Source organism: Helianthus annuus, chromosome 15 (assembly GCF_002127325.2).
Source record: "Helianthus annuus cultivar XRQ/B chromosome 15, HanXRQr2.0-SUNRISE, whole genome shotgun sequence".
Lineage (NCBI taxonomy): Eukaryota > Viridiplantae > Streptophyta > Magnoliopsida > Asterales > Asteraceae > Helianthus > Helianthus annuus.
The window spans coordinates 10,149,382-10,293,560 of NC_035447.2; the positions used below are offsets into that span (position 1 = coordinate 10,149,382).

A 144,179-nucleotide genomic window follows, 5' to 3' on the forward strand; every position below is an offset into this window, starting at 1 on the left:
AAATCTAATCTTGTAAAAGAATTACATGTTCGTTATGCGTTCAGTCGCCCGGTTCGTGCCGGGTTTAAGGTTAATTGACACACCACATAGCACAAAACCGCGGCGGGAAAACCAACGGTTATACGTGTATAAGTATGGACACATTGTCGGGTGTACGCCTACACCCGCGTGTCAAGGTCGTGGCCATTTCGTAAAATGATGCCAAGGATATCCGGGACATGGTCATTAAACTCCCAAAGGCGTAAAACAACAAAACCAATTTTTTAAACGGGTCATATTGATAATACTCAACTACTAATGAGTTGAGGTCAATTGCCCGACCAAGCGGTATTTTATATACCATACCCCAAGCCCGTATAAGGGAAATAAGTTAAAAGTATTTACTTGGGCAAGTAATAACCACAACAAGCAAATGCAAGTATCTTTTACTGGTCTCATATTCTAGAACGAAGGTTTATAATAACCTATTAGAATCCTAACGGGTCTTTAATTTAGCCTAAGCTTAGATCGGTCAGTTTCAAAGGATAAATGCGGTTTAATCGCATGAAAGGCGAAAACCGAAAATGGAATGTGGTTTAGACTCAACAAGCTCGGAGACTTGTATATTATGGGTAAACTAAACACATTTTGGATTTTGAGATAAAAACGACAAGGTTTGACCCGTTTCGGCTAATTTATGTAAACTACTTACATAAACCAGACCGAATGCGTAAATGGCGTAACGGGTAATCGCAAGAGTCTTACATAGGTTTCCTAAGTCAATATGCTCTAAAGAGGTTGTGATATCAGTGGGATATCTTCCATTATGCCCATAACGAGTTTAACCCCAATATACGCCCCGAAGGGTTATTTTGGTTATTTTAAAGGTTTTAAAAGAGATTTCCGGGTTATACAGGAAATCTGAGTTTTCTGACCAGGTTATAAAGTTCAAAATACTTTATTTATCATTTAAAATCAGTAGCAACTGGATTCGTGTCAAGATACCATGTAGAATTCATTTTATGTCCGAAAAGGGTATATTCGGTATCTACCGAATCAGGGCCATAACCGCAAGTTATGAGCAGGTTAAAAATAATTAAAAATATTTAAAAATCTCGAAATATTATATTACAACAGTGTGTAAAAGGTTTGGTGTCGAATTTGGGTTTAGATAGGCTTTATGCTAATTGCGCCGTTTAATTATTAAAGTTTTCTTAATTGCGCTATTTAGCATAACTCCTATTCTGGACCTCGGATTGACATGAAATTTTAGGGACATGTTTAGAAATTAGTAACTAAGGTTACTGTTCTTTCACACATCCAAAATTCTTGTTTTAAGATCAAGAGGGCATTATGGTCAACATTTAAGCATATAACGGAAATGTGTAAATGACTCGGACAAACAACGAACCAACCACAGAGGTTAAACCATCATGTAACCTGGTCCTAGGAGAGTCCTAAGGGATATCTAAAACATACTAAATCAGGTCAGAACTGAAGTCAAAGCAAAAGTCAAAGTTTTGCGACTTTCGGTTCCGAACCGGGTCAAAACAGAAAATGGTCAGATCAAACAAGCTTAGACCAGTTATAATACTTATTATCAAGTTATATGAGTGCTAAAACAGGTTACATGGCATCTACATTATTAATTATGCATTAAATAAGAAAATTAGCATTCTGTTGACTTTTCTAAGCAACTTTGACCCGACATTTGGACTAGTTAGAGTGGGAATCAGAGGGTGCCCTTTTAGGGGTTTAATGCCCACATAATTACCAACATATAACTACCTTTGATTCGACTAATCACTGGACCATTAGTGACTAAGCTATAACCAAGCAAAAACTTAACTAAGAAGGGTTAAGCATACTTACTGAAGTCTAATGATCGACCAGAGATGCTTAGAGAAGACACTTGAGCTCTAGAAATGATCAGAAGTGCAGATTGAAGGTGTGGTTACAATGGTTGCATCTCATGGCCTTTTATAGTGAACTTGGATGCTTAGGATCATTACAACTAAATCTACAATGGTTCCTAGATCATCAACAAGTGTCTCTGAGTCCTAAGGGTCGTTTAGGGGGCGCCCATGCTGATAATAATGGCTCCTAAGTTGGTTAAAACAGCAAACAGTGCTTCTGTCCGCATTTTCTGTATCTGGGCCATTGACGCGGCCCGCGTAAAGGTCCTCTAACCTTTACGCGGCCCGTCTGAATCCTTCTGACAGAACCCATATCTTTCAACTGCTAGCGCGGGCCGCATAAAGCCCTTGCTAACCTTTACGCGGCCCGCCTGAGACCTGCTGTAAGATTTTTCAAATCTTTTACAATCGTTGCAGTTGGCTCTTGGATTTACGGAGGGGTAACTTTGCATTTTGGGCCTTTCTTATTTACGTATAAGGGCCTCGTGACTTTTACCCAACTTATTAATCCTCGGTTAGTTTATTATTACCCAAAAAGTCATAACTTTCAATGTTTGACGCTTTTAACCCTTCTTAAACGAATTTGGTCATAACCTTCTCATATTATAACGGAACGTGATAAAATTTATATCGTGCATTCTAGTAAGCATATTTTACCATTACCAAGCCTCGGGTTTGATAAAGGGTCACTCAGAGGTATAACTTAAACATGTTGACACATTTATCCCCTGTAGCTTGTAATCTCTCACTTTCTTCCACATTTCGTCCCGTATGATCCATGATTCATTCGTTTGAAGGTACGAGCATCATGTAGGGTTACTGTAAAGTATATTTATCCCTTGTTGACGTTTTGAACCCTTGAATTCACATACTTTCTATGTTTGTCAACTTTAGTCCCTCTATAGTATTCTTTAACACATCCAAGCTCATGACACGTGTCAATACATTATAGGACGCAAATTTTCGAGGTGTTACAGATGTGCTAAAAGCAATCTATTAATTATTAACTAAATTAACCTAATCTATACATTAAGTTATACTCTAGACTCTTTAAAACTCGACTAAACCACTAACCGACAAGTGAATCGATCGTCTCTAGTAAAGCTAAGTAAGTCCGAAATTGAACCCACGATACTCGTCTAATAACGTAAACTAGACTCACTAGACCTATTGACTAACTATTTTTATATCTTGAGAGGGGGTTTTCTAATATCCTAAAATTGCAATTAATTAAATACTAACTAAAACATACGAACTAAGACATGAATTTGACTTTATATTCCACTCAGATGATGATGAAACGACTACCTAGGCTAGAATCCTACATGACATGGATTGGTTTTCTATTGGTATGACAATGTTATGGAACCAGGATTTTAAAATACTAAACTTATAGGATTACCTAACACGACCCTCTACCCTTCTCGAGAAGACACCTATTGAGACCTAATAAGCTGTTATATTACCGGTTATTATGGAATTCCTCACAACTTTCCAATTATGTCAATAAAGTACCCTAATTTGACAATTGCCCTCTCGGTATAAAAGTCTAAGGTAACTATGGTAACTTAGTTTGACTCGATTGACAAGAATTGAAAGGTAAACTAATGTGGTCTTTTCACAAAGATCCTAACTTTAGCGATCTAACAACATAGACAAATCGATAATTTTATCGAAACGAACGTTGTTGATAACCCGATAAAATTTAGAAATTAGTAATTATTCTAGTATGCTTGGATATTATTATATTGGCACATATTATATGAATATATCCTGAATTATTGATAAAACCATAAATTCGAAGGATTCATTTTTATTTAATGAGAAATCAAGGTGTTAGATGTTATGATGTGTATTACATAATACTTTTGTGACCACTAACTAAACATGTATGTATTTTTTACAACATGACTTACTTTATAAAAATAATATCTAGTTGTTAGTTGCAAGCATAGAAAACCTATAAAACTATATTAATATTAGTTTTGAATGCAATTAAAAGACCTAATTGAACATCAAACCACCCTACACCATCACACATCACACACCACCCTTCACCCCTCTTCGTCCCCTTCCATCTCTTTGCTCTCTCTTGTTTGCTAATAACTCCACAATAGAACTCTACAATCAACCCGCTACCCTCGTGATGTTGTCTTACAATTAAGAGATCCAATTTTATCAAAATTCAAATCACATCTCCTTCCCTCTCAACCTCTCAAAACCGTACACCATCTCCACCCTCACAATCTCATCATTTTTTCCACTCAAACACCCATAATAAAGCTCTTTGGTGATTCCTTTTTCACCCAAGAAGGCTTAGGCCGACAAGGCTTGAAGTTTCATGCTAGAACCCACCATTTTCTTGAATTATTCTTCACCTAGCTTAGTCTAGTCGGCGTGTGTATATCGTTCTTGCTTTCATTTGGGCTTATTGTTGTTAGCATTTATTGCACGGATTTTGATGTGAGTTTTCACATCCCCTATTTTATTTTTATTGTTTTTGTTGTTTTTTTCTGGGGGGGGGGGCATACGATTTATTTAAAGTTTATATGCGGAAGAACGATAGTGTATTCTAGTTGCACCTTTTACCTGCGTATGAGTTTTTTATTTATGTATTGCCACGAGATCTCGGGAAAGTCCTTGTATTTACGAACTGTAACCATTAGATATGGATTTAGTCATGGAATATCGCGAATAATACTACAGTACTATTGGGTTGACGCCCCCGCTCTTGGTTAATATCGATAATACGATAATACGGTAAACATAAAGGATGTAAGAAACTTCTGAAAACGATTACATATATTGTATTGGATACAATGGGGCGAGGCGTCCACATTCAAGGTTTGGTTCTAGGCTCATATTGTCACATATGTCATTGTCCTAGCTAGGCTATGATTCGGTCGTTCACTAATACCACTTACTATGCATATGGTTTTACAAAAAGATTTATCACGGTTTCTTTGTCTATATAAACATGTGAACTTACCAACTTTATCTTGATGATTTTTAGTATGCTTTTCAGATTAATAATTCGCATTAAGGATTGGACATTTGATCATGCATGCATTCGAGTCTTTGCTTTTGATTTATCGCATTTCACTTTCATGAACGATACTCGTTTCGAGACAGTTCAGTTTTAAACATTTATTTTCAGCGATGTAAACTTTTAAATACAATGGTATTTTCAATATTTGATTTAATATCATTTAGACGTTTACATGATCATACGTTCTTAAAACCTTTCGTGTTGTACCATCGGTAATTCAGCCTTTGCGGGATGTGACAACTGCCACTAAAAACTAGATAGAATATGCTCTAGTAGGAACTGATAAACCAACCAAAAGAACTAAATATAAGTGACTATATCGTTTCCCCTCACTTTAGCATTGATTTCGACGTTCAACTTGAAAACACTTTAGTCTAGTAGATAAATGGTATTACGAAGAGATACTAGAATTCGTATTTTGAAATATCAATCTCTTATTAATAGTGTTTTACAACAAGTCTCTTTCGCTCTCAATATAAATGTTTTTATTTTGTTAACAAAATATTTCATACACTTCTCAACGAGAACCTAACATGCACGTTGCGTATCATTTTTATTTTGTTAAAAGCACTTCTCATTGAAAATATTATATAAGAAAAACAAAATGTAACACAAGCTTTGCATAGCTTTTTATTTTGTTAATATCAAATTTCTCGTTTTCAGGAACACCACCCCCTGATTCCGGGGTGTATGTTTTCACTTAGACTCTTATATTAGTATTTAAAATACAAATTAAACCTTCTTAGTTTTTATTTTTCACTTAGGACTTTATATTAAAATACAAATTAAACCCCTTTATTTGTTAAAAAAAAAGAAGCTTAAAGTTATAAATCTAACTTAATTAATATCTTTTTCGTATAAATATTATTATTATTTGATTTATTTATTAATTTAAAATACCAAATTTCACCTCTTAATTTATTTATTATTTCATGTTATTTTAGCTTTTTAATATTAATTAAAAATAAATGGTTTACATGTTATATAAATGAGTGAAATTAATCATTTTCATAAATTGTACCTTGCACATTAAAATTTGTGTTAGGTATCTCAATTTTTGTATGAAACTTCAAAGGAGCACAAATAGATCATTTATATAGTAATATGGATATAATGTACTACCATACTATATGATAGAATGGTATACAATACACAATGCAACAGGTAGTGAAGTGATATATGGTATATGATATGATATGATACTTATTTACTACATGATATCATGCAATACGATACAATATGATATGATATGATACAAGAGAATGGTTTTCGGCTTATGATTTTATTACAAGAAACACACACACATATAGGGTCGGCATTACGAGAGAAGTTCACCCTATTTGAGAAACTTGAGACACATTCTGGACCACACATTTCTCTAAGCTTTTCGTAATATACACATATGTATATTACAAAAAGCTTAGAAAAAATGTGTGGTTCAAAATACTTCTCAAGTTTCTTAGCTGGTCTTGTGCTTCTGACACGATCCTAACCATATGTGTGTGTGTGTGTAGTATATGAAGAAAACCCACTTGAGTTGAAAAAAAACTCAAGAAACCTTTGTAAAAACCCAACGTAACATTTTTATTTTTTTCTAAAAAGGGGGAATGTAACATAAATACTTTTGAACATTTTTATAAAAAAAAGAACAAAAAAAACGCCAAGTGGTTTTTTTAAAAGATGTTAACAATTTCATGTTACATAATATATATGTTCAAAAAATGTAACATACGGATTTTGAAATTAAAAAAAAAACTAGTCGGCGCATTTTACATTTTTATATAAAAATATTCAAATATATTTATGTTACATTCCCTATTTTTTTAGAAAAAAAAAATAAAAATGTTACATAGGGTTTTCTAGTGTTTTTTTTTTTAACTTAAGTGAGTTTTCGTTTTATCCTTCTCAAAAAACCATTGAAAACCCTATGTAACATTTTTATTTTTTCTAATAAAACAGGGAACTACCATTTATCGTGAGAATCACGAGAACCACTTGTGAACACAACCAAAATAAACCCAAAACAAACAATGAACCCCCAAACCCAACCCTCAAAAACTTGAACTCCCACACAATCTAAATGTTAAAAACTAATCCAAAAAGCTAAACCTAAAAACAAAATGCTAAATAAATTATTATTGTTAAAATTTTTACATTTAAGTAGCGACTTTTTATTATTAAAAATTTATTATTATTACTCTTTTACTATGGAGCTGGGGTCTCGCTGAAAGTAGTCTCTTTATTCCTACGGGGTAGAGGTAAGGTTGTCTGCATTTTACTCCCCTCAGACCCTACCTTAGCTTTGCTATTGATGGGATTTACTTAGTATGATGATGATGAAAAAAATTCAAAAAAATTATTAATAAAAAGTTGTGATTTTAAATGAAAATTAGAAAAAAATGTGTTTTAAGCTTTTTTTTAAGTAATTTTGGTTCTTTTCACACTAGTTTTTGTAGTTCTTGCCATAAATGGTGGTTCCAAAATAATTTTCACCTTCTCTCTTTCTCTCTCTCTCTCTCTTTATATATATATATATATATATATATATATAGTGTATTGTACAATTTGGGTTAATGTACGCTGCGTACGCTGGGAAAATATAATGTGCGCGATTAGTTGTATAACATGTGTGATTAGGGTTTTTACCCATGCGTGATTTCTGATTATGTACATGCATGATTATGTTCATGCGTGATTGTGGGTTGCAACATGTGTGATTACGGTTTTTGAGTTTAATAACGTGCGTAATTTCCCAGCGTACACATCGTACGTTAAGAAACATTGTACATTAACCAACACACACACACACACACACTCACACACACACACATATATATATATAGTGGAGAGTTCAAATGAGAAGAAATTTTTTGTAAGAACAAAAATGAAGAAATTTCAACCAATAAGAATGTTTCATTTTCCTTCATTTAATTTTTGTATTTAATATTAGTGTAAGGGTATATTGGTAAACTTAAATGGATCATTAATTGGCAGTCTTCCTTTTTAATAGCTAACTACATTAAATTTATAACTTATTTTCAACAAAAAATATTTTTCAAAAAAAGAAAAAATATATAATTTAAAGTGTAACATAAATTACGAGGTGTGTAGGATGAATTACGAAGTGTGTAAGATAAATTTCAATATGTGTAAGATAAGTTTCAAAATGTGTAGGATAAATTTTGATGTATGTAAGCAAAAAATTTAAGTATGAAGGATGATAGTGTTTATGATTAATTAATTAGTCAAAATAGTAATAAATGAGTTGAGAGAAAAACTACTTAATGTTTTACATTTGTACCCTTTGTTCTTTTTCTTTTTCATCTAAGCTAATACCATGAAATGGCATGAATGTGGTGTGAGGCGTGATGTAATTAAATATAATGTAATTCAATACAACGTGATAGAATAACAAATAATACGATGTAATTGGATGTGATGTTATACATGATATACGATAATATATGATGTGACACGTAACAATATGATATGATATGAAATGATAGTATATCATAATATATAATATGATACGATACGATAGAATACTATATGATATGATATGATTTGGCACGCTGTAATACGATACAATACGTTGTAATACGATACGATATGGTATGATATAATATGCATTTAAATTTCAATAGAAATAAACACTTCTTCAATTTTGCGGTGGAATTTTAATATTGATGGAGTTAAGCAATAACTTTAATAGATTCTAATAGGTTCCAACTAATTAAACATCCCTATTAGTTTTAAAAATTAAAAACAAAAATAACTGAAAGACCTTATTTAGTTATCATATTTTACACGCTAGTCCACTTGTCGCAGTTTAAATAATTGGATTTTTTTCAATGGTTTATAAACATTCATACTTTATCATCAAACAAAAATAACAACGTTACTTTGCCTTACAACACTATTTCTGTTGCATTATTTCTCAATGCATTGCTAATTTTCGCCATCCATGATCCATGTTTCGAACACTTAATTTTCAATGAAATACAATACTTTAACGCTATGATTATTAATTAATTTATTACATAATGACATTGTTTGGTAATGTTAAAAGAAACTAAAGCCTTTATCGACATTATAACCATTTGTTCGGATTAAAAGAGACTAATTTCATAATCAATATTATAACCATTTGATAGGACTAAAAGAAACCAATGTCATTATCACTCTCATAAACATGTTTATAACATTTCAAACAACATTTTATTTGAACAAATTACTTAATTAAACCCATTACATGACTTCATTAATTCTTGGGTTTGAGTTTCAAGAATTGAGCAAGTTGTGATGGGTTAATGATGCCTGGTATATGCACCTCCCCACTCTTGAGCAACTCAGAAACCTCGCGGTACCTTAGCTCCTCAACTTGATCCTCAAGCATGTTCGGATCTTCCTTCATTTCTAGCCCTTTATGAGTAATGGCTTGATGAGAAGAAAACCCCGATGGAGGTGCCGCTGCCTTCGGTGACTCATTTGTAGCCGTTACTTGAGAACTAGATGCCTCAGGTGACTTAGTTGTAACCATGGCTTGAGGAACACCTTCCTTGGGTGAGCTAGTTGTTGCCATGGCTTGAGAATGATTTGCGTTCGTTTGATTATCTTTGGTGGTGGTCTTATTTTTGGTGAAGATCTTATAGTGGAGGATGGTTTTATAGTGCGGGGTGATGGTATCAAGAAGTCAAACTCTTCATCTCTCCCTTGTCGCTTATGTGGCGCTGATTGTCTGTGTGAACGGTTCATGATAGTCTGCATGAGGATTAACCATGTTAGGACCTAAGTCTTGCTTTTTCATAAACGCCTTTTGATAATTAAATTCAAATTGTTAATCAGTATGGCCAATTTCATTTTTAAGATAAATAAATAATAATTATTTACTGAGAAGAGTGGGTTAGAATGGTAAAAAAAATATCATAAAGAATCTTATATAAAAAATAATACACTTATCCTATATGATTTTAAAATAACATCCAAAGTCTTCAAGTTCAACAATTATAATAATCATAACAATATAAAATACCGTATACAATTTTACCTTATTGATATCATTTTAATTGTACTATCAAATATTTGAAGTGTTAATACTAAACTCAAATAACACATAACTAAATGGATCAAAGAAAAACAAACATATCAAGCACTAGAATGATCTAAAATCACGACTCATACAATCACGTAATCTAACAACACTAGATGAATATCTAATAGGATACTTAAAAGAATCTACGGTGTACATGATATAGTGTTGCACTTATATTTGAAATCATACAACCTCATGATCAAAAAATATTTTTGTTAAGAAAATCTCACACAAGGAAATGATCTCAATACGATATGAGAAGGAGACTAACTTGTTCAGGTTGATTGAAATAATGGGAATAATAAAGAGGAGGGTGAAGTATTCGACGAAATAAATTTATAAAAAAAAGTTGTGATTTGCGGAGAGAAAATTCCTTTGGCTTAAATTTATGATAATGAAAATGTGAGAATGAGGGTTGCTGTTTAGGTCCATTAAATAGAGCCGGTGAGATAGCACTAAGCGCGTAAATCTAAAATGAAAGATATCACAACGTTCACATGTTTTAATAAGTATGAAAAGATAATAGAAATGAGAAATGTTACAAATTTTTATTTTTAAATTATGTAATACTGTTTAGTTTGTCTATTTGAACCGAAAAGAAACATAAAATATTCTAATGTATTATGTGCTAAAAGTAGTCTATTAATTATTAACTAAATTAACCTAATTTAGACATTAAGTTATACTATAGAATCTTTAAAACTCGACTATACCACTAAGCGGCAAGTGAATCGATCGACTCTAGTAAAGCTAAGTAAGTCCGAAAACTGAACCCACGATACTCTTTTAATAATGTAAACTAGACTCACTAGACCTATTGACTGACACGACTGACTGTTTTTATATTTTGAGAGGGGGAGGGGGTTCTAATATCCTAAAATTGCAATTAATTAAATACTAACTAAAACATACGAACTAAGACATGAATTGGACTTTATATTTCACTCAGATCTACACGACATGGATTGGTTTTCTATTGGTATGGAAATGTTATGGAACCAGGATCTTAAAATACTAAACTTATCGGATTACCTAACACGACCCTCTACCCTTCTCGAGAAGACACCTATTGAGACCTAATAAGCTGTTATATTACCGGTTATTATGGAATTCCTCACAGCTTTCCAATTATGTCAATAAAGTACCCTAATTTGACAATTGCCCTCTCGGTATAAAAGGCTAAGGTAACTATGGTAACTTAGTTTGACTCGATTAGCAAGAGTTGAAAGGTAAACTAATGTGGTCTTTTCACAAAGATCCTAACTTTAGCGATCTAACAACCTAGACAAACCGATAATCTCTCACCTCAGGGATATTAAGATTAGTTGAACACCTAGAGCTAGTTAATTCACGAATATAACTCCTATGGTGTATTGGCCAATTAACCCTAAAAATCGAAAGCACAAGTGATTAAAATCTAACACGGACCTATTATATGTGATGTGTGTCGGTGTGTATATAATTTAGATATATAATTAAGCCCCTTTTACACCTTTGGCCAAGTTTTAAATTTATAAAACACGATATTCACTAACACTAAACACACATATGGGCAAGTGCACCCATCGTGGACGTAGTATAGTGTTGGTAAGATACCGAGGTCGTCCAAGGACACAAGAGCTTTTAATACCGGTTTATCCTCAACGTCTAATCAAATCAAAAAGTGAGAAAAAATGTTTTTAACTAAGAAAATAAAAACTAACTAAATGCTGAAAAATAAAATAAAAATAAAAACAGATAGACAAGATGAATCACTTGGTTCCGACTCGTGTATTAGTATAACCTTTGATTATTTTCGCACTTTTGCACTTATTTAAGAGATTATCTTAGTTATTGTAGTAGGCCCCTCTTTTGAAGGCGACGTTACCCTCAACCCAGTAGTTTGAGTCAGCAAGGATACAATCCTAAAGGGTTGGATTATTGGAAGATAATGAATTAAGTTATTAATGCAAATTGTGGTAGGCCCCGCTTTTGGCGGTGACGTTACCCTCGGCTAAGTAGTCTGAGTTAGCAGGGATACAGTCCTAAATTGCCGGGTTATAGTATTAATAGTAGTTAACTCATGAGGGGGTCAAAGAGTTTGGATCCCCGCCATCCAATACCTATGGGTATTGAAGGAGATCCTACTAAAATTGACCCAGGTCCCTTGCAGGACCTCTAAACGCTGAACAAGGGCAAGACCCTTACCAAACCGTTCCCTTAACCCCCGACCAGGTAGCCAACATACCTCCATATAGACCGTGGAGATATGAATGGTGAAAATCTTTTATTTTATATAGACAGTAAAATAATGCCAAGACACCACGGGCAAACGATAAGGAAAGATCACCTTCAACATAAGCAACTAGTTATTAAAGTCATTAATACAAAACCAAATAAAAAGTGCAAAAGATTAAAAATAAAAAGTATTATACTAAACACTTGTCTTCACCAAGTGATGTAAGAGACTTAGGCAAACATGGCCTTGATTGTCAAGAACTCTTACGATCAATCTTGGATCCCGAGACGACTCACACACTCTATGATGGACAATGGATGATGGTGGTGGATGATGGTGTTATGGTGGTGGATGAAGTGCGAGAGAGGTGGTGTGCCAAGGGATGAGATGGAATGAAACCAAGCACCCCTATTTATAGGCTGAACAGAAGGCTGGGCACGGCCCCGTGTCCGCTGGACACGCCCCCGTGCCCGTCTGACAGTCTCTCTCCTCATTAATTGTAATTCGCAATTACAATTAATGTGCCTGCTGTACTTTCACCACGCCCCCGTGCTCACTAGACACAGCCCCGTGGTGGGCAATGGAAGCTTCTACAAGTTTGTCTTTTATGCTGCTTCTTGGGCACGGCCCCGTGCTGGCTGAGCACGGGGCGTGTTCAGGCTTCTGTTTTCTCTTCTTTGCTTTGGAGGATGCCGTTGAGGGTCCGGGCAGTCTTCTTTTATTCCTTTCCTTGTATTTGTGCTAGAATTAGTTGTCTTTTTGCTTCTTTTGTGAATTTGAGCTCATTTCATCCTGAAAATACAAAAGGAAGACAAAAACACTCTTTTTCCAACATTAGTACTTAAAAAGGGTTAGTTTTATGCCTTAATTGATGTGATTTATATGTTGCATTTTACACACATCAATATGAAAGACATTCAACAAGGCACATGTAAAGATAATAAACATGAATTCAAGTTAGTTTAAGTACGCGTATACGTCAAATCAAAATTACCAATTGTTTAATTTATCAACAATCCATAAACAAAGTCGTAACCAATAAAAATCCAAATTTTATCATGCAATCATCCTACCTATGTAGTTCAAATTATTTAGCCAAGAATCATAGTGATTAAAAGAATAAGAAGCATGAAACAAGTGCAAAACATGGTTTGAGTATACGAAAATAAGAGAACGAAGAAACCCAAATGATTAATCACGAGCCAACTTGATCTCGGACCTTCAGATCTTCAACCAAAGCTTGAAAACCTTCAAATCCTGCTCTTCAATCTCTAAAATTCACCTATGTCCTCTCTTAATTCGTAGGGTTATGATTTCTTTGAAGTTAATGTTGTTTTTATATCATATTTTAGCTTAAACCCATCAGAAAGAGAAAACTTTCTGCGAGAATAGGCTCCTCGCGTCGCGCGAGGAGCACAACCTTCATCCATCGCGTAGCGCAACGTGTTATTTAGTCAAAAGGCTAACCTCCCGGTCACGTCACGCGACGGATCTTGTAACAACTCTCACTAAAAATAATATTTAGTATGATAATTATCCAATAAGGAAACCCTAATTGAGACACCAGAGTAATTCTGCACAAACTCTAAAAATTTCAGAACAATCGGAATCTGGATCAGGGCCCCTAAAACCCGGGGGGGGGGGGGGTAAACCCTAGTGGACGATTATCTTTAATTCTCGTTGTCAGTTAAGAATTTCTCGAATTCAGTGACTCAGCAAGCCTAGTCCCACACGTGGCTACCCTATAGTCGGTTCGTACCCCTTACGGACGATAAGGCTTACGGTCCGTATGCATGTCCAATTTCGGGTATAAATAGCAGACATTGGCACTTGATTCTGGGCACAAAAACGACGAAGGAATTCGTTATACACACTGAATTCTGTTCTGTTTACCACAATTAACACACACGATTCACGAAGTGCTGCTACGATGCCGGGTATTAACTCGATCGCTGTTCAATTCTTTTCTTTCCGTCAGCTTTTATTTTTGTAAATAATAGCTCGGGGTTTTACCCTCTAAATCCCTAAACTCTGCCCGTTATTAGGGTAATAACTCTAATCACTGGTACGATACTTTATCCGATCGATTATAACTATCCAACGATTGTCTGAGTGCTGCTCAAATTGAGTTATACTTTGTTATTCATCGTGATTTCGACTTGAATGTTTGAGTGCTGTCCGAACTCGGGCTATACTCTGTCATTCGTTGTGAATCCGCTGAATTGTTAAGTATTGCACTTGTAAATCGTTGTGAGGGTTTTTATCTCGTGATTATCGTTAAAGTTGAATTGAGTTAATACACTAATACGGGTTCCCTTGTATCTAGAAATTAGAACTCGTAAGCAGGGAGCTGCTAGAATAATTAAAAGCTAAGTAAAACTTAATAAGTTAAATAAACTTAGCAGTTAAGTTAGCTGAGTAGATTAATTAATTTGTTTAGTAAGATTAATTAACCAGTTAATCAAGATTAATTAAGCTAATTTAAGCTAAGCAAGATTTATTAAGCTAAATAAGTTATTTAGTTAAATGGTTAAGTAAACTTAATAGTTAAGGAAACTTAATGTTTAAGGAAACTTAATGGTTAAAGTAAACTTAATGGTTAAGTAAAACTTAATAGTTAAGCAAACTTAATAGTTAAGAAAAACTAAATAAATAAAAGGAACCTTAATGACTAAGAAATCTTCCTAGCTAAGAAAGGCATACTTCTTACCTATAAATAGGAGCCTAGGATTTCATTCTTCCTTGTTCATTTCTTCTATTCTTCTCTCTATACGTTGGTGTTCTAACCAATAATCACCAAAAAGATGTTCTGTCCGATCGATTCAGGAACCATCTAACGAATGCCAAAGTGTTGTACTTTGTGAATTTCGTTAAACGGAATCCAAAGTACTATACTTTGTGAGTTCATTAAATGGATACCAAAGTACTGTCTGAATAAGACTATACTTTGTGAAATTCGTTAAGGTTCGAATCTCGTGATCATCGTTAGGTTTGATATGGTTTTACACAAATAAGTATTTCATTCTGTTAAACTATATGTTTAACCATCAGAATACTCCCAACTATACGCTTATAATCAAAATGGATGCTTAATCATCAGAAGATCCAAAATAATAAAGTATATGCTTAATTATCAGAAGGAGTAGAATCAAGAAGCTTGTTAAATCAATACTGCATGCTTATACTGTGAGTCATTCTCTTTTTATCAAATGTTTTACAATACTCCAAATTATTTTCAAAATTATAATTACAGTGATTAAGTTTATGTAATCACCAAATTACAGCCAGTATGTGGGGTATTGTGCACATTACTACTGTTTCTATCACTTTAGGTGAGCGAACCTAAAATTAAGTGATATACGTCATTCATTGGGGCAGCCAATGGTGATATGACCATAGTCACAGATCCGGTCGAGTGACAAATACTGTGGGTAGTTGGTAGATATCAGAAACATATGTAAAAACTCTTAATACTGTAAATTATAATAAACGAGTCATTTTAAATAAATAGAATGATTCACTCAGTATTTCCCGCTGACAAAACCTTTTTAAAACGCGTTTCAGGTAATTGCAGTATATTGGAGTAAGGATTGGATCCAACACTGAAAGGACTTCAAGAAGTGGCTTATTTTATTAATTAAATCAACTTAAGAAATATTGTTTTTGGGGTTTATCCCGTATTAAAAGCTACCTTTGTAAAACCTGGAATTTATTCCATCTATTTAAATAAAATCCGGTGTTTCTAAACTCTGATATTTTTCCTAACTCACGGTCCTGATGAAATTTCCGCTGCAATGTGTTTTCAAAATAATCACCGGTACCACTTGACTGCTCGCGGCTCCCGATTCCGGTCAGGGTGGGGTCGGGGGACGTGACAGTAAAGGTGGTATCAGAGCTAAGCCACTGCTTTAAGCCTATAAGTGTTGTGATAACAATACTTAAGCTTAAATAAAAGAGTTAGGAGATTGCTATTAACTGGTAGCACATCTGATAGCATTTAGACTTGAACATAAGAAAAGATGCCTTAGTATAAACTAAGCCACTTGTTTAAAGCAAGTAGGTGTTATAATAATAATACCTAAGCTTAAACGGAAAGTTAGAAACTTAATATTATCTGATAGCACTCCGGATGATATTTAGACTTGAACTTAAGAATTTTGCCTTAAATAAACTTTAAGGTAAATTACTTATATAAAGTACAATGTAATAGATATTGGTATTCCATAAAAATGACGATTAGCAGGCAATAGCACGGAATTGCTTCTTGCTTATTGATATTATTTGGTCGAGAATAAGATATGTTAGGGAAATACAAATTTCCTTGATTCTGGATAAAAGTCCTAATAAAAGAGGCACCTTTAAAAGATACTATTTATGGGAAATAGAAAATTTTCTCCGGCAAAACTGGGTATAGAGTAGCAGACTCTCCAGCTTGTCCGGATATACTGAGATTACCTCTCCGGCGTGAACCGGATAAGACGGGGTACATAGTATGTCAAACAAGTGACAAGATTTCCCTAAATAATATCATGATTTGATATCTGATTTGTTTTTGGAAATATGAATTTGTTAAATACATTGACCTAATAGATGGTATGTTTATTTCAGCAAATGAAATATATGATTATATAGATATGTATATTTATAAGGAAATCCAAAACCCATAAGGATTGACAATTTGGAATAAAGCACAAGTATCTGTGTCTAGATTTCTTTATCAGGAATCTCTTTTCCGATATCAAACATTATTTCGTTTGATCATTTACCTCGTAACTCGTGTGAAATATAAACAATGGAAACCCTTTAAGTTGGGACGCTAATCAAAGTATAAGGAATTTCTAAAGCAATTAATGTGACAACTCGAAATCTAGAACCTTTCGTTGTAACTTGCTTGTACGTTATGTGACTAGTTAAAATGATAACGTGAACCTTTTTATGTGATAAGTGCTTTGTTACGTGTGTATTGTATATATATGTGTACGTGTTATATGTGAACCGAGAACCCGACACGAAACAACAAGGAACCCGACTCGAGACCATGAGGTCTCGAGTGAATAGTAATCGGTTTTGGGCCTTGGGCCGAGAACCTTTGGCCGGTTGGGCCTTTGGGCCGTGAACCCCACTCGAAACCCACTAAGGGTGCACACTCTTGGAACTTGACTATATATACCATACCTTAGTTAGTTTTTGCCATTTGTTGAACATTAGAACACACACACACTTCCATCTTCTCTCCCACTAGAACTCTAGCACACAAACACACCTCCAAGACTCTCGGATCTAATCGGTTAGCACAAGAACTCTCGGGCTTGGAACTTCGGATCGGCACACACACACACATCACCAACCGGTTAGTATTTTTATGGTTAATCTTGTTGTGCTTTGTGATGTATGATAAAATGCATGAAATGATGTTTAATGTTAGTGTTTCTTGATGATTATTGTTAGTTCATGATATGTTTGTGCTTAAATGGATGCATGAATGAGATGAAGTTTTATGTGTGTTAAAAAGTTTAGTGTTGGAATGTGTTCATGTGTTAAAGAGAGTTTAAACTATTAGATTTGATGATTCATGAAATCGGTTTACATATGTCATGAAATCGGCTAAGGAGTATGTTTGTCATGTTAGGATGCATGCTAGTAAATTGTATCTTGACGGTTGTTCATAGTTTTGTTTGAATAAAGGTTGAATACTTGATGAATATGGTTATGAATAATTGAAGAACACTTTGAATGATAGTTAAGAATATGAAAACCCTTGTGATTTTGATCCACTTTGACCAATAACCTGATTAGGAAATATGTTAGTGGGATTCTATTGGTTATTTCCGGATTTGGGCCTGATTATATTGTACCATTAATCTGACTATCTGCATCAGCACCTGAACGTGAAAATGACAGCATACCGACTCGCAATCACCTGGTTGCGACTCGCAACCACAGCGTGATGACTCGAGACCACGCGGTTGCGACTCGCAACCATAACAGGACAAGCCGAAACCACAGGTTACGAGTCCCGTTGCGACTCGAGACCTTAGCATGATGAACCGAGACTACGGTTGCGACACCGGTTGCGACTCGCAACCATCCATGATCAACACACAGCATGACTCGAGACCATGCTTGCGAGTCCGGTTGCGACTCGAGACCACACTTTTGGGCCTTAGTTAATGGGCCAGACTGATGGGCTTCTGTGTTAACTGCTTTTACGTGTTTGGGCCTAAGTAGTTGGGCTGAACTTGTGAACCGTATGTGCTACTGTTGACTGTTAACTATTACTGCTAAACGTGCTTGTCAAACGTGTTGAACATTTGTGCACTACTTGGTTCGAATCTGATTATACGTGATATCCGTGTTAGGACGTTATTGACTACTTGCGACTTGATTGACTTTCTGTGTTTGACTGCCGAGCAAACCAAGGTGAGTTCACACCCTTACAAAGCATGGGATTCCCTGGGTTGGGAACGGGGTTAAGGAACGTGGATTCCTCGTCTACCTTGGGTAGGACGTCAGTGGTTCAGGAATGTAATTCCTCGTCCGGATGGACGGATAAACGTACTAGACTAAAACTCTATCACGAAGTCCCTCCTTTTTGTATCGACTAATCGCCGGGCCAATGGCGAGCGGGTCATTAGTTAGATAGCGCTATTTAGGTCTGACAAGCCTCACACCGTGCCGCAGAGGACGGGCGTGAACTAATGGATCTGGGGCACGTCAATGATGATAGACATTGATGTTTTCAGGGCACATAAACATGACTACAGTCAGCAATCGATACGGTAACGAGTCTAGTATACACATGGGGTAGCCCCCACGGCTGGAGAGCCAGATGATGTACATGGGGTAGCCCCCACGGCCGGAGTGCCGGAGTAACTGGGAATGAACTGGTCACGTTTTTAAAACTATGGGGTAACCCCCACGGCAGGATGCCAGATAAAGTAAACTGTTTTCGAAACAACTAAAACGAACGCCCACCCGTGAACTCACTCAACTAGTTGTTGACTCGTTACTACATGCTTTGCAGGACCATAGGTACTCAGCTGGAGCTTGCATGGAGGAGGATCGTTGTGGGACAGGGATTGCTACGAGACTATGTTAAACTTGAAACTTTTGGAACTTATGTTATAACTTTAAACTTATGCTTCCGCTTGCAACTTAAACTTATTTGTTTTTGAACACCAATCGTGATGGTTAAACTTTTATAACTACTTATATGCTTGTTCAGTATGATTGGTGGCTGGATCCTGGTCAGTCACGCCTCCAAGCGGTAGTACTCCGCAGGTGGGATTTTGGGGGGTGTGACAGATTGGTATCAGAGCCATTGGTTATAGTGAACTTGGTTTTAATAAAGGAGAAACGATTTTGTTAAAACCAGACTATAACCGGTTTAGTGCTCAACGGTCCACAACGACACTTCGCTCCTCATGCAAGGCTCGACGTTCTAGGTAATATGATGTATGTATATTGCCTACTTGTTAGTTGCGTAGTACATTGCTCATGGTATGCTTGATTAGTATAGCTACTGTTGTTTGAACACGTGCGTGCTTACTCTGTCTTACTATCGTACTTTCGCGAACCACTCTCACACGTATTACTCTTGTTATGAAGAAACATGTCTGGACGCGTTAACATGACACAAGCCCAGTTGACGGCTTTGATCAACGAACGAGTTGCCGCAGCGCTCGCAGCTGCACACGCAGGAGGTATATCCTGCAGTCCGAAATTTGTTCTAGGATCATTTGGATCCTACTCTCGTGAACCAACCTTTGTGTTAAACTCTGTCTTTTCTTTCACCTACCTTAGGTCAGTATGCTCAGGCACCGGTGTGCACTTTTAAGACCTTTATGGACTGTCGACCCACGACTTTTAGCGGCACTGAAGGAGCAGTAGGTCTCCTACACTGGTTTGAGAAACTGGAGTCTGTGTTCGAAATGTGTGAATGCCCTGAAGCGCGCAGGGTGAAGTATGCTACTGGTACTCTCGAGGGTTTGGCTCTCACGTGGTGGAATGCTCAAGTGCAGATGTTAGGGTTGGTTGCTGCCAACGCCACCCCATGGGAAAACTTCAAGGAAATGATCAGGGAGGAATACTGCAGTCGTGACGACATTCACAAACTGGAAGATGAGTTCTACAATCTTAAGATGTCGGGATCAGAAATTGAGGCATACACTAAGAGATCGCATGAGCTAGCCTTGTTGTGTCCTACTATGGTGGATCCTCCGTATAAGCGAATTGAACTCTATCTCAAGGGCTTGGTGCCAGAGATCCAAAGTCATGTGACTTCAGCGAGGTTGACTACTATCCAGCAGGTTGTACAGTTGGCTCACCGTCTCACTGACCAAGCGGTGGAGCAGAACAAGTTACCGAAGCGTATAGGTGCTGCAACTACTTCTGGTGCTTCTAGTGGGGATAAACGGAAATGGGATGGAACTTCAAGCAGGGGTTCAACTTCAGTGCAAACTCAGTCTCAGCAGAGAAAGACGGATGATCACAAGAGCCCCGGTCAGCAGTCATCTAGTGGTCAAAGTCATGGTGGATACAAGGGGAATCACCCCAAGTGCAATCGTTGCAGCCTACACCACAGTGGGCCATGCACCAGGGGCAACTGTCATCGATGCAACAAGCCTGGTCATGTTGCAAAGGATTGCAGGAGCGCATACCCCGCCAATCAGAATCGTCAGCAACCTCAGCAGAATCAGCGACAGCAGCAGGGTAACAACAAAGGATGCTTTCAGTGTGGAGCTGAAGGTCATTTCAAGAAGGATTGTCCCCAACTAAACCAGAACAACAACAATCAGGGGAATGGTAACAATGGGAACAACAACAACAATGGTGCTAGGGGACGTGTGTTCGTGATTGGTCAAGGTGAAGCGAGGAATGATCCCAACGTGGTGACGGGTAAGTTCCTTCTCGACGACTTTTATGTTACAGTCTTATTTGATTCGGGTGCCGATACTAGCTATGTGTCACTAGAAGTTAGTAAGATGCTTAAGCGTATTCCTACACCCCTGAGCGACAAGCACACTGTCGAGCTAGCTAATGGTAAGAGTTTGGAGGCCTCACACGTAGTCAAGGGTTGCCAGCTTATTCTCGCTAACCAGACTTTCTCTATCGATCTTATTCCTATTGTCTTGGGTAGTTTCGACGTTGTCATTGGGATGGATTGGCTATCCCAACACCGAGCAGAGATTCTTTGCAACGAGAAGATCGTTCGTATTCCTGGTTTAGGTAGTGATCCTCTCATGATTCGTGGCGACAAGAGAAGTGCTGTTGAGAACATTATCTCTCTTCTTAAAGCCCAGAAATGCTTACGAAAGGGCCACACTGCGATTTTGGCTTTAGTTACTGATACCACAGAGAAGGAGAAGAAGCTAGAAGATTTTCCCGTTGTACGCGACTATCCTGAGGTATTCCCTGAGGAATTACCTGGTCTTCCGCCCCATCGCCAAGTCGAGTTTCAGATTGATCTAGCTCCTGGAGCCGCGCCTGTAGCCCGTGCACCTTATCGTTTAGCGCCATCAGAGTTGGAAGAACTCTCCACGCAACTACAAGAACTCTTGGATAAGGGTTTTATTCGTCCTAGCTCATCACCTTGGGGAGCTCCAGTACTTTTTGTAAAGAAGAAGGATGGTACCTTCAGAATGTGTATCGACTATCGCGAGCTCAACAAAGTGACTGTGAAGAATCGTTATCCTCTACCGCGTATTGACGACTTGTTCGACCAGTTGCAGGGGTCGAGCTACTATTCAAAGATCGATCTGAGATCGGGATATCACCAGCTGAGAGTTCGGGAAGAGGATGTCTCTAAGACGGCTTTTAGGACACGATATGGGCACTATGAGTATCTGGTCATGCCGTTTGGGCTGACGAACGCACCGGCAGTTTTTATGGATTTGATGAATCGAGTGTGCAAACCGTACCTGGATAAGTTTGTTATAGTCTTTATCGACGACATCCTGATCTATTCTAAGAGCAAAGAAGAGCACGAACAACATCTACGACTTATTTTGGAACTCCTTCGGAAGGAACAGCTTTACGCAAAGTTCTCGAAGTGCGACTTCTGGCTTCGTGAAGTCCATTTCCTAGGGCATGTGGTGAACAAGGATGGGATTCACGTTGATCCATCCAAAGTGGACTCTATTAAGAACTGGCCTGCACCTCGTACACCAAAGGAAATTCGCCAATTTTTGGGATTGGCAGGTTACTACAGGAGATTCATTAAGGATTTTTCTAAGATCGCGCAGCCTCTCACCTTACTAACGCAGAAAGGCGTTGTTTATCATTGGGGAAATGCACAAGAGTTAGCTTTTCAACATCTAAAGGATAGACTTTGTAGTGCACCTATCCTTTCACTGCCAGAGGGCACAGAAGATTTTGTGGTTTACTGTGATGCATCAATTCAAGGTCTTGGTTGTGTATTGATGCAACGAGATAAAGTCATAGCTTACGCCTCGCGACAACTTAAAGTTCATGAGAAGAACTACACGACACATGATTTAGAGCTGGGAGCTGTTGTTTTCGCACTCAAGTTATGGCGGCATTACCTGTACGGAACCAAGTGCGCCATCTACACCGACCACAGAAGTTTAGAACACATATTCAAGCAGAAGGAACTGAATATGCGGCAGCGACGATGGGTCGAGCTGCTGAATGACTACGAGTGCTCTATCAGGTATCACCCGGGCAAGGCCAATGTAGTGGCGGACGCCCTCAGTCGAAAGGACACTACGCCTAAACGCGTAAGAGCTCTACAACTCACGATCCATTCTAGTCTACCTTCGCAAATACGAGCTGCTCAGATAGAAGCACTGAAACCAGAAAACATTAGAGCTGAAGCTCTACGCGGGTCAAGGCAACGTTTAGAACAGAAGGAAGATGGTGCTTATTATGTAACAGGGCGCATCTGGGTCCCGCACTATGGCGATTTACGAGAACTTGTGATGGATGAAGCGCACAAATCTCGCTACTCGGTACACCCTGGTTCGGACAAGATGTACCACGATATCAAAACTACGTATTGGTGGCCTAGCATGAAGGCCCACATAGCAACTTACGTCAGCAAGTGTTTGACTTGTGCGCGAGTAAAGACGGAATATCAGAAACCTTCAGGCCTACTTCAGCAACCAGAGATACCACAATGGAAATGGGAGCAAATTTCCATGGATTTCGTTACTGGCTTACCTAGATCACAGCGCGGAAACGATACTATCTGGGTGATCGTGGATCGACTCACAAAATCCGCACACTTCTTAGCAATCAAGGAAACGGATAAGTTCTCCACTCTAGCGGAGATGTACCTCAAGGAAGTTGTTTCGAGGCACGGGGTGCCCACTTCTATCATCTCTGATCGAGATGCACGTTTTACTTCGGAACTGTGGCAGGCAATGCACAAGTCTTTTGGCTCACGTCTTGATATGAGCACAGCGTATCACCCACAGACGGACGGGCAGTCCGAGCGAACTATTCAGACCTTAGAAGACATGCTTCGTGCTTGTGTAATCGACTTTGGCAACAGCTGGGAAAGGCATCTGCCACTCGTGGAATTTTCGTATAATAACAGCTACCACACCAGCATTAAAGCTGCTCCGTTTGAGGCATTGTACGGACGTAAATGCCGGTCACCCCTCTGTTGGGCAGAGGTGGGGGATAGTCAAATCACTGGTCCAGAACATGTGGTAGACACTACTGAGCGGATTGCTCAAATACGACAACGCATGGCGGCCGCTCGTGACCGTCAGAAGGCATACGCCGATAAGGGCAGGAAACCACTTGAGCTCCAGGTTGGGGAGCGGGTATTACTCAAAGTTTCACCCTGGAAGGGTGTGGTTCGTTTTGGTAAACGCGGCAAACTCAACCCACGGTACGTTGGACCTTTCGAAATTCTTGAGAAAATAGGCAAGGTGGCCTACAGACTGAAATTACCAGCAGAACTCGGTGCAGTTCACAACGTTTTTCATGTGTCAAATCTGAAGAAGTGTCTGTCAGATGAGACGCCACGTAGTTCCTCTGAAGGAACTCACGATCGACGAACAGTTGAAATTCGTCGAAGAACCTGTCGAGATCACGGACCGGGATGTTAAGGTCCTCAAGAGCACTAGAATACCTCTTGTTCGAGTTCGTTGGAACTCACGTCGCGGCCCAGAGTTTACCTGGGAGCGCGAAGATCGGATGAAACAAAAGTATCCCCAACTGTTTGAGAACAGTACAAACGCTACTGAGGCTGAAGCTACGGAATTTCGGGACGAAATTCCAGATCAACGGGGGGTGGATGTGACACCCCAGGAAAACCGGGAAAACCTTACAACTTGACTAGCTTCCTCAGTGAGTGCCATCAAATTTCGGGACGAAATTTCTTTCAACTTGGGGATGATGTGACAACTCGAAATCTAGAACCTTTCGTTGTAACTTGCTTGTACGTTATGTGACTAGTTAAAATGATAACGTGAACCTTTTTATGTGATAAGTGCTTTGTTACGTGTGTATTGTATATATATGTGTACGTGTTATATGTGAACCGAGAACCCGACACGAAACAACAAGGAACCCGACTCGAGACCATGAGGTCTCGAGTGAATAGTAATCGGTTTTGGGCCTTGGGCCGAGAACCTTTGGCCGGTTGGGCCTTTGGGCCGTGAACCCCACTCGAAACCCACTAAGGGTGCACACTCTTGGAACTTGACTATATATACCATACCTTAGTTAGTTTTTGCCATTTGTTGAACATTAGAACACACACACACTTCCATCTTCTCTCCCACTAGAACTCTAGCACACAAACACACCTCCAAGACTCTCGGATCTAATCGGTTAGCACAAGAACTCTCGGGCTTGGAACTTCGGATCGGCACACACACACACATCACCAACCGGTTAGTATTTTTATGGTTAATCTTGTTGTGCTTTGTGATGTATGATAAAATGCATGAAATGATGTTTAATGTTAGTGTTTCTTGATGATTATTGTTAGTTCATGATATGTTTGTGCTTAAATGGATGCATGAATGAGATGAAGTTTTATGTGTGTTAAAAAGTTTAGTGTTGGAATGTGTTCATGTGTTAAAGAGAGTTTAAACTATTAGATTTGATGATTCATGAAATCGGTTTACATATGTCATGAAATCGGCTAAGGAGTATGTTTGTCATGTTAGGATGCATGCTAGTAAATTGTATCTTGACGGTTGTTCATAGTTTTGTTTGAATAAAGGTTGAATACTTGATGAATATGGTTATGAATAATTGAAGAACACTTTGAATGATAGTTAAGAATATGAAAACCCTTGTGATTTTGATCCACTTTGACCAATAACCTGATTAGGAAATATGTTAGTGGGATTCTATTGGTTATTTCCGGATTTGGGCCTGATTATATTGTACCATTAATCTGACTATCTGCATCAGCACCTGAACGTGAAAATGACAGCATACCGACTCGCAATCACCTGGTTGCGACTCGCAACCACAGCGTGATGACTCGAGACCACGCGGTTGCGACTCGCAACCATAACAGGACAAGCCGAAACCACAGGTTACGAGTCCCGTTGCGACTCGAGACCTTAGCATGATGAACCGAGACTACGGTTGCGACACCGGTTGCGACTCGCAACCATCCATGATCAACACACAGCATGACTCGAGACCATGCTTGCGAGTCCGGTTGCGACTCGAGACCACACTTTTGGGCCTTAGTTAATGGGCCAGACTGATGGGCTTCTGTGTTAACTGCTTTTACGTGTTTGGGCCTAAGTAGTTGGGCTGAACTTGTGAACCGTATGTGCTACTGTTGACTGTTAACTATTACTGCTAAACGTGCTTGTCAAACGTGTTGAACATTTGTGCACTACTTGGTTCGAATCTGATTATACGTGATATCCGTGTTAGGACGTTATTGACTACTTGCGACTTGATTGACTTTCTGTGTTTGACTGCCGAGCAAACCAAGGTGAGTTCACACCCTTACAAAGCATGGGATTCCCTGGGTTGGGAACGGGGTTAAGGAACGTGGATTCCTCGTCTACCTTGGGTAGGACGTCAGTGGTTCAGGAATGTAATTCCTCGTCCGGATGGACGGATAAACGTACTAGACTAAAACTCTATCACGAAGTCCCTCCTTTTTGTATCGACTAATCGCCGGGCCAATGGCGAGCGGGTCATTAGTTAGATAGCGCTATTTAGGTCTGACAAGCCTCACACCGTGCCGCAGAGGACGGGCGTGAACTAATGGATCTGGGGCACGTCAATGATGATAGACATTGATGTTTTCAGGGCACATAAACATGACTACAGTCAGCAATCGATACGGTAACGAGTCTAGTATACACATGGGGTAGCCCCCACGGCTGGAGAGCCAGATGATGTACATGGGGTAGCCCCCACGGCCGGAGTGCCGGAGTAACTGGGAATGAACTGGTCACGTTTTTAAAACTATGGGGTAACCCCCACGGCAGGATGCCAGATAAAGTAAACTGTTTTCGAAACAACTAAAACGAACGCCCACCCGTGAACTCACTCAACTAGTTGTTGACTCGTTACTACATGCTTTGCAGGACCATAGGTACTCAGCTGGAGCTTGCATGGAGGAGGATCGTTGTGGGACAGGGATTGCTACGAGACTATGTTAAACTTGAAACTTTTGGAACTTATGTTATAACTTTAAACTTATGCTTCCGCTTGCAACTTAAACTTATTTGTTTTTGAACACCAATCGTGATGGTTAAACTTTTATAACTACTTATATGCTTGTTCAGTATGATTGGTGGCTGGATCCTGGTCAGTCACGCCTCCAAGCGGTAGTACTCCGCAGGTGGGATTTTGGGGGGTGTGACAATTAACGCAAGTAAGAAGCATGTAAAGTTGTGATAATATACAAGAAAACACATGAAAATTTAATTATAAGTCCACAGAAGTTGAAGTATATCATACACAACTTCCAAGGCAAGACCTTTGAAAAATATAAATTTGAGCACGATGACACCAATACTAATTCCATCAGTAAAAGAACTCCTAATCAAAAAGCGGCACTTTGCCACCTGATCTTACAAACGATCAAAATATCGCTGAGGTACGTTGGAATAATATTTCACAACCATCGGTACACAGTCTAATCATTGGCACTACTAAAGAAGTCATATACCTTTGCAAATCCCCTATTTCATTTTCATTCGACATTCCTTGGTAATGTCACTTAACAAAGGTTATCACACGAAGTTCCAGATAAAGTTCTTATATTTCTTTCGGTGCAATTCTGACTTCTGCCTATAAATAAGTTGACTTTCGTGTTTCTACTTCTTTTAATAGTCATCATACCATAAAGATTTCTTTCATAGTAGCAAATATTGATCCATTTCATTTCTTGATAAATCCACACGCTACACATGCACTGTTTGTTGCGCATGTGGTTCATTTGAATTATGAAAATCATAGGAAGACTTCATTCCAATTTGTTGTTTTATCTAAACTCAAATATCATTTCGCTATACTTGATCTTTGCATTGTAAACCGCGTTTTGCAAAATGATTACTCTTTGATATTTGATCGATAAATTTCTTGAAAAACTCGATTTCCTTTTTATGGTATACATGGTTTTGTTGTAACCATATCAGAACTTTCTTGAACTCGTTTTGTTTACACCAAGTTCAATTGTTTGAACTTGCTCGCATTACGTATTCAATTCAAAGTCCCATATGATGGATTGAAGCCATCATATTCAAAATAGTCCCAACAAGCACTTCAATTCTCTTGAACCATAACATGCTTGTTTAGTCTTCGAATTAATCAACTCATTTCTATTACGATCACCTTGTGTGACATTTTTCACAAAATTTGAAAATTTCGCTAATCTCGTTTAAATTTATGACTAGTTATTATTATTTATTTTTGGTAAATATTTGTAATAAAATATTAATAATAGTAGGTGTTAATATTATTTTTAGGTATTAAGGTTATTATCAAGACAGGTATTGGATAGCGTAGCCTTAGTTAGGCATGGACTGATCACCTATGCTTAAACAAGGCAGCACTAACCAATATCCAACCATGATAATAACTATTTAATCTATATAAATTAAGTCATCATACTTATTTAGTAAATTTCAATTATATATAAAAATATTTTATTATATATAGAAATATATATACTTTGTACTGTAAAGAGAAGACATATTTTCATAAACCAATTAAAAGGGACGAATAAAATTATCTAAATAATTTTCTAAGTATTCATGAACAAGACATATTATAAATAAATGTTTATCTTGATTAATATTTCACAACTATTAAATACTTATAGAAATATTCTTTTATAATAATATATATATATATATATTAAAATATCAAATGTCATTTACGCAAGCCAATATTTAAGTATGCTTGATATTAAAATAAACATTTAGTATTTTACTTTTATGATTTAAAATACCCTATTATAAAATCTTATAGTTAAACATACTTGATTTAAAAAAAAATGATAATCGTGAGTTCTAGAATATTGGGTAAACCTATTTATAAAACATATATCATTATTTTGTCAAAATTACCACGGGTTTTGATATTTTAAACCTATCTATATTTATTTGTTATTCTATTTTATGATAACATAAAAGGAAAAAGTATTTAATAAATCAAAATATCACTTATCTTTAATCAAACATTTTGATTAAAGTCATCTGAATACAATTATGTATTAAGACAAAAATACACTAACTTTATTGTCTTTTCATGTATTCTTACAAATCACCCATCTCAGCACATTAATTTTCTCATATCATAATTCAATATTTGACAAATCATTTTTCATGTTTTCATTTCATTTTGAACCAGTCAATCTTAAGTCTTCCTTAGGTACCAATCAAGGTAAGTTTTCTCCTGACAAAGAATTTTACTAATTCCAAAAAGTTCTTCACAGTCATTCTAAAAATCTATAGACCATATATCTTTTGGCTTAAACATAATCACCTTGGAAACTATATCATTTCATCAGAATGTCTCATCTTTTAACATATCCAGATTCGCTTCCTTAAAACTCTCAAATTCGAAAACGATAAATTTATTCGGTCATCATTGAATTCTTTCAATCATTACAAACACTTTGTAGCGTCCGAATAGATTTGTAGCCTGTGCTAAACCCTATTCATACGCCATTCGTTTGAATTGTCATATTCTTGGTACAATTATGTACTCAGATTACGATACATTGTTTCTCTTAATTAAAAGAAGAAACATAAAGAAAATATTATAGTCCAAATCTCGAGGACGAGATTTTTATTAAGGTGGGGAGGATGTAACAACTCTCACTAAAAATAATATTTAGTATGATAATTATCCAATAAGGAAACCCTAATTGAGACACCCAAGTAATTCTGCACAAACTCTAAAAATTTCAGAACAATCGGAATCTGGATCAGGGCCCCTAAAACCCAGGGGGGGTAAACCCTAGTGGACGATTATCTTTAATTCTCGTTGTCAGTTAAGAATTTCTCGAATTCAGTGACTCAGCAAGCCTAGTCCCACACGTGGCTACCCTATAGTCGGTTCGTACCCCTTACGGACCGTAAGGGATAAGGCTTACGGCCCGTATGCATGTCCAATTTCGGGTATAAATAGCAGACATTGGCACTTGATTCTGGGCACAAAAACGACGAAGGAATTCGTTATACACACTGAATTCTGTTCTGTTTACCACAATTAACACACACGATTCACGAAGTGCTGCTACGATGCCGGGTATTAACTCGATCGCTGTTCAATTCTTTTCTTTCCGTCAGCTTTTATTTTTGTAAATAATAGCTCGGGATTTTACCCTCTAAATCCCTAAACTCTGCCCGTTATTAGGGTAATAACTCTAATCACTGGTACGATACTTTATCCGATCGATTATAACTATCCAACGATTGTCTGAGTGCTGCTCAAATTGAGTTATACTTTGTTATTCATCGTGATTTCGACTTGAATGTTTGAGTGCTGTCCGAACTCGGGCTATACTTTGTCATTCGTTGTGAATCCGCTGAATCGTTAAGTATTGCACTTGTAAATCGTTGTGAGGGTTTTTATCTCGTGATTATCGTTAAAGTTGAATTGAGTTAATACACTAACACGGGTTCCCTTGTATCTAGAAATTAGAACTCGTAAGCAGGGAGCTGCTAGAATAATTAAAAGCTAAGTAAAACTTAATAAGTTAAAAAAACTTAGCAGTTAAGTTAGCTGAGTAGATTAATTAATTTGTTTAGTAAGATTAATTAACCAGTTAATCAAGATTAATTAAGCTAATTAAAATTAATTAAGCTAATTTAAGCTAAGCAAGATTTATTAAGCTAAATAAGTTATTTAGTTAAATGGTTAAGTAAACTTAATAGTTAAGGAAACTTAATGTTTAAGGAAACTTAATGGTTAAAGTAAACTTAATGGTTAAGTAAAACTTAATAGTTGAGCAAACTTAATAGTTAAGAAAAACTAAATAAATAAAAGAAACCTTAATGACTAAGAAATCTTCCTAGCTAAGAAAGGCATACTTCTTACCTATAAATAGGAGCCTAGGATTTCATTCTTCCTTGTTCATTTTTTCTATTCTTCTCTCTATACGTTGGTGTTCTAACCAATAATCACCAAAAAGATGTTCTGTCCGATCGATTCAGGAACCATCTAACGAATGCCAAAGTGTTGTACTTTGTGAATTTCGTTAAACGGAATCCAAAGTACTATACTTTGTGAGTTCATTAAATGGATACCAAAGTACTGTCTGAATAAGACTATACTTTGTGAAATTCGTTAAGGTTCGAATCTCGTGATCATCGTTAGGTTTGATATGGTTTTACACAAATAAGTATTCCATTCTGTTAAACTATATGTTTAACCACCAGAATACTCCCAACTATACGCTTATAATCAAAATGGATGCTTAATCATCAGAAGATCCAAAATAATAAAGTATATGCTTAATTATCAGAAGGAGTAGAATCAAGAAGCTTGTTAAATCAATACTGCATGCTTATAATGTGAGTCATTCTCTTTTTATCAAATGTTTTACAATACTCCAAATTATTTTCAGAATTATAATTACAGTGATTAAGTTTATGTAATCACCAAATTACAGCCAGTATGTGGGGTATTGTGCACATTACTACTGTTTCTATCACTTTAGGTGAGCGAACCTAAAATTAAGTGATATACGTCATTCATTGGGGCAGCCAATGGTGATATGACCATAGTCACAGATCCGGTCGAGTGACAAATACTGTGGGTAGTTGGTAGATATCAGAAACATATGTAAAAACTCTTAATACTGTAAATTATAATAAACAAGTCATTTTAAATAAATAGAATGATTCACTCAGTATTTCCCGCTAACAAAACCTTTCTAAAACGTGTTTCAGGTAATTACAGTATATTGGAGTAAGGATTGGATCCAACACTAAAAGGACTTCAAGAAGTGGCTTATTTTATTAATTAAATTAACTTATGAAATATTGTTTTTGGGGTTTATCCTGTATTAAAAGCTACCTTTGTAAAACCTGGAATTTATTCCATATTTAAATAAAATCCGGTGTTTCTAAACTCTGATATTTTTCCTAACTCACGGTCCTGATGAAATTTCCGCTGCAATGTTTTTTTCAAAATAATCACCGGTACCACTTGACTGCTCGCGGCTCCCGATTCCGGTCAGGGTGGGGTCGGGGGACGTGACAGATCTTCATTGCATTGGTCGCGCGGCACGGCAGACCAATTTTCCTTGATTTCTCTGTTTTTACATTCCTTGTCCAACCGTACTCGTCCCATGCTTGGTTTTCTTCCAACCTAGCTCATTTTTTGGCCTTTTCAACAATTCTTAGCAATAAGTGGAAAATGCAAACTAATCAGTAATATACAAATTTTACCTAAACGGCGCGAACTGACTCGAAAACTATACAAACTGTACACAGAAACATGTATTTTGTAATACATCAATATACATTAGGTATTACTCTTTAATTTGTCTATTTGAATTCAAAAGAAACATAAAATATTCTAATATACTCTATACAAATATACAAAAAGAGAAGTAAATGTGTTCTACACTATAATTTTAGCCATTACAAAACCTCACATACATATATGCTCGCCATATAACTTATGCTAACTTCTCTGACAACCGACAAATTATAAAGTCAGATCCATACATTTTAACCTATCACGTTTATTTAACCTATGTTCATTATACTTAATTGTATTAAATTAGGTTATATTAAGTCTAGTTTAGCCCATTATCTACACACTGGATTTGCCTTTGCTAGACATCGGTGATAACCGTGTCTCTGAACGATAATTTTATCAAAACGAACGTTCGTGATAACCCGATTAAATTTAGAAAGTAATAGTTATTCTAATATACTTGGATATTATTATATTGGTGCACATTATGTTAATATATCGTGAATTATTGATAAAACCCTTAATTCTTTAATGACAAATCAAGGTGTTACTTGTTATGATGTATATTATATAATACTTGTGTGACCATTAACTAAACATGTATGTATTTTGTAACATGACTTACTTTGTAAAAATAATATCTAGTACTTAGTTGTAAGTATATAAAAACCTACAAACTAGATTAATATTAGTTTTAACTGCAATTAAAAACCTAATTAAACATCAAACCACCTACACTACCACACACCACCCTTTACCTCCTCTTCATCCCCTTCCCTCTCTCTTGTTTGCTAATAACTCCACACTGGAACTCTACAATTATTCTGCATGCCCTCCTGATGTTGTCTTGCAACTAAGAGATCCATTGTTATCAAAAATCAAATCACATCTCCTTCCCTCTCACCCTCTCAAAACCGTACACCATCCCACTCTCTCAAAACCGTACACCATCCCACCCTCACAATCTCACCATTTTTTCCACTCAAACACCCATAATCAAGCTCTTTGGTGATTCCTTTTTCATCCAAGAAGGCTAAGGCCGTCAAGGCTTGAAGTTTCACGTTAGAACCCACCATTTTTTTGGTTATTCTTCACCTAGCTTAGTCTAGTGGGCGCATGTATACCATTCTTGCTTTCATTCAGGCTTATTGTTGCTACCATTTATTGCACAGATTTTGATGTGAGTTTTCACTTCCCCTGTTTTATTGTTTTCATAGCTTTTTTGGGGGGGGGGGGTTACGATTTATTTAAAGTTTCTATGTGGAAGAACGATAGTGTATTCTAGTTGTACCTTTTATGTGTATATGAGTTTTTATTTATAGATTCTCACAAGAGCTCAAAAAGTCCTTGTGTTTACGAACTGTAACCATTAGATATGGATTTAGCCATGGAATATCGTGAATAGTACTATAGTACTATTGGGTTGACGCCCTCACTCTTGATTAATAACACTAATAATTAATAACACTAATACGATAAACATAAAAGATGTAAGAAGCTTCCGGAAACGATTACATATATTGTATTAGATACAATGGGGCAAGGTGTCCACAGTCAAGGTTTGGTTACAGGCTCGTATAGTCACATATGTCATTGTCCAAGCTAGGCATGATTTGGGCATTCACTAATACCACTTACTATGCATATGGTTTTACAAAACCATTTATCACGGTTTCTTTGTCGATTTAAACATGTGAACTTACCAACTTTATGTTGATGATTTTTAGTATGTTTTTCAGGTTAATGATTCGCATTAAGGATTGGACATTTGATCATGCATGCACTCGAGTCTTTGCTTTTTATTTATCGCAATTCACTTTCATGAACAATAGTCGTTTCGAGATATTTCAGTTTTAAACCTTGTATTTTCAGCGATGTAAACTTTTAAATACAATGGTATTTTCAGTATTTGATTTAAAGAATATTGGATTTTAATAATCCCAACTATTCGTCGTTGGCCGCCAACAGTCTCAATTTAAAAATAACCACTCGCAGTCCTAACTTTTAACATATTGGCCTCCAATGGACTCTGACTAACAGAACCCTAACGCCGTTAGTCTTGGAAAAACGTTTTTTGGCCGGAAAACTCATTTTTGGCCGGAAAACTCAACATTTTTGTCCCGAACCTCTTTATAACCTTATGATGGACCTTTGGGAACCTTTTTCTAGTAAAAGCCCAATTATTAAAGTCGCCGAAAAACTCCTTTTCCGCCGGAAAACTTCTTTTTAGCTGGAAAACTCAACATTTTCGTCCCAAACCTCTTTGTAACCTTAGATCAGACCTTTAGAAACCTTTTTCTAGACAAAAACGGTTTCCCGGCGACCAAAGACTAACGACGTTAGGGTTCTGTTAGTCAAAGTCCACTGGTGGCCAATATGTCAATAGTTGGGACTGCCAGTGGTTATTTTTGAAGTTGGCACTGTTGGCGGCCAACAGCGAATAGTTAGGATTATTAAAATCCAATACTTGATTTAATATCATTTGGATGTTTACATGATCATATGTTCTCAAAACCTTTCGTGTTGCACCACTGGTAATTCAGCCTTTGCGGGGTGTGACATCTTCCCACTAAATTCTACATAGAATATGCTTTAATAGAAACTGATTAACCAACTAACTAAAAAACTAAATATGAGTGACTATATCGTTTCCCCTCAATTTAGTATTGATTTTGATGTTCAACTTGCAAACACTTTAGTTTAGTAGATAAACGGTATTACGAAAGATACTAGAAGTCGTATTTTTTAAATATCAACCTCTTATTAAAAAGTGTTTTCCCACAAGTCTCGTTTCGCTTTCAATATAAATTCTTTTTATTTTGATAATAAAATATTTTATACACTCCTCAACGAGAACCTAACATGCACGTTTATGTAGCATTTTTATTTTGTTAAAACCACTTCTCAATGAATATGTTATGTAAGAAAGAACCAAATGTAACACAAGCTTTGCATAGCTTTTTATTTTGTTAAAATGAAATTTCTCATTATTAGGAACACCACCCCCTGATTCCGAGGTGTATTTTTTCACTTAGACCCTTATATTAGTATTTAAAATACAAAATAAACCCTCTTAGTTTGATTTTTCACTTAGGCTTTTATATTAAAATACAAATTAAACCCTTTTGTTTGTTTAAAAAAAGAAACCTAAAGTTATAAAATCAAACTTAATTCATATTCTTTTCTTATAATTATTTGTATTATTATTGTTTGATTTATTTATTAATTTAAAATACCGTATTTCACCTCTTAATTTAGTTAATATTTGATGTTATTTTAGTTTTTTAATATTAATTAAAATTAAAAGGTTTACATGTTATATAAATGAGTGAAATTAATAAGCATTAAATGGGAAAAAAATCATGTTCATGCATAAATAAATTGTACATTGCACATTAAAATTTGTGTTAGGTGTCTTAATTTTTTTGTGAAACTATAAGGGAGCACAAAGATATCATTTTTATCGCAATATAGATATAATGTGATACCATACAATATGATAGAATGGTATACAATACACGATGCAGTAGGCATCGATATGATATATGATACGATATGATGCTTACTATATGATATGATACAATATGAAGCGGTTTGATACAATACGAAATATGATATGATACGATACGATACAATATAATAGAATGTTTTTTTGGATTATGTTTCGATTAAAAGAAACGCATATATATATATATATATATACAATTTTTACAGGATCATAGGACTATATATATATATATATATATGTGAAGTATAGGAAAAAACCACTTGAGTTGAAAAAACTCAAGAAACCTTTGTAAAAACCCTATGTAACATTTTTATTTTTTTCTAAAAAAATAGAGAATGTAACATAAATATTTTTGAACGTTTTATAAAAACGCCGAGTAGCTTTTGTAAATGTAAAAAATTTCATGTTACGTGTCCAAAAAAATGTAACAAAAAGATTTTGAACATTTAGAAAAAATAGTCGGCGCTTTTTACATGTTCAAATATATTTACGTTAGATTCCTTGTTTTTTTTAGAAAATAAAAATGTTACATAGGGGTTTCTAGTTTTTTCTTAACTCAAGCGAGTTTTCATTTAATCATATGTATATATATATATATATATATATATATATAGGGTTGGGCTATATAGAAAACCCTAAATATTTAGGAAACCCGGGAAACTCAAAGCCCCCGACTTTTTTTTTTTGAAAAAAATAACACATGTAATATACATGTTTTTAAGAGTTTTGGGCCAAAAAAATCAAAAAAGCGCCGAAGGGTTTTCTTAAAAAAAAAACAAATTTCAGCAACTTTCAGCATTTTTTGTCTAACACATGTTATTCAACGAAGTTTTTGAAACTTGTTTATTTTTTTTAAAAAAAGTACTCGGCGCTTTTTTGTTTTTTTTGGCCCAAAACTCTTAAAAACATGTATATTACATGTGTTATTTTTTTCAAAAAAAAAAAGTCGGGAGCTTTGAGTTTCCTAAGAATATAAGGGTTTTCTGTCTAGCATTACCCTATATATATATATATATATATATATATATATATATATATATATATATATATATATATATATATATATATATATATATATATATATGGCAGGGATCCTTAGAGAAGTCCACCATATTTGAGAAACTTGAGAAACAACCACACATTTCCCTAAACTTTTCGTAATATACACATATGTATAGTTTAAAATTCACTATATACATATATGTATATTGTCAAATCTTGAAATATACACATATATGTATATAATCACTTTTAAGGGGATGGGTCATAAGAAAACTAGTTTAAATGAGAAAACCAAAAAACTAACTAAAAAAGCCAAAAAAACATACCAATTTTTTTTTTTAATTTTTATAAAAAAATCACAGCTTTTTATGCATGGAAAAAAATTTTCAAAAAAAATAAAAATAAAAAAAGTTTTTTGTTGTATTGCACATGTGCACTATTACGGATATAGTGCACATGTGTAGTACACATATAATGCACATGTGCAGTACAACAATTTTTTTTTTTGAATTTTTTTATATATAAAAACTAGCGATTTTTTATAGAAAATTGTAAAAAAAAAATTGGTATGTTTTTTAGCTTTTTTTTAGGTTTTTTTAGTTAGTTTTCTAGTTTTCTCATTTATATGTAGTTTTCTCATGCTCCCTCACTTTTAAACTATACATATATGTATATTACAAAAAGTTTAGGAAAAATGTGTGGTCCAGAATGCTTCTCAAGTTTCTCAATTAGCATAGTGCTTCTCACATGATCCTTACCACATATATATATATAGGCTAATTATAAGGAGAAAACCCACTCCAGTTGACTAAACCCTGAAAACCCATTAGATGGACACCAGTGTGCCACGTCTCAAGTCTTGAAAAGGGTGTTGAGGGCATATATGTAATTTCCCTGCCTGACATACTTTTTGTTAGGATCCATGTGAACATCACACTCCTCATAAAATGAATGCCTGACATACTTTTTGGTAGAGGTACATTGTTTTTTATTTTTATTTTTTTAAGTTTCAAACTTTCATCAAACCCAAAGCAAAGGCATCATTATAAGTGAGAGATTCCAACGTTTCTTTTTAAATACCAATAACATACTTATCCCATGCTCCATTAAAACAAGTTTATCTTATCCAAAACAACATGTATTGCTATTTCATACATCTATTTATACGGATGTATTTTGTATTTTGGCACATGTACGACAATAGTGTTGTGTGTTCTTTTTATTATGTGTTTTTTAGGCTAGCCATACTATGTTTTAATTATTTTGTTCTCTATGTTTAAGTGTTTTTTTATATTAAGTTAATATATCTAGCCATATCTACTAATCTTTTTTGCACAGTTCTTTTTTTTTGTTGAACATATAACATGCAACTTTTTTATTCTCTTAAAAATATGTAACATATAACAAACAACTATTTCATTTCATTCTAAAACATGTGTAACATATAACATGCAACTCTTTTATTCTCTTAAAAATATGTAACACATAACATGCAACTATTTCATTCTAAAAAATGTGTAACATATAACATGCAACTATTTTATTTATATAATAGTCACATCAGTTTTTATGAGTTTATCTTTTTCAATCTCATTTTTAATAGAAAATTTGTATTTGTAACATAATATACTTTCATTTTTTTGTAACAAGTCTTGTATTAACAATACCATTTTTATTTTTTATTTTTATGAAACAAGCTTTTATATTTTGTAGAAGGTAAAAACATGTGTGGTTACACTTGTATTAAGTTTTTATATTTTTTGGAAGGGAAAAACATTCGAGATTACATTTTTGGATCACATAATCTACACTTTTTGGTGACACCAAAAAAATGTACCACCAAGTTTTGTTTGCATTGTATCAAAAGGTGTTAAACTTGTATTGGCAATATAGTAAAATGCATCTGTTTGTTAGGTTTCATGTTACAAGTAATTTTTTTTAACTTATATGTGTTAAAATTTATTAACAATACAATGTTTTCTAAAAGACTCGTGACCTTTTTTGTAGGTATTCATGCGGACGAGGAATTTTATGTTCACCACACACCCAATGGCACTAGAATGTGGTGTCCTAATGTTCCTATTGTTTTAAAGCCTGTTGTTGGTTGTGTATATGAAACGTGGAAGGATGTTACACATAATGTAATACTTATTGCTCATTTTTTTTTGTTTACTGGGTGTTTACATTTTTTTGAAATTATACAGAAAATGTATGTTTACACGTGGTGTAACTTCATATATATGTATAATATATGTAACATCTTTTTTTGTAGTGTACGTACCAACATATAACATCTTTTTCTAGGAAGACGACTTTTGTAACAATGTGATGTAATATAACACTTTGTGTCGGAGGAGAAAGAAAAGAAAACGCGTTACACTCTTATGTATGTGGATATCATTTAAATGGTAAAAAAACAAGCATTTTTTCTTGTATACTGGGTGTTTACATTTTTTGAAATTATACAGAAAATGTAACGTTATTTTTTGTACTTTTTTTTGTAAAATGTTACATATAATATAATACTTACTGCTCATTTTATAGAATGTAACATTAATAAGATGGTACATATAAAGTAACATTTTTCCTCATTGGTTACATTTTTTTTGTAAAATGTTACATATAATGTAATATTTATTGCTCATTTGTAGAATGTAACCTTAATAAGATGGTACATATAAAGTAACATATACAACAACAACAACAACAACAACCATACCCAGTAAATCCCACAAATAGCAAAGCTACTTATAGGGTCTGGGGAGGGTGGGATGTAGACAGACCTTGCCTCTATCCCTAGGGATAGAGAGGCTGCTTCCGGAGAGACCCTCGGCTCCAAAACGAACAACATGCCAACACACCAAGTCAAACAATATAGAAATAGCATACAACATCATTTGGACATAATATAATGTAAATAGGAAGCCACCAATACCAAGAAAGTGATCAGAGTGACACAATATAATGCAAATCATGTATAATAGCATACAACATCATTTGGACATAAACACCAAAAGGCAATTACCGGTAAAGTCAATTTAAGAATAAGAAAGACCTACACCCCTAAAAAACACCTAAGTCCTTACTGCAATATCCTCTAGAATTCCTTAACCCTAATCCTACGCCTCCACGAAGTCCTATCTTGGACCATGTCCTCAGAAAGATGCAACTCTAGTAAATCATGCCTAATCTGCTCATCCCAAGTCAGTTTGGGTCTGCCTCTTCCTCTCCTCCCCTCCACAGTAAGAGTTTCCACTACTCTAACTGGTGCCGTCGTAAAACAACTTATTCAATGTGTATATCCAGTTTTTCACCTAATGTTTTTACATTTATTGGTTATATACAACACCGGTGGCCCAAACACCGATAAATTAAAAAAAAAGTATCGTAAAACAACTTTATGAATAAAATACTTAAGTTACAAATTTTTGCCCCCACAAATGTTAAGGTGCAACATTATTATATAACCTAACAACGCATACAATACACTTGTTCCCTAAAAAACAAAATACTTAAGTAACAAAAATATTTTTTTCTTTTCTTTCAAATCCTTTGCTGGTGTGTCCGATTCACTGCCTTCCAACACTGTTACAAAATAAATTGTCAAACATAAATGTAACAAACCATCTAACAATTTAATGTTGCATACCAATTAGTTTCTTTTTTATTTTATTTTCTATTTTTTTAGAAACCTGCTTTTGTTTGTGAAAAAGGAGTTCTAACTTATAAAATAACCAAAAGAACAAAAATAAATATGACTGTTGCTTTATTTTAAATTAATTGTCAAACATAAATGTAATCTTTTCTTCCCAATAGAACAATTTTTGATCATGTATTCACCCAAAAAACTGTTGTATCCAAGCGATTAAGAAGTGAGATTATTCGAAAGAAAGTAAAGAGGAACAAAGAGGGTCAAAAGATTTCTTGTCATTGATATTGAATGCAAGAGAATCCGAGGCTGTTTCCAAGAACTTGTTCACATTATTCAAAACTAACTATTTTGAGATTATTCAAAAGAAAGTAAAAACCCTAACTTAACTGATTAAAGGAAAAAATTCCAATCAACTGAATAAAACCATATAAAACCAATAGATCGAACAACAATAATTAATACTCAAATCACCATCTATAATCATAATCCTCAAAAAAAAAAAAAAAACTCAATTCGCTTAAAGATCTAAAACAAAAATAAAAATAAAAAAACCCAGCGATGATAATATCCAGAATCCGCAATCAAAAACCCATAATACACGAACGAAATGAAGCTGGTATATATAGATAAAAAAAACAGATTGAATACACGACTTTTGGGTTTCAACAATATTAAATTTGTGATAATGACCCAAGAATCTGCTGCTTTATTTTCTTTAAAAAAATTTTAAAGAATTTTGAGAGATAGAGGATGAAAGATTCTGATTCTGATTAAAGGAACGGAGCGACGCACCTGAACCGACGCTGACGCACCTGAACCCTATAATTTCCGGCGATCCTTGATTTTGTCCTGTGATTTTTGAAGATCTGCAACGATCTTCTTTTTTGTGCGGCGATTGTCTGAATATTTGAGAGGGTATGATGAAGATTATGAGAGAGAGTGAGTGTCCGGTGATTTTGGGGGTAATTTGAAAGGGGTTGATGAAGATTTATGAGAGAGAGTGTTTATTTTTGTGATTTTTGAAATATTGAGGACTAATGTAGAGTTGTAGGATTAGGTGTAATGATGTAGGGATGTAAGGTTTCTGAAGTCATGCAGATTTTTGTCTCTTAGTAAGAGATTATGTTAAATCTTTCCTATATTGCCCTCTACGTACATCAAATATATTAAAAAATAGAGATGAAGGATTCAAAATCAATTAATGGCCCAAAATGAATCTCAGCCATCCATCATGGTTATTAATGGGGTTTCAGGGTTTAGTCAACTGGAATAGGTTTTTGATTTATCCTTCCCCTATATATATATATGTATATATATATATATGTATATATATATAGGATAGGAGTTGGCCAGAAAGTCCAAATTTCCTAAAAAGTGTAAAAAGTCATAAAACACCATAATGTCAACCATAAAACACACCAAAAACCCACAAATAATATGATGAAGATTACTAAAACATCATGTATGTGGGTTTTGTGTTGTGTTTTAGATTGTCACACCCTCAAAATACCACCTAGGGAGTGTCCCTGATAGGCGTGTGACGTACCAATAACGAGCCACCAATTACATTGAACCCATACAAGTTATAACTAAAATCCCCATTATTAATAAAAACACCTTCAATAAGTTTAAACGAAAACCAATAAGTTCAGCGGAAGCAAATAGTAAACGAAATTAAACTGTTTCAAAACCAAAGTATAGTATCGAGAAATCAGTCACATAAATCATTCCTGTCGACCCATGACCACTCCAGCTACTCCAAACAGCAAGTTCCCAAATCCAAAATACCTAACGACCTGCGAGCATGCAACAAGTGTATCAGACAACGCTGGTGAGTTCATAGTTTTACGAAAACGTTGTTTACCAAGTATGTAGTTAATCCATTGAAGTTAATTCCTGAAGTAATGTTGAAAACAATGTTGATAATACCCCAATACAAGACGGCTTCTGATTATTTTGCCCTTTCTCCAATGCTCCTATCAAAGCATTGGTCATGACTAGGTCATTAGTTCAACACCCGTTCTCCCAGATACGGGGTGAGGTTGCCAAACCTAAGTAGCGCTACTAACTAATACCATGTTACCATCCAAGTAACCAAACAACACGGAGGGACTTTAAAGGTGATAGGAAGAGTGTACTATCCAACATTCCCGTTTTTACCCAAAAGACTTATCCCTCCCAGGAATACCCACTGACTGTCCCAACCACCGGGACGCATGCTCAAGAGATGAACTCACCTTAGAGTGCTCGGTTTGATAATGTACTTCTAACGTTAAATAAATGCTAAGTCCGCTACTCGCGACCTAAGGTAATAATAAACATAAGTACATGTCGGGTAGGGTCTTACAATACTTTGAGTATCCAAATAATCCCATTGTTTAGGTGATTAAGTTAACAACTGTTATACAGTACCACACATGTAATATATATATATAATACTCAGTGATCACGCCATTATATTCTACATATTTACTAGCATCAAGAAGATTAACAATTTACATCAACCTCTTAAACAAGTCCATACGATAGTCAGCCCCACCAGTTAGTCGTCCCAGATAATATCCCAGTCCACTAATACTCATAAAGCTATAACATGACTATAATGCATTCATTAAAACAATTATAATTGGTTATCACATGTATGGTTCCATATATTATAACCAACAATCATCCAAAATGATTAATACATTCGACCAATTTATAACTTTCAAATATGTCATCCACTCAAGATTTCATCACATATGTCATGCACAGTTTTGAATGTCCACATAACATTGCATATTTGGTCAAAAGAAACTAACCTACCTAAGCCTTGACATATTTTCCCAAACATCATACCCAGCCCCCTTAACCCTCAGGTAACCCAAGTGTCATAGGTGGCCTGTTACTTATTCGGCCCACATATAATGTGCAGCCCTAAATATAATAAGATCTTGACCCAACTATCCTAATGTCCATTCACTAAACAACAAATATGGTGGCCGACAAGGATTACATGCCTACAAATATCATTGGACCACAACCTTTGTGATATCATCGATCACTGTTACCATCCCTTAAATCAATTTCCTATTTCAATGTTATCAATTAAACCAAGCAATGGTATTGGACCCCTATGCGCCGCCCACTTAGATATCATATGATCACACTTTTTTTTGTTAACTTTATATGCATTAATTAATTGATTAAATTAACATAAATCACAAAAATCGCTGACATCATTTATAGGACAGCCACATGGTTGGTTGTATGGTGCGGCCCAATCAGATGTATATGGGTGGTCTTTTGGTCAAACCTTGATTGCATCAAATTTGAATGGTGACCCATGTGATAGTTGACGGCAAACCATGTGATACATCATTCATTAGATCTAGCAAAAACCCTAAGTCATAATTATCATCCCATATACATCCAACTCTAACAACATGAGTTAATAATTATCCAATATCATGCAAGTCTGATTCTCTATCCAATTACGAACATTATCACCGATCTATGTATAATCCATTACACGAACATCATACATACATAGAAGTCTGTTAATCGAGTTTATCATTAAACAAAAACAAACAAATAACAAATAATGCAAATACGAATCTACTAACCAAGAAGGTGACCGGTTGGAATGCTAGTTCGAGAGGGGGAAACTTCCTGTTGTCGCACGCACAAAGAATATGGGAGCAGTAGGGTTTGTTTTGTTTTATCATTATACTTATCCTAATTAGAATAAAACACATAAAGATATAAGATAAGGATCGGTCATGTGGGCTGGCGTAACGGGCTCAAGCCCATGCAGTTTATATAAAGAACACACATACACATAACCATATGTGTACCTGCGCTCCAACAAAGAACCGGCCAGTTTTGGGCTTCCTCTGGGCTCACGCTTTAGGGCCGAGATTCAAAACACTATGCTGAACTATTCCTGATTATTACCAACCATCTAATATCGTAGCCCATTACAAGAGTGGCCCAACTCAACCGTAATCCAACCTACTCAAATACGTTTTGCATTCACCACGTTTATCCTAACTAAGAGCGTTTAAAATTTTATCAAAGCATATGATGAGAAACCAGGATCACGAAACTAAGTGATATTAATCTTGAAAGTTCGGGTTGTCACATCATCCCCAACTTGAAAGAAATTTCGTCCCGAAATTTAGCAAACAGTCACTGAGGAAGCTAGTTTTGTTAAGCGTTTTCGCGGGGTGTCACATCATCCCCAAGTTGAAAGGATTTTCGTCCCGAAAATCGAGTAAGTACGAGTTATGTCGCTAAATTAGTGTGAGGTTTTACATTAAATACACAGGTAACTTTACGTAATTAACCAGTGTTGAAAATACAGGTTGTCACATCCTCCCCATGTTACAGAAATTTCGTCCTCGAAATTTAGGCTACTTTATACTCTAGACTCCAAATATGAGTACGCCAATAGCATGTTACGCGTAAATAATTACGGTTTCTCAAAGGTTCACTAAATAATGTATAAGTCACAAGCGTATAAAGTCAAATAACATACATAAATTTACAAAGTACGCAAAACGTAACAAGGATTTATACGAGTTGTCACATCATCCCCCGGTTGGTTTGGAATTTCGTCCCGAAATTCCGCAGTAGCTTCAGCTTCAGTAGACTCACGTTCCTCGAAAAACTAGGGGTACTTGTGTTTCATTTGGTCTTCTCGTTCCCAGGTGAACTCTGGGCCACGACGGGAGTTCCAACGAACTCGAACAAGAGGTATTCTTGTGTGCTTAAGAACCCTAACGTCTCGGTTTGTAACCTCTACGGGTGCTTCGACGAATCTCAGCTGATCGTCGATGGTGAGTTCCTTGAGGGGAACTATGAGGGTCTCATCCTTGAGAATGGTAAGCTGTAGCGCACGTACAAGCTTAGGCTTGGTTTCCTCACGACAGAGGGCATCAGTCACAACATTGGCTTTGCATGGATGGTACTTGATTGCACATTCGTAGTCGTTAAGGAGTTTGACCCATCGTCGCTGTCGCATGCCCCACTCCTTCTGGTCGAAGATATGCTGGAGACTCTTGTGATCAATGGAAATCGGGGTATGGTTGTTAGCGTTTCGTATATCGGTTTCCGGTAGAAGAAATAGGAGATTGGTGAGGTTCATACGGAGAATTGAGTGGAAACAAAAGTCCAACAACAACCGAAGAATTCCATCAACTAATCTGTTCCCTAGAGGGAAATCTAGTGGTGGCGTATGGCAGCACGGTACAAAAGGGAAGTTTGTTGCATCACGGTCGCGTAAGTATATCACTTGTCCAAAACCGAGTTTGGTTGGTAGGGTTTCGAGTTGCAAAACGATAAACGCGTATAGCTGTGACTGCTTCACTTCTAGCGGCGATGACAAGTGAAAGTGATAAGGTTTGTCTACAGGGATGCGTGGGTATAGTTCTCCTAATCCCGTGTTCGTTCGAAAGTTCCATCTAGCGATGCCATCACATGGTTAGCTCTATTGAAACAAGGGTGCACTGAAGGCCCTTGTTTTCGGTCTAATTGGTGCATTCGGTACCGTCTAAGTAATGCCTCCCACTTAAATCCAACGACCACGGTTTCCACCGGAGATTGTAGGTCGTTCAGTTCCCCTCCGTAACACCATTACGCAAATCATCACTCTCTCGTGTTGCATCGGCATGTAACTGGGACTCTAAATTAAGCCATCATGGTATATCGCTGGATCATCGGTGCTCTCGGATGGAAGTGATGCTCCGCGTGTTGTAGGGTTGGGTTTCAAAAGCTGAAAAGACGTTCCCCGATTTTATTTCTCAAGAATTCACAGCTCCCCGCTATGCTAAGGAGGTTGAAGTTGCGAACCCTTCGAAAATCCTATGATGAAGCTGTGATAGCATCCAGCGAATCCAAGGGATTGCTGTACCCCAGAAGGAAATCAGGATTTGCATAGGGTCAATTCTAAAATTCCACCTAACGATGTGGAGGTAAACCAGGTAACTCTTTGGAAGACATGTCAAAAATTTCACGAATAACATGAAGATACTCGATCTTCCTTTCTTAAAGTGGCGAATCGGTGACAAGAGCTAGTATAACAGAGTAGCCCTTCCGTAGGCACTTCTGGGCTTTCACGACGGTGACAATGCCAACAGCGGCACCACTACGATGATCTTAAACGGATAAGGATTTCCCCACTGGGGAGAGGGAACGCACGATTTTCTTTTTGCAGAGAATTTTCTGCTTGATACATAGATAACCAAGTCCATGGCAATGACCATGTCAAAACTTACAGGAGTATTGGGAAGTAGGTCAATGTCGAACACTTGACCCACGAGATCAAGTTTACAACCAAAAAGAACATGAGAAGCTTCTATCGATCTACTATCAGTTAATTCTACTACTTGCTTATTTACAAGAAAGGTGGGAGTCAGTCCTTACTGACGACTGAACCCTAAAGCACATAACTCCAATCGGAACAAGAGTCAACTAAAACAGAAGCAGAAAAAGATCATTCAAAGAAGACGTACGGGTCTCCACATTGAAATCTACAAACTACCAGGTTTACACACAATAGGGCAGAACCCTTCTCACGCTCGTTAAGCCTCACTGGGACTTGCATGCACCTCGCGTTATTATTATGTGTGCACCCATAATAATAAGGCGATTTGCATGCTTATCTCAGTGCCTCTTAACTTGCGCTAAAAGGTTCCCCACATTCAAATAGCAACAAAAGGTTTTACAGGGTCAAGAATCACAATAGTCGAAGGGTAGTGTCACACTAATAGATCACATAACAGGGGTTGGTAATATAAGGGCTCATGCTGTTGTGCCAAGTGTGCATTCACGTGCAATGTCATACATAAGTGTACACTAGATATACTATGCAATCGTAAATGAGAAACGAACCTTGCAGTCTGGAGCTGAGTGTCATGGTCGATTTCGGTACTGTTCGGTTATAGTCTGGTTTTATGAAAACGTTTTAAAACCAAGTTCACTATAACCAATGGCTCTGATACCAAACTGTCACACCCTCAAAATACCACCTAGGGAGTGTCCCTGATAGGCGTGTGACGTACCAATAACGAGCCACCAATTACATTGAACCCATACAAGTTATAACTAAAATCCCCATTATTAATAAAAACACCTTCAATAAGTTTAAACGAAAACCAATAAGTTCAGCGGAAGCAAATAGTAAACGAAATTAAACTGTTTCAAAACCAAAGTATAGTATCGAGAAATCAGTCACATAAATCATTCCTGTCGACCCATGACCACTCCAGCTACTCCAAACAGCAAGTTCCCAAATCCAAAATACCTAACGACCTGCGAGCATGCAACAAGTGTATCAGACAACGCTGGTGAGTTCATAGTTTTACGAAAACGTTGTTTACCAAGTATGTAGTTAATCCATTGAAGTTAATTCCTGAAGTAATGTTGAAAACAATGTTGATAATACCCCAATACAAGACGGCTTCTGATTATTTTGCCCTTTCTCCAATGCTCCTATCAAAGCATTGGTCATGACTAGGTCATTAGTTCAACACCCGTTCTCCCAGATACGGGGTGAGGTTGCCAAACCTAAGTAGCGCTACTAACTAATACCATGTTACCATCCAAGTAACCAAACAACACGGAGGGACTTTAAAGGTGATAGGAAGAGTGTACTATCCAACATTCCCGTTTTTACCCAAAAGACTTATCCCTCCCAGGAATACCCACTGACTGTCCCAACCACCGGGACGCATGCTCAAGAGATGAACTCACCTTAGAGTGCTCGGTTTGATAATGTACTTCTAACGTTAAATAAATGCTAAGTCCGCTACTCGCGACCTAAGGTAATAATAAACATAAGTACATGTCGGGTAGGGTCTTACAATACTTTGAGTATCCAAATAATCCCATTGTTTAGGTGATTAAGTTAACAACTGTTATACAGTACCACACATGTAATATATATATATAATACTCAGTGATCACGCCATTATATTCTACATATTTACTAGCATCAAGAAGATTAACAATTTACATCAACCTCTTAAACAAGTCCATACGATAGTCAGCCCCACCAGTTAGTCGTCCCAGATAATATCCCAGTCCACTAATACTCATAAAGCTATAACATGACTATAATGCATTCATTAAAACAATTATAATTGGTTATCACATGTATGGTTCCATATATTATAACCAACAATCATCCAAAATGATTAATACATTCGACCAATTTATAACTTTCAAATATGTCATCCACTCAAGATTTCATCACATATGTCATGCACAGTTTTGAATGTCCACATAACATTGCATATTTGGTCAAAAGAAACTAACCTACCTAAGCCTTGACATATTTTCCCAAACATCATACCCAGCCCCCTTAACCCTCAGGTAACCCAAGTGTCATAGGTGGCCTGTTACTTATTCGGCCCACATATAATGTGCAGCCCTAAATATAATAAGATCTTGACCCAACTATCCTAATGTCCATTCACTAAACAACAAATATGGTGGCCGACAAGGATTACATGCCTACAAATATCATTGGACCACAACCTTTGTGATATCATCGATCACTGTTACCATCCCTTAAATCAATTTCCTATTTCAATGTTATCAATTAAACCAAGCAATGGTATTGGACCCCTATGCGCCGCCCACTTAGATATCATATGATCACACTTTTTTTTTGTTAACTTTATATGCATTAATTAATTGATTAAATTAACATAAATCACAAAAATCGCTGACATCATTTATAGGACAGCCACATGGTTGGTTGTATGGTGCGGCCCAATCAGATGTATATGGGTGGTCTTTTGGTCAAACCTTGATTGCATCAAATTTGAATGGTGACCCATGTGATAGTTGACGGCAAACCATGTGATACATCATTCATTAGATCTAGCAAAAACCCTAAGTCATAATTATCATCCCATATACATCCAACTCTAACAACATGAGTTAATAATTATCCAATATCATGCAAGTCTGATTCTCTATCCAATTACGAACATTATCACCGATCTATGTATAATCCATTACACGAACATCATACATACATAGAAGTCTGTTAATCGAGTTTATCATTAAACAAAAACAAACAAATAACAAATAATGCAAATACGAATCTACTAACCAAGAAGGTGACCGGTTGGAATGCTAGTTCGAGAGGGGGAAACTTCCTGTTGTCGCACGCACAAAGAATATGGGAGCAGTAGGGTTTGTTTTGTTTTATCATTATACTTATCCTAATTAGAATAAAACACATAAAGATATAAGATAAGGATCGGTCATGTGGGCTGGCGTAACGGGCTCAAGCCCATGCAGTTTATATAAAGAACACACATACACATAACCATATGTGTACCTGCGCTCCAACAAAGAACCGGCCAGTTTTGGGCTTCCTCTGGGCTCACGCTTTAGGGCCGAGATTCAAAACACTATGCTGAACTATTCCTGATTATTACCAACCATCTAATATCGTAGCCCATTACAAGAGCGGCCCAACTCAACCGTAATCCAACCTACTCAAATACGTTTTGCATTCACCACGTTTATCCTAACTAAGAGCGTTTAAAATTTTATCAAAGCATATGATGAGAAACCAGGATCACGAAACTAAGTGATATTAATCTTGAAAGTTCGGGTTGTCACATAGATAATAAGGCTCTGATTGTGGAATAACAAATATTATTGTGTTTTATGTTGTTTAGCATTGTGTGTTTTATATTCATAGTTCTACGATGGTGTGTTTGAAGTTTTTATGGACTATTAGAGTTTGAGTATGGTGTTCTAGTAATATTCATTCTATTATTTGTGAGTTTTAGGTGTGTTTTATGCCTGAAATTATTGTGTTTTATGACTTTTTACACTTTTTAGGAAAAACACACTTTCCGTATGATCCCCACTCTCTCTCTATATATATATATAAAGTATATCGTACATTACGGCTTAACGTACTTCATGTACAACAACATGCGTGATTTGTTCTATAACATGCGTGATTAATGTTTTCAATATGCGTAATTATTGTGTTTCAACATGCGTGATTTTGGGATTTTTGAGTTATAACGTGCGTGATTTTAAAATGAACGTGCGTAATTACCTGTCGTACGTGATGTACGTTAAGCCGTAATGTACGTTAACCTTCCTCTCTCTCTCTCTTTACATATATATATATATATATATATATATAGGATAAGTATCCGTTAGGAACCACCCTTTATTGCGAGAACCGCGAGAACCAATGTGAACACAACCAAAAATACCTAAAAATAGCTAAAAAAACACACAAATTTTTTTTAATAATTTTTATAAAAAAATTGCTACTTTTAGTAGCAAATTTTTTTTTTAAATTTTTTAAAAACAAAATTTTTTTTTGCTACTAAAAGTAGCGATTTTAACTTAAAAATATTTAAAAAAAATTGTGTGTTTTTTTTTATTTTTTTAGGTTTTTTGGGGGTTTAGTTTTTAGCATTTTAGCTTGGGGGGGGTGTGGGTGGGGTGGGGGGGTTAGGTTTTTTTTTTGTTTTTTTAGCTATTTTATGTTGTGTTCACATTGGTTCTCGCAGTTCTCGCAATAAAGGTGGTTTTCGCATGAATCTTACCCTATATATATATATATATATATATATATATATATATATATATATATATATATATATATATATATATATATATATATATACATGGAATGTTGTAGTTGAAGTCCAACCAAATCTAAGCTAATATTAAATGGTATGAATGTAGTGTGACGTGTGATGTGATTAAATATATCATAATACACTACAACACAATGGGATAGAATAGCATATAATACGATGCAATAGGATGCAATGTTATATATGATATATTATACTATATGATATGATATTTTGTAATAGGATATGATATGATATGACATGACAGGATACAATACAATACGATATGATATGATACAATACTATATGGTATGATTTGACACGCTATAATATGATACAATATGTTGTAATACAATACAAGGGTGGGGTTCGGCTACAAAGTCCATTTTTCCTACAAAGTGCACAAAGTCATAAAACACCACAATTTCAACCATAAAACACACTTAAAACCCACAAATATCAGAGTGATGATCACTAAAACACAATATCCAAACCCTAACAGTCAATAAAAACTTCAAACACACCATCGTAGAACTATGAATATAAATCACAATATGATAATCATCATAAAACACACTAATGTTAGTCATTCGATAATCAAAGCCTTATCAGCCAAGATACAACACAAAACCCACAAATAAGGCGTTTTAGTAATCTTCACTTTGTTGTTTGTGGGTTTTGAGTGTGTTTTATGGTTAACATTATGGTGTTTTATGACTTTTTACACTTTGTAGGAAAATAGACTTTGTAGCCAACTCTCACCCTACAATACAATATGGAATGATATAATAAATATTTAAATTTCCATAGAAATAAACATTTCTTCAATTTTGCAGTGGAATTTTAATATTAAATAGTTTTTTTTACGTTGCGCATTGCGGCGAAATCGAGTAAATAATAACGTAAAACAAACGTGATTTGAAAATAAAGAATGTTGTTTAGATAGCCAAACCATTAGAACGATTTAGTTTATCTTCGTAGGATACCAAATAAATACTTTATTTTGAGTACAACTTCGTTTTTAACAAAACTTATAACATAATGTCAGGAAAAAAATTAAGCAAAACTACGTACTTAAGTTTTTTGAAAAAAGTTATAAACATAAATTTATTAAAGAAGTATTAAATTAATTGATAAATTAATATATGTTCTAAAAAAGAAAAAACAACTATTAAAAATTGTAAAGGAAATATATATTTTTTTAAAAAGGGAAAACATTAAAAATATATCTTTAAAAGTAAATATAATAATAAAAATAAAGTAAATATAATAATAAACTATTATAATATATTAAATAACAAATAATAAAAAGCTATATATTATTATGAAAATAAAATTACTATTCATCACCACTCGCTAACAATTATATACTATCATTTTGTAACATAGTTAGGCATTATGAGTTGTATAGTTTGCTTCTCTGTTTGTACCAGGTTTTCAGTCATTTTCCCTTATTGGCCATTCTAGGCGGTGGTGGATGATTCATCAACAGCCAAACACGCGTCAGGTTCTCTGTTTTCTTTCTCAGTTTCTCTATGTGAAAACCAACAAAAGTTACTCCGTTTCACACCAGGTTTTCCTTCTTTCTTTATCTCTCACACCAGAATTCCTCCTAGCTCGCTTCACCGGAACGGAGTAGATCGACCATAATGTTAAACCAATATACTCTCGCCGCCAAACACCGTATCCGTCGTCGTCTCTGTGCAGCCGGAATTAACAGTTCATGACTCATTTCGCCGCTGCCAAATCGCTCAAGAATCAAATCTTCAATTGAAGTATTATTGGCCCTAAATGGTTAGTTAATCTGCACCGGTTAGCAATGGCAGAGCCGACACGGTGGTGGTGTTTCCACATTGGAGGTTATTGGAAAAAAGTTTGAACCTTTGCTAATTGGGGATTTTGATTTGACTTTTTTTAGCATAATTTCACGTTAATGATTAATTATTTGTTTTGGTTTGACCCTTTTAGTTCTTGCTAGGTTGAAGGAGAACTTTGCAGAGGCTCTGAGGAAAGATGATATAAAAGCCATAACTGGTAAGTTCTTGATTCCAGCTTTTAGTTTTATTGGATTTTTTTTGTTTAGGGTTTGTTTGGTAATAATTAACAAGAAGGGCTATTTGTTAAAACTAATGATCTTTCGATACAATGGTTTAATAGTAGTTAAATTAAAAAAATAAAAAGAAAACAGGAGGGTGTAAGGAAAGAGATTGCTAGAGCTAATAAACTGGATTGTGTGTTTGCACCTAAATATTTGCTTTTAGGCAAAACAAGACGGTGCAAAGGAAAATTTTGAAAGTGGTTTGCGTGTTTACATGCTTTGGTTGTTTCTTTGAAGTTTTGACCAGTTTTAGACTAATCTTTTTGTTTAATAATCACATGTGACTCATATATTTTTTAATAATTATAACTGTGTAAATACTAAATTAATATTAACAACTTTATGTGAATCTTTTGTATGCTAATATTTGGTAACACATGAATAGGGGTGTATACAACAAGCATAGATCTTGAGCAAGGAAAGATCACAGGCAAACATGTTGAGCTATGGGGCCCACAAAAGGCATGAATCCTCTTAGCTAGATTTCTTTATATTCGCCACGAAAGTGTCCAGTTAAATATGTGCGCTATTTAGAAATTATATATACATTCTAATTTGTTTTTGTGAACTGCAGGTCTGATTGAGCAAACTCCAGTTGAGATGGTGGGCAAAGGTCGTACGATTGCACTTGAATAAGGTGATTACTTTGGAATTTAGTTTCCCCAACTTTGTTCAAAAGTTTCAGCTTTGGGGGGGTGTGGGTTAGAATCATTAGAAAAGGTACTTTATACTAGAAATACTACTGTTGATTCTAATCAGCCAAGTAATGGTTTTCAAATTCGATTTTGGACTACTAAAGAGATAGCCCTTGCACGATATCATGTAATGTACCCACCTTTGTGCTGAGAAAAGACGTGGTTATCCGGTTGTGCTCGAGCACAAATTCATGACTTATGGCGACAGCCTTACATGATTATGTAATATACTCTTCTATACATCTTTTCTCCTAAATTACCAGAATTTAGGTTTAAAGTTATGACATGCTTAACTTAAAAAACTTGGGCTTAAATCCAGCTCATGGAAGGATTTAATTTTAAACCTTCTGCTTGGCCCATTGTGTCTGGGTTAGTAAATTTGGGCTGAACTCTTGGCTTATGATCTATATTTTTTTCATGTTAGATGGAACTTGACTTGTAATACAACCATCCAAACCCACATGGCTTATTCCCTTTGGAACCTTCAAACCAACAATGATAATCGTGTTGAATAACTCGACATATCTAATCAACAGTAAGAAACGTTACAACCGTTAACGGCGTTTCGTACGTTAACACAGACACTGCTAAGTGGTTATGAAGGTGATATTATGTATTGCAGTTGTACAAGCATTATGAATGGGCTGTTGGAACTGGAGATGGCAAATCTGATATATTAGATTTTCAACAGAACAAGAAGCAATCGAACTAGCAAATGATACCCAGTGAGTTGTAATTTATTTCACTAAAAAAACTGGTTTTTTTTCTATTTTTACAATTCCGGTCGGCTATGTTATTGTAATAGATATGGATTGGGTTATGTTGTTTCATCCAATGATTAGAGTGGTGTGATCGTGTTGCAAAGGTATTAAAAACTTAATTAGAAGCAAAATACATGCATTACAATTTACAATTGATTTGTGAGTTTAGGGGTGGCAATTAGTTGTGTTTCCCTTTAACAATAGGTATACAGACAAGTGAAGACTACAGGTTTTATGCAATTGCAGCTGAGTACCAAGAATACAACAAGAAGGATATAACTTTAGTTTTCCAATTCTCTGTCATGCGTGAGCAGAAGCGTGATTGTGGTGGTGGCTACATGAAGTTCAGTGGTGATGCGTGTGGATTAAAAGAAACTGTTGATGTGACTTCATTTAATAGACGTCCGGCTTAGTATAAATATAAATGTAATTACCGTCGCATCCCGCCGCATCGCGGCGGGTAGTATATCTAGTATATATATAATATATATAAAATAAACTATTATAATATATTAAATAATAAATAATAAAAAGCTATATATTATTATAAAAACAAATTTACTATTCATCATCACTCGTTAACAATATATATATATATAATATAATGGACTTAAGAAATAACTTTAATATATTCTAATATCTTCCAACTAATTAAACATCCCTATTAGTTTAAAAAAAATAAAAAATGAAAATAACTAAAAGACCTTATTTAGTTATTAAATTTTACACACTAGTTCACTTGTGGCAGTTTAAACAATTGAATTTCTTTCAATGGTTTATAAACATTCATACTTTTTATCATGAAACAAAAATAACACCCACCACTGCCTCCGCCGCCACCAACCACCAGCGATGCCCATCACCACCGCTGCCACTCACCTCCATTAGCAACCCGCCACTAGTCGTCGCCTCTATGCCACAACCACCGCCACCACCACCCACCTATCGTTATTGCCACCCACTGTCGCCACCACCGATCGCCATCACCGCCGCCACTCGTCGCCGCAACCACCTATCACCACCCACAATCACCGACACGCACCACCACCACTCATCGCCGATTTTATTTCTCCGCCTTTTCTTGCCTACCAAACAATACACGATAATAATTCATTACACTCTCACATGGTAACCAAACAAGATATGGAACGGTAATGATCCATTCGCTTCCCTTGTCCATTCCATTTCCTCGTGTATTACATTCCATCGTCTATTCCATTACCCCATATTAAACAAACCCTTAAGGTCTGTTTGGTATAGGGTAATGGAATGGATGAGGGAATGCAACGGATCATTACCATTCCATGTCTTGTTTGGTTACCATGTGGGAATGAAATGAATTATTATTTTGTATTGTTTGGTAGGCAAGAAAAACGAAGGAATAAAAACAATAGTGAGTGGTGGTGGTCGGTGGTAGTGACTGTGGGTGGTTATAGGTAGCGGTGGTAGGTCGTGGCGGAGGCGGCGATGGGTGGCGGCGGTGGGTGGCAACGGTGACGGATGGTGGTGGCAGCGGTGGTGGTTGTCGGGGTGTCGGTGGAGGTGGTTACGGGTGGTGGTGGCGAAGGTGGTGGGTTGTGCTGTTGTTGATGAATGGTGAAAGAGGGGATGGAATGAAAAAAAAAACATGGGGGTGGATGAAATAGTTTTGAGGGAATGAAATGCCTTATGGAATAGGTGATTCCATTCCATTGACCAACCAAACACCCTTTTCTTCATTTTCTCGTAATAATCCATTTCATTCCACCTCTCATTTTTGCATACCAAATACTTCCTTAGTTTTAACTGCAATTAAAAACCTAATTAAACATCAAACAACCCTACACCACCACACACCACCCTTCACCCCTAATTAAATACTTCCTTGAAGTTTCACGCTAGAACCCACCATTTTATTGGATTATTCGTCACCTAGATTAGTCTAGTGTGTGCGTGTATGTCGTTCTTGCTTTCGTTTATCTACTTATTTCGTTGCTTTCTTTTGAATTTAAAATTATGAGTTTTTATGTTATCGTTAGGTAGTTGTTAGTGGGTGACGAGGTATGACTCGGATCGGCTAAACCGACCCAGTCATTACCCATTATTTTATCATAAACAATTAATTATAAACATTTATTCTAGAATGTTCTATTCTACATGGATAAATCACGTAACCAAATCTCCACTCTTTCGGGGAGATCATGCAAATCCCTAACTTATCGGAGCCCATCCTAGGTTAAGGGAAACCCTAATGGTAAACTATAAATAGAGGTAAACATCTAAGGTATCTTCATCTTGCTCTCGTTTATTCTCTCTTCCCTGTTTACTTATAACTTTCTCCCCAAACCGAGACTGATTCTCACGCCGGAGGGTGGTTACAGGAATAACCCCATTCCTGTAATGAGTCCTAACGGAGTTCTGTTTTGCAGCCAGATGTTCGGATCGCCAAAAGTTGAAGTCTTAGCCGGATACTACCGTGAAAGTTAGTGTTTATTCATTGGCGCCATCCGTGGGACCTTTTCGGTAACAACAAGACTGAACCCCATGGCAAGCGATCAGAACGTAACGGTAACACCAAGCCAGGCGATGGTAACTAGCAATCCATTGCTAGAGACAAGCCCCGTTACCACCCTGCTGGTCTCACCGGCTGTCACCCGGTCGCTCGACTTGGAATTCGAAGCAGAAGGACCACCACCAGGATTTACAGGCACTACCGCCGCTTCTTCTGGGACCACGGCGGTAGACCTGTTTTCCTACACTTCTCTGTAGTTCCAGTCAGTCGAACCAAGTGCAACAGGCGTTAACGTTTTCACCCCAGCAACAACCACTGGTGCACAGATGATACGTCATAACTCTAGGCCAGTTATTACATCGGCAAGCCCAGGCACTGTTATACCACAGGTGAGCATGCCTCAGTACTATCAACCTTCGGTTACCTACGCCATGCCGCCGTTGTATTCAGCAGCGCTAACAGCGGCACTGTCTACACCGCCTCATCAACCAGTGGTCACGCCAGCAGGAATCATGAACGCCCCGGTCACGCCTGGAAATCAGGCTTATTTCCCCGAGTACTATTATGCGCCTCCATATGGGTACTTACCCCCATACAGCAATTCGATGTACACTCCCCAGGGAGCAACACAAGGCTATGCTCAACAATCGCCATACGCGGCTTACATGCCGCCTTGGTGGACTTTTCCAACGTCACAACCGGTTTACGGTCAAATCCCGCCGACAACGGAACCTGCTTATGACAGAGGAAACGCATCTAGACCTCTATTTTCTCCAGGAGGAGGCCCCAGCCCCATACTGAACATCACCTCGGCTCAACTCCCTATCACCCAGGGTACCAGCCAAAGCGGGGTCATCCCTCCAGTACAACCCATTAATGTGGAAGAAGATGAACTCACCTGACCTTAAAAACCAGTGGACGCAACTTTTAAGTTCAAGTTCACCAGAAGAATAGCGGATGCTCCTATCAAGGAGAAGCCCAAGATGCCTCAAACGGTAGGCAAATACGATGGTCTAGGCGACCCGGACGACCATCTCAATCTATTCAAAAGCGCAGGGGAAGTAGCATGTTGGCCTATGCCCCTCTGGTGCAAAATGTTTGTACAAACTCTGGTCGGCGCAGCTCGGGTCTGGTGGGACAGTCTGCCCACTAGGGAGATTGACAGTTTCGAAGATTTAGAGTCCAAGTTCACCCTGCAATTCAGCCAACAGCGCAGGCACACTAAAGATCAAAACGAGCTCCTCCACATCCGCCGGCGAGACAATGAAACGGTGGAAAGCTTCATCGTTAGATTCAATAAAGAAAGCCTGGCAATGCCGGGTGTCACAAATGATCTAGCGTGTGGAGCTTTCCTACAAGGAGTAAATGATGACGAGCTATTAAGAACACTTCACGGAAGAGATGGGGTGCCTCCCACTATCGATGAAATCTTGAGGATAGCTAAGGTGTACGTGATACAAGAAAAGGCAGTAGCCGCCAGTCACACGGCTAATAGAAAAAAAGAGGCTCAGAAAAACCAAGAGGATAGGGAGCAGTGGGGTTCTAAAAATAAAGGCAGAGGAGACCGATATCAAAGAGGTGATAGAACGGACTCGCGGTATGATAGGTCCCGAAATACCTACTCAAGGAATGAATCCTCTAAACCGCGTTCCGATTACCCTAACCTGAGCAAAACGCCAGCGGAAATCCTAGCCTCTGAGAACCTCAAGTTTAATACTCCAAAACCGCTAAAAGACAATCCCAACAAAGATACCACCAAATACTGTGAGTACCACAAAGGAAGCGACCACGATACTAATGACTTTTTTCAGCTAAAGAAACAGATCGAATATTTCATGAAAGCAGGTAAATTGGCACACCTGGTGAGAGACATCAAACAGGGCCCACCGCCCGTCAAAGAAAAAAACGACAAGGCAGCGGGTAAAAGGCCGCGAGAGCTAAACATGGTACACACTGATAAGGGAAAAGGGGCCAAGCGGAGTTTCTCCACGCTCGAACCCTGGATGCTGGCGACTATGACAATCGAGCCTCGCGTGGAAGATTTGCACCTCACTACGGACGCCTTAATCATATCTGCCGCGGTGGGTGACTATCACATGAGAAGGATCCTAGTCGATACCGGGAGTTCTGAAGACATTATCTATGAGCATTGCTTCAATAGAATGCAACCAGAGGATAGAAGACTACTTGACTCAGTACACGCCCCCATAAAAGGGTTCACAGGGGAAAAGGTGGACCCCATTGGCCAAATTACTTTCCCAGTCACATTCGGACAAGCCCCCAGGGAAAGAACCATACTCCTTACATTCCTTGTGGTACGTGCTGAGTGTTACCACAATGTAATTATGGGAAGGTTCACCCTAGGAAAATTGGATGCCATCGTGTGTACGGCGCGGAGGTTCATGAAGTTTCCCACCCCGCGAGGCATTGCTACGGTATTTCGTGATAAGGTGGGGGAGGTATTGGATACCAAAAGATGCCGACAGGGGCCCACCGGCGCCATCGGCCTAGAAAGGTGGGTATTAAGCACACGCCATCCGGATCAGACAGTAACAATAGGGGACAGCCTCTCCCCAGAGGTCAAAAACAACCTGAAACAGCTGCTGAAAAGAAACGCCGATATCTTCGCTTTTGAGCATTCTGACATGACTAGGATACCCCGGGAAAGGGCAGAGCATAGGCTAGCGACACTCCCGGGCATTAAGCCCGTGGCACAGGGCAAACACAGCATGGCTCCAGATCGAAGAGCGGCGGTAGTCAAAGAAGTACGAAAGCTGGTTGAAGCTGGAATACTTAGAGAAACAAAGTACAACACATGGGTATCAAACCCCGTGATGGTAAAAAAAACAGATGGCACATGGCGGATGTGCATAGATTTTAAAGATCTGAACAAAGCATCCTCCAAAGATGCTTACCCGCTACCGGAGATGGATTTCAAAGTTGATTCCCTGGTCCCTTATAGGTACAAGTGCTTCCTAGATGCCTATAAGGGTTACCATCAAATCAAAATGTCCAAAGACGATGAAGAGAAAACGGCGTTTCATACTGATGTGGGTATCTTTTGTTACACCAAAATGCCTTTTGGCTTGCGAAACATCGGAGCTACCTATCAACGGCTTATGGATAAAGCTTTCGAAAAACAAATCGACAGAAACTTGGAAGTATATGTTGACGATTTAGTAATCAAGAGCAGGGAAGAAAAAAAAAATGCTTATAGACATTGAAGAAACCTTCCAAACGCTCAGAGAATATAATATCAAGCTCAATCCTAAGAAGTGTTCTTTTGGGGTAGAAGAAGGCAAGTTCTTGGGGGTAGTTGTCACCCGGAACGACTTTAAAGCTAACCCGGAAAAGGTAGCCGCCATAACGCGGATGCCCTTCCCCAGGACTTTGAAAGAAGCACAATCATTAAACGGGTGTTTAGTGGCCATAAACAGATTCTTGGCAAGACACGCCGAGAGGTCTTTGCCATTTATAAAGACGTTAAAAGACTGCCTTAACAAGAAAAATTTCAAATGGACCAGCGAAGCGGAAGAAGCCCTACAAGACATGAAACGTTTCATCGAGAAACTACCTACGCTAACAGCGCCATACCCAGAAGAAGTACTTACAATGTATTTAGCAGCCCACAACGCAGTAAGCGCAGTACTTATGGTGGAAAGAGATGAGAAGCAAACACCTATATACTATATCAGCCGAGTTCTAGCGGGACCGAAAACGCGGTATCCAACACTTGAAAAGTTGGTCCTGGCACTAGTCCACGCTACTCGGCGATTTAGAAGATATTTCCAGGGGCACCGCGTGCAGGTCTTAACGAATTACCCGCTGCAGCAAATTTTACACAAACCAGAAATCTCTGGAAGATTAGCCAAATGGGCGATTGAATTAGGGGCCCTGGATATCGAATATCGAAAGCGGACGGCAATCAAGGGGCAGGTGATTGCCGATTTTTGGCTGAAATTCCTGAAGGAGAAACTATACAGGACCCCGCAATTCAGGACATCCCGGAATCCAGTACAGCTAGACAAAATTGGAAGCTCTACACAGACGGATCGTCCAACGGGAAAGGGTCTGGGGCATGTCTCATGCTGATAAGCCGAGACGAAATTTCGGCTGATGTACGCCCTACGTTTCGATTTCGAATGTTCTAATAACAAAGCAGAGTATGAGGCATTACTTGTAGGCCTGAGGATGGCCCAATCTATGGGAGCCACAAGAGTTGACGCGTATGTTGACTCCTTACTGGTTAACAATCGAGTAAACGAAACTTATGAGGCTAAGGACGAGTCAATGGCAAAGTATTTGGCTAAAACAAAGGAGCTCATAGCTTCCTTTGACAGCGTCACACTCAATCACATTCACAGATGAAAAAATCAAATAGCAGACGCTTTGAGCAAACTCGCCACTTCGGGCATGGAAAGAGAAGTAAAGGTAGAAACATTGCAAATGCCTTCCATTGAACCCCGGGAAGTCTATGTAACAACCCGCACTTTCGTGCGTTGTTACTACTCGTTATACTCGTTACGCCTAGCACCAGAGATTCGGATCATAATGTAACTATATCAGATACATTGCTATATCGCAGTATAATCGAATAATTACGCATGTTCTATCACTAATACAAAGCTATTTTCGCAAATAATAACACTCACAATGACGTTGAGTGAGGACCTATTCTACCCTCCTCGATAGCCGTGAGGTGTCGAAATGTAAATAATTAACGCTAACAAAGACTTTCGGGTGAGTACCATGCCTCCAGCCGTCGTGACGATGATGGCGATACGAGCAAGTAGTACCCCGTTAATCATTGTGGCACATCACATCGAAGAACGCACTCGAAGGCACGCGTAACTCGATCATTGCACCGAATATTGAATATATAGATACGTATATACGACCCTTTTTATGATTAATTATAATAAATGAATAAATAAACTGAATACGAATGAAAATGCGTGCCCAAATTATCGCAACGCACCAAAAACGAGGATCGAGAAGCCTCCGAACGGACAGGCCATCCGGACGGATGGGCCAGCCGAACGGCTGGGCCAACCGACCGGATGGGCCAGCCGATCAGACAGGCCGGCCGAACGGCTGGGCCAGCCGATCGAACAGGCCAGCCGAACGGCTGGGCCGGCCGATCGGACGGGCCATCCGATCCAGGCCAACCTGCCCACCTTTCCTTCCTCCTTGCCTATAAATACCCCTCAGTCACTTCAAACACACTTGTTGTGACTGTTGCTGCTCGACCAGACGTTCCAACCAACTCATCTCTCGATTTCTCGCGATTCTTGTAAGTTTTCAACTCAAATCTTGTACTTCTTTGATCTATATGCACTCCTCCACCTTTCTATCTTTCAAATTCCAACTTTTAACCATGAAATCAACAGATTTGGGGTGTTCTAGAGTGATGTCATCATGAAGTTCTTATGAACTTTAAGTGTTGGCCTCATTCCACTAAGAACAACTCAGATCCAAAGGATTTCCACAAGAATAAACAACATTTTCACAACAGATCTACTCATAACCATGAATAAAAGGATTGAAGGATGGTTTTCCAACTTTCTTTCAACTCTTTTACTCTCAAAGCCCTCAAAAGGCGGTGGAATCGGAGCTAATACCGACCTTCTACTCGTTTCTAATGTCATGTTGGTCAAGGATCTGATTCCTAACGATGAGACGACCAAATTTCGGGTTAAACATGGAAAAACGGCCAAGAACGGCCAGTTTTGATGGAACGTGGTGATTCCCGGCCGTAAAAATAAGTCGGACTTGACGGGACGTCAGTTGTTTAACACGTCACATCAACGTCTCGACTAAAACCACCGAAAAACATGCAAAAATTGTCGAAAACAGCTGGTCGGGCCAGTCGATCGGACAGCCCATCCGATCGGACAGGCTGGCCGATCGGACAGGCCAGCCGATCGGACAGGCCAGCCGATCGGACAGGCCAACCGATCGGACAGGCTAGCCGATCGGACAGCCCATCCGATTGGACGGTCCATCGATCGGACAGTCTATTCGATCGGGCAACCCATCCGAACGGGCCAGCCTTTGATCTAATTATCATCCGTTTCGCGTATTCCGTTATCATTTAACACGCTATCCAACACTCATGTAATCAGTCTGAAATCAGGGCATTCTCAGGCATAATCCCGCCAGTCCAAACCAAATACGCATTGTGAGTATACTTAACCCCTTTTTATCGAATTTTGGGTGTAACATACGTTCCTTATAAATCGAACTCATCAACTAATCATTTAATCAGTCAATTTATCACTTGCGAATAACTGTTTGCATAGATATACGTGATGCTAGTTACATATGTGCTAGGACTTATACTCGTGACGTCCCACCACGACTAGTATAGTACTATTGCGCCCGACGGGGTCTAGTTATGCCATCGAAGAATCGAGCATCGAGGACTTAGCTGGTAGTATCAGTTTTGTGAGTATATATGTCGTGTATTACGTTTATGCATGTGGAAATTCGCAGCACTTTTAATCTATTATACTACTAAATATCAAACATGTATACTCGCCAATACTTTTGTATTGACATTATTTTAACGTATGTTGCAGGTTTAGTTGAAGTCTACATCAAATCAAGTTAGGAAGTCTAGAAACTCACCTAAAATCTAGGTTGTCGGATTTGAATTGTTCGAGAGGACAAGAAATCTGTGATGACTTATGTGATTGTATTATTTGTTAGTATGGGATAACGAATGTAATAAATATTATCTCACTATAGTTGTTATGGATTCTCTTGAGCAATCTGATTCGCCTAGTGCCGCACCCCGATGATTCCGCCATCGGTTGGGGTGTGACAGTCTCCGCCGTTATAGCGGAAGAACCCTGTTGGTACACTCCCATACTAAAATTCCTTATAAAGAGGGAATTACCTTCCGCCAGGGGCGAAGCACAAAAGATACAAACTAAAGCGTTGTAGTATGAAGTAAACGGTGGCGTCCTACACCGAAAGTCATATTTAGGACCACTGCTGTGATGTGTATCCCCAGCGGAAGCTAAGTACCTAATTCAAGAAATACATGCGGGTATATGAGGCATTCATGCTGGACCCCGAGCAGTGGTCGCCAAAATTCATAACGTCGGGTACTATTGGCCCGGTATGCATGAGGACGCGGTAGAAGAACTCAGAAGGTGCCATAGTTGCCAAAAGTTTGCTCCCCAAACGCTCCATCCAAATAACAACTTAATACCAGTCACAGCTGTTTGGCCTTTTCAGAAATGGGCGGTTGATATCGTAGGGCCATTCACGTTGGCCCCCGGGAAGCTGAAATACCTTATTGTGGCAATTGATTACTTTACCAAGTGGGTTGAAGCCAAGCCTTTGGCTAAAATCACCGCAGAGAATGCCAAAAAGTTCCTCTGGGAACACATAGTATGTCGATTTGGATTGCCGTTATATCTGGTAAGTGACAATGGAACGCAGTTCACCGATAAGGTCTTGCAAGAATGGTGCGTAGAACTTCAGATTCAACAAATCTTCACATCGGTAGCGCATCCCCAAGGAAATGGCCAGGTGGAGCGGGCGAATAGGAGTTTGCTGGATGGCATAAAAAGAAGGTTAGGTTATGAAGGGAGCTCCTAGGTGGAAGAACTGTCAAATGTCCTCTGGGCTCACCGAACAATGCCTAAGACAAGTAATAATGAAACCCCCTTCAGCCTAACCTATGGCGCGGAAGCGATGATACCCGCGGAAGTTGGATTGCTCTCCCTACGTCGCCTCACTACCGACGACGATAATGATAGGCTCCTAAGGGAAGGCCTGGATCTACTCGAAGAGAGGCGTGAGGCCGCCGATATCAGCGAGGCAAAATACAAGAAGGCCCTAGAAAAATACTACAACAAACGCGTGGCTCAGCATACTTTCAAGGAAGGTGAGTACGTCATGCGTGATAATGAAGCCAGTAGAGCGGAACCCGCAGGCAAACTGGGACCCAACTGGGAGGGCCCCTACGTCATTCAAGAAGATCTAGGCAAAGGGGCCTATCGCCTAGCCAGGATAGATGGTACCACGGTTCCACGTAGCTGGAACACGGCTCAGTTAAAAGAGTGTTATATGTAATGCCTTGCTCCTAACGGCGGGGTTGATTATCTTTTCCTTTTTGCAAACAAGTGTAATTCATCTACAGCGATGTCTCTTCCTTTATCTAAGTTTTGAGTTAATAAAAGTTATTCGTTTTTGTTTTTCCTCATTACATGAATACACAATATACCATCGCATTTTATATTGCACTATACGGTATAAAACATTGCCAACGCATCTATACTGCACATAACGGTAAAAAAGTACCCTTGGCACAAAATATTTTTTATATAAGTCAAAGGGTCACAATATACAGCGCTAAGAGCGGGTATCTTGGTAATGGATACACTAACCGCTACAAAAAGATAGGTATTTTGGTAATAAATACATGCAACTATCTTACAAAAAACCAAGTACTTGTCCATGTTGTTAAAATACCAACATATGGGAACCAAAAACGAACATGTTCTAATACCTACTTCTTGGAAAGGGTTGCCATCACCTCTGCAGGGGTATGCAACACTTCACCATAACACTCCAATGGATGCGGATCAATGATCAACTCATTCCCCTCATCCACCAGAGCAGCCATCACTCCTGATCCTCAACCGGATTCTTGTCGGAAAAGCTGCCACGACGTCTTTCATACACTAATCCACAGCGTTGAATATGATCGGATGGAACAACTTTCATTAAAGAATCAGCAGATAGAGCAACGACATTTGCCTCAACAGGGGAAGGCTCCTCATATATGATGCTCTTGCAGGACCGGCTAACCCGTGGTAAGACATCACCAGGAGGCACTTGTCACACCCCGATATTTCCACGTATTACCGGTGGGCCCGGTGGAGAGTATCGTGACGTAGTTGACATCATCATAGTCAAACAACACAAATATAAATGCACAGCGGAAGCAAAAAGATAGATTTATTTCAACCAAATAAAATTGTAATATTTGAGTATCACAAGTAGTTGAAACAGATCCACAGGCGGATCAAAATAAAGAGGAAACATAGTTCAACAGATTTTGGCATCTAAGCTTACGAGACTTCTATTTGATGCTAGGAGAGGCCAACCTATTACGCGTAGTACCTGCACTTAACCTTTTTGGGAAAATACGTCAGTTTACACTGGTAAATACAATTTAACTGACTCATTTTGAAAAGGTTTGAAAAATTGATTTGTATGCACGTGGCACAAAAGATTTTATAACTTGGGATAATTATATTCTTGTAAAAGATTTACATGTTTCTTATGCGTTCAGTAGCCCGGGTTGACACCGGGTTAAAGATCAATAGACACACCACATGGTATAGTCCCGCAGCGGTTTAAACCCAAAACCGGCGGTTATACCTTAATATCTATTTATGCACAAACGGGTGTACGCCTACACCCGCATGCTTAGGTCGTGGCCATTTCGTAAAATGATGCCAAGGATATCCGGGACATGGTCATTAACCCCCCAAAGGCTTTAAGCAACAAAACAATTTAAACAGATCATTTCAATGATTTAACCTTCATTTGATCAAAGATTCAATGCCCTACCAAGCGGTATTTTATATACCGTACCCCAAGCCCGTATAGGGAAAATAAGTTGAAAGTATTTACCTGAGCAAGTATAATCACAATAAGCAAGTGCAAATAGCATTTACCGGGTCTCCTATTCTGGAACGAAGGTTTATAATAACCTATTAGAATCCTAACGGGTCTTTTAGTTTAGCCTAAGCTTAGACCGGTTAGTTTTAAAGAAAGAATACGGTTCAAACGCATAATAAAGCGAAGACCGGTTTAGAATGTGGTTTTGACCCGACAAGCTTGCATGCTTGTTTAATATGGGTAACTTAAACACATTCTGGATTTTGAGACAACAATGATATGGTTTGACCCGTTTCGGCTAAAATGTGTAAACTAGTTACATAAGCCGATCCGAACGCGGAAAGTGCGTAACGAGTAACCATATGAATCATATACAAGTTCCCTGAGTTAATATGCACTAAATATGTTGTGACATCAGTAAGATATATTCTATTATGCCCAAAATGATTTTAAACTCAAACTATGCCCCGTAAGGGCATTTTGGTCATTTAAAAGGTTATAAAAGAGTTTAACTAGTAATCTGAGTTACAGGTCTGATTTATTTAGTAAATATACTTAATTTAATAAGTTATAACAGTAGGATATCATATATATGTGAAATTTATTAATTATAACCATACTATGCACCGTAGGGGCATTTTGGTAATTTCACATAAGTCTAAAAGGTCAAAACCGGAAATCTGAGTTTAAATCTTTCCTTACTGTCAAACTATAAAAATTTACTAAATATATCAGTAGGCATCAAACCTTATATGTTTATAATATTTTTATTACATACTATGTGTTAAAAACGCTTAAAAAGGCGATTTGGAGCCATTTCCGGGTTTTGAAAGAAAAGCTGATATTTTTATAATTCCAGAAGGCTCAAAATAATTTATTTATCATATTAGATCAGTAGAAAAAGGTTTGGTATCAAAAGGTTTTGTAAAACTCATTTTATAGCCCGAAAGGGCAAAACCGGCAATAACCGTAATAAGCTTAGAACTCTAAGTTATGCTCAGCCTAAAAATAAATAAAAATCTCTAAAAATCCCAAAAATATTATTTTATATCAGTAGGTAAAAAGTTTGGTATCGAAAATTAGGTTTAGATAGGTTATATGCTAATTATGCCATTAAATTACTAAAAGCTTCTTATTTGCGCTAATGAGCATAACTCCTATTCTAGACCTCAAACTGATATCAAATTTTGGTTACAAGTTTATAAATCAGTAACTAAGGTGTCTACTCTTTTACATTTTCAAAAATCATATTTTAAGGTCATTTGGGCATAATGGTCAACATATAAGCATTTAACGGAAACTTGCATAATAATTAGACAACTAATGAACCAAGCCGTATAATCACAGAGGGTTATACTAATATGCAACTAGGTCCAAAAGAAGCTCTAAGGTAATCCTAAACTAGGGTTAAACGGATCAGAACTGAAAGTCAAAGTACAAGTCAAACTATGCGACTTTCGGTTCCAAACCGAGCCTAAACTGAAAATTGTCGAGTTGAACATGTTTAGACATGTTCTTACATTAATTACCAAGTTATATTAATGATAAAACAGGTTACATATATCCTACATTGCTAATTATGTATTAATTTGAAATAAAGCTTTCTGTTGACTTTTTGTAATTAGCTTTGACCCGACAATTGACATAGTTAGAGTGGGGATCAGAGGGTACCCTTTTAAGGGTTTTTTATCCACATAATTACCCACTCATAGGTATTTTTAATTCGAGATTTGACTAAATAATTATTGATTAATCTCGAAGTCAAACCTTAATTACGATGGTTTGACTTTTAGCTAATTAACTAAGCTAGACTGAATTATAAAGGATTAAGGACACTTACAAGAGTCCTAATTATGATTATGGAGCCTAAGAGAAGATGGTTGCTGTCCAGAGAGCTCCAGAGAAGTCTTGAATAAATTTCCAAGTGAGCAAGTGCAAAGTTCACAACTTCAACTCTTTATATAGGAGTTTAAATTTCTCAAGATCATGCCATGTAACTCTACAAGTGTTGTGAGATGATCCCAGGTGCCCCTAGGATGCTATATACCAGTTACCAAGCCCCTGTTTTCGAAAACCACACTAATAAGGCGGTGTAACAGGCTGAACATGCAGCTGTCCAAAATCTGCTACCAGCGACAGGCTTACGGATCGTAAGCCAAAGCTCTTGCGGTCCGTATGGTCCTCTTGCGGACCGTATGCTTATATGGATACGGTCCGTAACCGACCCAGGTCTGATGCGCCCGGGTATGCTTCTTGCGGACCGTAAGCTTAAAGCCATACGGTCCGTAACCGATGACCAGAATCCAAAATTTTTGCAACTTTCAAGTATTGACCATGCAACTTTGTAGTCTCCAAATCTTGAGTCCTTTAATCAGTTGAGGGTCCCTTTTGCTCAGACCTTGCATGCTTGCATGCACTTACACCCCTTTGGCACTTTGTGGCAAGTTTGAAGTGACGGAAATCTCAAGAATACATGTTTGGACATGCTTTAGCTTAAATTCAATTCTTTTAGTTAGGAATTGTAATTTCCTAAATATTGTAGTAACATTTTAAAGAATTTAATCTCCATATAAAGATGGAATTTTATTTATTTAGGAATAACCGGCTAAATATATAAGATTTTTATCATAACGATTTAAGGATCTTGGGATTTATAACTTGGGTCGCTCAGAGGTGTTTTAATAACATGTCGCCCCTTTTAAACCCTACCATACATCTTTTATTTGACCCTGGATTCCTGACACGTTTGTCCTACATGACACGTGTCTTTATTTCATTAGGTATGATTTTACGAGGTGTTACAACACTCCTTCTCCTTGGATCATCTCCTCCGTTACCGGAATTTGGAGAAGAACTAGACCATCGACAACATCTAAGCGTCGGAAAATATCAGAAAGTCTCTGTCTATAACTCCTACGACTCATCTTTTCAAATTACCAAATTTGGAAAAAGGAGTTCAATTTATAGAGGGATAAACAGTTTTAACAGGGGTGGCGACAACACAATTAATGAAACACAATCATCACTTGTCAAATCGCCCCATTTTCAGAAGAACGGCAACGTCATCAATGACATTAGCATTAAATGTCTGACAGACCAATCAAGTGTTTTCGCAAAAACCAAGTAAAACAGTGTTCATACAAAATGTCTTGAGGAAATAACATACATGATAAACAAAATTAAAGTACTTATTCCTCCTCCGACTCCTCCATTGGCTCCAGCATCAGGCGTAGAGCATCCACGCCGTCTTCGGCAACGTGCTTCGTCAAATCAGCATACGCAGGGAGTGGGTCGTTACACGCCGCTTCCAGGGCATCTGCCATATCTCCTTGAAGCTTGCCCCTTGTTGCATGGAACGCGTGAGTGATCCTCCCTGATTGCTGACACTCATGGTATCCTATGTAAACACCATCATGATGACCGGATTGGTATGCCGCAGTAGAAAGGCGATCCAACAACGTCGTAAAAGACCCTGAGTGACGAAGATACTCAAACGCCCCAACTAGGCCATTGCTTATTAGCCAATTCCTGTCACCTCTCAATGCGGCCAGTTGGCTAGTAAGGTTGTCCACTTCGGTGTTTGATTGCTCCAATTCATTTTCTGCCTCTCTTAGGCGCATTTGATGGGCGGCAAAAGACTGAGCAAACTGGTTCTTTTCAGACACAAGGGAGTCACATTGTTGCTGCAGTTTTCTCAGTTGATCCTCTAGCTCCTCCAACTCAGCCTGCTTGGCTCGGACCTTGGCGTTAGAAGTTTCCACCTCAACAGTCAAAGCCTGGTATCGCTCCTGCACATGAGACACAAAGTCAGTGTCAATTCGGAATTTTTCCACTTGAGCAGACATTTCAGACCTCGCCTTTTGAGCTTCAGCAATAGCTTTACGCTCCAACTCCTCCTGCACACTCTTAGCATGAGCAAGGACCCGGTCCTTCTCCGCTATGTCGCGAGCCCATATAATCCGCTCCTCAGCAAGGTGGTTGGTCACCCTTTTCAAGTCATCCTCAGCCTTGTTTTTCTCTAACAAAAACTTGCTTTCCTTAGCCCAGCGGCTTGGAGTTGACTCTCCAAGCGGTACTTTTCATCCTTCAGCTCTTGGATAGCAGCCCGCGCTTGGTGGAGCTCATTGTTGTCATGCATCCACCTACGCCGGATCTCGGCAAGCCTCCGGGGCTGACTAACAGAGTCCACCATAGTAGAATTCATCAAATTCTCATTGTTCAAACCCTCAACATATGCCGATTCAGCCGGGGGTAAGCCCTCTCAACCCAATGCTGAATTACGGGGGGAAAAATCAGTCTGGAGGATTCAGCAATTTTCCACTGGGGCTGGTAGCGTTTATCCTGCATATGGGGATCCCAGTTGATAGTAGGCAAATAAAGATTAAGGATGGCAATGGGTCGGGTTTGGGACGGGTTTAGGTAATCCCAAACCCAAACCCGATTAGACAAGCTTGTCCCAAACCCGTCCCAAAACCCGTTGGGTTTCTAGCGGGTAAATACCCATCTGGGTATCGGGTATACCCGCGGGTTTCGGGTAAACCCGTTAATTTAAAAAGATTGCTCGTTGGGTATACTCATCTCAAAACCCATTAGGTATCTATCGGACAACTACTAATCGGTTACATTTTGGATTGTTATTATAAAAATATATATCAAATAACTACAATGTATACAGAATAGAATACCTATATGTGTAAAAAATGGATGTATCATATATATATACATATTAATGATATAAAAGAAATTATATCGGGTATACAATCGGGTAAACGGGTACGCTTTATCGGGTAATTGGGTCGGGTAAACGGGTATATCACTAAATCCAAACCCGTCCCAAACCCGATTAACGGACCCCAAACCTGTCCCAAATGTGTCGGGTTTCGGGTTTACCCATCGGGTTCGGGTTTGATTGCCATCCCTAATAAAGATCATTGCCAAAGCGGGCCCCATCATCAGCAATCCCACTTCTGGACCCCCCAACATTGCTAACAGCAGCAACCCCACGCTAGTCGCCTCATGAGCGGCAGACACCGTAGGCATCTCTTTTTCAGTGGCAGAAAATACACTCAAAGGAGAATCAAACAAGGAGGATGGTGTGGCGCTGGAAGGCAGTGGCATGGATATGGGACTAGTTGTCATGGTCACGGCAGCGGTAGGCATGGAGGATGGCATAACACAACTAACAGCGACAGTAGAACTCGCTTTAAGTATAAGCTCTGACAAATCGGTTCTGCCAACAGCGGAAGACGTCACTCCCACAGATGCCAATGGGGTGGGTATCACACCCTGAGCTTGAACTCCACCAGTAGTACATGGATTAAACAAAATATTCAGTGATACAAACCACATAGCCGATAATAACATTCGCAGGTAGAGAAACATACCAAGAGGCAGGGCGTAAGCGGCCTGCATAGCCTCAAATGCAGTCAAGGTAGGTACAGCAAACGTCTTGCGTTTTCTCGACACGTGAGTCGGACTAGTCACTTCAGCTGCAACAGGGGTAGCACCGCTGGCAGATACAGTTATGCCAGCGGAAGGGGTGGCGGCACTGGATGCCATATATTTCCTCCCGGTAATTTTTATCCTGGTTGGCTTCTTCTCTAGAACAGCAATGCTACTCCCTGCACTGGGGGGAGGCTGGGATATATATGCAGATGGATCCGCTGGCACAGCGGGCAACAAAAATTGCCCCAGGTGAATTTTCAACACATCCGGCTCTTGTTCACCAAGCACGCGGTTCGCGGCCCTCAACAGAGCATGTCGCGGGGGGTCGACAAAGTCAAACAAACTCCATTCCCTTGCAACTTGCTAACATTTTATTTCGTAGCTAGTTAACAAAACATATGAAAGGCAAAAAAAAAAGTAGTTGTACCTTCATCATCCCTCCGGAACGAGGGGTACAATTTCAGCTCACACCATAGCAGGCTCATCCCTGCCATCACCAAGGCCCCCTCAGGGATTACCGTGCACTCGAAGGGGCACTCACACAACTTCGTATACAGGGCGTTTGCCACGAAAGCATCTTCTGGGGGACCTTCATCTTTAACTTTCTCTTTCGGCCCCATCTCCTTCCAGTGCATTTCTCCAGGAATAACACCGGAATCAATATAGAAGAATTTTTTCTTCCAATCTTTGTCCTTAGAACTGGTAGGGATGTCTCTCAGGCAAGACACATCGGAGTCCCTTCGGTCGAAAGTAAAGAAAGGGGATTTCCATACGAGAACAAAAAAAAGCCCTAAAAACGACGAGTTCGGGGACATGCCCTAAGGCGATACAGGCAAACTCGAACTGGCGGAGTTTAACCAACCCCAATGGGTGCAATTGAGAAATGTGGATAGGATAATGATCCAACACCAACTTGCAGAAGTTGGTGATTGGCAATCGAAAGTTACAGAACTTGAAAAAATCACTAAACAGAGTGATTTTCCCGTTCTTCAGCGGAAACGCTGTATCGGTTTTTGATGGCAGTACAAGATTCCATTCTGCCCTAATACCATAATCATGGATGAGATTATTGTACGACACAAGTCCCCACTTGCAATAAAGGGCATCGGTGTTAGCTGGGGCAGAAGAAGATGTTTCGTCAGTTTTGGAAGCCATTTTCAATTTCAGGATTGGAAGAACGCATGAGGAAATGAAATTTCAAAAACCCCAATGGGAATCCTATTTATACGGAAAACGGCAACTTTTCGAATTCGAAAAGACAAACGGATGGGAACACACGTCATAATAGGGAAGGTACAGTTGTCACCCTAATAATGACCTAACTGTCACATCTCTTCCCATCGCCGCCATTTTTCAAAAAGCATAACGATACCCCACTTGAGAAACTTACACTTAAAGGGGGAAATTTTGACTTTTCCTTTTTTAGTCCGATGTCACGAATTTCATTTCATAACTTCAGACTGGGGGGACATGACGAGGTATGACCCGGATCGGCTAAACCGACCCAGTCATTACCCATTATTTTATCATAAACAATTAATTATAAACATTTATTCTAGAATGTTCTATTCTGCATGGATAAATCACGTAACCAAATCTCCACTCTTTCGGGGAGATCATGCAAATCACTAACTTATCGGAGCCCATCCTAGGTTAAGGGAAACCCTAATGGTAAACTATAAATAGAGGTAAACATCTAAGGTATCTTCATCTTGCTCTCGTTTATTCTCTCTTCCCTATTTACTTATAACTTTCTCCCCAAACCGAGACTGATTCTCACGCCGGAGGGTGGTTATAGGAATAACCTCATTCCTGTAACGAGTCCTAACGGAGTTCTGTTTTGCAGCCAGAAGTTTGGATCGCCAAGAGTTAAAGTCTTAGCCGGGTACTACCATGAAGGTTAGTGTTTCTTCAATGGGTGTTATAATGGACCTACTATACAACTATCCTCTATTTGTAGAAAACCGTTCGTATAAAATAAAATAAAAACACTTTTATTAACTCTCAATACAAAAAGGAAATAAAGCATAAAATTGCATAAACTTTTACAAAAAAAAAAATACAAAATACAAGAATGAGACGAAGAACCAAAGGTTTTAGGCTAAGGACCGTCTTTGACAAGGATCCCTTAAAACAAATTCCAAGTCCCTCAATAGAACTCGTTTTGCTTCCCACGTTATAACAACCAGAGCGGTAGTCCTGCCGGGATGGGCGCAAGACCTAGTACCTTGAAACGAGAAGAGGGGATCAAGATGATTACTGGAATTCTTTGCAACAGGCCATATGCCACATCATAATCATATGCATGCATTGCATGCACACGCACCACACAATCGTGCCATATGGAGCCCTTTTCATTCGCCAAGCACACCACTTATGTGCCATCTGTAAACCGTCATGTAGACTAGGGCACCGCCTTGCAAAGCGCGCCATCAAAGCATCACATTGCACCCACGCCACGCGCGTGCGCGTATGCGAGTTAAGCGTGTCGCGACTTTAATTACTAGTGTGTGCTTACATGAAACAATAAGGAAGAAGAGCTCCTACTTATGTATCACCTAAACTTATAAGACAAGTTCCACTTTCCCATTTCTCTTTAAGCTTTGACAGTTTCAAACATATCTCATTCATCTTCGCTCCATTTTAAACACAGTTTTGTTCGTTGCGAAGCTCTCACTCTCTCAGGGGATCATATGAGGCATGTATTTTTCATTGTTTAACTGATGAGCAAAACATATGTTAGTGTTAACGTCTCATGACCCACATGCAGGCTTGGTTGTGGTTCAATTTAATTAACACCATGAAACACGAACTTTGAAACCCTAAACTTATTCCGTAACAACATTTAAACGTTTGATACGATTCCACTTAACTAAACTCATGAACTCACCAACTTTATGTAGACAAAATATTATTAAGCATGTGTTCAGTGACCATTTCTTGGTTATACACAAGACAAGCAGCGTAGGCACGAGCTTGTGTGGCGTAGGCACGAGCTTGTGTGAAGATAGACAACCCACATACAAAACTCCTATCAATCCATAAACTTAATTTCATGAGTATGCCACGATGGATACCATGATTCATCTCTAAAGTTGATGTTGCATTTTATTTTGATATATTTGTAATTCGATTTAATTTAAAGTAATAGCATCAATTGTATATTATTTGATACTTCTGTTACATATTGTATGTTATTAATAATCGGTCATACGTCCAACCCTTTGATGTGGGTGTGACGTTTGAACACTACATCTTTTGTTTGAATGTTTTTGGCTTATGATTTGATTAAAAGAGATGCATATAAATGGAAGGATAGAGCTGAAGTCTAATCAATTTTAAGTTAATATTTTGGTATGGTACGTTTGTGGTGAGAAGTGTGATGTAATAAAGTATATATTCATTCAACGTATACGAATTCAATGGGCGGTAAGAATAAGCGGTATGGGGGCCGGCTTAGGCCCGGCGAGGCCCGGCGCCGGTCCCCCACACCGCCCCCCTCATCCTGTCCCGGCTAAACCGGCTCTCCACAGATGATATCGACGGGCCATGATTCAAAACATATAGCCGTTATAACGGCTAGATTTAATTAAAAAAATTACTTTTTCACTTTAAATATATATCACTTTCATCCATTTTTTATACAATTCTCATCCATTTCTTCCATTCTTCTCCCATTCTCTGATCAATTTTTATAAAAAAACACTCCCATTTTTTATACAATCAAAAAAAAGAGGCGTCCGGAAAGCGCAAAGGGGCCGGCTCGAGTGGATGGGGCGGCTCGGGTGGAGGTGGCGGCTCGAAGGCGTCTTCGAAAATGGACGAGTTGATTTCCGAATTCCGTTCGTTTAAAGACTTTGCGGCCGAAAAAATATAGTCACAAGAAAAACGTGTCGGCCGACTATGCTCGAGCGGAGGATTTTAGGATAATGAGGTTGGATCTCGACTCGGTTAAGGAGGATGAACGAGAGGTGTATCGGAGGATGAAGGAAGAGGTGAAGAAAAAATGGACGTCGTAGGTTTTTTTATTTTTATTTTTAGGAAATGTAATTTTTTTTCGGAAATGTTTTTTTATTTTTTTTTATTTTTAGGAAATGTAATTTTTTTTATGTTATGAAATGAATTTATTTATGTTGTTTTATGTTGTATTTTTTAATTTTTATAAAGTTTTTATTAAGTTAATAAAAAAACTTAGAAAATTATAAAATATTTAGGTGGGGTCACCCCATCCTTCACCCCCTCAAAAGTGAAGGAGGCTCATCCTCCATGAGCCGTTGATGTGGTGGCCCATCCTCATGGGGATGGGCCTCACCATACCCTCTAGTCTAATAGTGGTTTTCACCTGTTGGGTGAAATGGGCGGTGGTGGCCATCTATTGGCTCACATGGGCGGCAAAGGGAATAGTGCCAGGCAGAGCTGCCTGACACTCTCCGATTGGCCCAACAAATTTATGATTTTATCCTGCTTTAAATTTACAATTTTACCTTGAGTTAAAAATTCTGATTTTACCCCCACTTAAAAATTAATTTACGCTTTTGCTCCTAATTAAAAATTTCAGTTTTGCCCGCGGTCTTAAATTACGATTTTGCCCGGTTTAAATTTACATTTTTGCCATTAGTTTTTTTTCCATTAAAATTACGATTTTGCCATCAGTTCAAAATTATGTTTTTACCCTCACTTAAAAATAAATTTACGCTTTTGCTCGCAGCTAAAAATTCAAATTTTGTCGCGGTTCAAAATTACGATTTTGCGCCGTTCAAAATTTACAGTTTTGCTATTAATTTTTTTTCCCACACAGCCAAGTTATGATTTTGCCATCAACTTAAATTTATATTTTCCCAATCATTTTTCTTTGTTTTCCTGGTTAACATACAATTTTGCCCCCAGTGTAAAATTACAGTCATGCCGGCAGCGGCCTGGCACTCCCCCATTGGTCCATTTAATTTACGATTTTATCCCTGAAATAAAATTATGATTTGCCATTAGTTCGAAATTATGTTTTTAACCTCACTTAAAAATAAATTTACGCTTTTGCTCCCAGCTAAAAATTCAAATTTTGCCGTCGGTTCAAATTTTCGATTTTGTGTCGTTTAAATTTACAGTTTTGCCATTAGTTTTTTTTTCGTCACAGCCAAGTTACGATTTTGCCCTCAACTTAAAATTTACACTTTCTCGATCATTTTTGTTTGTTTTCCTGGTTAAAATACAATTTTTCCCCCAGTGTAAAATTACAGTCATGCCGGCCGCTGCCTGGCACTCCCCTATTGGTCCACCTAATTTACGATTTTATCCCTGAAATAAAATTATGATTTCGCCCTCAGTTCAAAATTACGTTTTTCTCATCGTTTTAGTTTTTTTTAGCAAAACTATAAAAGTTTTTTGTTTTAATTGGTTAACTCGATTTAATCAAGGAGTTGTCTAACACTCGCTCATTAGTCCTAAAAATTACAGTTTTGCCCTGAGCCCAAAATTACGGTCTTATTATCGTTTTAATTTTTTTCCTAGCAAAATTATAGTAGTATTTTTTTAATTGATTGAGAATTATTCGTCTATCGTCCCACAACGCAGACGAGGCATCAACTAGTTGAAATACAATAAGATATGATAGAATAACATACATGATGTGATATACGATACGATATGGTTTGGTACGGTATAATGTGATATAATATGATATAACGTGTAATATGATATGATATGTATATGATACGATATGGTAGATAGGATATGATATAATAGCATTAAACATTTCTTGAATTTTGTAGTGGAATTTTAATATTGATGGATTTGACCAATTTCAATTCCTTACTTTTTTTGTTCAGAAACAAATAAATCAAACTAAATTTAATAACTTGAGATTGAAGATTATTATAATTATAATTTAATAGATTTCAACTAATCAAACATCACTATTAATTTAAAAACTAGTTTTCTTTAATTAAAACACCCTATTTAGTTATTATATTTTACACAATAGTCCACTTGATGTAGTTTAAACCATTAATTTGGTTACAATGAGTTATAAACATTCATACTTAATCATCAAATAAAAATAGCACCAACTATCACTAGTGTTCTAGTGGTGGTTACGGGTGTTTAAGTTTCACCTATGGTGGGTCCGGATGAGTTTTCCCCTCCAGGTCTCAAGTTCGAGTCTGAGTGATAGAAGTTTCTCATTGAGTGGTTTAGGGGATCTATTGTGCGAGGGGGCTCTCTAACGCGAACCCGATTAAAACAACGTATGCTAGGCCTCCCGATATTCGCGAATTATTGACACCCTTCAAAAAAAAAGAATAGCACCATTACTTTGCCTTAAAACATTCTTTTTGTTGTGTAACTAGTTGGTGCCCCGCCCGCGTTGCGGGGCGATGACCAAATAATGAGCGAGTGTTAGTCAGCTCATTGAGACGAAAAACAATTAAATCGAGTCAACCAATTAAAACAAAACACTTTTATAGTTTTGATAAAAAAAACTAAAAAAATGGCAATATTTTAATTTTTAACCGAGGGAAAGTTGTATTTTTTGACTGGGGTAAAATCGTAATTTGACAAAAGCTAAAGTAATGGCAGTACTGTAAATTTGAACCTGGGGCAAAATTGTAAATTTTCACAGGGGCAAATTCGTAATTTTTAACTTGGGGTAACAACGTAATATAAATTTGAACTAAGGGCACAATCATAATTTTAAGCTTGAGGCAAAAGCACAATTTTATTTTGAACCGAGAGAAAAATCGTAATTTTGAGTTGGGGGCAAAAACATAATTTTATTTTGAACTGGGAAAAAAACGTAATTTTGAATTGAGGGCGAAATCACAATTTATAATCGGGGAAAAATCACATTTTTGAACAGAGGGCAAAATCGTAATTTTTAAGTGGGGGCAAAAACAAAATTTTATTTTGAACTGGGGACGAAAAGGTAATCCTGAACTGAGGGCAAAACCACAATTTTATTTTGAAAGGAGGGAAAAATCGCAATTTTGAGCTGGGGATAAAAGCGTAATGTTATTTTGAGCTGGGGGCAAAACCGTAATTTTAGAGAGGGACAAAAACGTGATTCTAGAATGGATATAAAATAATAAACTGGTTGGTCCAATGGGAGAGTGCCAAGCAAAGTCGTAATTTTGAATTGAGGGCAAGATCGTAATTTTGAGATGGGGACAAAAATTTTATTTTAAACTGGGAGCAAAAACGTAATTTTAAAATGGATATAAAACAATAAATGTGTTGATCCTCAATAGGGGAGTGTCATGGCACTATTCTCCATTTGGTTTTTGTATATGTAGGAAATTTCTAGATGCATTGCTAAATTTTCATCATGCGTGATCCACGTTTTGAACACTGATTTCTTTAATGAAATAGTATACTTTAACACTATGATTAATAAATTAATTCATAATTTAATAACATGAGATTAAAAGAAATAAATGTCATTTTCGGCATTATAACCATTTATTATTCCATATATAAGTTTGCAAGTTTTTTGTGCATAACAACTTGTACATTGTGCTTTGTGAGTTTTTTTTTAAAAAAAAAGTTGAATTTTTTACTTTTAACCAAAATGTTTTTACCTTTTTCAATTTTAACCCTACATAATTTGTTTTTTTAACTTTAACCTAAAACTTTTCATTATTTGCAATTTAACTTCGCAACTTTTGTCACTTATACTTTTCATCTTTCGCAAATTTTCGTTTTACGTATAGTTCTGAATTTTTCGAGTTAATATGACGCAACGTGCATGTGTGGTTCAATGTTTTTACCTCTATTTTTTCATGTTTGACAAGTTCGTCGCAACACGCATATCCTAGGCCGAGTCAGTGTTGGTGGTCGATGACGGTTGTGTGACATTAGTACTATTTGACACACCGTTTTACGCCCCGCCGCAACGGTTTTCAAAGAAAAAATGGTTATGCATATGGTTGTCGTAACGTTGTTTCGGGATTTTCCAAAAAAAATTGATTTTTTTTTACTTTTCACCCAAAAGTATTTCATAAATTACTTTTAACCCAAAACTATTTGTTTTTTTTTTACTTTTAACCCAAAACTTTTTATCTTTTGTAATCTATTCTCGTAACTTTTTGTACTTTCAACTTTAATCCTTTATAGTTTTCATTTTCCGCAAATTTTTTGCTTTATGCTTGGTTCTAAATTTTGTGACTTAACACATCGCAACGTGCGTCTTTGGTTTAACGTTTATAAGTTTCGTTCTAAATTTTGTGAGTTAACACGACGCAACGTGCGTGTGTGGGTGAACATTTTTACATCGTCTGTTTTTTCCCCGTTTGACAGGTTTAACATAACGTGCGGGTCCTAGATTGACTTAGTTATAACTAAAGAATCCCCGCCGCATTGCGGCGGGTCGCAATCCTAGTTTATATTAAAAGAGACTAATGCCATTATCAATATTAGACCGCCCGTAGTTGGGCGGTATTTTAAAAAAAGTTGAAAAAAAACGCCCCAAACCCCCCCCCCCTACACTAGGCGTTATTGGGCGTTATTTTTGAAAAAATTGCATGTTGGCGTTTTATTTGAAACGCTGAAGTGGGTTGAATGTGGCCAATGGGAGTGGTCCAAGATTTGACTAGCCAATGAGCAAGTGTTTCTTTTTTTTTTGTTTAATGATTGGAAGGGGCATTATTAGGCATTATTCCCACTACGCCACTTTTGCAATAACGCCTCATGCTGACTGGACTGCCACGTATCGAATAACACCCCATAATGAGGACATTATTTTGTTTAACCAGTACACATGGTCTTATAACCATTTAATAGGACTAGGAGAAACCAATGTCATTATCACTCTCATAACCATTATATATATATATATATATATATATATATATATATATATATATTGTTGTTGATGGATGATGAATAGTAATTTTAAATTTAAAATAATATATAGTTTTTTAATATTTTAATATTATAATATCTTATTATTATATTTACTTTCAACATATTTCTTTTTTTTTATTTTTTTAAACCATATTCCTTTTTTTCATTTACTTTTTGTTTTGCATAATTTTTTAATGATATTACATTTATCAATTAATTTAATATTTTTTTAATAGCTGTCGTTTGTTAATTAAAAAAAGAACTTATGTACGCAATTGTATCCCCCCCCCCTCCGGAGATTCCGATACAAGTGTTGTTAATAATGAAGTTGTATTCAAACTAGAGTATTTATTTTGTATCGTTTAACGATACGATAATAAATTAAACTGATTCTACTGTTTGGCTTTCGAAACAATATTCTTCATTTTCAAATATCGTTTGTTTAACATTATCATTTGCTCCGTTTCGCCGCAACGTGCGACACCAATAAAAACTAGTGCTAATAACATTTCAAACAACATTTTATTTGAACAACTTGAACTTAATTAAACCCATTACATGACTTCATTAAATCATTAATTCTTGGGTTTGAGTTTCAAGAATTGAGCAAGTTGTGATGGGTCACTCTTGAGCAGCTCCGATACCTCGGCTTCTCAACTCAGGCATGTTCAAGTTTTTCTTCGTTTCGGGCCCATTTTGAGTAGTGGCTTGATGAGCAAAAAACCCGGGTGGAGGTTCAACATTCTTAGGTGCGGTGGCTGAGCTTGACTAAAAGTTCCGAGGGGCGGAAAGTCATGGGACCCAATTTATATATTGTATAAATATTTAGGCAAAATAACTGGGGGGGGGGGGGGGCGATCCTTTATAATTTTAAAATTTTCGAACGAAAAATCGGAAATTTTACACTTCTAACCGAAACATTCGGGGGGGGGGGGGGTGCACCCCCGGGTTTCCACTAAGCTCCGTCCCTGCTTAGGTGACTGAGTTGTAGCCACGACTTGAGGAGCAGATGTCTCGGGTGACTTAGTTGTAGCAACGGCAGCTTGAGGGACAATTTCCTTTGGTATGCTAGTTGTTTCCATGGCTTGAGAATACATAGGTTTTGGCGTCCATTGGACTATCTTTGGTGGTGGTCTTATTTTTGTTAATGCTCTTATCGCGGTGGATGGTTTTATAGTGGTGAATGGTCTTATAGTAGTTGACGGTATCAAAAAGTTAAACTCTTCATCTCTCCCTTGTCGCTTATAAGATGCCGATTGTCCGCTTGAACGGTTCATGGTAGCCTTCATAAGAATCAACCATGTTAGCACCTAAATCATTTCATAAATGCCCTTAGATACTTAAATCCAAATTCTTTATCAATATCACTAATTTCATTTTTACATCCAATAAAATATCATAAAGAATCAAATCTAAAATATCAATAGCTTATATTATATGATTTAAAATAACATCAAAAGTCTTCAAATTCAACAATCATAAAAATCCTAACAATATTAAATATTGCATAAATTTTACATTATATATATCACTGTAATTATATCATCGAATATTTAAAGCATTAGTATCAAGCTCAAATGACACATAATTGAATGGATGAATGAAAAATAAGCATATCAAGCATTTTTTAATGATCTAAAATCACAACCGATACAATCACATAATCTAACAACACTAGATGAATATCTATGAAGATACTTACAAGAATCTAAGGAGTAGAGGATAGAACGTTGCACTTATGTTTTAGATCATACTACCTAACGATGAAAATCATTTCTTTAAAAAAATCTCACACAAGGAAATGATCTAAATACAATATTTGAAGAAGATTTACCTTGACCAGGAAGTTTAGAATCATGGGGATAAAGATGGATGGCGGAGTATTCGATGAAATAAAGTTATAAAAAAGTATTGATTTCAGAGAGAAGCTCCTTTCGTTTGCATTTAAGACAATGAAAGTGTAAGAAACCAGGTTGTTGTATATGGCCCAATAAAAGGAGTTGGTGAGATAGTACTAAGCGCGTGAATCTAAAATGAAAGATATCACAACGTTCAAACATTTTAATAATTATGAAAGATTGTAAATACGAGTAATGTATCACACATTTTTTTTAATTTAGTTAATACTCTTTAACTTGTCTATTTGTATTCAAAAGAAACATAAAAATATTCTAAATCTTCTTTATCTATTATCTATTATCTATTATATATAATAAACGAAAAAAATTTGGGACACGTGTCGCGATATTAGGGCATCTAAATTTTGGTTTTGGCGGGAAAGTGGGAGCATGTTTTTTTTTCTATATGGGTCCCAAGATGGGTCAAACCCAATGTTATATTCGGATCTTATAAAAACACAGTATCAATTTCCTGAAACCCTAACTATCATACGCTTCTTCTTCTTCTTGCATCTCATTTGAAACCTAAATCTTCATCATCCCTTAATCCCACAACCCCAACCCTTGTGCTTCTCAATTATACTTCATCTACATCCAGATCCCTACTTTCATTCTCGCTTTTCAGATCTCATCACTCCATCAATGCCCCAAACTGTTTGACTCTCTCGATTTCTGTATCATCTAACACTCCAGATCTTCACAGGTACGAATGTTTCGCATCGATTTCATCTAATAATTAACATAACTTACATTTACTGATTTCAGATTTAGTGATTTTAGAGTTAGTGTAATCGAATTAGTTGTTCATGTTACGTTGATTGATCGGATCGTGTGTATTGACTCGTGAATGTGAACGTTTGACTGAGATTTTTTTTGTTTTAGTGTTGATTTTTGAGTTAGGTTTGATGAATTAGGTAATTGAAAGTTCGATCTTTGTTAACAGGTGATGTTGCATACAGATCTGAGGTTATCTTTTCTTGTGGCGTGTGATTTATTGGATTTGTAGTTGATTGATTGCTCTTCTAAACAAGGAGAGATGGAATCTGAAGGAGAGACTGGGGTAAGTACTTGTGTTTATGTTTTTGTTATAATTGTAGCCGTTGATTACATCCATTTTGTTGTCAAATGCTGCAAGTTTTATGATCTAGGGATGAGATCGATGCCGAACCAGATTCCGATACTGAATTTCTGGAGAAGTGAGTACCGAACACCGTATAGAGTCTATCGGTATGGTACCGGTTCGGTATCGGTACAGCTATAGAATCTGATCTGTGTTTTCATTTTTAACACCGGAAATAATTAATTAAATTTAGCTAAGTTTTACAAATTTTGGTTAGGTTAGATGTGTAATCATGTTAATTCACTGTTTTTATCATAAGTGTTTTGATAGGGGTAGAATATTTGTTTTTATCATAAGTGTTCGCTGAATTAGAGTTCCGCTCAGAATCTTTGATATTCCGACCAGAAGCTAGGGTTTTGATGGTAGTTTCCAGCGACACAGATAAGATCTCTTTGCTAAATCTTATTTCTTTTGTTAATCGATCTATTCTGTGTTATGTCTTTCTTTGCGATTTTATTAAAATTGGTGCTTTTAACATATCAAACTCATCTTTAAACGAAAAATAACCTTGATTAGATAGGTTTATTCAAAATAAGATCTTTTCAACGATTTATGTTCATCTATGTCAGATCGGTGTGTAAAGTTGAAAACTTTTTTTGGTTTTTATTCTCAGGTGGTGTTTGAGATTGAATCTTAATTGAAAAGGGTTTGTATTAGAGCTTCCTAGAGCATTGTCAACCATTTGCCTATGATGGGTTATTTGTGATTATGTTTTCTCTATGTTAGGTTTATCCAGGCAATTAAAAATAAAATAGCTTTCATGACAAAAGTTGTGTTTGATGTGCTAATTTTGTAGGATGCGTTACATGATAGTACTGTGTTAATCATCAAGCTTGGCTCCAATCTTTTGATCTATCCGAAGTATTAATTGTCCATTATTCCTGAAGATATGGCGGACCTGTCATTAAAGTATAATTGAATCGTGCAAGTTATACTCTTCTTCCTTCTCATTTTCATTGTATACATTTTATAGCTTTTTTATGTTTTTAGCCAATGATGGGATCAATGCAAGCATCGTCAATACTTATAAAGAAGGCTTCGGCATATAATTTTGTTGGTTCAGCAGTCCTTAACCTTGGTAAAATTCTCAACTTTTTAACTTTTTTTCACCTATTCAAATTATTTCTTTATCTTAAATATGTATACACTATACAGGCCAAGTTAATGGCTGGTAACTACTTGGTGAGGTTATTGCTGGAGAAGATGATAGACTCTGCAAATTCGGCTTATCTTGGCATACTAGAAAGGTGAACCTCCAATACATTCTTTTTCTTTTCTGTGAAATTTTCTATATAAATGCATAAAAGGGTAGACGGATAATTGATTTGAACATCTAAATTCTCATACTCTAAGAAGTAAAATATAACATGCACAGGTGGGTGTATGAAGGACTTATTGATGGCCCACATGACGAGTTCTTCATTGCTGAGAAGAAATCTCTTCAAAAGGTACGATTTTGTCTACTAATAAAAAAAAATATAAGTGCATCAGGTTGTGTTGTGTTTCTGATAGAGTTGTTTTTATAGGAGTCTCTTACCCAAGATTATGATGCTATGTATTGGAGGCAAAGATACAGTCTAAAAGATGATATCCGTTTCTTGCAAATTCGGCCGAAACCATTTTAACAACAGGGAAATATTTAAATGTCATGAGAGAATGTGGCCACACTGGTTGGGTTGGGGGTTGAAAACTTGAAATGGGCAATCTTTTGTGTGGGTCAAAACGGGTAGGGTACGTGAACACTTTTTTAATCGTTTTTTTTTTTACTTTTTTAAATTAGGGTCAAAACAGATTTTGTAGGTTGGTTCGACCTATGAACACTAATCTAACACTCTTCATAAGGCGATTCAAGAGGTTTTGATGCATATATATAATTTTTTTTAAGTTTCAGCTTTCAATCTGTTTGACTGATATGAGATTTTTCCTTCTTAGTTGGATACTTTGTAATCGAAGTTAATGCTTCAATATTCCCCCAAAAAGACTGGAATGAAGAAAAAGTTGTTTTACGCGGGTCAACCAATTAGCTGTCATCCTAATCCAACTTGACTTGAGCCATTCTGACTTACTATCCGTCCTGTCTGAGACACCTATCTAGCTACCTCTAACAAATTCACATGGATTATAATTGTTATATTATTGGATAATAATGTACTTCAAATACAAAATATACAGGTGTAAGGTTATACAACTGCCTTATAGTTTAATACCCCTGATGGGGATATGGTGATTACTCTTGATGACTGATACACTCAAAATCATTTGGTTAGTACTTAATTTTATTTTTAATTCATATTAGTAGGAAACTAGGAATCTAATGTATGGTTTTATCTCTTATTGCTGGAAAGGAGCTCAATATGCTAGATGGAGTGCTGGTCAATGTCAAGGGATTGAATGTTGATCTAGGCTCAATTTCATTGGTTTTTCTCTATAAATATAGTTCCATTGTTCAAGACGGTATTAACCATACTACATTCAATGATGATTTAGGTAAGTGCCATTGGTTTTTGTTTATAATATTAAACAATCCATGTCAGGTTGAGATGCAAGAAATGGGACGGGCCATGTTAGGATGAGCCGCAAGATTTTTTTAGTTATTGTCCAAGTAACTAATGCGTAAATCATAATTACAATAACAATGTATGTAGTTAAGACTAATTAAAATTCTTGAATAAATATTTTAAGTTTATCATCATAACTTTCTATGATCAAGTTGTGAGCCTTTCAACTCATACCTGTAATTATGTTATGCGTAAATGCTTATTTTTTGTGAGTTTTCTTGGAGCAGCATGTATTGGAGCATGAAAAACCACACGAGCACTCAGTAATAATTCTGTTGTTCAGATGAGTCAACAGAAGTTTGCATCAAATGTGGTTGAGAAATGTTTTGACTTTTGGTGATGCTAGCAAACGCCAACTTCTTGTGAATAAGTTCAACAATTAGTTTCTCAACTTGCTGGGACTTTTGCTGTTAGAAATGAATCTAACTCTCAAGAAAATGAAAAGAGGAGTTTAATGAGTAGGTGTACATAAATTATCTCCCATTTAAAGGATGTAGGTTTGAGATACACTACACTATATTTTTTTATGTTTGGCATTTATGTATATTAAACTGGTAAACTTTTTTTAAACTATGTCTTACTTATCATGTTGTGACAGGACCAATATCATTTGTTCATGTCAATGAACAGGCAATATGCATCGTTAAGTAAATTGAGGGCAATTATCATGTGTTTTTAATTATCACGGCACGAGTCCGAGACACTTCTATGCTTATAGAATGCTCCAAAACAAAGTATGCACTTTATGATTAACTTATCTAATACGTCACATTATTTAAGTTTATTTTAATTATACACTTGTGAGTATTTTAAAATTAAATTTTCCTACCCGGGAAGCAATCCCGGGTGATAACCTAGTACTAATATACAAAAAGATAAAGTAACTGTGTTCTACATTTTTTTTTTATATTTAATAACCATTACAAGACCTTACACACATATATGCTCAATCCATATGACTTATGCTAGCTACCCACTAGTACAAGCTTACCAAATTGATTAACCAACAAACTCTATAAAACTAAATAGAAGTGGGTATACCATTTATTTGATGTAATTTTTTATTTAATTCTTGCAATATTTATTTATTTATTTATTTCGTTATTAATTTATCCTAGTTGTGTTGTAGTTATTTGTTTCGTTATTAGTTGTCCTAAAATTGTGTTGTAGTTTGGGATACCAAGTAGGATTGCAATAGTTGTATTTTTTTTTTTTAACTATAGACTTTCTTTTTTAGTGACCCAACATTCGTAACTCGAACAACAACTTATGGGCTCGACCCACTAAGAATGACATGGCCATGCAGTTTCCGAAATTGACTCAAGCCAAAGTGGAGACATTCTATATCGAGCATGGGTTTCATCAGGTTGTCGCACATCTCTTGCATAGCACCGAGTTTAAGGAGCCTTTGGGTCAAGTCGATAGCAAGCTGCTTTATCATGGCCGCCATGTTGGTTTGATCGCGGGTACAAAAACTGTGAGTCGGTGAGGCCATTTGAATACTGCTCTATCTTCAATCCCATTGCTGAACAAGATTTTATTGATGTTCATCGAATGGACCATTTGACCTACCCCTACCAAGACTAATAACACATGCATAATGTGTGTGAATGATAGTAAGAAGCCGAAATAAGTATAATTTACAACTATAAGCACTACCAGAGTAGCTTAAGATGTCAAGGAGCTTTGCTTTTCTAACCAACTTTTAACATTAAACCATAAGTCGTTTTCTTACGTTGTTCAGAACCAATCTTCAAATAGCCTGTCAGACCAACGGGTCATAGCCGGAATGCAAAAAAGATGCAAACTTGATGAGAATATCCGCATTGCGACCCATGAAAAACCAGCTAGCAACTGGATTCTGCTGTTCTTGAGAGCCGAGCTGACGCACGTGTATGTACATAAACACCCTTTTAAAGAGTATTATTGGTTATTTCAAGTGGTTTTGCTCAAGCAGTTACTGGCAGGAGCCTGGTGATGGCGGGCTGAACCTCTTTGCGGGTGCGCTGAGATTCTGGTTAAGTTCAGGCGTGCCAGGGACTGCAGTGTCTGGAAAAGTGGAAACAGGGGCATTTGTGTCATTTACCATGGCAGCAACTAACTTAGCTTTTCCATGGAGATCCTCGTCGAACTCTAGTATAGCCACCGTCTTTCGCTTGCCGGTTTCATGGCCCTGAACATGAACAAAAGATAAATTTTCATTCAATAGTCAATACTAGTACAGATTTAACAAACACTAAATTGTACCCCCAAAAATACCCTTCTGTTTTCGCCGTGGTTCATTATTACAGAATACAGATAGGTAAAACAAGTTCAAAAAATATGGACGTATAAAGTTATCATGTGCATTTAAATAAAAACCTTCTAAAAAAAAAGAGTAAAATGCCATTTTTGTCCCTGAGGTTTGGCTACTTTAGCGACTTTCGTCCAAAGGTTAGTTTTTCCGCATTTGGATCCAAAAGGTTTGAAATCTTGCCATTTTCACCTGACTCGTTAACTCCATCCATTTTTTAACGTTAAGTCAGTGGTATTTTCGTCTTTTTAGACATTTTTGTGATGATTAAAGGGTTTGGGTGGGGAGAAAGTCAACAGAGGTGGATCTTTATTTCTTATAGTTTTTTTTTAATAAAAAAATGTCTAAAAAGACGGAAACGCCCCTCATTTAACGGAAAAAATGGATGGAATTAACGAGTTGGATGAAAATGGCAAGATTTCAAACCTTTTGGACCCAGATGCGGAAAAACAAATCTTTGGATGAAAGTCGCAAAAGTGGCCAAACCTCAGGGACAAAAATGACATTTTACTCAAAAAAAAAAAAAAAAAAAAAACAACATTGCTACTTTCATAGGAAAGCGAAAGGGTACTAATTGCATTTTTTATTGGATTCACAGAATTCTAATTCATTATAACAGAAATTGCATTACACGCAGTACAAGAAAAAAGAAGTGAAATGGCATATATAGATACTAACAAACAAGAAATCATGAACCTTTTCTCGCAAAGCTGTTCTTCGTCGTTCTTTGGAGCTACAAATTGCATTCCGTACTCCATGATTATCCATGGTTCCAGTTGGCCACAATGCCGCAAGCTTGGCAACGAAAATGAAAAATATCAAATATGCAAGAACATTTATATTTATAATGTCATAAAATAGCAAAGTAGTTATCTCAATGCTCCACAATGGTAATTATAGATATGTTGCGATTTGGTCACAAAACTTAGTAAAAAGTGTTTCAATTTTTGTACGACATAAAAAGGTGAAAATGGAATGCTTTTGCTAAGTTTGGATACCAAAATGAAACTTAGACAAGTACGTTCCTATTTTATAGCCCATACACGCAAATATCCATATATACATAAAAGGATTAGGATATATAATTATGTGTTGCAATTTTGTCACTAAACTTAGTCCGGTCCGGGTTTCGATAAGAACGTATGGGCCTTTCAAACGCTTGACGGAAATTTAAAATGAACTAATCATAAAATTGTAAAACAAAACTATAAACAATCTATATTATATTCTAAATTTAATACTCGAGTTCTTGAATCCGGTCCAACCGATCTGACCAGTTCGATGTCCGGTCCGGTTTTAAAAACATTGGAAAACTAGCATGAAAAACATTGGAAAACTGCATCTCTGTCAGTAAACGTTTCAATGTAACAATATTCTAAATTTAATACTCGAGTTCTTGAATCCGGTCCAACCGATCTGACCAGTTCGATGTCCGGTCCGGTTTTCAAAACGCCTCAAGCTTGTTCTGAAAAAAGAAAAAAAAATACCTGAATGTAGAATTTTCGAATGTCTGAGCTTTTAATTTCATCCATCCCCTGTCAAATTTATCATGGTTCATATAAAAGGAAGTATATGCCTATTATCACTTACAATGTAACAATATAAAAAAAAAAAAAAAAAAATTGCACTTGTAACAGCAGTACCTGAACATAAACGTCATAGAAATCACATATTTTATCTTCCATTTCATGGTCCATGCTGTATTTTGCTTTAGGAGCTCCATGCGACTCTATAAACTCTTTATCCAATCCATCCTGATTCACAATGTTAAATGTTATGCATACACCGAACCAAGTTATACATCCTGTATAAAACAAGTTCTTTACCTTTGACGGGTTCCTCAATTTGATCATTTCGATAACCTCGCTTTTAATCTGACTAAACCTGATAGCATCCCCTCCGCATGCCGATATTTCCGACGGAACCATGTCCCTCAACCATCTCTATACACACACAAAGAGAAAGGGACGGTTAGTAACCGAAGCCATCGGATAATCGTATAGGTGGCAAAAATAATGGATCCGGTGAGTCGGATAACATGTCAAAAACAGTAATTTCGTAGTTTTGTGTAATGCGAAATAAAAATTACTACATGAACCTTCAGTGTTCTTGGCTTCAACCAGTGCCCAAGAATGCTCGTAAGATGCATAATCAGCTCATCGGAAATTCTTCCAAGGGTTGAATGCTAAAATAACCAAAGTAAAAAGGGGAAAGAAGTTTATTTCTTTTTGTTGTGTTACTCTCAATGTAAAGTCACGTGATAAAACAAATGTCGAAATGATTTAGAGTACCGCTAATCGAGCAACGGTCTCTAGCTTTTTCTTAAGTTCCCGAGGCAACCTGCTTTTGGTTCCAACTGCATCTTCAACATCACCATGCAATCGTCTTGCTGCAAACGAAATACAAAGATCATTCAGTCGGCTCCTTAATACAACGTGCCAATTACATATTTCGTTCGCGTAAAATCCATTAGATTTTTAGGCAGTTGGCTCATGAAAAATGAGACAGTTAAACACACATATAATTAAAAATAGGAAATTTGGATTTTAATAATCTCAACTTTGATATATTGGCCGGCAACGATCCCATACTAACTAAAAGTTAACCCAGTTAGTTTTTGCTAACGTGGACTGCCACATAAGCAATCCACGTCATCAAAACTTTGCCACACAAGTTGTCCACATCATCAAAACTTTGCCACATAAGCAGTCCACATCAGCAAAACTTTGACTTTTTGCCACATAAGTTGTACACGTCAGCAAAAACTAACTGGGTTAACTTTAGTTAGTATTAGATCGCTGATGGAAAATAGGTCACAAAAGTTGGGACTGTTTCCGGCCAATATGTCAAAGTTGAAGTCTTGAGTACTACTAAATAATGACGTAACAGGTCAAACATGTTGACCCAAAATAAATATCATCAGTTCTTTGTAAGGGATGAGTGGATGACAAGTAACTATTAGTTGTTTGAAACTTCCTAAAAAACAAAATATTGCAATTCTACATTATGAGGTAACATTAGTTATATGAAAAGACGAGCGCCACTTACAATCGGCAGCCATGGTCTCCAACTCCAAGATGGTACTTTCAAGCATCGATCGATTCAAAATACTACAAGATTCATCCTTGGTATGTGTTGGCAAAGTACTCTATTAATTCCAAAAGAAATCTTCATTCAAGTGCACTTCCAAGTTTACACAATAAAAATATATATATATATTGGATTTTAATAATCCAAACTATTCGCCGTTGGCCACCAACAGTCCCAACTTCAAATATAACCACTGCCAGTCCCAACTATTGACATATTGGCCATCAATGGACCCTGACTAACAGAACTCTAACGTCGTTAGTCTCCAGTCGCCGGAAAACCGTTTTTGTCCAGATAAAGGTTTCTAAAGGTCTGATCTAAGGTTACAAAGAGGTTTGGGACGAAAATGTTGAGTCTTACGGCCAAAAAGTTGAGTTTTCCGGCGAAAATGGAGTTTTCCGGCGACTTTAATAATTGAGGCTTTTACTAGAAAAAGGTTCCCAAAGGTCCATAATAAGGTTACAAAGAGGTTCGAGACGAAAATGTTGAGTTTTCCGGCTAAAAAGCGTTTTTCCGGCGACCGGAGACTAACCGTGTTAGGGTTCTGTTAGTCAGAGTCCATTGGAGGCCAATATGTTAAAAGTTAGGACTGCCAATGGTTATTTTTAAAGTTGGGACTGTTGGCGGCCAACGGCGAATAGTTGGGATTATTAAACTCCAAGATTCCTAAAAAAACTATGTTATACCAATATAGTTATACCCTATTACCCCCATAAAGCTAAAACATATGTCGGGCCACAGTTTCACTTCCACGCGTCTTTTTTTATAAAAATCATGACTAGATACGTACTTGGGTGTGCATGTGCTTGTGCTTGTGTGTTTACAGTATATACATATACTCACGGCTGCCTGCATTGTATAAGGCATGTTTAGGTCAGGAAGCTCAAATCTTCGATTGTCGAGTGAATGTTGTTCACTGTTGTTGCTTGTTAATGCTACGGATCTAACCCTTGCGTGTCCAATTTTTGTGTTTTTTGTGGCTTCTGGTACAGCTGTCTGCTTTTTTGGTCGGCAGTGCTCTATAGTGGGAGATCTATAACTAGCGATTTACATCACGAACCGATGTTAATTAATGAAATATAAGAGCATTAATGGGATGATACTAATAAGACGTCACCAGTCGGCCGTTAGAAATTTTGTAGTGGAAAATGACCACTGACGTCGATTAATATACAAAGATCAAGACTCGTGACTACAATGTTATAGCAATCGTATATAAGAGTTTGCAAAATCTCACGTGTACTCATCCTTCTCTTTCTTAAGGATGATGTTAGAGCAGTTGCTGCTTCTTGACTCATCTTCTTCATGAAGCTGCTTCTGCAAAAGAAGGTAAATAATAGTCAAGAGAGAGAATCCTATTAGATGTACTCCACACAAAATCAATCAAAAGTATGAAAAAACAAAGGCAAATTGGAAAATAATAATCCCATCTTTCTGAAATTGGCCGATAATAATTCCAAGTCAGTTATTAGCCGATAATAATCCGACCTCGTCCAATTTTTTTGTAAAGTAGTCTGCCGTTAAAATAAGCTTAACGGAGTTAAGTGTTTTTCCGAATTACAAACCGATGTTTTAGGGTTTTTGATCAGAACGAGGATACGAGTTGGAGTTTGTAAAACTTACCTTGAAATTGTATTCGAAATGGCTTGAATTTTATTAATTGGAAGTTAAACACCCGAATTGAAGCACCGTTTTCGTGGGTTGGGGGCAGTATTTCGAGGTAAGTTTTACATCAATCGACTCGTATCCTCATTCTGATCAAAAGCCCTAAAACACCGGTTTGTAATTCGGAAAAACACTTAACTCCGTTAAGCTTATTTTAACGGCAGACTATTTTACAAAAAAATTGGACGAGGTCGGATTATTATTGGCTAATAACTGGCTTCGGATTATTATTGGCCAATTTCAGAAAGATGGGATTATTATTTTCCAATTTGCCAAAAACAAACACTATTATAGGCAAGTCGATGTCGATAAAATCAATCAAAACTGTCAAACTATAGAGATATAAATGATGTAATCAGCAAAGGTGGAATCAAAGAGCATTTTTCATGTAAAAAAAATCTGATCTTAAAGTGAGAATGCACAGTCTCGATTGTGTAAAGGTAAATCAATGCCCATAGATTATGAAGAAATACTAAAGAAAGTGCTCTAATTTTAACGTTATTTTACTAATTTCCTGAAAATAACGTTAAAAGAGGGGATGGTTAATCATGCATCATGTGGTGGCGTTGATAGCCGAAAGACAAGGGGTACATGCACTAATCGGCGTTTGTCTCAATTGTTGAGTGTTACGTGCCTTATGTCCAAGGCTTGATACAAAACTACCATCGAGCCGGGGGTCTCACTGGAAGCAGCCTCTCTATTCCTACGGGGTAGAGGTAAGGCTGTCTACATCTTACCCTCCTCAAACCCTACCTTAGCTTTGCTATTGGTGGGATATACTGAGTATGATGATGATGATGACTAAAGAAAAGATTGTGTGGTGTATGAAACATAACATATAATCCTTATATGCAGTGCGCATCAGGAAGCAAATCAAGTATAATAGTATAACATAAAACATGAAGAAAAAGAATACTGGCTTTAGTTGTGTTGCTAGTCACAACCGAAAGATCAAAAACACAGCACGGATTTTGACAAATATGTGTAATCATTTAACAGGTGCTTGAAAGAAAAAAGAAGTTTGCTTACAATGTAAGAATCCAATCATTGTCATAAAATCATAATTTTAAAACTTAACTCATGCGATGGTGGATCATGGATGAAGGAGGAGCATATCTCATGTTAAGCAAGCAAGCAGTAATGCAAGCCATCACCTAATATAATTAGTTTGAAGGAAGAAAAACAAGCGAAGCTCGTGACGACATGTAAGTAACGTACTTAAGTATTTCTGTTCTACAACTCTATAGTTTGACTGTCATCAAGAGATCTCCGAAATTATTATGACTACTGAACACATCAAGTGAAAGTCTGCTCCTTAAAAAGGAAAATATATAACTATTTGAATTGCCATGTGTGTCAAAATCTCTCTGCTTACATGATCCTATGTGGATTTTCTTACCCATGTGTTTTGTAGATTTGAAACCTATAACAACAACAGCCGTACCAGGTATAATCCCACCTATAGCCTAGCTATTGATAGGGTCTGGGGAGGGGGTTGTCTGGTCAACTTGGGCCGCCTACGCGTCACATCATTACCCTGCATTTCTGCAAAATGTTGTTTCCACGACTCGACCCGCTTGGTTTTAAAACGCGTGTCGTGCTCGATGCAGCGCCTTATGCAGTTAACTAGTATTTGAACAAATTGGACCGTGAATTTCATATTCATTGTGTCTGTGTTTTTCAGATCTGATTGAGCAATTGGTTTAAGTACATGAACAAATTAGACCATCAATTGAACACATATGACTAAAGATAATGAGAATATCTTACTTGTTAGTGTTTAAAACTTAACAAGTTAAAATATTATCTACAAATATTTTTTTTTTACATTTTCAATAACCATGATGTGTGCGCTTCCCGCATTGCACACAATGTAGTTAATATCCCGATATATCAGTGATATATCGGTTATCGGTCCCCTGCCGAGATAGCGGTACAAAATATTGGTCAAAATATCGGTACTGATAATATCAACGATATTGTCCGATATTTGATCGATAAATCACCGATTTTCCCGATATCAGTACCATTCTTCTTATTTCTACCATTCATTTTTTTTCTTATTGCTGCTATTAGTGTTTTAAGTCTTAATTGTTAGTTGTTACTGCTAAATGTTAGTGTTTTAAGTCTTAGTCAGTTCTTACGTGTTACAATTGTTGGTGTTAAATTGCTATATATATAAATTTAGCATGATATTAAAATTACCGATATCACACCACGATAACCGATATCTCAAATATCGGTCCTTGACCGATATCCGATATTTTACCGCATTAACTACTTAGATTGCACACCACGCATCGGCTTTCGGGTCACATGGCAGCAACCTTCCATTCAAAGCCATTAATTAAACAATGTTCCCCAATTATAATAAATATATTGATTTCAGGCTTGGCTGCTGTTTCCAAATGAAACAAGTCTCCCAAAATTAACATAAATCTAACAACCATTAGCCCTAAATAAATATCCAACAAACCATCATTAAAAAGAGTTGTTGTTACCTGAGGCTCCTCCTCCTCAGGTGAGGAACAAGAAGGAGAGTGATGAAGTGGAATGATGCCAGAATGTTTAAGAAGTTGAACCCATGACACGATTGTTGTTTCACCATATTTCAACTCTATCTCAAACCGCAGCCTGTTGTCTGACAAAGATTCCTCCATTACTCTTGTTTCTGGGTTATGTATAATAATAATCTAGGGGAAGGGGGGATGAGTTTACAGAATAAATAAAGATTGTAGAATGGAGATGGGTTTTACTGTTTTAAGGGGGGTTGGGTTTGGTGAGAGATGAAAGAAGAGGTCAAGTTTACAGTAGCAAGGTGCTGCAGTTGGCTTCATCGGCAGACAAGATTGCTGCCTTCAATTTAGGTGGGGCTTCTTGCCAGCATTTTCTACACTATTTATTTCAACAAAACAAAATATACTAAGAACTAAATGTTATTTTATTAGATGTGGTTTAGGTTATTTTGTCAGTTTACTTCAAAGGTTTAAAACGTTGTTATTTTAGTTCAAATAGTTTTAACTATTGCTATTTTAGTCCACATGGTTAACTCTATCTATTTTTTCTGTTAACTAGAAGAACAATTCGGTCATTTTATATGTAATTCTGTTAACTAGAAGGGCAATTCGGCCTTATAAAATGACTGAATTGCCCTTCTAGTTGACAGATAAAATGGATGGAGTTAACCCGATAGACTAAAATGACAACATTTGAAACTATTTGAACTAAAATGACAACGTTTCAGACCTTTGGACTAAACTGGAAAAATGGTCCAAACCACAAGGACTAAAATGGCATTTAACTCTATACTTAATTATGGATCAGGAATATACTTTAGAAATTACTATTAGGAAAACCGTGTGATGTTTTGAAGACGATAATTTGCAACGTGGTACCTGTTTTGTGTTACTTTATTAATCATTTCGTGATATATTATATAGTAGATCTTTTAGTAGGTTTCAAATCGGTTTGGTTCGGTTTTTCATGCGGGAAGAGGAACCGATTTGGTTCGGAATCCGAACTGGCCTAGGTTGGTTTGGCCAGTTTTAGTCACCAGACCAGTTGTTTTGTGCACCTCTTGTACCGCGAATGGTCCTTGTAAACTTTGTAAATGACTATTATACCCTATTAATTAAACAAAAAATATTGATACCTCAACCCTAAGTTATGAAAATGACTATTATAGCCTATTAATTAAACAAAAGAATATATTAAAACCCCAACCCTAAGTTTGGACTTAAGATTTTGTTTGGATCCCACAAAATTTCTTAATTTGTACCATGATCTTGTTCATCTTAACCTTTTGTAAATAAAAAAAAAAAGTATTATAGCATACCTTTTGTAACACCTACATTTTGTAAAAAAAAAAAAATCTTTATTACAATTTTCTTTTTATATATGAAATTTCTCTAAAACGATCATAGATATTTTAAGTGATAAAAGGTGTAACTAATAACTTTTATAAGATCTATAATGTAACCAACTTGTTGTGTTTTATAAGTTATATATAATATAATATATAACTAGTTAGTTGAAAATAATCAATGTTTACAATCTAAAAGTAGGCCGTAACTAGTTGTGGTGGAACTTGAACATTTAAATTGGAGGTGTTTAATTGGGGCTTATGGATTAGGAGGGCCTCAACCAAATAAAGATAATAATTTTCAAAAGTAATGGGCTAAACTTACACTCTAAAACCTAAAAATATTAGGTACGGGCCCCTTCTCGTCCTTACTAGGTTCCGCCCATGGGCGCAAATGATGGATTTTGGTAAACATAAAGGCCATAATTGTTCATGGGAGTTCATCATGTAGTTCTGTAAGGCTTGCAATCACAGCACAACATGACTCCACATAAAGTTAACGCGTGCTAGTGAGAGTAAATAGGTTTGGGTTGATATGTTTTAGATGTATTAAAAAACGTATCTAAACAATTCAATTCTCTTAACCCATTTGTGACATCCATAACACATATAACTCATCGTGTTAAGTAAGTTAGACTGACATGACAAGCTTATCACCCGTTTATCAAACGACATAGTTTTATAAATATTAAATGTATTTTAACCAAAATATATATTATAATTTTTTATAAGTTGTATTTAACCGTGTTAGTTATGTCTTATTTGTTTTTAAGTGTATTTAGTGAATCGTGGATTCGTGATAAACGTTTTTGCCATTCTTGTATGTGTGTTGTGTGTGTCATTTGTATTGAATGTGCCATGTTATGTGACCATGGTTATCAAACATGGACATGCTAGTGTGTTAAAAACTGACATGTTTAGTTAAGCTTGATTGCATGACCCGTTTAACACAACATTTATGAAGAGCACGATTGCATGACCCGTTTAACACAACATGACACATTTTCATCTATGTAGTTATACACACTCGCTTTTCAAACCAGTTATTTCTAGTTTAGAAGTGTTTATCCGAAATCCATTCGGTTTGCCCTAAATATCCATCAAGAAGTTATAATTAGGGCTGTAAACGAGCTTAGCCGAGTCGCGCCCAACTACGGTCGAGCTCGACTCGTCATGCTTTTATGAAGCTCAAGCTCCGCTTAGCTCAGCTCGAGGTAAATTGAGAACACTTTTAAAAGAGCTAAAAGCTCGGCTCGAGCTTGGCTTGGGTGATAGTAGCTATATTATATTAAAAAATAATATAAAATTTGTCTTGGCTCGAATCTAAACGAGCTTTGTATGTAAAGCTCGAGCTCGCGTTCAATAACTCAATGAGTCGTATTTCAGGCTTAGGCCCAAATTCGTTAAGGCTCGGCTCATTCGAGCTTTTTACCAATTTGATCCGAAAAGCTCTCGAGTAGCTTTGTCTCATTTACACCTCTAACATTCTTTATCTAATTTAACTCAGTATTTTGTTTTTGGGCTTACATATTATTTCTTTAATCATAACTTCAATAATCACTCTTAAAAACTTGGTCAAAGTTCACACTTCAAAAAACATTAGTCAAGTCCAAAACACTATTTTTTAAACAACAAATCACATAACATTGAATTAGAAAAGAAAAAAAAACATAACTCGTTGGAACAAAAATGACCATAGATGATAAATGGCTGTAGTAAAATAAAAGATGTTTGGCCTGTTGGCGCCACCACGTTCATAGATGAGTTCAAACTGGCGGACAATCCGAAGATGGGGACAAAACCATTATTTTACTCCGTACGTTTTTCGCCCATTTCTTTAATTAATCCAAAAATCAAATCTTTATGACGTTATCTCTTGAAATTCAATGATTCTACCTCTTCATCCACACAAATTCACCACTTGGTTCTCTCAAACCCACTTCAATCTGTGAGCAAATTCACTCGATTGATGGTGTATCACCATGGCTGTTGATAATTCATCTTCTTCGCCTAGCTTCCGTGAGCTTGATGATGTGTTTTTGCAGGTATTTTTTTGGGTTTACTTTGTTGCACACCAAGTGTTTGTGTTAAGTCCTGAGTGTAAAAAGTTGTTGATTTTTGGGGAAATTAATGGGTGTTGACTTTGGAAGTCAAAGCTAGTGGTTTTCACTTTTCAGATGCAGAGTTGGTGTAGATCTTGATGTGTTTGTAACACCAACTGCATTTATTTGTGTTGTTAACTTGTTATGGTTGTGTGGTTTAATGGGGTTATAACTGTTTTCTTGTACTTGGTAGTGTGTGAATTTGGGTTTGATTATTAGTTGGTGTTTTGACTTGTAAACCAATGGAGCCTACTGGCTACTAGATTGCCCAATTTTCTGTAAAAATATTCAGATTATGAATTATGACAGCACTGACATATCTCTGTTATAATTCGAACCGTACGTAATGGCCCCTACCTGGCTCGATCACTGATTCGCCTCTTTTATTACCAACATGTGCATACTAACAGGGAACTCTATATGTCTATATCATATACAGTTATAACAAAATGATATGCATTGGGGGGGGGGGTTTAAAACTTATATGCATTTGCGTAGATATGATATTATATTTATCATAGCTAGGAGTTATGAACTTATGATAACTTGATTAGATTAGGTTTCCTTTGCAAATATCATCATTAATAATCCTATAAATAGTTGATCAATGATACATAATACCTTACAGGGTTGTCAGTATTTCCACATTTTTTGTTGGGAATGTAATATATTTAAGAGTTAATTACTGTTTTCGTCCCTGTGGTTTGTCAAAAATCACTATTTCAGTCCATTAATTTAAAAATTGCGATTTCAGTCCCTGTGGTTTCACTTTCGTAACCATTTCAGTCCCTGTGGTTTCACTTTCGTAACCATTTCAATCCATTATTCTGTTAAGTACAGGGACTGAAATGGTTACGAGATGGACTGAAATGGTTACGAAAGTGAAACCACAGGGAGTGAATCGCAATTTTTAAACTAATGGACTGAAATAGTATTTTTGACAAACCACAGGGACGAAAACAGTAATTAACTCTATATTTAATTTTTATTGTGTCGATGCATATTTTATAAATAGAAAAGTTGTAGAATCCCGAATGATTTAACTTATGTCGTTTTTTAAGGTTGTTATCTAATTTTTATTTCTTTTCATGTGATACAGTCTCAAGCAAGAATATGGCTTGGAGAAGTGTTGCGCACAAGATTTGATGAGCAAATAAGCATAGGTGACCTGCTTTCTGATGGGGAGCTGCTGTACGTTCTTACCCTTTATTTTAATTCAAAATTTTATTGCTTTTATATTTCTATACTTGTAGGTTCTTAACCTTTATTTTTAAAGTCATATAAAGTATGACAACCGTTATGGAACATTGACATTATTTTTAAAGTCATATAAAGTATGACAACCGTTATGGAACATTGACATGGTAAAGAAAATCGACATACATGTCCTATAAACGTAGTATTTGATGTCACAGATTTGAAGTTTCTAAAGCATTATGGAACATGTTATTGCAAAAATACATGGAACTTAAAAACTATAAGGCCCGCATGTTCGTACCAGTTGATACACGGAAGAGCATCGGGAGATATAGGCCTTATGCGAATGTTGATTCATTTTTGAAGGCAAGCTATAAAAAACTTGTAATAGTGTTTGTTTGTTTGTTTGTTTTTTTAATTTAATGCCATCTAAATTTCATTTTACTTAACTAATGTGTTGCAGGTATGCAAGGTTATGGGATTGAGTGGTGTAGATCTTTTCTCCCCATCTGATGTTGTGGAGAAGAAGAATACTCGTAAAGTATGTGTCTGTATACGATCTCTATCAACAAAGGCTAGATCTAAACGACTAAATGTGAGTAATACATATGTTTTTGTCTTGGATCGCGTTCACGAAACTTGTACTGTTATTGGTATTGGTATTTACACGCAAATCCCATATAAAAGTTGGACGTAGTTTTAAGTTGTACATGATAACAACTTTCTTTCGTTTCTTGTGTTAGGTTCCAGACTTTGACGTTGTGACCAGCACGGTAGCAATGTCAACAGATGCAGTTAGATGCATCAGAAGAAGCTTGGAGTTATCATCTATGTCCAGTGTTACTTGCGGACCAAGTAACCATGCAAGATTGAAATCCAGGCAGGTATTCTAGTTTCATACCAGAACTTAAACTCTCTGATTTTAGGCTTTACAATTAGATTCTCTAGAGCGTGTAATTTTGAAGGAATTTTCTACATCAAAATTCTTGTTGAAAGTTGCGTGTTTAAGGGGTATTTTTTTTTTATAAAAATTACTACAATATCATTCCACACGAAAAAGGGCAATTACAAAGCAATGGCAGGTAGTCGGGCAACAAGTTGCGCCGCCACCCCCTTTTGAATAGAAAAACCAATTCTACTAAATACAAAGTTTGAAACCTTTAGCGACGAAGAATTACTATTAACGACTTTTTGAACCCAATTCAAAAGTCGCACAGCATCAGGAGCGAGACCACCAAAGGTATCAAACGCAAACGGGACGAACACATGTTGATTCTCCAGGCAGGCTTTCTCATGTTTTGCCACATCGCTTGCCTCTGCCTTGAGCACCGCTTGCCCTACGACAAAGCCCTTGGGTTATATTTAAACCTGCTAGGCTATTTGGGTTATATTTTATTGAATCGGGTCAAAAGCTTAAGCTATAAAAAAATTAGCTAAAATGTAAGGAGGGTCAAACAGGTTAAAAGTCACCCGAAGTATACTATACCTCCCATGTAAACTTATCCAAAAAAGTGGATATATATTTAATAAAAGCTTAATACACGTATCTAAATAATAATATTTTAATTATATATGATATTACAAAGGTAGTCAAAAAGAGTGTTGGCCGTTGGGCATTGACCTGTCTAAAAAATTACCTGTTTTGACTTGTTAGACCCAAGCAATCAACCAACTGTAAAGTTATATGTTTAAAACCGACCGGCTAAAGCTTCTCTTTTCTGGTTTCCTCTGTAGAAAACATCTGCTGCATCAGACATACAAGAAGAGGAGTCGTATCTTGAAGAATCCGATGAAGAAAATAGCCATTTTTCAGACACTTCATATGTCGATTTTCTTTATTTAGAGTCGGAAGAGTCACCAGACACAGCTGATAAGTACGCGCTGAATCAATCCATACAACAATCTGATGCCAGCAACCGAGAACTCAATAAACTCGCACATTCACCGGTATCCGTTCTTATGCAGTATGTTAACACAGAGAATCAGTTGGACGAAACGTTATCGATATGTAGGGTATGGAGGAAGTTGCCTGATGATGCAGAGGCATCCCTCACTAGCAGCGTGTTCGGCCGTGTGCTTGACTTTGACTTTGACTTTGATGCTAAGTCTGAGTCAGATGATCTCACAACATCAGAATCTTCCACTTATGAACATGTAGATCATGGATCGTTGAATAATACTAAAACGGATTCAGGACATTTGTTGGTGTCGGTGAAGGATGATGTCACAAATATTGCAGACAGTATGCAAGAAAATGTGGCGGGTAAAGAGTCGAATGACAAGTTGATGAAAATGGATGATCCAAAATTGACTGACGACATCGATGACGTGTTTGATGATCTCAGCGGTGTTAAATTTAGTGAAAGATATAATAGCTGTGCTGAAGATACAAGTAAAGCTGCTACCAAGGTATCTTCATATTATGCTTAGAGTAAAATGTCATTTTCGTCCCTGAGGTTTGGCCAGTTTTGCGACTTTCGTCCAAAGGTTTGTCTTTCCGCATCTTGATCCTAAAGGTTTGAAATCTTGTCATCTTCATCCGCCTCGTTAACTCCATCCATTTTTCTTCGTTAAGTCAGGGGTATTTCCGTCTTTTTTGTTAACTTAAAGGACAATTCGGTCCTTTTCAGGGTATTCGGTCTTTTTACATAAAGTGAAAAAGACTGAATGCCCTTTAAGTTAGCAAAAAAGATGGAAATACACCTGACAAAACGGAGAAAAATGGATGGAATCAACGAGCCAGATGAAAATGGCAAGATTTCAAACCTTTTGGATCCAGATGTGAAAAAAACAAACCTTTGGACGAAGTCGCAAAACTGGCCAAACCTCAATGGCGAAAATGACATTTTACTCTAATGCTTAAAAAAATTTCATATTTTTGTTCTCAAAGGTCAAACATCCCAATGATATAAATAAGAAAAAATCCAATTTCTTTTTCATAGCTATACTCCTCCTTTCTTTGAATCTTCTTAACTCCCACTATTTTTTATGAACAAACATGAGCACTCATATTGTACCGATCAGTTAAGGAAAGAAGACTTTTTTTTTGGTATGCAGGATGAAAGAAAAGATGACGGTTTGGCAAAAGCAGGCACCGAAGAGAAAAACGTCACAAGGGCTTTTAACTCGGAGAAAAAACCAAACTTCATGGCGCCATTAATTAAAACAGTAGCCAAAGGCACGGCACTTATCGGCATTATGTTTTTGCTTCACCTCAGGTTCGTTCTAAACCACAAACTAGCAACCCTAATTGATTATTTGATTGTACGGTTAATAAGAACAATGTTTACACACACGTATGAACATCAGGAACAGGAGTCCGGGAAATACGAGTCAGATTCATTGGAAGTCAAGTGGAGTGGGGTTCTTAAAAATGAAAGAAGAAAAGGGAAGCAAGATATATCCTGTTGACAAGTTCAAATTTGAGGATTAAATGACCCAATACTTGAGATATACAACCCAAAAATCAAAGTAAGAAAAATACACTTGTTTACATAGCATATTATATTTTTATATATAGGGGCGCGTTCTTTTCGGTACCAATATTATGTTGAGAAACGTGAGATCTTGCCGCATAATACACTTGTACACAATGCTTCGCTAATTTAATGAGAGAGAGAGAGAGAGGTGAGAAAAACGGCGTAATATATTATGGAGTTAGCGATTTCGATATTTATATTTGTTACCAAAGTGTTGTGAAAAATTATATAACATTCCCTTCTATTTTAGGCCTTGGGCTTAATTCTTTGCATGCAGAACTACATTTTTTTTTATAGAAATGTGAATGTAGCATTACTAGTTTCCAACATCTATCAGAAAGCCACTGAATAGATACAACTAATCAGAGACAGTTGATGGTACATGTCTAACTATATATATATATATATATATATATAGAATGAAACTACATCTATATACTAAACCTTAAGGTTATTGGACTATACACACATATATAACCTAATACTCGCCCTCAAGCCGCAGGATTATGCTCAACTTGTTACGAAATATAATAACTTTTCTTAATTAGAAAGCTAACTTGATGAGGAAATCATCAATAATGGAGAAGTCTCATCAAGGACTCTAGGGTGTTTGAGTGAACATCATAGATGAATTTCAGGGGACAGATTGATTGTCGATGTGATGAGAGGAAAACTCCACAATCAACCGTGTGGGGTAATCCAAAGATGGGTTTGGGAAGTCTCTACACAAGCAACGAAAAAACAATGTTGTGAGCTCTTTGTGGACAAAACATACAATATTGGTTGGTATGAGGGATTAGATGTTATATTGGATAACAATTTCATATTTAATATGTTATAAGATGGTTGATACGCTATCAAATATAATATGTATTAAGTTTGTTAGTACATACCTATTAACATAAAAGTTTGTTGGAAACAATGAAAGACCATTTATACAAAAACATATAAGGATATAAATCGAACCATGATAAAAGAAAGTACATTAAACATATAATATAAATCGAACCATAATTAGAACTAGCAATAATAATTGAATGGTAGATGAAGAAATATTATTAAGACCGGTGTTAACACAATTTTTAATAGATTCATGTCTATTCCAGTCTATTTTATGTCGTTCAGTCTATTTTATATTGTACAACAAAAGTACCGTGAGAGAATAAACAACCAAACATGAAATTTCATGTGCAACATCTTGTCGAACCAACTTAGCAAGAACCTAGCATAGGGGTTTCACTAGTATACCTACTCTTGTTTGCCAAGAAGAGGCCTTTGGCGCTGGTTTTGGTGAATTCCTCTCAATAAAATGGCGATGTTTCAAACTCGTCGTAAGTATTTAAATAGATTTTAGGTGGTGTAAAATTAGAGAGTGTGTCATCGTATAAAATAAAGAAGAAAAAGCTTACCTTTGGTTTCTTTTTACGCCTCACGAAAATGAATCATTCGTTCACTACATAGTCCAAGGGAAAGACTTCCATTAAACATGATTTGATTATGTAATTAAAAGTGAGCATCAGTAATAATTAAGCCGATTTATATTTAGAGTAAATTGTCAAAATCGTCCCTGAAGTTTGGGCATGTTTGTCATTTTCATCTGGAACAACTTTTTTGTACAATATAGTCCCTCACTTTTGGGATTTTTTTTGTCATTTTCATCCAAACATCTAATTTGCTTTATTTTTTCTATCAAACATTTGAATGAAAATGACAAAAAAGCCCAAATCTCAGTAACGATTTTGGCAAAAAAAAAAAAAAAAAGTCAGACGTTTAGATGAAAATGACAAAAAATCCCAAAAGTAAAGGACTATATGGTACAAAAAAATTATTTTGGATGAAAATGACAAACATACCCAAATCACAGGGACGATTTTTGCAATTTACTCTTATATTTATAATCTCCACCTTTCAAATTTCATGATTTTACTTTGACTTCAAATACACCATCAAACATTTTATTTTGAGTATCGAAATTCCTTTACCTTTATTATATTTTAATTAATAATCACATTTAAGATGTGCGAAACGCACCAAAAGAATAATATTATTTTTATATATCTCACATACACAAATTGTGTTCAAAAGTGATGAAAATCAACTAGTTGTGTAACACAACGTTTCTATGTTAAATTGTCAAAAGTCATCATTCATGATTGGCGCCGTTACCAATTTTAGCAAGAAATGAAAAAGTAATAATGCCAATAATATTAATCAAAGACAAAACCCAAATAAAATGGCAGGAAATATGGATAACAGTTGAACTTGAAGTCACATTCACATAATAACGACAAAGACATTTTAACATCAATTTGATGTTTAATGTCTCCATTACTTTTGTTTGAAATACAAAGAATACTACATCAATCAATCAATCAAATTTAAAATAAAATTTTCAAAACCAATTTTTATGTTTAAAACTACAACTTTCTATTTCTTAAAAAAATACATTTTCCAAGTTGTCTTAAAAGTTATATATAAAAGTCATAGCTTATTTTAGTTAATTTATTGTAAGCTATTTTTTCAACTTGAATTTGATATACAAGTTTTGATGACTCTATCCATTTTGGTATTATAAATTGCATGGTCCATCTAAAATGGAATCAATGTTTAAATTAATCATCCAAGGATTAAAAGTTAAAATTTAAAATGGTTTCAAGTTTGAACTTAAAATATATTTTCTTTTGATTGTGACGGATAATAAATGATTTCACGCCTAATAAGGTTGAATGTGAAGAAATATAAAAGCAGAAAAATAAAGATATGTCCTTGACATGTTTGATTATATATACAGAACTAAAGCATGCTTAAATAGAGAGGTACCTAACACTATAAAACATATATATATATAATCAAGTTACCACAACGCCCTAGTTTTCAATACTCGGTAAAATTGATTTACGTGGAAGCAGATCTCAACTTTTTCTTGACCCCACACTGATTCCGAGATTCAGATAATCATTAATCACTACTAAATTCAAACAGGCCCAATGAGGAGAAGACGTGTGTCGCGTGCAAACTTACACAAAAGGCACAAGTTTGTTGAAGCCTTTAATCGACACACATTGTGAGTGAAAAACGACCAAATAATGATGACAAATTTCACAATCCCCCGGAAATGAAGACAAGGAGTCTGCTCCAAAACACACTTAGAGCTCAAAGAAGTCACTAGGTATTAAGGTAGTCCACCAATGTATCCGCGTGGCGCATATAGTGCTAGACATGGGGGACTTGAAGTGCTAACACCCCCATTATGCCTCTCCAATGGACTCGAGATTGAAAATGCTAACCTCTAGAGAACCACACAAAATACGAACCGTATACATTCCCCTAAAGGCCCGACTTCACAACATTCATAGTTACCTCCAGAGCTACGTCTCCGGGTCACTAGTAACCATATTTGGAGTCACGACTCCATATCATCTAGAAACCATCCCGAGATCTAGGCATCAAGATCATCCACAAACCATCTATAGAGCTATGACTTCTAATCATCCATAAACCACCCATACGAAGTTGCAGTTGTCGATGACACTATATCACCCTTGAATTCCGACAGAATAATCATAAAATCTACGTAGCTATCGCTCTAGAGACGGATTTGTGCAAATCCGATGACTACTTCAATTCCAAACTCTTGCAAATCTAGAGACTACTGTAATTCCAAACTCTTCTCCGAAACATGAACAACAAAGCATCCATGAAAAACCAGTGGCGGATCCAGGAATTTTTGTCAAGGGGTTCACTTTTTTAAGTGTTCCAAAATCATATGTCCGAACATAAAAATATACCGGTCGTTTCGTCGGTTCGGGTCGGGTAAGGTTCATCACAAAATAAAAATACGATACAATAATGAAAAAACATCGTCATGATAAATTTAAAAAACACGTAACACAAATAAAATGGTCTTTACGAATTAAAAAAAAACATACCTAAAGTTGTTCCCTACTTGATGGGTTAATTAATCAATCACAACAATTATATATGGTACAACAAATTTAGTGGTTATCTAATTTGGAATATTCATTGCTTAGGGTGAAGGGAGTGGTTAAACATTTGGAATAGATAACTCTCAAATCACCCAATCACATAGCGTCATGTCAATTATTTACCTAATGCAAAAAGACATTGGCGGTGGTTTACCTAATGGGGTTTAGGTAAACTATTTAAAAAAAAAAAGAAAAATGTGTGATTGGTTGAGAAGGAATGGACCCCACCACACACCCTCTCTCTCTCCCCCTTTCCCTCCCTTCACCGAGTCGGTGAACCTTCACCGATTTCGCCCCCATTTCAGTAAACCCCATGCATCCCCGATTGGTAAAATTGGTTGGCAGTGGAGGGGGGTCGGTACCGAGTGGGTTTACCGCCCCCACTCCGTTAACCCTTAATCCACAAAAATTATCACTACTACAAAACAGATCTTTAGACGGGGTGATATGGGTTTTAAGACGGTGTTTTCAACACCGTCTTAATGTACACCGGTTTAAAATCAAGTCTTATTAGACGGTGTTCAATTTTAACACCGACTTAAACTTGATGAACACCGTCTTTTAATATCAAAACATTTCAAATATTAATTAAAACAAATATTTTTTTAACACCGTCTTATAAACATTTGCTGAAAAAAAAACATTTACAATAAAAAGGTTTTCGAGAAATACATCAAGCTTACCAATGGAACATTTTCAAATCAAACCAAAACAATACACATTCAAATCGGAAATAAACCCATAGACATCCAATTCGGAAATAAACCCGTCAAATTACAAACATTTGTTGGATGCATAACAAACTACGTTAAATTGTATAAATAAACTACATAAGCTAATCTAACGAGATACTTAACTCTCTAAAAAACTTCGGCATCAACGTCATCAACAAAACATCTATTTCATTATCCGTAGCCTCTCTCGTGTCGTGCCACATCTAAAATAAAAGTAGATAGAAAGAGTTATTACAAATCACTACAAGAAAAATACCTTATAGGAACGATATTTTTTCAGCTTATAGAGAGGACATGTTGTCTCTATAGGCATTTTTCACCTACAGAAACGATATGTTGTCTCTGTTAGGTTTTGTCTCTATAGCCTCGTCCCTATAGCCCAAAGAGTCGTCCCTATAAATGTCGTTGCTATAGACAAATTTATAGAGACTACATGTCGTCTCTACAAGTTTGTACAAAAAAAAAATGAAAAATAAAACTAATATTTACCAAATAAGAAAAACTTGTATTAAAATATTTTTAAACCCAATAAGACGACATGTAGGACACAATAGAAATAAAAAGAAAGCTGGTGTAGTGGTAAATCTCCCTCTTTTCCACCAAGGTGTCATGGGTTCAATCCTTGATAAGCCCATTTTTCTTATTTTTTTTTTTAAATTCTAGTTCAAACCTCACTTTAACTAGACCCGAACGAGGACCGACCCGAAAATGACCCCATTGAAATAAAATCCTGGGTCCGCCACTGGGTACAACATATTAATTAACGTATATAAATCTACAATTGTCTTACTAGCATACTTTAGTAGAATGAAAGTATTATAAAAATTGAGACTTTCAATCATCAACAAAAACATGTAAATCAACAAACATGTAATATTGAAAATCAACTAACATGTAAAAAGAATCATCATGACAGTTCCTCAAGAGGCCTGCAGACAGAACTCGGTTCTGATTAAACCCAAACAGAAAGTAAATTGAGGCGTATCGTGTCGTTTCCCAAAGAGTGTTAGAATTTATTAGTAACATAATAATTCTATGATTAAACCCCACTTCTGTATATACAAGAATTACATACTACAAACAAATTATAATAAATAAAATGCAGTGCGATCTACCAGTTACGAAATTGAACAATCAACAGAAACAACAGTGAGGATCTACCAGTGACGAAATGAACAATCAACACACACAGCAGAAATTGAAACGATCTACCAGTGACAAAATTGAATAATCAACAGAAACAGCAGAATTTGAACAATTTAAACAAATCAAACAAACAAATTGAACAATCTATAACTGACCTTAGCGCCGGAACTGGGAGCCGGAACTAGGAGCCGGAGGTAGCTGTGGAGAACTTGATATTGGCGGCTGTGGTGAAAAGAAAAAGGCGATATGTGTAGGGCATTATTATGTGGAGTAATTTGGTAATTTAAAAAAAAACCACAAAAAATCATGGAAAAACGGGCTTAAACAAAGTCGAACTCGTGACCTCAGTGTTAACAAGAGCGCAGATTACCAGTGGACCAGCTTGCTCAGCTGTCTAAAAAGTTCCCCTACAAAATATAAAGGGGTTCCTTTAGAATTTTGTATGTGCCTTAACACTATAAATTACGAACCGAACGGGTTCCTGGGAACCCCCTAACTGAGAGTAGATCCGCCCCTGTGAAAAACAACATGGATACCGCTACAACCTACAAGCATGATGTGCCCCATGGTAATATACCGTACCTCTGGTACGTGCCAAGACAACATGGTACACGCCCACGATCCATGACTAGAGGCTAAGACTAATAACATCATTCTCCATTAGTCATTCTACATCCTATTAAACTTGTCACATGACACAAATTCAAACATCATTTGAATGACCCATTCCGAACTTTTTAAACCTTTATACTCCTTTTTGGTTAGACAATATCCTAGAAAAATATTATCCAAAAGATCCCTAGATCACTAGAAGAGTTGGAGACTTCATGTGACATGATATTGTTAACCCACAAAAGTGATGATTGGTCTAAGAGAATAATGGGTGTCAGCTTTCTTTCTTTCTTTCATGTTTGTCAATTTTAGCACCTGCAATGCATGTGCTAGCGCACACCCCACACCAACAAGGCCAGGCGTGGCAATCACATCTTACGGAATAATTCAACTTAAACACCCCTCCCTTAATTGTCAAAAACCTGTGGTTTTCAAGCAAACTACTACCCACTCACACACCCCTCTTCTAATCTAACCTCACCCCTTATTGTCTAATCTTTCATCTTTCTTATTATTTCTTTATAAAAATCAAAGCTTTGGGTTTCATAGATCAGCTTTCTTGAAGTGCATCTGCTGTTGTTTGATGCATTTACATATGGGTATGGTGAGTAAATTGTAAGCAAAGATTCAAGATCAACAGATTTGAGCAACCCCATTTGGGGTTCTGTTTAAAGAATAGTTTGTTTTCTTGCTTAAGGTTCAATTTTGGTACCATTTCGGTTGGGGGGTTTTGTCTGTTTTAAGTTTAGGGTGTGTGGATTTGAACTACAAAATCAAACTGATTGTCCACATTTCTTCTTTACACAAACCCTAATCTTGGTTTTTGTGAAAAAAGTTCATGTTTTTCTTTGTGGGTATTTGATTTTAGGGGTTTTGGTTTGTGGGTTTTGATTGTTGTTCAGTTTGACTCTTGAAGTTGAATTGCTTTATGTGAAAAAGTTCATATTTTTCTTTGTGGGAATTTGATTTTAAGGGTTTTTGATTGTGGGTTTTGATTTGTAATTCAGTTTGAGTTTTCTTTATGTGAAAAAGTTCATATTTTTCTTTGTGGGAATTTGATTTTAAGGGTTTTGGATTGTGGGTTTTGATTTGTAATTCAGTTTGAGTTTTCTTTATGTGAAAAAGTTCATATTTTTCTTTGTGGGAATTTGATTTTAGGGGTTTTGGATTGTGGGTTTTGATTGTAGTTCGGTTTTGAAGTTAAAAGTTTTGGGTTTGAATGATTAAGATTGGTGAGATTGTTGATGAAGTGTGAGGGTGAGTGTGTGGGGGTATTAGTGTTTGGTTTTGAATCTGCTGCCGGAAACAATGGATCGCCGGAGTTGGCTGTGGCGGAGGAAGTCGTCGGAGAAAAGCCCTGGCGAAACAGAAAGCTCGGGCGGATCCATGTCTTCTCATTCTGAGAGATTCTCTGATGATCAGGTATGTTCAACTCATCAATCATGTTCTCATTTTCTTTTCTTTTCATGTCAAAGTTAGGTCCTGTTTGAGAGTCAAAACAGATGTATTATGAATCTGAAATTACTACTGAATTCACACGACATGAAGATAAATGCATAGCAATGTACGAAAGGCACGATATATTGAAATATTGAGTTAGGAGCGTAAGGGGTCTGTAATTTCATATGGGAGTATGAATTCGAATATAGCAGGTTCGTGTTTGACTTTTACAAGTCAAAGGATATTCACTTATGGAACACAACTATGTCGACTCTTAGTTTACTTTGCTCTAAGAGAATGTCAAGATGTACGTAATGCAGTTGCATTAGGGAAGAACATATGTAAATAACTTACTCCATCCGTTTCGAAATCAAACTCTAGTTTTGACTTTTAACTTTTAAGATTTAAATGTCATGCATTTTGACTCAAGTTAAATGATGCATACTTATCTTTTTTTTTTTTTTTTTGGTTTGATATATGGGGACTTTTTTTTTTATTTCATTGGTTGCTTTGTAGTTATAGTGTTGATTAAAATCTTATATATTTTTACTTTAATTCATCAAAGCTATATTCGAATCAAAGTTTTCAATCACCCGAAGTCACATCAAAGGCTGAACTACAACCAGAAGAACTCGAGGGTAGCGTAAAGACTCTATCGCAGAAACTATCCGAGGCTCTTCTGAATATTAGCATTAAAGAAGACTTGGTAAAGCAACACTCGAAAGTAGCAGAAGAAGCGGTCGAAGGTATACAACATCATTACCTATTTAATCAGTTTCAAAACCACCATTGAGGTCAAAATGAATTGACCAGTCAAAACTTGTTGAATCACTAATTCTAAATTCGAATTTTTAAATTTTAACTTACTTTAACTAATTCTAAATTTGAATCGTAGGATGGGAGAAAGCAGAAAGCGAAGTGTTAGCTTTGCGGCAGCAAGTCGAGGTTTTAACCCTTCGAAACTCAACCCTCGAAGATCGCGTATCTCATCTCGACGGGGCCCTCAAAGAGTGTTTACGACAGCTTCGGGCAACACGAGAAGAATACGACGAGAAAATGGAAGAAGCTATCGAAAAGAAAAAATCCGAATGGCAGACAACAAAAGCCGATCTTGAAAACCAGCTCTCTGACCTCCGTTCGCAACTTCAATCCGCCAAAAAAACTGAACCTTCTTTGACCTCCGTTGAAAAGTCAGAGAAAGAAATCTCCGCTCTAAAGCTCGAGCTTGCTTCAATGGCTGAAGAGCTAGAGTTACGGTATATAGAACGGGAGTTGAGCAACCAGGCTGCCGAACAGGCTAGCAAGCTGCATTTAGAAAGTGCGAAGAAAGCAACGAAATTTGAAGCCGAGTGTCGTCGGTTAAACGCAGCCCTTAGAAAAGCACTAGCTACTAACGGTCAAAAATCGTCGTCGATTGTTGAAAGTGATGATCTGAAGGAAACAAATGAGTTTGAAAGTAACCGAACGAAACCCGCAAAGGGGATCAATCTCATGGATGACTTCCTCGAAATGGAAAGACTCGTGGCATTACCGAAAAGTGATCCAAGTGATTCCTTACAATCCTTACAAAACCGATTGTCTGAAGTCGAAGAGGTTTTGAAAAGGGTAGAGAAGGAAAAACAGAACGTGGAGATCTCGTTGAGTGAGCGTGAAAACGAGCTTAAAACGTCAAGAAACGAGCTCAAAGTTGCTAAGTCAAAGTTAGTCAAGTTAGAAGCTTTGTTGATCAACGCAAATGATGCAAGAGAAACAACCGAGAAAGAACTTGTATCGGTGAACGGGATAGTCAACGTGCTACAAGAAAGGGTAAAACGATCTGATCTTGAGGTGGCGGAGTTGAAAAGACAACTAGATATCAAGCGAAGAGAAGCGGAATCTCGACTTGAAGATGCCTACACTAAGAAAATGGAGGCGGAGTCACGCGTGGCAACACTAGAAGCCGAGTTGGAATCGTTGACTCCGAAAGCTGACTCCTTAGAAACAGAAGTCGGAAAGGAGCGTGACAGGTGTCGGGAATTAGAAGGTGAGCTGGAATCGTTAAATACGAAAGTTGATGCCTTGGAAACAGAGGTCGGAAAGGAGCGTGCTTTATCGGGAAAGATGGGAGACAGATGTCGGGAATTAGAAGGTGAGTTGGAATCGTTGAATCTGAAAGTCGATTCTTTAGAAACCGAGACAAAAAAAGAGCGTGCTGTATCGGGAAAGATGGGAGACAGATGTCGGGAATTAGAACGTGAATTGGAATCCCTGGTTTCGAAAGTTGATTCTCTAGAAACGGAGGTTGAGAAGGAGCGCGCGTTATCGAAGAAGATGGGAGTTAAATGTCGGGAATTAGAAGGCGAGATTTCACGATTACAACGTGAAAATCAGTACCCGAAACCCGCCATCCGAAATCCAGAGAGCACGATAAAACAGGTCAGTTTACTATCTTCGGCAGCATGTTATATTACTGTTGACTATATGATCCTGATTATTTAGTAACATAACTAGTATTTTGACCCGCCGCGCGTCGGCGCCGGCGAAACATAAAGTAACTCGAATTTATACCGTCAAATATTTGACCTAACTCGTTTTCGAACAACATTTACATCAAAACGTAGACCAACCGAAAACGCACATGAAAATAAGCACGAAAACGTATTATATTTGACCTGGCTCATTGCCGAGAAAATTTACGTCGAAACTGAAACCAACTTGAATTTATAACGAAACGTATTTAAAAATAAGCTCGTAAGAAAAGTGTATTTTTACGTTAAAGAATGGTACCAAGCCTTGCAGCGGAGTTGAAACGTAAAGTAACTCGAATTTATACCACCTAGTGAAAACGTATTATATTTGACCCGACTCGTTTCCGAACAATATGTAGAGCAACCAAAAACGTACATAAAAATAAGCAGGAAAACGTATTATATTTGACCCACGTACATAAAAAAAAACACATAGAACTCGCCGGGGGGGGGGGGGGGGGTCAAAATGACAATTTACAAAGTTATGAACATTCTGTTTATGATGGAAAGCTTTTTAATACTTTGACACAGGATACTGAACTAGCATTGGCTGGTAGTAAATATGCGGATTGCCAGAAGACAATCGCTTCTCTTAGTCGTCAACTAAAAACGCTTGCAACGCTTGAAGACTTCTTGATTGACACGAACGAGTTCAGCAGACGTATTTGAGTTGAAGACTGCAGCCTTCTACCAGCAAAACGATGGCAAGTAAAGACGTTTTGGTTATCTTTTTTCTATATACAAAGTAACTATATTAAGATTTGTAAATTGGTGTTGTATTCAGTCACATTCATTCGTATACGAAAGATATTTCAAAAGTTGTGTTATATTTAGATGAAATTTCGTTTCATGGTGCGTTTTGGTGTCTACGTAGCCGGCTGCTGCTTATTACTTGAACCTGAAACTATATATATATGGTATGTATCTATCATCCAAAGGGGTCTTCTGTGAGAACTGAGAAGTAAAAATGAAATTGTTGTATTTATATTATGCCTGCCTTAGTTTTATGCAGGGCTGGCAATTTTACACGAATACACGACACGAACCTACACGAAGTTAACAGGTATCGTGTATGGTCTTAACAGGTATCGTGTACCAAACAGGTAGACACGAGATTACCTGTTAATTTTCGTGTATAAACAGGTTAAATACATGTTTACCTGTTAATACCCGTTAGTACACGATAAGAAATTAAATTAAATGAAACTCATCAGCCTTGTGCGTGTTGTGGGTTCCTTAATTCCTTTCTATTTTCATTCCTCATTCAATAAAAAAAATAATAAAACCCTAAACTCCCTCTGTGGCTCTCAGATAGCATGTCGTGTTCGTGTTTTTGTTCGTGTTAACAGGTATTAACAGGTAATTTTCGTGTATAACAGTCGAACAGTCATGTTAACAGGTATTAACAGGTAATTTTCGTGTATATCGTGTCGTGTTCGTGTTCGTGTTTGAAAAAAGGACACGATAAGTTATCGTGTCGTGTTTGTGTATGGGATTTCGTGTATCGTGTCGTGTCTTATCGTGTACAGGTATACACGATATGCCAGCCCTAGTTTTATGTTTAACTACTGTGAATGGATGTAAGTCAAAACCACAAGCATTATGTTCATATGTAGAATTAGAGTGAAGTAACTTTCTATATTAGTTATGAACCAAAGTGTAACACACCAACTTTAAAGCTATTCAAGTTCCTTGTAATCTTAAACTAAAAAATATCAAATCTACTAAAAGCACATTAATTATAATGATATATTTATGGTTCATATCCACTGAAATTGTTATTCTTTGTTGAAAATATATTGCAGAATTGTTGAAAAATAAAGTAAATTTGAGTCGAGTCATAATAGCTTACTAAGGACATTTTACATGATCATTGACGGATCCAAGAATTTTTTGCACATGGTTCCTTTTGGTAGATTCTTACTAATTATCACTACTTTTTTTTCCTCAAATTATACAAGGTTTTCACTAACTTTCTATTTTTTCCAAACCGATGGCGTTTCCGGAAACCTCTAAAACACCCCTGGATCCGCCCGGTACATGAAGAGAGGTATGTATCTAGGTGGGTAATTCCCTATGTCCCTGCTGCAGTTTCGGAACGGAATCTGTGGGTCGGTTCGGGTCGGGTCATGGGTCAAAATGGGTTCGGGTCAAACCGGGTTCGGGTCAAAACGGGTCAATTACAAAAAAAGGGTTGTTTTGGTTCGGGTCGAAACGGGTTCGGGTCAGAACGGGTTTGGGTTGAAACGGGATCGGGTCAGAACAGGTTTCGGGTCGGGTCGGGTTGGTTAAAAATTGCTTCATTACTCATTTGCTCCACACCTCGACAGTGTAAAACCTAAGGTTTGTCCAATTTCAATAATATTTTCAATTATTCAGTTCTAATTCCATCTCTATATCTTCTCATATGTTCACCTGTATGCTATATTACTTTCAATTGTCTTCATTTTCGATAATTAATTGAAATCAGCTCTCATTCAACCCGATCTGTAATAATTTCTTCAGTTCAAACATTTAATTGTGATATTAAGTTGATATATAGTTGTTTCTGTTGAAATTTTCTACTTTTGTGTTCTACATCTGGAAATATGAATGCATGTCTGTGTTTAATGTGGTACTAGAGATCGATCGATTATTGAAGCCGATGAAGCTTTGATTACTTACAAATTGTGGTTCGAAACGGTTCGCGTCGAAACCGTGTGGTACTAGAGATCGATTGATTATTGTAGCCGATGAAGCTTTAATTACTTACAAATTATGGTTCGAAACGGTACGCGTTGAAACCGTACGCGTCGAAAAGGTTCACGTCGAAACGGTACGGGTCGAAACGGTTCGCGTCAAAACGGTACTCGTCGAAACGGTTCACGGTACGAGTCGAAACGGTTCGCGTCGAGACGGTACGGGTCGAAACGGTACGAAACTCGTCTCGTGTGGAAACTCGTGTTGGCCCAAAACCCGTTGCGATCTGAAACCCGTCCCGTGCAAAAACGCGTGTCGACCCGAAACCCGACCCGAGCCGGTCCCGTTCCGATCTAAAACCTACGTCGTGCCGAAACCCATCTCGGCCCGAAACTCAGTTTGAACTGAACCCGTTCCGATCCAAAACCCGTTTGGTGCCATAACCCGTCTCGTGCGGATACTTGTGCCGGCTTGAAACCCATTCCGATCCGAAACCTACCATGTTTCTTTAAGACACTAACCCACATCGACCCATTTCTTTAATGTTATCGACCCGCTTTGACCCGAAAATAACAAGATGGAATTTCAAGTCACCCATTGTAACCCATTTAGTTAAAATATCTTACCCAAACCAACCCATATAATTTTAAAAGCAACCCAAACTGATCCACTTGAAAGGCTTTGGGTCAAGATTGCCCTCTCTAGTATTATGCAAACATCTAGCTCCTTGCTTGCATGCCTGCTTCTTTTGAGTTTATAATTAATTAAAACATGATTTTCTTGTTCAAAGTAGAAGCAAGACAAACTCATAACGAGGTTTATAAGAGCATCATCAATAGACTTGTTTTTGTTATTTATTTAGTTAACTTTCAAGTTAACCCTTTTGGCCCCTCATGTTTATTTTTGTTTCAAAAGAAGCTATAATTCATTACTCCTCACTTAATCACATATTACTAAGTAGGTTAACTATTCCTAGTTAACTTAATGGGTTCGGGAAGTCATAACCCGTTTTATTTTAAGTCCCGTTAATTCGGGCCTTCTATATACTTTGTTTTCTCAAAGTATTTATCCTCCTTTTAATTAACATCGAGTTTATTTATTTAAATCCTAATATTTACAGAGTTAATTTTTACCACTAACGGTATTTTACCCGTCTTCACTATTAACGTGGTTTGATTACCAAACCCGTTTTTGGGGTATTACAATCAGCAGCCGCCGCAGCATCCGCAGGGTCCGCCCCCGCTGCCAGTGGATCCGCTACATGGTTACCTGTACTTGAAGTTTCCTGATGGTACTGATGTCGCCGCTCATTCCATGAAGCTTAGGAGGATGCATCGGACAACATTTGGCGGTCGACTGGGGCGCACTAAAGATGATTGGTGAGACGACTAGATACCGTGCGTTCGTTCCGCTGGATTCGTCGTGGGACCATCTTTTTGAGTTATCGCACATGTCGTCTTACAGAGATGTAAGACCCTAACACGTTTTGATCGAAAAGTCGCAGCGGAAATACGTACCATAAAATTTCTTTCTTAGAACGTTCCTTTATATTTGAAAATCATTTAAAAACATCTTTATGTAAGGAACTACATTGTTTATCATTCGTTAACGTGTCAATAATAACATACTAATACAGATTACATGACCACCCATTCCGTATGATCCATGTCTCTATCACTCGATCTTCAATCACTAGCTTTCCATCATGTTGATCCATGATTCTGTACCACCTGCGCTCACCACATACATTCGTAACATTAGAATACATTATATATATAAACAAGATTCATAATCATCGAGTCTCGTTACGTTCTATTCTCATATACTTTTCATTCCGTTATCTTTCTAATTTAAGCATTTCATCTGGGTATCTAATCATTGGTGAGACTTCAATAATGTACCAGCATTACATTTCATTCTCAAGGAGCACTATTAGTAACGTAAAAACCCAATGTATTGAAACCATGTATACATACATACATGCACCATTCTATATGGGCGATAATTCCTACTTTGTGCATACGTACATTCACACGTATATTCATACATACATATATACCTACATACCTATATATATTTATACATGCCTACATACAAGCTCTTGCATACTACTTACAAATCTCATATGATTATACTAACATATCCCAATAAAAAACATTCATATACATAAGTCTCATACGTATTAACCTACTTACATATTCATTTCTAAACATGCTTACCTATGGATCCATTACTAACATAAAGGTAAATCCATACCCATACTTATACGTGCCTTTAGACTTATTTCCTTCCCTTAAAAACTTACGTACGCGTTCATCGTATCTCATAAACACTCTACAATGAGTTTGGAATACATTTTGGGACTCTTTAAAGGTCACTGTTTTTCTACAGCTTCGTTCTGTCATCCATTAACGCTAAAACTTGCGTAACTTTTTAACCGTTTACCCGTTTAACCTCCCGTTTCTTCCCACATGACCGTAATTTGATATTCTATCATATGAACTTGAAATCCAACATCCGGATTAAGGAAATTCTTAACTTATGAGTTTCCGGCTAAATATTCAATTACGGATTATTCGACCCGTTCATGTTTTCATCAAACAAATCATTTGTTTTAACCCAAAACTTACATGTACATTATAACTATAATAGTTTTACATTATCCGGAGTTTTGTACTTGGGAATTTAGGCACCCGATACCCGGTATACGTTACACTCATTCATCCCATTCAATTAGACGTAATTGAACTTCATTAGTAAAATTTTCACACTCTAAATTGTTTATCCATTTAATCCTACCTCACAACCGAGTCTTTTGACTATTAACCCGCATGTCCATTTCTCGATTAGCGTGCTTATATGCAATCCGACCCATTACCCGGTTATAATACTTAGTCATTACTTAGGCAATCATTCCGGTATAACAATAAAACCTCATTTTGACCCGTTCAGTCTACTTAGCGAAAATCATCGATTTCATACAACCAAACCCTATTTGACGTCAATTATCATGCTTAAATAACTAGTACGTAACTTTACTTAAACAAATTACAAGGTGATTCCGGAAATCACTTACCTTAGCGTTCGAATGTGCATCTGTTACCTTGCTTCCTTTTTGACCATTTGTCTTCCATGCTCGTGCGATACCTATTCTTTCATGGCATCGCAATCACATTCTCGTTAGCATACATAATTGTACATGTTAACGATCATATCAATTGCATATTTCACATTTGACTTACATTAGTCAATTCTAACAAGCATGAAGCATATACTCAAATTCACATCCTTTCAATCTCATATAATTCATCACGTCATCGCATTAAACACACATACATATAACACGTACCATATGAGTTACTTTAATCTTACAATTGTGACAACAAGTCTAACCATGCTTCTTCTGCGCAGTTGACTTTTAGAAGTCAACGGTTTATCATATGAACTTCGACTTAACCTCATACATTCGTGTCATCATAGTAGACTACGCAAATGTCATTAAATACACATTCAACCACATGATCACCCAGTGACATTATGCACATGTATAACCTAACCAATTCAATATAGACTAAAGCTCTCATGCCCCTAAAATTATCAACCAAAACGCATATCTCATATTAGTCTATCATTAATCACTTCATTATTACATTCTACACATTTCCATCCATCACCTCATACACAATTTCATCTAAAACCAACACATAGGCATTTCATCATACACTTGGTGTGCGTACACCATTTAGTGCACATTGTACAACTAATTAAAGCACATTCTTCCTAGTTCATCTATGGATTAACATAATCTTTCACAAATCATAGTCATAACCAAGCATCATATGTTTTATATCAAATTATCCATTTAACTACTTTCTATAACACTACTTTAACATCAACATTACACAATTCATAATTAATCTTCACTAAACCTCATCTTCCTACAAATTCTAAGTGGGTTTTATCCCAACTCATCAATACAATCAAAATTAAGCATATTACAACTTCCACACATTGATATTAACTAACATTCATGTTCAATTTCATAATACATTCACGGATTAAACATAACCCACTTCATACAAGATCACCAATCTAAGTTTTAAGACATACCTCATAATCCCCTTGTGTAGGTGGTCATTAATTCATGTTTGTTCATGAATTTGAGCTTCGATTCACCCTTCAATTTGATAATTTTGGTTCAGTTAGGGTTTTGGCTCCCTTGGAGCTCCTGATCGTTCCAGAACACACACGAAGTGTGTGTTTGTGTGTGATCTTTTCATAGAATAACTCAACTTTCATCTTATCCCACGTTAGTCCATTGTGTTTGCCATTAAAACATAATTGGCACAACTTTCCTCCTTTAATAGTTTTCACCATACACTTAACTAGGTTAACTAGCCTAGTTATTTATTTCATGATATATCATATAAGAACATATGGCGAATATAAACATTCGAGTTTTGGGGCATTACAAGAGAGCTGTTGGTCGAGTTCTTTTCGTCATTCTCCTTTCACCCTCCCCGGGGCAACCATCCTGCGTAGCCACAGGGTCATTGTCACGGCCCTCGGACCCGGTTTGACCCGGTCTAGAGCCGCGAGGCAGGAAATCCCGTGGTATTTACTTTAGGTGACAGCGGAAGTCTTTAATACAGGATCTTTTAATATAAAAAATACCCGTTTACTTTATTACATAATTTAGGGATAAAATCCCGTAATTTACAATAAAGTGATTTCATTGGGAAATCTTTATTTTACAAAACATGTTTCTTTATTGATTTATATTAAGCCACTTCTCTAAGCTTGTAGTGCTTCACAGCACTTTCCTTTGCTCACAACATATCACCTGAAACATGTTTGAAAAAGGTTTTGTCAGCGGGGAAATACTGAGTGAGTTCATTCAGTTTACTGAAAACGACACATTTGTTATAATTTACAGTATTAAGAGCGATTACAATGTTTCAATGTCAACCAACTACCCACAGTATTTGTCACTCGACCCATTGGCCCTCATTGTCCAATGGTGTCTGTGACTATGGTCATATCACCCATTAGCTAACTCGTTGTCCAATGGTGAAGATTATCAAGTAATGTATACAAAACCCCACATACTGGCTGTAATTTGGTGATTACATAGACTTAATCCCTGTAATTATAACTTTGAAAATAACTTGGAGTTTTGTAAAACAGTTGATAAAAAGAGAATGACTCACATTGCCGATTTAACGAGTAGTGTATAAGCCTACTGATTAGCCTTGATCAACCTAATTTAATTAACAATGCACACAAACGGGGTTAGTAACTAATACAACATTTACGACAATTCACGAGATTAAACCCTCACAACGATTGACAAAGTGCAATACTTAAACATCCAGCGGATTCACAACGAATGACAGAGTATAGCCCGAGTTCGGGCAGCACTCAAACATCCTGTCGGAATCACGACGAATGACAAAGTATAAACCCTAATTTGAGCAGCACTTAAACATTCGTTGGATAGTTTAAACGATCGGACGTTGAATCGTAATAGCGATCGAGTTATTACCCTGTTTTGCGGCAGCACTTCGTGAATTGTGTGTGTTGTTGGACTGTTCCTACTATATCTCAGTGTACGTTTGGAATTTTTACGTCGAATCAGTGTCAGAATTCAAGTCCCAAGGCCCCCTATTTATACCCGAAATGTGCACCTCCCGCGTGTCGCGGAAGAATACGCGACCCCTGTCGCGTATCGCGGGGCATGTCCCCCTAGCCTAGGGTAGCCTGGTCACTTGCATAGCCTTGATGAGTCAATGTACGATGGAAATTCAGTTTAGACAACGAATTCGGAGGATAATTATCAATTAGGGTTTAACCCCCTTGAGTTTTAGGGGCCCTGATCCTGATTCTGATTGTTTTGAAAATTATAGGGTTTATGCAGATTTACTTGGGTTTCTCAATTAGGGTTTCCTTATTAGACAATTAACATAATAAGTATTAATTTTAATGAGAGTTGTCACATCCTCCCCACCTTAAGAAAAATCTCGTCCTCGAGATTTACTGGAATAGATGAGGATATTTCTGCTTCATTTCTGATTCCAGCTCCCAAGTGTATTCCGGTCCTCTTTTTGAATCCCACTTGACTTTGACTAGCACTAGTCGTTTGTGCTTGAGAAATTTAACTTTCCTGTCTTCTATCTGTAGTGGTTTTTCTACAAATTTTAACTTTTCATTTACCTCTACATCTTGAAGAGGTACTACCAGGGATTCGTCAGATAGACATTTCTTGAGATTGGATACATGAAATACATCATGTACTCCAGCTAGTTCTTCTGGTAGTTGTAAACGATAAGCAACTGGTCCTATTCGTTGGATTACTGGAAATGGTCCTATGTATCTTGGACTCAGTTTTCCTTTCTTACCAAATCGTACTACTCCTTTCCAAGGGGAAACTTTCAAAAGTACTCTATCTCCGATTTGAAACTCTAGTGGCTTGCGGCGATTGTCTGCATAGCTTTTCTGTCGATCTCTAGCAGTCTTCAGTCTTTCTTTGATTTGAGCTATCTTGTCTGTGGTATCTTGTACAATTTCTGGACCTGATAATTGACTTTCTCCTATTTCTGCCCAACAAACTGGAGTTCTAGACTTGCGTCCATACAGTGCTTCGAATGGGGCAGCTTCGATGCTTGAATGATAACTATTGTTATAGGAGAATTCAATTAAGGGTAAGTGGTTATCCCAATTACCACCAAAATCAATTACACATGCTCGGAGCATGTCTTCCAAGGTTTGTATCGTCCTTTCACTTTGTCCATCTGTTTGAGGATGATATGCAGTACTTAAATTTAGTCGGGTTCCCATTGCTTCTTGGAAACTAGTCCAGAAATGGGAAGTGAACCGACTATCCCTATCCGATACAACGGAGAGTGGAACTCCATGTAAGGATACTACTTCGTCTACGTACAACTTGGCTAATCTTTCCATGCTAAAGGTTTCCTTCATTGGTAGAAAATGAGCTGATTTGGTTAATCGATCCACAATTACCCAAATTGCATCATTACCTTTTCTGGTTTTGGGTAACTTAGTAACAAAATCCATTGTTATGAGTTCCCATTTCCATACAGGCAATTCTAATTGTTGTAATAGTCCTGAAGGTTTCTGATGTTCTGCCTTGACTTGTGAATAAGTAAGACACTTAGATACGTATTCAGCTATGTCCTTTTTCATTCCTATCCACCAAAAATTGTTTCTTAAATCTTGGTACATCTTATTGTTACCTGGGTGCATGGTATACCTAGATATATGGGCTTCCTCTAGAATCTTATTCCTTAAATCTCCCTGCTTAGGTACCCAAATTCTTTTCTGGTGGAATCTCCAAATTCCATCATTTCCTTGCTCTAACTCTTTTATTCGTCCTTTCATTCCTTCAGCATCGTCTTCAATTGCTGTTTCTTGAATTTTCTTCAATTGCTCCATTAAATCAATTTGCAAATTTAACCTGAGAGCACGGACTTGCTTTTGCTTTTCATGATACTTACGACTTAAAGCATCTGCAACTATATTTGCTTTTCCTTCGTGATATTGAATATCACAGTCGTAATCGCTTAGGATTTCCATCCATCTTCTTTGTCTCATATTCAACTCTTTTTGCCCAAATATATACCTTAAACTTTTATGATCTGTATAAATAGTAAACTTACTTCCATACAGATAATGTCTCCAGATTTTAAGGGCAAAAATTATAGCTCCTAACTCTAAGTCATGCGTTGTATAATTCTCTTCGTGCTTCTTTAATTGCCTGGAGGCATACGCAATTACCTTCTTGCGTTGCATCAGTACACATCCAAATCCTAATTTTGAAGCATCACAATATACTTCAAAATCTTCTGTTCCTTCGGGCAAGGCTAAAATTGGAGCATTTGTCAATCTTTGCTTTAAGATTTTAAAAGCTTCTTCTTGTCTAGGTCCCCATTCAAACCTAATTGCTTTACAGGTGAGCTTGGTCAAGGGTACAACTATTTTGGAAAAATCCTTAATAAAGCGTCTATAGTATCCAGCTAAGCCTAGAAAACTTCTAATTTCCATAGCCGTTTGTGGGACCTTCCATTTGGTGATTGCTTCTATTTTAACAGGATCTACGTGAATTCCTTCGTGATTCACCATGTGACCTAAAAATTGTACTTCTTGCAGCCAGAATTCACACTTAGAGAATTTTGGCGTAAAGCTTTTCCTTTCTTAACAAAGTTAAGAGTGCATGTAGGTGCTCACAATGTTCTTCCTGACTTTTGGAATAAATAAGTATATCGTCAATGAAGACAATTACGAATTTATCCAAGTATGGTTTACAAATCCGATTCATCATGTCCATGAATGCTGCAGGAGCATTTGTGAGTCCGAAGGGCATGACTGTAAACTCATAATGACCATACCTAGTTCTGAAAGCAGTTTTAGGTATGTCTTCCTCTTGTACTTTCAATTGATGATATCCGGATCGTAAGTCTATCTTAGAAAAATACCTAGCGCCTTGGAGTTGATAAAAAAGATCGCCAATCCTAGGTAATGGGTATCGATTCTTAATTGTAACCTTATTTAGTTCCCTATAATCAATAAACATCCTCATCGATCCATCTTTCTTTTTCACAAACAACACTGGTGCTCCCCAAGGGGATGAACTAGGTTGTACAAATCCTTTGCTTAATAATTCATCTAGCTGCTTTTTCAGTTCTAGCATTTCGGTGGGTGCTAATCGATAAGGTGCATTGGCTATTGGTGTAGTACCAGGAATTAGATGAATTCTAAACTCTACTTCTCTATCGGGTGGTAACCCAGGTAATTCTTCTGGAAAGACATCTGGGTATTCTGAGACTACAGGGATGTCCTGAAGTTCCTTACTTTTAGTGTTAATGATTACGGAAATCATATACACTACTTCTTGTTTTCTTGAATAACTAGCCAACTTCATTACTGAAATGAATTTTAGTGGCTTTCAAGGTTTATCTCCTGTAATTAAAATTACTTCTCCTGTGGGGGTACGAATTTCTACGGAATTCTTATCACACAGGATTCGAGCATGGTTGGCTACCAACCAATCCATTCCTAATACCACATCAAATCCGGCTAATTTCATAGGTAACAGGTTGGCAGAAAACCTATGGCCTAATAGTTCTATTTTTCCTTCTTGCAAAACCTTATTTATGTTAACAGAATTCCCATCTGCCGTTTCGACTGTAAAAATCTGCCTAAGGGTGGTTAAGGGTAAATTAAGAGCTAGGCAGAATGAAGTATTGATAAAACTTTGGTTTGCACCAGAGTCAAATAATACTTTTGCAAACACGTCATGAACTAAGAACGTACCAGCTATCACATCTGGAATGAGTTCTGCTTCATGGGTGGTCAGCGGGAATGCTCTGGCATTCTTCTTAGTAGCTCCGTCAGTTGGCTTGCCTTTGTTATCTGCTGGTTTAATCAATTTAGGACATTTGGGTTTGAAATGCCCAGCTTCTCCGCAGTTATAGCAGATCCTGGTCTTTTTCCTACAATCTTCCTCACGATGTCCTATCATTTTTCAAAAATTGCAGGTTACGTTGCATCTTCCAAAATGTTTCCTTTTGCAATTTCTGCAGAATGGCGGGGTTGAAGATTGCACTGTTCCTCTTCTTTTGAAGCTGTTATTATTACCCGTATGAATTCCTTGGGTAATTTTCTGAGCCAATTCCTTCTTCCTGTTTTCATCTCTTGTGCGTACCAGTTCATCGGTTAGAGTGTTAGCTAATTCCACAGCATCATCAATAGTACGAGGTCTCGCAGCCTTAACGATGTTACGGATTTCACTAATTAGTCCCCAAATATAGCGAGAAATGAGCACCGGTTCTGGCGAAGCCAGTGTTTGTACCACTCTAGCGTATTCAAAGAATGTCGAAGTATAACCGCGACACTCTACACCCGTCATACGATGATTTAGGAACTTATTTGTCATTTGATCTTTTTCATATTCGGGACAGAATTTTCTTTCTACAAGACTCTTAAATTCTTCCCAGTTAATAGCATAGGCCATCCTTCTTCCTTTTGCTTGTAGTACTGTGTTCCATCATTCTAGCGCCCCTTCTTTGAACAAATTTGACGCATACATAACCTGATCGTCCACGTCACATTTACTTATTGCAATTACTGCTTCGGTTTTCTCTAACCATCGCAGTGTTGCAGTGGCTCCTTCATTACCTGCAAATTCTGCTGGTTTACAGGCAAGGAATTCTTTGTAAGTGCAACCAGGCGTTGCAACTTTCATTTTCTTAGGAAGTGGGGCCTGCCGTGGATTATTATTGTCATGATTGCCACCTCCATTTATGCTATTACTGCCGTTATCTTCCGGAGTACGTTTACTAGGAATGATTTGTTGTGGTTCAGCAGTTTTCTGAGCAGCAGCCAGGATTGCTGGAACAACATTGGCTATCCCTTGAGCAACGATATTTTCGATATCTTGCCTAGTCATATATTGATTTTTCTGATTTTGCTCAGATTGGTTTACTTCATTAACTGGTTCATTAGCGTTTTCCATCTGATAATTAGTATTGGTGTGAATTATTAGTATCCAATAATTGATAGTTAGATATAACAAAACAATTACTCATAAGCACATAAAATCTTACAACACATATATATAGCCAAAATGGTCGATTTCTCGACTTCTATTTTGTTTTATAGATTATATAGGCATCCATACACACTGTTTATCTTACAATGTTTTATTCCCTATTTTACAGTGTTATATGTTTGTTACTACTTGTTATTATACAACCACAGCTTCCTAACCCACTATTTCTTCGTCAACTGGTATTTCAATAGCGACGCTCCCTTTCGTCGTATTTCCAGGAGATTTGTTCCCCCATTTCCCGGATCCTATTCCCTGTACCTATCAGTTCTTCACCAAACTGACGAAGTTCGGCTAAGTTTTCGTTGCTCATTGGAGGGTTGGGGATAGGTTCTGGATCAAACTGTGGGAGAAAGGTATAAGGACTATTGATTATGTTTTGAAATTGCCAGTCGTTTGTCCACCACTCTTCCATTTCGCCTAAAGGTCGAGTGTGGATTAGAGGGTCTGGAATGGCTGGTTCCAGATTTACTGGAAGTTGGATTTCGGCCGGATAAGGGTAAAGATTGTTGTTGATAGGGCTAATGACATCACAGCTTGCCAGTAGACGGTCTATTTCTTCCTGAAATGTGATTTCTTCAGTTTGTTTAGAACTCTCTCCTATTTCTATTCCCTTTTGCCTAAAATTTTCCCTGATTTCTATCTCTGCTGGCCTAGAACTCTCTCCGGTTTCGATTCCTTTTCCTTTGTCCATAGGGTTTTCTACTTGGGGAGTTTTCTAGTGGCTGGCTTCCTCCTGCGTACTTTCCTCCATCCTACATATCTTCTTCTTTTCTTAAGCTTTGCTTTTTTCGGATGTGGAGCTTGAAATTCCAGGGGTTCCTCCACATAAGCAAAATAACCAGTAAAGTTGTTGGAGACTTCGATTGGTACTGGGTATAGATTGAGATTCTGAAATGCTTCAGATAGCTCACTCATGTTGTTTAGCATATATGCAAAATGCACAAAAATGCTAAGTTAAAATCTTATAAGGAAATTTAGATAAACATTCCATTTATTGCATATCGAAAGACTATTTTTACAAAAGATAACGGAAAATTTTATTTATTTACGGAATAGTGGTTTTCTGGATAAAGATGCTAATACTAGATCAGGCTTATTGGTAGTTTAGAGGTTTGCATTCTCTGCTACGGTAGCTAACATATAAAGATCTGCCTATTTTTCATCTAATTTGTCTTCCCAAGGTGGATTATTGCCTATTTTCTGGATTTCTGGATTAAACCTCACTTTCTTGAATTGGGGTTTCTAACTTTTCCTAATAATCGAATTTCTTTTCTCTGGGGTAAGAGGATTCTCATATTGTGCTTTACGGACAAAAATCCCTTCTTCCAGATCTGCTAGGTATTTTGAGGAAGAGGTTCCTTTTTCTTTGGGTGCAGTATCTAATTTGTGGTAGATGGCAGAAAGTCTTTGTTTACCCATACTGTAGCTTAACAATTAGTCAGTTAATAAAACACATATTCACAGAATGGCAATTAGAAATTCTTAAATATTCCTCAATTACTTTAGTAGGCTAAAATCAGTGATAAGCTTAAAACAGTGGCTCTGATACCACCTTTTTCCTGTCACGGCCCTCGGCCCCGGTTTGACCTGGTCTAGAGCCGCGAGGCAGGAAATCCCGTGGTATTTACTTTAGGTGACAACAGAAGTCTTTAATACAGGATCTTTTAATATCAAAAATGCCCGTTTACTTTATTACATAATTTAGGGATAAAATCCCGTAATTTACAATAAAATGATTTCACTGGGAAATCTTTATTTTACAAAACATGTTTCTTTATTGATTTATATTGAGCCACTTCTCTAAGCTTGTAGTGCTTCACAACACTTTTCTTTGCTCACAACAGATCACCTGAAACATGTTTGAAAAAGGTTTTGTCAACGGGGAAATACTGAGTGAGTTCATTCAGTTTACTGAAAACGACACATTTGTTATAATTTACAGTATTAAGAGCGATTACAATGTTTCAATGTCAACCAACTACCCACAGTATTTGTCACTCGACCCATTGGCCCTCATTGTCCAATGGTGTCTGTGACTATGGTCATATCACCCATTGGCTAACTCATTGTCCAATGGTGAAGATTATCAAGTAATGTATACAAAACCCCACATACTGGCTGTAATTTGGTGATTACATAGACTTAATCCCTGTAATTATAACTTTGAAAATAACTTGGAGTTTTGTAAAACAGTTGAAAAAAAGATAATGACTCACATTACCGATTTAACGAGTAGTGTATAAGCCTACTGATTAGCCTTGATCAACCTAATTTAATTAACAATGCACACAAACGGGGTTAGTAACTAATACAACATTTACGACAATTCACGAGATTAAACCCTCACAACGATTGACAAAGTGCGATACTTAAACATCCAACGGATTCACAACGAATGACAGAGTATAGCCCGAGTTCGGGCAGCACTCAAACATCCTATCGGAATCACGACGAATGACAAAGTATAAACCCTAATTTGAGCAGCACTTAAACATTCGTTGGATAGTTTCAATCGATCGGACGTTGAATCGTAATAGCGATCGAGTTATTACCCTGTTTTGCGGCAGCACTTCGTGAATTGTGTGTGTTGTTGGACTGTTCCTACTATATCTCAGTGTACGTTTGGAATTTTTACGTCGAATCAGTGTCAGAATTCAAGTCCCAAGGCCCCCTATTTATACCCGAAATGTGCACCTCCCGCGTGTCGCGGAAGAATACGCGACCCCTGTCGCGTATCGCGGGGCATGTCCCCCTAGCCTAGGGTATCCTGGTCACTTGCATAGCCTTGATGAGTCAATGTACGATGGAAATTCAGTTTAGACAACGAATTCGGAGGATAATTATCAATTAGGGTTTAACCCCCTTGAGTTTTAGGGGCCCTGATCCTGATTCTGATTGTTTTGAAAATTATAGGGTTTATGCAGATTTACTTGGGTTTCTCAATTAGGGTTTCTTTATTAGACAATTAACATAATAAGTATTAATTTTAATGAGAGTTGTCACAGTCATCCCCCTCCTGCCGAGGTTTCTTTTAGGCTTGCCGTTGTACAACGTGAGATGACGCTAGCACAGTTTGCGGTGCGCTACGGTTTATACATAGAACCCGAGATCACTACGGATCTTTATACACAGGAGCTAGTAGTGGTTGATAGACCCACCCTTTTTGGGGTTGGGATGTGATTGCAGACCTTGGGACTTGGGACCATACCCGGTTTAAGGGGAGGATTTCAGCAGTTATTGACCCAATATACAAATGAAATTGGTTCATTTGATACGTGTGAATCTTGTTTACAAGGTAAAATGACTAAAAACCCTTTAGTGGCACCAACCAAAGGGCAAAAGATTTATTAGGTATCATACACTCGGATGTATGTATGTGGTCCTTTTAAGCCAATGACTAGGAATGGTGAAAGATACTTCATAACTTTTACCGACGACTACAGTCGTTATGGTTATGTGTACTTGCTAAGACACAAAGATGAAGTTTTTGAAACGTTCAAAATCTTCCAAAGTGGAGTAGAGAATCAACTCACCAAGACAATCAAAGTTCTTTGTTCCGATAGAGGAGGTGAATACCTTGGTGATGCTTTTCAATATCATCTTAGGAGTTGCGGGATCATCTCACAACTTACTCCACATGGAACACCACGACATAATGGTGTATCTGGGAGGGGGAATCGAACTCTATTGGATATGGTTTGATCTATGATGGCTAGAAGCACATTACCTCTATCATTTTAGGGTTACGCTTTGCTCTCCGCGGCTCGTATATTAAATATGGCCCCAACCAAGAAAGTGGATAAGACACCTTTTGAAATCTGGCATGGAAAGGCTCCATCATTATCATATTTGAAGGTATGGGGTTGTGAAGCTTATGTGAAGCAATACACCCCAAACAAATTGAAAGTACGATCCACTAAGTGTATCTTCGTAGGATATCCTAAAGATGATATAAGATATTATTTCTACGGTCCAACAGAGCAAAAGGTATTTTGTGACAACTCAAATTTCCAAAATTTCTATTTCGTATTTATTGCACGATCATGTATTGATTACCATGAAGTTATTTATGGTTTGATTGTTTGGTTGTATTTGTGAAACTTGTCAAATGTGTGAACTTGTTAGTGTGAAACACAAAGATCCTTCGAGGGATAGGTCCAACCTTCGAAGGATCACGAAACATGACTTACAGATCGAAGGATCACGAAAGATAACCTTCGATTCGAAGGATCAACTTTCGGTTCGAAGGATCACGAAACATATCCTTCGACCAAGGACTCTATCCTTCGAACAAAGATAGGATCCTTCGACATCTTTCGGCCCAGTCTTTCTAATGGGCTTGGCCCATTCCTGTGATACGTTTTATATACGTGAATGCATGTAAGTCGACAGTTATTTCAAAAAACCCTAGTTTCATTGTGTGTGTGTGACGGCATAGCAGACCCATTCTCTGTTCGAAGATCTCGTTCCGTAATCCAGATTTTCCGGTTAGTGTGTGATGTTGTTTATGTTAATAGATGATGCTTTGAGTGTATATGATTTCATGATTTATCAATTGTCTTGCAATATGTTGTTTGTATGTTAACCGGATATGTATGTTAATCGGATATGGATGTTAATCGGATATGTATGTTAATCGGATATGGATGTTAATCGGATGTGTATGTTAATCGGATCTGTTGTGATGATGTTTAATGATAATGTTTTGTGGATCGGCTGTGATATTATGCAATTCGGAATTTTTATTGTTCATGGAACCGGAACATAATATGATTAAGTGTTATTATTGTTCATGTGGTTAAATTAGGGTTCATGAGGTTTAATATGAAACTCCCTGTTTGATCGATTCTGAGGTAACCGAATACTTGAATTTGTGTTAATTGATAATCACGGATAAACTTGGAAACTTTGAGTAAACGTAACTGATATTTATCGAAAGATACTTGTTAGTCGAAACATAGTTGTAGTGACCGAAAGATACTTGTCCTTCGAACCATAGTAGTGTTGACCGAAGGATAGCATTGACCGAACCATAGTAGTGTTGACCGAAAGATAACAGCGTGGTCGAAAGATGACATTTGGTTCGAAGCATAACAATTGGTCCGAAAGATAACTGTGATAACTAATATGTCGAAAGATAACAGTTGGGTCGAAAGATAATGGGGGGTTATAAACATACTTTGAATGATGGAATGTATGCTTGATTTATTTGGCATGCCATGCTTGGTGATGAATGTTAACATTTGTATTCGTGTACACTAGCTGATGATTAAATGTGAAATGATACGTGTTGTGCCGATATGCAAACTGACTGTTATATGATACATGATTGATGCATGATATTGGCTATCAAGCACTATGTGACATTAGATTGCATGCGTATCATTGCGAACATGAACTGATTTGTTATACGTGCATACAATAGGACGAGATTAATTACTTGTGAGTGCATAACCTAGCATACCGAGCAAACCAAGGTGAGTTCACACTCCTACTAAGGCATGGGATTCCCGGGTCGTGGGAATGGGATAAAGGTTACCATTGACTAAGAACGTATATATGCTTTTCCTAGACTATCACCTACCATGGTCCTCGGATGTCAGGACGGTTCCGTAGGTTAGGATAACACCTACGTGGTCATATGCCAATTACTGCCTCGGATGTCAGGCACGCACGTAAAACCTACGTGTACGCATTACTTACTTCTATCCTCGGTACAAAGGATACGTACGTGAAATTTACGTACACCCCCGCGTCTCCTATCCTCGGTTATGAAGGATACGTACGTAAGACCTACGTACACCCCATACGCGCTACTATTCTCGGAAGAAGAACAGGGATGATATGAGTAGTGGATACGAATAGTCTAGTGGTCACATAACATGGGAAGCCCCCACCTGTATAACTTACTATCGGCCCAGTAGAGCCACCCGTTACTTACTGTTACGCACTTACTTACTGTGAACTCGCTCAACTAGTTTGTTGATCATTCTGTTACATGCCTTGCAGGACCTTAGGTACTTATGGAGCTTGCACTGGAGAAGCGGGTCGTTGTGGGTAACGGATCATGAACACTACGTTTAACATTTCGAATATTGAACTTATGGTTTACTTTGGGTTATTTACTTATGCTTCCGCTATTGATACTATGTTTGGTTTGGAACATCAATTGTATTGAATGAGATTTTACGAACTATTTTATTTATATTATGCTATGTTCAATATGATTGATGGCTTGATCCTGGTCAGTCACGCTCCTAAGCGGTGATACTCCGCAGGTGGATTTTGGGGGTGTGACAGATTGGTATCAGAGCCATTGGTTATAGAGAACTTGGTTTTAATATGGGAAAACGTTTTTATTAAAACCAGACTATAACCAGAACAGTGCTCTCAACGATCCATAACGACGCTTCGCTCCACGTGCAAGACTCGACATCCTAGGTAATAAGGTTTATGTTTGTTACCTGCTTGCTAGAACTGCATAGAACTTTGCTCGTAGTATGCTTACATTACTTTGCTCACTACTTGTTATTGCTTGAGAACACTTACGTGCTTACACTCTCCTGTCATTGCATTATTCGCGAACCTTTCTCACTTATGTTGCCTTTGATGTGAAGATCAATGGCCGGATATATCAACATGACACAAGCCCAGTTGACGGCTCTCATTAACGAACGAATTGCTGCGGCACTGGCAGCCATACAAGCAGGAGGTCAACACGTTCAGTCACCTGCTTGCACCTTCAAAAATCTCAAGGATTGTCAACCTAGTACCTTCAGTGGAACTGAGGGGGTTGAAGGTCTCCTTCATTGGTTCGAGAGACTCGAAACTGACTTCGAGGTGCATGATTGCCCTGAGTCACGTAGGGTAAAGTTTGCTACTAGAACACTCGAAGGTGCTGCATTAACCTGGTGGAAAGCACAGGTTCAGATGTTAGGGCTGGCAGCTGCTAATGCCACCCCCTGGAACGAGTTCAAAGACTTAATTAAGGAAGAGTTTTGCAGTCGAGAGGACATCCACAAACTTGAGGTAGAGTTCCTCAACCTACAGATGGTGGGGTCTGAAATTGAAGTTTATACGAGGAGATCCAACGAGTTAGCCACATTTTGTCCTACTATGGTAGACCCTCCCACCAAACGCATCGAACTGTATCTCAAGGGTCTGGTGCCCGAAATTCAGAATCATATGACCACAGCTAACCTTGGCACTATCCAGCAAGCCACTCGATTGGCTCATCGTCTCACAGACCAGGCTGTAGAACAGAACAAACTACCGAAACGAGCTAAGACTGATACTGCATGTGCTTCTAGAGATAACAAACGCAAGTGGGATGAAAACCTGAGCACGGGATTAATTTTGGTCCAGCCTCTGACGCAGCAGCAAGAGATAGATGACTACCAGAGCCCCAAACAGCAGTTTTCTAGTAGTCATGGGCAGAAAAGATATCGAGGAATTCACCCATGGTGCAACAAATGTAACAGACACCACGGTGGCCAGTGCAACAGGGGTCGTTGCCAGTGGTGTCTCAAGATTGGTCATGAAGCTAAGGATTGTCGAAACTCACGTCCTGTAACTCAAGAACAACAACGACCGCCTCAATCTTCACAGAATCCACAGCAACAACAAAGTTTTAAAGGATGTTTTCAGTGTGATGCTAAAGATCACTACAAGAGGCATTGTCCGCATATGAACCAGGACCAGACTCAGAACCACGACCATGGAAACAGGGATGACAATGGTGATAGCGTTGCGGAAAACAGAGGAAACAATGACGCCGGAACCGCGCGTACGTGATTGGTCAGGGTGACGCAAGGAACGATCTTATCATAATAATGAGTAAGTTTCTTCTTGTCGACTTCTATGTTACTATATTGTCTGATTCGGGTGTGAATACCAATTATATGTCTTTGAAAGTTAGTCGAATGTTAAAACGTACACCAACTCCCTTGAACACCAAACCTGTCGTAGTGTTAGCTTATGGTACAAGCCTAGAGGCCACACATAGTTCAGGGTTGTAATATTATCCTCGCTGGGTAGACGTTCCCTATCGACTTCATTCCTATAGTTCTGGACAGCACCTACACCTCGCGCACCGTATCGCTTAGCTCCATCCAAATTGGAAGAACTATCGACGCAGCTATAAGAACTCTTGGATAAGGGATTTATCCTACCTATCTTTCGCCTTGGGGAGCTCCAGTACTATTCATGAAAAAGAAGGATGGCGCTTTCAGAATGTGCATTGATTATCGCGAACTGAACAAGGTCACGGTGAAGAACCGCTATCCTCTTCCTCGCATTGACGACTTATTCGACCAGTTGCAAGGGTCGAGTTACTACTCTAAGATTTATCTAAGGTCAGGTTACCATCAGCTGAGAGTCCGGGATGAGGACGTCTCCAAGACAGCATTCAGAACTCGCTACGGCCATTACGAGTTTCTGGTCATGCCATTCGGGCTTACGAACGCGCCTGCAGTCTGCATGGATCTTATGAACAGGGTGTGCAAACCCTATCTTGACAAGTTTGTCATTGTCTTCATCGACGACGTTCTGATCTACTCCAAGAGTCAGGAGGATCACGAGCAACACCTACGATTGATTCTGGAACTTCTTCGAAAGGAACAGCTGTACGCCAAGTTTTCTAAATGCGACGTCTGGCTTCGTGAAGTCCACTTCTTAGGCCATGTGGTGAACAGGGATGGGATTCATGTTGATCCATCCAAGGTGGATTCGATCAAGAACTGGCCAGCACTGCGTACACCAACAGAAATACGCCAATTCATGGGTTTGGCGGGGTATTACAGGCGATTCATCAAAGACTTCTCCAAGATCGCACAGTCGCTTACTATGTTGACACAGAAAGGTGTTACCTATCGTTGGGGTAATACACAAGAAACGGCTTTTCAGTACCTGAAGGACAGACTATGCAGCGCACCTATCCTCTCACTGCCCGAGGGCACAGATGGCTTCGTGGTTTATTGTGACGCATCGATACAGGGGCTTGGTTGCGCATTGATGCAGCGTGATAAAGTTATTGCCTACGCTTCGCGGCAACTCAAGATTTGTGAACGGAACTATACGACGCACGATTTAGAGCTGGGAGCTGTTGTTTTCGCGTTTAAGATATGGCGACACTACCTGTACGGTACCAGGTGCACAATTTACACCGATCACAGGAGTCTCGAGCATATTCTTAAGCAAAATGATTTGAATATGCGTCAACGGAGATGGGTTGAACTACTGAACGACTACGAATGCGCCATCAAGTATCATCCAGGCAAGGTCAATGTTGTGGCCGACGCCCTCAGTCGAAAGGACACCCTACCTAAGCGCGTGCGAGCGCTACAGCTTACTATTCAGTCCAGTCTTCCTGCACAGATACGAGCTGCCCAGATAGAAGCATTGAAACCCGAAAACGTCAAGGCTGAAGCCTTACGCGGCTCACGACAGCAAATGGAACAAAAGGCAGACGGCGCCTACTATGTAACGGGCCGGATTTGGGTCCCTCTCTATGGCGGTTTACGCGAACTTGTAATGGATGAAGCTCACAAGTCTCGCTACTCGGTACATCCAGGGTCAGATAAAATGTACCACGACATCAGCACTACTTATTGGTGGCCTAGCATGAAGGCCCACATTGCTACGTACGTTGGAAAATGCTTGACCTGTGCGAGAGTCAAGGTTGAATATCAGAAACCAGCTGGTCTACTTCAGCAGCCTAAGATACCGCAATGGAAATGGGAAGAAATTTCCATGGATTTTGTTACAGGCTTACCTAGATCTCAGCGTGGGAACGATACATATGGGTCATAGTTGATCGACTCACCAAGTCTGCACACTTCCTGCCGATTAGGGAAACGGACAAGTTCTCCACTCTCGCAGAGGTCTATCTTAAAGAAGTTGTTTCGAGGCACGGAGTGCCCACCTCTATTATTTCGGATCGCGATGCACGATTCACGTCAGAGCTATGGCAAGCAATGCATAAATCTTTCGGCTCACGATTAGACATGAGCACAGCATATCATCCTCAGACGGATGGGCAGTCTGAGCGAACGATTCAAACACTTGAAGACATGCTTAGGGCATGCGTTATCGATTTCGGCAACGGCTGGGAAAAGCACCTCCCATTGGTGGAGTTTTCGTACAATAACAGTTATCACACCAGCATACAAGCCGCTCCATTCGAGGCATTGTACGGACGTAAATGCCGGTCACCTCTCTGTTGGGCAGAGGTGGGGGATAGTCAAATTACGGGTCCAGAGATTGTAGTGGACGCCACAGAAAAGATTGCGCAGATACGACAACGCATGGCGGCAGCACGCGACCGTCAGAAAGCCTACGCGGACAAGCGTAGAAAGCCATTGGAATTTGAGGTCGGGGACCGGGTTTTATTGAAAGTTTCACCCTGGAAGGGTGTGGTTCGATTTGGTAAACGAGGCAAACTGAATCCGCGGTACGTCGGACCATTCGAAATCTTAGAAAAGATTGGCAAAGTAGCCTACAGATTAAACCTACCAGCTGAACTCGGTGGAGTTCACAATGTATTTCACGTGTCGAATCTGAAGAAATGCCTATCAGATGAGACCCTTATAGTTCCTTTTAAGGAACTCACTATCGACGAGCGGTTGCAGTTCGTCGAGGAACCAGTTGAAATCACGGACCGGGATGTTAAGGTCCTCAAACACAAGAGAATCCCTCTTGTTCGAGTTCGTTGGAACTCCCAGCGTGGCCCAGAGTATACCTGGGAACGCGAAGACCAGATGAAAGAAAAGTACCCCCAGCTATTCGAAACCAATGCATCCACTTCTGAGGCTGAAGCTACTACTACTGAATTTCGGGACGAAATTCCAAATCAACGGGGGGATGATGTGACACCCCAGGAAAACCAGTGAACGATGTAACTTACCCAGCTTCCTCAGTGAGTGCGTACCAAATTTCGGGACGAAATTTCTTTTAAGTTGGGGATAATGTGACAACTCAAATTTCCAAAATTTCTATTTCGTATTTATTGCACGATCATGTATTGATTACCATGAAGTTATTTATGGTTTGATTGTTTGGTTGTATTTGTGAAACTTGTCAAATGTGTGAACTTGTTAGTGTGAAACACAAAGATCCTTTGAGGGATAGGTCCAACCTTCGAAGGATCACGAAACATGACTTACAGATCGAAGGATCACGAAAGATAACCTTCGATTCGAAGGATCAACTTTCGGTTCGAAGGATCACGAAACATATCCTTCGACCAAGGACTCTATCCTTCGAACAAAGATAGGATCCTTCGACATCTTTCGGCCCAGTCTTTCTAATGGGCTTGGCCCATTCCTGTGATACGTTTTATATACGTGAATGCATGTAAGTCGACAGTTATTTCAAAAAAACCCTAGTTTCATTGTGTGTGTGTGACGGCATAGCAGACCCATTCTCTGTTCGAAGATCTCGTTCCGTAATCCAGATTTTCCAGTTAGTGTGTGATGTTGTTTATGTTAATAGATGATGCTTTGAGTGTATATGATTTCATGATTTATCAATTGTCTTGCAATATGTTGTTTGTATGTTAACCGGATATGTATGTTAATCGGATATGGATGTTAATCGGATATGTATGTTAATCGGATATGGATGTTAATCGGATGTGTATGTTAATCGGATCTGTTGTGATGATGTTTAATGATAATGTTTTGTGGATCGGCTGTGATATTATGCAATTCGGAATTTTTATTGTTCATGGAACCGGAACATAATATGATTAAGTGTTATTATTGTTCATGTGGTTAAATTAGGGTTCATGAGGTTTAATATGAAATGTCACACCCCGACCACGTAGAACATACAAAACGTGGCGGAAACGTCGGGGAGTGTTGTAACAGAATCAATTGTTTCAAATCCATGGCGAATGAAGTTTCGTTTTATAAATCAAACATGAAGGTTTACATTTTCTAAACAAGAATCAAAGTGTACATAACATAAATTAACTAGTTCTTGTCTCGTTTTAAGTCACTAAGGCACAGGTCCGCCTAAGTATGTCTTGATAAGTCCTATGCATCATCTCCTGAAAACACATGTGAAAATAGGTACGTCAGCATAAAAATGCCTGTGAGATACATTGGTTTTGTGAAAACGGAATTCATGACTTGAGTTTGAGAAAATGTTTAGTCATGAACCTCGTATTTTGCTTTGTCTTGTAAATCATTTAAAAACGGTAAGATCAAATGATATGTATAAATAAGAGAACAATGCATGGTTAACTGAATAACCATGTAAAAAGAGTTTGTATAAGATTTGTTGTTTGTAAATCAATGTCTTGTGAAAAGCGTGTTATTTGTATAAAATGTTCTATGTTTCAAATTGAAATGATTCAAATAACGCTATGATATGTAATACCATATAAACACTTATATATAGGAAGTACCAGCGGCGTATCCACCATGCTTGTATCATATTACACATGCCTCGTTACTTAAATCACTTACTCAAACCAAACCATCAAGATGAAATGTTTAACAACTGTAGAAATGTTCATATATAGTCAAATGTCTATTGTCAAATGTAATCCATGTCAACGGATACAACTGGTTTACACGGTTCAATGGTTACAGACAGTTCATGAAATTGAAGGGTTAAGACGGTTCACATAGTCAAATGGTTACAACGGTTCAAAATGTAGTGTAATGTGTTCATATGCTGGATGAGCATATGCAACAGTAATGCAATGTGCAACAATGTACTAAGTATGCACACAATGGGCATACATAGCATGTAATGTAAAACAATGTACTAAGTACGCACACAATAGGCATACATAGCATGTGATGTAAAACGATGTACTAAGTACGCACACAATGGGCATACATAGCATGAAAATGTAATGTAAAGTGTTGTGCTAAGTATGCACACGATGGACATACATAGTATAAACACAATGAAATCATGTACTATATATGTACTATTGAACATAGCAAGTATATGATGTGAAAACAGGAAAGCATGAAAGTAACAGATAGGCACATGTGTTTCACCCCAAAACAGTTTAGAAAACAGTAAAAGAGGGGTTCAATGTACTCACCTGAGATTGCTTTGAATTCCTTGTATAATAACCAGATAATGCTAGAGGTCACGGGATATCAAACGGCACCTAATAGGTAGCTATATTAATATACCGGACCAAAATCGGAGGGTCGGATAGTATGCGGGTTCGTAAACCAAACGAGTATGGAGACTCGTGTAATATGGTTTAACAAAGCCTACATACTAAAATGAAACCTAACCTAAGTGTTTACGCCCCATCATGACCCGTTTAGGTAGCTTAGGCTACCCTAACGCGTCGTTCGCGTAGAACGCGTCTGGAACGCCTAACATCGTGACCACAAGGTATAACCTCGAAAGGTTATAGCTATGGTCACCTAATGTGTTTGGTCAGATCCTAAAGATCGACCAAATGGGTCGGGTTCGAAAGTATAAGCGATGGTTTAGATCGCTTACCTTACGACCCTGTATAAGCACTAAACTAAAAGTGACGAGCTAAGCATGTTAGAACATGCTTAACTAAGTTTAGAAAACAGGTTTGACATCAAAACAAACGGCTTTGATGCTCACGAGTAGTTTGGTTACAAAATATGCAAGAATGCACATTTTGGCCGAAACTACGACCTGTCACTGAGCCTAGTTAACGTGGTGATCAGTAGGTATAGTCACTACGGACTATAACCATAGTGATCACGCTCACGTTATGAAGTTCCATGAACTTCGCATCGACCATGAGCTGGTCAATGCAGAAAGTCAACAAAATGTTGACTTTCGGACTCGAAAAGCGATAAAAGAGCGAAAGAAGACTTACGGAAGGTCCCCGAGTGCTAATCTAGATCAAATAGCTCAGGTATGGAACAATGGTTCCAACTTAGAGCCTTAAGATCAGATTTTGTGGGTTTTTGGAACAAACGGGGGGGTATTAATAGGAAAAGTGGAACCGTTAGGATCGTTTATCGAATATCGTGCCGCGATCTCGAGCGTACACTTGTCAAATTCTTGTGGTAAGTCAGAACTTGGCCCTTGGCTCCTGATTGGGTGAAAGGGCATTGCCCCTTGATCGAACGAAAGGCCAAACTGCATTAAATGCAAAGATTTTTCTGTCTGACAGTCTCACGCGCCCCGCGTAAGGATTTGGTAAATCCTTACGCGCCCCGCCTAAGGTTCCCAGATCAGAATTTACAATTTTGGTCCCTGCACTTCAGAAACACGTATTTTGGCCCATTTTTGGCACGTTTAAGCCCCGTTAACCTCATTTCAAGGCTCTAAGATGAAGTTAAAGTGTAGGGGACATGAAATATGCTCAAAAATATTCCGGATGTCGGTTCGTTTGGCCGTACTATTGCGATGTTCGCTTAATTACGACGGAATGCGCATAAGCGCGAAAGACGATCCAAATGACGCGACGAATGGATTTTTCTCATGCCCAACACTAAGGCATAATATAAGGATGCTTACATAAATTTTTGGATGTCCGGATGTATTCAGAACGTAAGTTATGCGCGAAAGTGCAAACTTGTGCACTTTTTGACACTTTTAGTCCCTGAATGATCCAAAAGTTTGTTTTAGCATACCAAACACCTCAAAGCCTATTTCTAAGCTATGTAGAGGATATTTAGGGTATGTTTAACTTATGAACATGTTCCGGAATGTTCGTTACAGTTCAAATTGGCATACTTTCGCAGTTTGTCAAGTTTAGTCCCTGTAAGCGAATTAACTTGTTTTTGCTATACCCAAGCCTTCAAAACTTATTTCTAAGTTATGTAAAGGTTATTTAAGGTATGTTGAGTATATGTTGATGTTCCGGAGTATTTGTCGCATTAAACTGAGTACGTTTACGCACCAGTTTGCGTATAATGCTCTAGAAAGCAATGTAGAGTTTGAAATTGAACAATAATTGATATGTGCAAAACATACACATATTTATACAAGATCCCAAGTATGAAATACAATATTTCATCGACTTGGTATTTGTTTGATGGTCGCGGTGACACAGGTGTCACAGTCTCCCCTACTTTAGGAAATTTCGTCCCGAAATTTATTCGTAGGAGTCTATTTGTGAATTTGCCAAATAACCACCAATGATATGTAAGGCAATATCTTGTCATTTCCTTAACGGTCATTCTTCCGAAATGAAAATGAACAGACGGGTCATTTTCAATGGTTGCTTCATCAAAATTGGAAATGAAGGATTACACAACGGATATTCATTTCCTCAACGGATAATCTTCAGAAACGAAAATGAACAAACGGGGTCATCTTCAACGGTTGCTTCCTCAGAGTTGGAAATGAAGTATTACACAACGGATATTCATTTCCTCAACGGATAATCTTCAGAAACGAAAATGAACTAACGGGGTCATCTTCAACGGTTGCTTCCTCAGAGTTGGAAATGAAGGATTACACAACGGATATTCATTTCCTCAACGGATAATCTTCAGAAACGAAAATGAACAAACGGGGTCATCTTCAACGGTTGCTTCCTCAGAGTTGGAAATGAAGTATTACACAACGGATATTCATTTCCTCAGCGGATAATCTTCAGAAACGAAAATGAACAAACGGGGTCATCTTCAACGGTTGCTTCCTCAGAGTTGGAAATGAAGTATTACACAACGGATATTCATTTCCTCAACGGATAATCTTCAGAAACGAAAATGAACTAACGGAGTCATCTTCAACGGTTGCTTCCTCAGAGTTGGAAATGAAGGATTACACAACGGATATTCATTTCCTCAACGGATAAATCTTCAGAAACGAAAATGAGCAAACGGGGTCATCTTCAACGGGTATTCTTCAGATTTGGAAATGAAGGATAAACGGATATTCATTTCCTCAACGGATAAATCTTCAGAACGAAAATGAACAAACGGAGTCATTTTCCTCGACGGGTATTCTTCAGATTGGGAAATGAAGGATAAACGGATATTCATTTCCTCAACGGATATTCTTCAGAAGTGAAAAATGAATAGCTAGTTCATTTTTCCTCAACGGATGCTTCATCAGAATTGGAAATGAATAGGGTTAACTCCAGACACATGACAGAACTTGCTGTGATTTCTGTGCACTAAATTCCATAATTATGTATGCATCCATAATTACGTAATCCCTTGCACAGTCCGCACAGTTTGTTTTGTAATGTTTTGGGGAAGGATATCAAACTTGTGACGAGGGTGACTAGACTTCCATCGGTTCCTTTTAATTAGATCGACAGGGGATCCTCTTGGTTAGGCCACCAAGGAGTCCTTTCAGCTATATCATCACATGATATC

At 37.5% G+C, this 144,179-nt stretch overlaps 3 protein-coding genes and 3 long non-coding RNA genes across 36 annotated transcripts; 4 read left to right on the forward strand and 2 right to left on the reverse strand.

Moving 5' to 3' along the window:
* Positions 1-53,592: 53,592 nt before the first annotated feature.
* LOC110910558 lies at positions 53,593-54,967 on the forward strand. 5 transcript variants are annotated; one of them, XR_004881548.1, is made up of 5 exons: positions 53,593-53,657; positions 54,140-54,250; positions 54,338-54,440; positions 54,521-54,580; positions 54,681-54,967. It is a non-coding gene; the product is annotated as an uncharacterized LOC110910558 (long non-coding RNA). The 5 variants fall into 5 exon arrangements; XR_004881544.1 differs by having other exon boundaries at positions 54,338-54,580; positions 54,681-54,966; XR_004881547.1 differs by having other exon boundaries at positions 54,338-54,580; positions 54,723-54,966.
* Positions 54,968-83,227: 28,260 nt separating this feature from the next.
* LOC110910554 lies at positions 83,228-87,078 on the forward strand. Of its 25 annotated transcripts, none has more exons than XR_004881567.1 (10): positions 83,228-83,490; positions 83,731-83,847; positions 84,167-84,816; positions 84,898-84,985; positions 85,063-85,154; positions 85,283-85,355; positions 85,434-85,638; positions 85,699-85,761; positions 85,840-86,169; positions 86,253-87,049. It is a non-coding gene; the product is annotated as an uncharacterized LOC110910554 (long non-coding RNA). The 25 variants fall into 25 exon arrangements; XR_004881568.1 differs by having other exon boundaries at positions 85,434-85,633; XR_004881564.1 differs by having other exon boundaries at positions 84,167-84,602; positions 84,704-84,816; positions 85,434-86,169; positions 86,253-86,361; positions 86,442-87,035.
* Positions 87,079-88,059: 981 nt separating this feature from the next.
* Positions 88,060-96,382, reverse strand: LOC110910553 (ubinuclein-2). Of its 2 annotated transcripts, none has more exons than XM_022155186.2 (11): positions 96,015-96,382; positions 93,086-93,165; positions 92,692-92,887; positions 91,807-91,906; positions 91,050-91,147; positions 90,857-90,943; positions 90,585-90,701; positions 90,402-90,512; positions 90,246-90,293; positions 89,455-89,553; positions 88,060-88,638 (listed from the first exon to the last, which is right to left on the reverse strand). In XM_022155186.2, the coding sequence occupies exons 1-11, from the start codon at positions 96,171-96,173 to the stop codon at positions 88,423-88,425; spliced, it is 1,311 nt and encodes a 436-aa protein (XP_022010878.1). In that variant the 5' UTR covers positions 96,174-96,382; the 3' UTR covers positions 88,060-88,422. The 2 variants fall into 2 exon arrangements, with proteins under 2 accessions (XP_022010878.1, XP_022010879.1); XM_022155187.2 differs by having other exon boundaries at positions 88,067-88,638; positions 92,692-92,881.
* Positions 96,383-99,119: 2,737 nt separating this feature from the next.
* Positions 99,120-104,423, forward strand: LOC110910552. Of its 2 annotated transcripts, none has more exons than XM_022155184.2 (8): positions 99,120-99,420; positions 100,577-100,668; positions 100,893-101,040; positions 101,138-101,269; positions 101,418-101,558; positions 102,409-103,083; positions 103,732-103,892; positions 103,984-104,423. In XM_022155184.2, exons 1-8 carry the CDS (start codon positions 99,358-99,360, stop codon positions 104,105-104,107), a joined length of 1,536 nt encoding a protein of 511 aa, XP_022010876.1. In that variant the 5' UTR covers positions 99,120-99,357; the 3' UTR covers positions 104,108-104,423. The 2 variants fall into 2 exon arrangements, with proteins under 2 accessions (XP_022010876.1, XP_022010877.1); XM_022155185.2 differs by having other exon boundaries at positions 99,166-99,420; positions 103,990-104,423.
* Positions 104,424-108,818: 4,395 nt separating this feature from the next.
* On the reverse strand, positions 108,819-110,333 carry LOC110910551. The gene is made up of 2 exons (XR_002576248.2): positions 110,175-110,333; positions 108,819-109,076 (listed from the first exon to the last, which is right to left on the reverse strand). It is a non-coding gene; the product is annotated as an uncharacterized LOC110910551 (long non-coding RNA).
* Positions 110,334-110,893: 560 nt separating this feature from the next.
* LOC110910550 (filament-like plant protein 3) lies at positions 110,894-115,428 on the forward strand. The gene is made up of 4 exons (XM_022155182.2): positions 110,894-112,053; positions 112,637-112,817; positions 112,967-114,486; positions 115,110-115,428. Exons 1-4 carry the CDS (start codon positions 111,940-111,942, stop codon positions 115,245-115,247), a joined length of 1,953 nt encoding a protein of 650 aa, XP_022010874.1. The 5' UTR covers positions 110,894-111,939; the 3' UTR covers positions 115,248-115,428.
* The last annotated feature ends 28,751 nt before the right edge of the window (positions 115,429-144,179 follow it).

Bases quoted from the DNA above. Each gene is read 5' to 3' on its own strand.
- LOC110910553 (XM_022155186.2), bottom strand. From the start codon at position 96,173: ATGGAGGAATCTTTGTCAGACAACAGGCTGCGGTTTGAGATAGAGTTG. The intron at 93,166-96,014 runs GTAACAACAACT...CTTCTTTTGCAG, and splicing joins CTGAGGAGGAGGAGCCTCAG to AAGCAGCTTCATGAAGAAGA. The intron at 91,907-92,691 runs GTGAGTATATGT...TGGAATTAATAG, and splicing joins CTTATACAATGCAGGCAGCC to AGTACTTTGCCAACACATAC.
- LOC110910552 (XM_022155184.2), top strand. From the start codon at position 99,358: ATGGCTGTTGATAATTCATCTTCTTCGCCTAGCTTCCGTGAGCTTGAT. The intron at 101,270-101,417 runs GTGAGTAATACA...TTCTTGTGTTAG, and splicing joins CTAGATCTAAACGACTAAAT to GTTCCAGACTTTGACGTTGT. The intron at 103,084-103,731 runs GTATCTTCATAT...TTTGGTATGCAG, and splicing joins CAAGTAAAGCTGCTACCAAG to GATGAAAGAAAAGATGACGG.
- LOC110910550 (XM_022155182.2), top strand. From the start codon at position 111,940: ATGGATCGCCGGAGTTGGCTGTGGCGGAGGAAGTCGTCGGAGAAAAGC. The intron at 112,054-112,636 runs GTATGTTCAACT...AATTCATCAAAG, and splicing joins AGAGATTCTCTGATGATCAG to CTATATTCGAATCAAAGTTT. The intron at 112,818-112,966 runs GTATACAACATC...TTTGAATCGTAG, and splicing joins AGCAGAAGAAGCGGTCGAAG to GATGGGAGAAAGCAGAAAGC.